The sequence below is a fragment of the Cornus florida genome, unplaced genomic scaffold (assembly GCF_030987335.1).
Source record: "Cornus florida cultivar Cherokee Brave unplaced genomic scaffold, ASM3098733v1 CherokeeBrave_3.0.0_Hap2_Chr04, whole genome shotgun sequence".
Lineage (NCBI taxonomy): Eukaryota > Viridiplantae > Streptophyta > Magnoliopsida > Cornales > Cornaceae > Cornus > Cornus florida.
Window position 1 is genome coordinate 103,469,907 of NW_026775574.1, and position 144,179 is coordinate 103,614,085.

General features: G+C 35.9%; 8 protein-coding genes and 1 pseudogene across 11 annotated transcripts; 4 read left to right on the plus strand and 5 right to left on the minus strand.

Moving 5' to 3' along the window:
- The first annotated feature begins 436 nt into the window (after positions 1–436).
- On the plus strand, positions 437–10,779 carry LOC132304375 (protein tesmin/TSO1-like CXC 5). Its single transcript, XM_059802028.1, has 5 exons — positions 437–783; positions 1,633–1,733; positions 1,838–1,932; positions 9,327–9,734; positions 10,303–10,779. The coding sequence occupies exons 1-5, from the start codon at positions 454–456 to the stop codon at positions 10,371–10,373; spliced, it is 1,005 nt and encodes a 334-aa protein (XP_059658011.1). The 5' UTR covers positions 437–453; the 3' UTR covers positions 10,374–10,779.
- Positions 10,780–11,472: 693 nt separating this feature from the next.
- On the minus strand, positions 11,473–15,627 carry LOC132304376 (protein PEROXIN-4). Its single transcript, XM_059802029.1, has 5 exons — positions 15,530–15,627; positions 14,641–14,760; positions 14,445–14,573; positions 13,400–13,529; positions 11,473–11,698 (listed from the first exon to the last, which is right to left on the minus strand). Exons 1-5 carry the CDS (start codon positions 15,533–15,535, stop codon positions 11,610–11,612), a joined length of 474 nt encoding a protein of 157 aa, XP_059658012.1. The 5' UTR covers positions 15,536–15,627; the 3' UTR covers positions 11,473–11,609.
- Positions 15,628–17,305: 1,678 nt separating this feature from the next.
- LOC132304377 (TOM1-like protein 9) lies at positions 17,306–43,561 on the minus strand. The gene is made up of 10 exons (XM_059802030.1): positions 43,176–43,561; positions 40,374–40,452; positions 33,169–33,267; positions 32,949–33,062; positions 32,623–32,783; positions 24,894–24,975; positions 24,298–24,383; positions 20,093–20,275; positions 18,471–18,931; positions 17,306–18,166 (listed from the first exon to the last, which is right to left on the minus strand). Exons 1-10 carry the CDS (start codon positions 43,274–43,276, stop codon positions 17,559–17,561), a joined length of 1,974 nt encoding a protein of 657 aa, XP_059658013.1. The 5' UTR covers positions 43,277–43,561; the 3' UTR covers positions 17,306–17,558.
- Positions 43,562–72,135: 28,574 nt separating this feature from the next.
- Positions 72,136–72,756, minus strand: LOC132305497 (dof zinc finger protein DOF3.1-like). The gene has a single exon (XM_059803133.1). The coding sequence runs from the start codon at positions 72,754–72,756 to the stop codon at positions 72,136–72,138; it is 621 nt and encodes a 206-aa protein (XP_059659116.1).
- A 14,638-nt stretch (positions 72,757–87,394) lies between these two features.
- LOC132304378 (D-amino-acid transaminase, chloroplastic-like) lies at positions 87,395–94,041 on the minus strand. Of its 2 annotated transcripts, XR_009481585.1 has the most exons (6): positions 93,491–94,041; positions 93,158–93,201; positions 92,319–92,497; positions 90,661–91,334; positions 89,353–89,557; positions 87,395–87,678 (listed from the first exon to the last, which is right to left on the minus strand). XR_009481585.1 is itself a non-coding variant. In XM_059802031.1 (5 exons), the coding sequence occupies exons 1-5, from the start codon at positions 93,705–93,707 to the stop codon at positions 89,463–89,465; spliced, it is 1,209 nt and encodes a 402-aa protein (XP_059658014.1). In that variant the 5' UTR covers positions 93,708–94,041; the 3' UTR covers positions 89,208–89,462. The 2 variants fall into 2 exon arrangements, 1 of the variants encoding a protein (XP_059658014.1); XM_059802031.1 differs by lacking the exon at positions 87,395–87,678 and having other exon boundaries at positions 89,208–89,557.
- Positions 94,042–95,467: 1,426 nt separating this feature from the next.
- Positions 95,468–99,570, minus strand: LOC132304379 (D-amino-acid transaminase, chloroplastic-like; annotated as a pseudogene).
- A 5,792-nt stretch (positions 99,571–105,362) lies between these two features.
- Positions 105,363–109,307, plus strand: LOC132304380 (tetraspanin-19-like). Of its 3 annotated transcripts, none has more exons than XM_059802034.1 (6): positions 105,363–105,486; positions 105,875–106,053; positions 107,488–107,587; positions 107,781–107,861; positions 108,140–108,244; positions 108,731–109,307. In XM_059802034.1, the coding sequence occupies exons 2-6, from the start codon at positions 105,893–105,895 to the stop codon at positions 108,884–108,886; spliced, it is 603 nt and encodes a 200-aa protein (XP_059658017.1). In that variant the 5' UTR covers positions 105,363–105,486; positions 105,875–105,892; the 3' UTR covers positions 108,887–109,307. The 3 variants fall into 3 exon arrangements, with proteins under 3 accessions (XP_059658017.1, XP_059658015.1, XP_059658016.1); XM_059802032.1 differs by lacking the exon at positions 105,363–105,486 and adding an exon at positions 105,505–105,767; XM_059802033.1 differs by lacking the exon at positions 105,363–105,486 and having other exon boundaries at positions 105,505–106,053.
- A 4,540-nt stretch (positions 109,308–113,847) lies between these two features.
- LOC132304382 (cytochrome P450 81Q32-like) lies at positions 113,848–116,322 on the plus strand. The gene is made up of 2 exons (XM_059802035.1): positions 113,848–114,907; positions 115,541–116,322. Exons 1-2 carry the CDS (start codon positions 113,969–113,971, stop codon positions 116,144–116,146), a joined length of 1,545 nt encoding a protein of 514 aa, XP_059658018.1. The 5' UTR covers positions 113,848–113,968; the 3' UTR covers positions 116,147–116,322.
- Positions 116,323–129,733: 13,411 nt separating this feature from the next.
- Positions 129,734–139,986, plus strand: LOC132304383 (aspartate aminotransferase, cytoplasmic). Its single transcript, XM_059802036.1, has 12 exons — positions 129,734–129,991; positions 131,923–131,994; positions 132,432–132,493; positions 132,576–132,659; positions 134,291–134,390; positions 134,508–134,628; positions 134,995–135,158; positions 135,289–135,426; positions 136,434–136,555; positions 136,871–136,965; positions 137,629–137,749; positions 139,640–139,986. Exons 1-12 carry the CDS (start codon positions 129,815–129,817, stop codon positions 139,722–139,724), a joined length of 1,341 nt encoding a protein of 446 aa, XP_059658019.1. The 5' UTR covers positions 129,734–129,814; the 3' UTR covers positions 139,725–139,986.
- Positions 139,987–144,179: the final 4,193 nt, after the last annotated feature.

Sequence of the window (144,179 nt, forward strand, 5' to 3'; positions counted from 1 at the left end):
AATAAAATGTCCCTCCTACTCCCTTTGATTCTTCACTAAGCCTCTTCTGGTTTTCGTAAATATATCTATCACTAGATGAGTGTTCACCAGCATTTTTTTTTCCTTGGATTTATATAAATCATACTTCTAAATATTTCCCTTAAAAATTCCAATCTACTGGAAGAATGTGTTTATTCAGTCATCTCTCACTGCAATATGGTTCCTTGTATTATTTTTTAAGTTGAATTGTCAAGTTTTAAATTGTGTCATTGTAAAATGAGATTCAAGTTCAAGGTGCAGCAGATGAATTATTTCCTTGAACAAATTGATGTTTGTTGAATTGCACAGGATATCAAATAATTTCCTTCTCTCTGTTTTGGACTTTTTGGTTAAACACAAAGTTCAATCTTTTTTATGTTATCTTGCATTCTGACTGTCTCAAAATAAATCCAGGAAGAGGCAGGTGAGGTTAAAATGTTGGTGAAGCACAACAAAGGATGTAACTGCAAGAAAAGTGGGTGTCTCAAGAAGTATTGTGAGTGCTTCCAGGCCAATATTATGTGCTCTGGAATTTGTAAATGCATCGACTGCAAGAACTTTGACGGAAGTGAAGAGCGAAGTGTTCTCATTCATGGGGAGCAATGCAATATCATGCCATCCATCCAACAAGCAGCCAATCCAGCCTTTGACGGGGCCGTCTGGTCTTCTGGTTTTGGTAGCTCTCCAGCAACCAAAAAACAACAGCCCATCTTTGGTTCAACATCCGATGATCAATTTGCTAACAGGATTGCACAATTTCAACAGGTACTTTCTTAAGAATTTTGAGTATAAAAAATATCTTGTCTTCTTCAATGTAGAACACTTGTTGGTCGATCCTAAGGTAAATATATGCCTTTATTTGCTATTGCTGCTTGAATGGGCACAAGTTCTCTGAATTTTTCTACCTTTGGTGGTGAAGGACCTTAGTATCTGTACTCCATAGTTTTGGCTTTAGTCATCCATTTATTTATAATTTTTGAAGTACTGGTGTTACAACTAAATTATGGATGATATCACATTTATTTCAATGAGAAAATAAAAGTATCTATTTTTGCAACATTATTCCCACCTCAAAACAAGCTTCCAAGATTCCTATCTTTTTGTTAATAACCTCCATAGTTATTAAAGGCATAAGGCGAACTAAGGCGCCAACGTCCCCTGGAGCAATGTATGGCGCTAGCCTGATCGGAGTAAGGTGCATATGTGATAAAAATGAATATAAAATATACGTATAAGAAAACAAGTAAAATATGCAAACACAAACTGGTGAATAATATAGAAACGAAGTTCCCAGCATATCAATTTAATGAAACAGCATTCGAGTATTACCATAATGTGATGTAGAGTATGCAAATTAAGGGTCCTTTTAAACAAGAAAAACTATATGAATGGATGATTTAAAAACAAGAGGCGTGTTTTTTGAGCCTGTAGCATGCTAAAAGGCGCAATCCCAAGGGCTTCCCCCCCCCCCCCCCCCCCCCCCCTCCCCAACCCAAAACCAACCCCCAAAAAAAAAAAAAGGGGAAAAAGAAAAGCTTTCAACTCTCCTTTTGCTTTCTTTCCTTTTATCCTCCCAGAAAACCGACCACGTTTTGATATTTTCTGTTTAATCAGGAAATTCACCTGACAGCTTCTGCCACCTGTTCCTCCCTCTTATCTGTCCCTCTATTTGGCACTACTGTTGCAACAGCGGGATCTTCCAAATTCACATACAGGTACCAATTTTTGTAAGTTTTAGTTTCAGGTATTTTTCATAGTGTACAGAACTGTCTATTTTTCGCTTACAGAAACTAACTAGTATCACCTCTTGTGACTGAAGGTCTCCCTTAGCAGATATTCTCCAACCACGGGATGTGAAGGAGCTTTGCTCACTTTTGGTCATAGATTCTACAGAAGCTGCAATGATGCTTGCAGGTCAGTATACACATATTTAAACTTGAAAATTTTCTGGCTTACTTCACATTTTGTTTTTATTATGTTTCTGCATTACTCGAATAGTTCAATTGGATCATCTCTAGAATGGCTATTGTTAGCATATATGATAACCACGATTTATGGAATGACTTACCATATTAGCAAAGATGTGATTATGCTCTAGAATATGCTGTGATTCGATTTAGATTTAATTTAGTTTCCTTTCTTGTAATATGAGCATGTGCTCTTTTTATCTATAAATACTAGAGTTGTGAATGAGTGATTCATCTCATTCAAGCCTTTATACAATTCTCTCCTTCTTCTTTTTATATTTCTACTTGGTATCAAAGCTAGGGTGGTCCGACTGCAATGCCATTGTGAGTTCGGCACCACCCATTCGGGAATGATCTAATGGCCTTCCGGGAGGTGTCAGGTAGGCAGGGCGGTCCGACCTTAATGAGGAGACAGTTATTCTTTTTTATGGTCTGAGGAGACATAATTGTTTCTTTTTTATGGTCTGACGAGACATTATTGATTCTTTCAACTAGATTGTTTAAACATATGTATGAAGGGGACTGGTCTGAGGAGACATTGTTGATTCTTCCATCTACATATTTTAAACATATGAAGGGAAATGGTTTGAGGAGACATTGTTAATTGTTTATGGTCTGAGGAGACATTTTTGATTTGTTGATTGGCACTTTATTTGAGAGAAAATCATTGCTAGTTAGATTTTCACTGTGCAACTTGTAGATTCTTACAAAGGGCTTCTGCAAGATTGTGTTTGAGAATGCATTGTCCAAGTTGGGCGTTTCAGATATCCACACACCAACTTGAGGGGGAGTGTTAGCATATATGATAATCACGATTTATGGAATGACTTACCATATTAGCAAAGATTTGATTATGCTATAGAATATGCTGTGATTCTTTAGATTTGATTTAGTTTCCTTTCTTGTAAAATGAGCATGTGCTCTTTTTATTTATAAATACTAGAGTTGTGAATGAGTGATTCATCTCATTCAAGCCTTTACACAATTCTCTCCTTTTTCTTTTTTTATTTCTACTGCTATAATATCTTATATTTTATGCCTGAACAAGTGGTTTTAGGTTAATTGATAAATGGCTGAAAAAGTTGTATTTCTTTCATATATCTCAAGGATATTTATACAGAATACACAGACCTATTCAAGGTAAGTCAACTGTACAATTAATTTGACAGCTAATACATTAACAGCTAATAGATAACATCAGCTAATAGATAACAGCTAATAGATAACAACTGTACACGTTAACTCTCCCCCTCAAGTTGGTATAGATATTGCACATGCCCAACTTGGATAGTGATGTATGAAACGAATCACTAGTAACACCATGAGTCATCATATCAGCCAGCTGGTTCGCACTCTTAATGTAAGGAACCTCTATCACACCAGAATCCAGGTTATCCTTGATGTAGTTTCGGTCAAGTTCAATATGCTTAGTTTGATCGTGTTGCACTGGATTATTGGCAATATCAATAGCTGCCGTATTATCACAAAAAATCAATATAGGTTTCTTTGGACCAAACCCAAGCTCACTTAAGAGAATCTTCAACCATGTAAGCTCTGTAATTGCATGATGAAGAGCACGGTATTCAGCTTCTGCACTAGACAACGATACCACATTCTGTTTCTTACTCCTCCAGGTCACCAAATAGCCTCCAACAAATGACACATACCCTGAAGTAGACTTCCTATCCAACTTGGCTCCCGTAAAATCAGAATCTGTATAATCCATAATGTCTAGGTGTCCATGCCTGGAGAACATAATACCTTTACCTGGAGAGGACTTTAGATAAGCCAAAATACGATTCACTGCATTCATGTGTCGGTCACTCAGATTGTGCATGAATTGACTTACAACACTAACTGCATACGACAAGTCAGGCCTAGTGTGAGTCAGATAGATCAACTTCCCCACTAGTCTATGATATCTCTCCTTGTTTGTCGGAATCTGATCAGGATAGATAGCTAAGCCATGATTTACTTCAATAGGAGTGTCTATAGGAACACACGCAGAGTTACCAGTTTCAGCCAAGAGATCTAATGTATACTTTCGTTGAGAGAGAAAAAGTCCCTGCTTGGACCGAGACAGTTCAATGCCCAGAAAGAATTTTAGAACCCCCAAGTCCTTCATTTCAAATTCCTTGGCCAAATAGCTCCGAAGCTTCTCTATCTCATTGGTGTTGCTACCTGTAACAATCATGTCATCCACATAAACGATAAACAAAGTAATATCATCACCATTCCTCTTATAAAAGAGAGTGTGATCTGCCAAAGCTTGCTTAAAACCATACTTCTTCATTGAGTAGCTCAACCTGCCAAACCATGTTCTTGGTGATTGTTTTAACCCGTATAAAGCCTTCTTTAGCTTGCATACCTTATCTCCTTCAGGTGTAAACCCCAGGGGAGGATCCATATACACCTCCTATATCAAATCACCATGAAGGAAGGCATTTTTCACATCAAACTGTTGTAATGGCAAGTCCAAATTAACTGCGAGCGAGAGTATAACTCGAACAGTGTTCATCTTGGCCACAGGAGCGAAGGTCTCTTGATAATCAATCCCATAAGTCTGAGTGTATCCCTTCGCAACTAGTCTAGCCTTGTACCTCTCAACTGTCCCATTTGACTTATACTTCACTGTAAACACCCACTTACATCCCACTGTCTTCTTTTCCTGAGGTAACTCGACCAACTCCCAAGTAGAGTTCTTTTGGAGAGCCTTCATTTCCTCTACCATAGCAGCCTTCCACTTAGGATCTCCAAGGGCATCCTGAAAATGACTAGGAACAGACACAGAAGACAATTGAAGGGCAAAAGCTAGGTGAGTCTTAGACAGACGGTGATAGGAAACAAAATCAGAGATAGGATAGACAACATTAGAAGAAAATTTGGAGAAACCCAACCTATCAGGTTCTTTACGATCACGAAAAGGATACCTCCTACCCTGATCACCAACCTGTGGATTCAAGGCAGCAGTCTCCACAGAAGTTACAGGGTTAGAATTAATATCTGAAGTTGAAGTTAAAGGAGAAGAAACATGTACCTCAGAGTTAATCTTGGAAGATTCATCCGATGGCATGGTAGTATCATCAAGAGGGGTACTAGAGTTAGAAGGAGGCGGCATGACAGTGGCATCCTTGTTCCTTCTCACATATACTTCTTTGAACAAGTGGATTGGTCTTTCACCTATTTTTTCATTGAACTCAGTCTCCACATGATCAAGAGTATCTAAAGGTTCTCCTTTTTTGATAACAGCTGAATCCTCCTCCTTACCTGAAATCCACAACCTCTTTTCTTCCAGCTATAACCGTTCCTCTTCTTTACTACTAATCTCCCCCTGAAGAGGAATCAGAGATACATCCCCAAAAAAAATAAGACTCTCTTTCACAAAACTGAACATCCATGGATACATGGTATTTACTTGTAGGAGGATGAAAACATTTATAGCCCTTTTGTGAACCAGAGTAACCAAGGAAGACACACTTAAGAGCATGAGGGTCAAGCTTATCCCTATGAAGAGAATGTATATGAACATTACACACACAACCAAAAACCTTAGGACAAAGATTAAGTGTAGAAGGAATAGAGTGAAATCGGGATAGCATTCTCAATGGAGTTTGATATTTAATTATACGAGGAGGCATTTGGCTGATAAGAAAAACAGCAGTCATGACAGCCTCGGCCCAGAAATGCTTAGGAACATTCACAGTAAAGCATAAGGTACGAGCCACCTTTAAGAGATGACGATTCTTACGCTTTGCTATGCCCGTTTTGTTGTGGCGTGCAGGCGCACGTTGTATGGGGGAGGATGCCATGTTGTTTGAAGAAATCAGTAAGAGATTGATTCACATACTCACCACCGTTGTCAGAATGGAAAACCTGAACCTGAGTATGAAATTGGGTGACAATCATTTCGTAAAACTGAGGAATAACATGTATAACATCATTCTTAGATTTTAGCAAATAAACCCAACTCACTCTAGACTCTAGTACAGTCATCAATAAAAGATGCAAAGTATTTATGGCCCGAAGCAGAAGGAGTAGAAAAAGGACCCCACACATTTGTGTAAACACATGAAAAAGGAATAGGACTTTTATTGAAACTCACTTTAAAAGGAACACGATGGTTTTTAGCATAAATGCATTGTTCACACCCTAAACTAGAAGCAGAAATATTGCAAAATAACTTAGGAAATAAACGGTCTAAATAAGAGAAAGGTGGATGTCCCAAACGACAATGCCATAAAAATATCTTTTCTCTGTCAGACTCTCTCTTTACTTGAAAACCACGGCTAGGTTCAGATTTTAACTCCCTTACCCCCTTCTCCAAGTAGTAAAGACCTCCTCTTTCCTTACCAATGCCAATCATCATCTTCGTAAGATTGTCCTGAAATACACAATGGGTAGAATGAAAAGTTACAGAACAATTAAGATTTTTGGTAATTTTGCTAATGGAAAGAAGGCTGTTAGGGAGATTAGGTGCAAGTAAAACTGAAGACATGGAGAATGTAGGAGAAAGTGAGACATTCCCAGCCCCTGTAATTGGCATAGGAGTCCTGTTAGCAACCTGAACAGACTTAACGGGTGAAGGTATTAGAGAGTCTAAGTATGGAAGAGTTACTAGTCATATGATCAGTGGCCCCTGAATCAATAACCCAAGTGTTAGAAGCAGTAGAAATAAAGGCCAAACCAGAATTACCTCCTTGAGAAGACACTCGAGATACATGAGAAGCAGAAGATGGAGAAGTGTCGGTGATAGCAACCTGAGCAAATTTCTTGTTCTTCTTCTCAGCTTGCTTAAGCTTGAACCACTTCGGATAACCATGTTTCTTCCAGCAAACATCAACCGTATGTCTCGTACTATTGTAGTGAGTGCAGAGACGAGAAATAGAGTCGGTAGAAAGAGGAGCTGGTCGGGAACTCTTTTGGACAGCAAGAGCCGAGGCCTCTGAGTGATCCTTTATTGCCATGGTGACCTGTCTCTATGCTTCACGACGAACTAGAGAATATGCTTCTTCCAGGCTTGGTAAAGGAGAGGTAGCTAGGACACGACTACTAACTTGATCCAAACTGTGATCCAAACCTGCAAGAAACATATAGACCCGATCCTTAGAAATACGCTTCCTCTGTTTCTTAATATCAGTTGCACACGTCATATCATTTGGTCTTCGATAATCAAGTTCCTTGAAGATTGAGTTCAGCTCATTGTAGTACTCTACAAGAGGCCGACCATCTTGACGCAATTGAAAGGACTTCTTCATCAGTTCATAAACCTGAGAAGAATCAGAGACATCAAGATAGCTTCTCTTTACCTCATCCCAAACCTCCCTGGCTGTTCCACACTGCACAAAGTGGGACATCAAATTAATCGCCATGGAATTGATAAGCCAAGACTTGACTAGGGCATTTTCAGCCTCCCATGCATCATAGCTTGGATCATCCTCTGCAGGTGCAACCTTTCTCCCTGTGATATACCCTTTTTTCTGTCTACCAGCAATATGCATCTCCAAAATCTGAGACCAAACACGATAATTAGCACCATCCAATTTAATAGGAATGGAAGAAGAAGTTTCTTGAATAGTCATCGTGGAGGACTTCTTGCTGTCAGATGAATTTTTGGTTAGAGAGGAAGAATCAGTAGTTGTTTTGGCTGCCATGGATCGTGGCTAAGAGGTATTGAAGACAAGCAGCAGCAGCACAAAGAAGATAGCTGACTGCTGTTGCAGGTCTTTAGAAGTAAGGTTAAAATAGAAAAGAAAGCAGCGGAAATTCCTTTCTTTTTTTGCTCTGATACCAAATTGATAAATGGCTGAAAAAGTTGTATTTCTTTCATATATCTCAAGGATATTTATACAGAATACACAGACCTATTCAAGGTAAGTCAACTATACAATTAATTTGACAGCTAATACATTAACAACTAATAGATAACAGCTAATAGATAACAGCTAATACATTAACAACTAATAGATAACAGCTGTACACGTTAACTAGGTTCAATGTCATTTAAGCTGGATCAGCTAAAAAATGTTATTAAAGCTGCATGTCCAGAAGATTTTAAATTATTATCCAGTTATTCATTAAGGTGCTAATATGATTTCTAGGAAATAGTAATTTTCTTTCACAGAATGGATTAGTGCCACGTATAAAGAACTCAAATGTGAAGCCAAGAAGATAGTGAGCAAAGCTAAGCAAAACTCATTATATACGTAGTAATCTATACGAAAAATTAGGTACGAAAAAGAGGTGAAAAAGTTATTTATAAACTAGCAAAGAAGCGAGATAGATCAACTAAAGACATGAATCAAATTAGATGTGTAGAGGACATGGATAATAAGGTATTAGTTAAAGAAAATGAGATATTAGTTAGATGGAGAAATTACTTTCAAAAGCTATAAAATGAGGAACACCCTAGAGAGGAAGTTGAAGTAAATGAATTTAACATAGGAATGATAAACAAAATCACCAATAAAGAGGTTGAGGATACACTTAAGAAGATGGGGAATAATAAAATGGTAGGCCCGGATAATATACCCATTGAAGCTTGGAGAAAGTTAGGGAAGCTAGGAGTTGAGTGGCTTACAAAGCTGTTTAACAACATTCTTAAAGAAGGTATGGTGCCAAATGAGTGGAGGAAAGTACAAACAGAAATAAAGGGGATATACAAAATTGTGGTGATTATATAGGAACTAAATTAATGAACCATACAATGAAACTATGGGAAATGATAATAGAACAAACACTAAGGAAAGTTATCCAAAAAGCAATTCGGATTCATGCCGGGAAGATCAACAATGGAAGTTATATACTTTCTTAGACAATTAGTTGAAGAGTGTAGTAAGCAAAAAGATTTACATATGGTTTTTATAGACTTGTTAAAAGCAGATAGGGTACCAAGAGGCTTAATTTGGTGGTCTCTACAAAGAAAACAAGCTCTCATGCAAATAATAGAGTATCCAAGCGGGATTTGGGAAAGGTCAGATGTATGCCGCCTTACATCTGTTCCACGTTTTAAACCCATGACCACTAGATCACAATGGAGTAACCTCACTATTGCACCAAGGCATGTCTTTTTCTATCAAAAGTAAAAAGAAAATATACTAATAAGTGCAAAAGCTCTACGGAATATATTTATTATGTATGTGTATGTACTGTGAATGTTTTTTTGTAAATAAAAAAATAAAGAGAGAGAAAAAGGTGACCAAAGTCCATTTTTCAGTCTTGCGCTGTGGTTTGTATCAACATTTTTTTTTTAACTGTTTGAGTGGTTTAATTAACTGACTTGCTGGACATGGGCTAATTGGACTTTTTTTTCCCCCTTGCTTTCTGAATCTTTGACTTCTTCAGACAAAAAACATTTAATGGACAAAAAAGCAGAGATTGATCAGCTCGAAGGTTCTGTTGCTTCATCTACTCTAGAGAGTGAGGATAGTCAAAAAGAAAGTTCTGTTCAGGACCAATTGAGTGGAAACCAAACAGATGGGGTCCAAGGGGATGATTGTGCATCTGTTGGAGCTGATTTTCAAAATGGAAGTGCAGTTTCTCCAGGGACACGTGCATTGATGTGTGATGAACAAGATACAATGTTCTTGAGAGCTGGGCATCCTACTGGGATGGCAGGCTGTAGTCAAAACACAACTCTGAGTTCATCTTTTATGCAGGGTTTCACTGAAGTTTATGCAGAGCAGGAAAGACTTGTCTTGATGAGGTTTTTGAACTTTCTTAACAGGCTCGTCACTTGTGGAAGCATAAAAGGTGTGGTTCTCTTTGTTACTCTGAACTTGATAGCTAATGTTTTTGAATATCAGAAATCTATATGGGTTTCCACAACTGCTAACTCTTAGCCAGACATCTCACGGTTTTCTCTCATTTCATTCCCATTTAGTGCTTCTTCCAACTTCTCACAAACACGTTCTCTTCCTAGAATTTTATCCTGTAATGTCACAGACCTACCTCAGCATCTGCATTTTAGCTAGCAAATGCTGTAATTTGGATTAATTTAGGCTTTAATTAGTTTGATTATTGGAATTTCAATTCTCAAGTGACTGTCCAAATAAGTTGCTTTCAGCTATTCAAATTAAAATTGATTTTTAAGTTCTGTCTCAACATCAACCTTAAACCTCATTGAAATTGTTTGAATAATTTATATTTTTCAAGTGTCTTGGATTTATAATAAAAGTTCAGAGAAATTGAATAGGTTTTTAAATTAGAATGTGACGCAACAGCATTTTCTTTTTCTTTTTTGAGATTTCATGAACTTAGAGTCATGTATGCTGACAGGACTAATCTAATGGAAAATAGTTTTTCGTCTTTCACATTACAGAAACAGCGTCTTCTCCATTAACCAAGCCTGAAACGGAAGCCAACAAGAATCTGTGCAGAATGGCGTCATAAAAGCTGAAATTGGCACAGCTCATAAGGAGCCCAACGGAAATGGCCCTGTAAAACATATTGTCCCTGCCACGGTTGTCTGACAGTTTCTGAGGTTGCTTCTAGTTATCTGCCTCTGAAGGCTGTCTTGTTAGATGGAACTGGCAAGATACGACCGAAGATTCAAAACTCATACTAACACGGGGAAACAGTTCAAATTATGTAGTTTATTACTGCATCTTTGTGTATTTTGGCCATAAATTTTGGCTGTTCTTGATGCAGTTATAAGTTAATCTTGGGTCCTTTTTTCAGAAATGTTGTCGACTGAAGAATCAACCCTAGCTAGATCCTTACGTTTTTGGTACAGTTTATGATCAATATTTATATATGTATATAATTCTCGGTTTTATTTATTTTTGACCTTCTGTTACTTTTGAAGAACATACTTTGAAGTTCAAGAAAAGGTTACTGTCAAATTATTACACACCCCTCAGTGCTTATGTTCATTTTGCTTTGCATCAATGGAGAGACAAGCTCGAGTTTTCTATCACTCTTGGTCTTCTGGAGAAGCCTAGCTAAAGACCTACTTCGGATATCGCTCAAAATAGCTGCTTACAAACACTTTGCCTCATGAGCAATGCTGGTGAAGAACATGATTAGCTAATGTGAAGAAGAGATGATTTATGTTCTTCGGTAGATAACATAGACCCATTAATGGTGGATGGCTTGTTGTCGTGATTATGAACAACTCAATTCTTGCTTAGTTTGTCATTGAAGCTAGCAATGCACACTCGTATTGCCCCACTTGGGGCTTGAACTCTCGATCTTCCCTTTTGGGAAGTAGAGGTCATACCACCTAAGGCTCGAGATCATACCTCCCAAACTAAACTGGCAAGCCAAGAGCCTCGTGGTGTATTCATTGGTATTTTGCTCAATTGGAACTGTGCAAGGTATTTTATAATTACAAGTCAATGAATTATTGGCTACTGGCTGAAATGAATGAAAGAAAGCTGAACCCAAAAAAAAATAAAAAAAAATTCCTTAGTGACATAAATAATCTAGCTTGCAATGTGCAGAATTCAAGAACAGAAATTCGTTGTTAAAAAAAAAAAAAAAAAAAATGTAGAGAAGCATGACAAACAATTATATTGTTATTTAAGTTGTCTACAATTTCTTTTGGTGCTATTGCAATAGTTACATGCACAATAATAGAAAAACCCTAGCAATTGCCAAGACAAATTTGCAACAAAATTGTTAATTTCACCCTTTCTTGGGCATGGCTGCAAGACTAGTATACATCCTTGCCATGGATTGGTACCCTCGGATATCACCAGAACGTAGAAGATTGCCTGTGTAAGAGCAGAAGCAATGCATTAAATATAGAACAATGAGCAGCCAAAGTCATGAAAATTATTTAAATCGTGTATGAGAACAACTAAATATGATCACCCATTAATCAAACCCACAAAATGGTTTCTGATTCCCATTGCAAGGATAATTGGACTGCGTACCATATCTAGCTAGAAAGAAATAAGTTTAGAAGTTATGCTTGGCTATAGGAGATTTTCCAGTACAGTGCGATATCGTCATCCAATTCCATGGTCTCACCAAATACTACCCCTTGCGATGAGGTATAGGCCAGTCTTACTCCCACAATAGGAAGCAATGATAGTGAGCTAGATGCACCAGACAGTTAAAATTGGAAGGAGAATGCCCAGACTTATATTCACTCGAAATACAATACTCACTCCAAGTCATCATCCAATCTGAGACTATACGATCAAGCCAATTCTCTATGCCATGTGTATCTCTCGGTAAATCATTTTGTGTGACATGATAAACTATCAATGCCCCTTAGTGGATGTTGGAGGTCATCCTCATTGAAGATCTAGATCAACCCTCCAGAAGGTTATAACCTCATATGTGGAACGTTCTAGAACCCTGAAATCTCCATGTATTCTTACATGTTCCAAAACTCTTTGAAATGTTCTTGAAAAAACTAGAGAGCTCAAGATAAAATTTGGCATTTGACACAATTCTAGAACTCTGGAGAAGATTCTGTCAATGCAGGTTCTTCTGCATGCATAGCAAGCCCATGCGCTACCTCCTACGCCCTAGCGTCTGCCAAAATTGTCAATCCCTAATGCTCTCCCCCATATTTTCCTATGACACCCTCATCACAGCTTAGGCACTTAATCCCAAAGGATATCCCTTCCACTTGATAAGATAATCCTGCAGCATCACTCCTTTATGTGCAAGATGCCTCTATGCCATCCAAAATACATTGGTGCTTGTGCCCTAGCCAAGTTCCAACGTCCCTCAAGTTTTGCCTTCAACACATCTAATCACCAGTGCGGGTAAGCAGCAGGAGTAACTATGACTCTAAAGGTAGCCAAATGAGCATGAATGGATTAGCGAGATTCCCACTATCCCTACCTACTATCCAGAAAAACCACAGCTAAGGGAATGGGCTTGGCAGAAATAGCAGGGAAAGATGTCACCACTCGCCCAGCTGTGTAGGTACTGTCTGCTAAAGTGCTGAGCACACTCTCCGTGCTCACGGCTTTCAAAATGCTTCTACACAGTAAGGAGGCATCCATACATATAAGTGCCATGAACTTCTCCTCCCCAGGTGATGTGGGACGTCACAATCATATGACCTGTAAACATATGTACTCAAGGAACTCAAACTTGACATCATCTCCTTGCCCCCTTCTCTAGAGCATAATTGGTATATGATCTGGAATGTCTATACGTTTTTTCTACTTTTTCATAAATAAATTGTTTACTCCGAGTTTCACAACAACAATAGTATTTGGGTGAGGAAGCTAAAGTGGAAGTTCACACCTCAATGATAAGTGGTGGTTTTCAAAAATTGATTCTTCATTAGGTTTTTTTTCATTATTTTATTTTATTTTATTGTTATTTAAGACACTTGTTTTTCATCTGATTGAAGGAAACCCAAATGTATTGTATATTTTCCATTTTTCGGTGAACAAGGAAACTCAAGATTTAGAACACAAAAAACATGAAAAATACACCAAGTTTACCTGAATCGCAGTTTAGTGGACTATCAGCCTCCGGATGGGCCATCAGAGCAATAATGGCCCTACAAACAGACTGGAGTGTCCAAGCTGGGCTCCACGCATTCTTCAAGATATCAAGGCAGATCTCTCCTGTCTGCAAGGAAGAAAATAATAATGATGACCATAATGAAATATCCGTATTACATCCAACACAGAATTTCTGCTATTAGTTTTATTTTCAGGATGAGAAAGACCCAAAAGGTGATCCTTGTCAGTTTTACCAACTAACAGGATGATTAGAAGTTCAGTTCGGCAGATTATGTTCTTTCCAGATCAAGTCTGTGGTTTCAATTATTTTTTGCACTCTTCAACTAATTTTCCCCTCAATTCAAGATGAACTATAAAGTTTTTGTTTACTGACAGTGTCCCAACCAATAATAAGATAATTTGAGAGAAGCTAATTCAGACTCATAAGGCCATAACTCAAAATTACTTCGACCGGGGAAGAAAAATTCAACTATGAAAAAATATTTTATGTTTATTTTTCAATTGTGTTCCGGAGTATTGCTTTTCCCATCCGAACATCCACTAATCAGCTCTTCTAAGTGGAAAGACCGACCAATTCAAAAATATGTTTCAAAGGCCATTTTGACAGAAAACTAGGACTAGTTTCAACCTTTTGGTAAATTTACAAGGCTTCAACTAGATTCCAGCAAAAGAAAACAAATATTACATTATAATTTGAGCAGGTTCGTGATATTAGAAAAATAGTCAAAACCATTCTCATCCATTACAAGAGGTATTCTTGCTTAATTTTTTCCCATTAATTTTATCCTATTCTTATCACATAATCTACATCAATACATAACCTTCAGTGACACATAATTATCACAGCTATAAAAATGAAATTCTTAAATAAATTAATGCTTGAAGTATTCAAAGGCGCAATGGGATAACAAGTACTAGTTTTTCCTTATATCATTTCTCAGCAATATTCATGATTATTACGGTGAAAAAAAAAATACCCAAAGAACATCTTGAAAAATAAAAATTTACGAAAGATTCATACCTTAAAATGCACATTTGGATGAAATATCTTTGTCAAGAACCGCACTTGAGGAGGTTGCAGCGGATACTGCTCGGGGACAGAGAAAGCAAGCTGGAAAACACCACCCTCGAAAGGAGTTTCTGATGGACCCTGAATACAGAATAAAGTCAAGCAGCAGCATCACACAACAGAACTTTTCCATCAAAACAGAGCCTACCTTGATAAGCGCAGTCCACTTAAATATGTTGGAATCATCACATGCTAGTTGAATATCTGGATCAACCGCTTTCTCTCGTTGCACCTCTTTGTATTCCTTGAAAAGCCTTGCCCTTGATGCCTTCACTCCAAAATTCAAAATGGTAAAAAGATTTCTAGACAGATTTCATCTCCATGTTGCACACAACAGAGAGATTACTCAATGCAGCGTAAAGACAAGGTTAGGACTTGTTCAAAATAGTTTTCATTTTGAAAGTTCTCGCACTACAAATTTTCTTAAAACTTCAGCTAGATGCAAACTGGGTTTTCACCGGAGTTCTAATGTTACGGTTGATTGAGCATTATTTTCTCATTACAGATGAATTGACAATTTTAATTATGAAACAATAACAAAACATAAACATCAATCTTAAATTATGAAACAATCCCAAAACATAAATCTATCTCAGATGATGAAATTATCTCGGGTAAATTGAACCAATCACAATTCACAGTGATGTACCATTTACACATGCCTCAAGTGAAAAAACAATCTCCAGTTATTAAAAAGTCTTTAAATTTAAATCAATCCATATACATACATACATATATATATGCACACATGTACACTGAAACACACCACAAATAGCACAAAAGAACAATAATTTTCCGTTGCTAAATGGAAGATTTGTTTCAAATTTTCACAGTTTAATCTAAATTAAACAAAGCAACCACAAGAACAACAACAACAATCAATCAATCTTGTTTATGAGCAGAGAGCATCGGCGAAAACAAACCTAATTCAAAGAATCAACATTTGTACTGGCAGATAAACATCAATTGCAAAAACAAATATACACAAACGAACCCGAAATCGAATGGAACATTATAATAATAGATCATAAGCTAACCTGCATTTCTGTTGATGCTTTGGTGAGTTCAATTCGTTTTGATGCTTTGGTGAGTTTTCGTCTCAAAAAACAAACAAATCTATATATACCATCGTAGCCCAGCTTTTTATACTTCAAAGTTGTTCGTTAGTTAACTTTTTTGGACAAAAGTACCCCTCCCAATTTATGGATTTTTGGAAAGGAAAAGGCTGAATATGGATTTCCCCGGGACAAGTAGATGTCAAGTGAAATATTCGTTTTGATGCAATAATTATATGGCGCTGATTTCAAATATTACTTTAACCTCTCCTAAAAATCAAAGTCTGTAAAACAAACTCGTGGTATAATATTAATAGATCATAAAATGAACTATCAGAATTGATTATTTTACTTAAACACCCTCAATTAATGAGGAGAAATGATATTACTGTCATTGTCCATCTCTCTCATGTCCTTTCAATTCTCATCTCACATTGAAGTATGTTTCACAACAAGAAGCAAAACATTAAAAATTTGTTTGGGTTGTAATTATGAAAACAATTTTCTATTATCAAAAAGCTGAAAACAGTATAAAAATCTCTATTTAGTTCAGTTTTTAGAAAATTATTTTATGAAAACTTAGTTATAAAAATGTTTATTTTCAAAGAATTATAAAAGATTGTTATCTGAGAATAGTTTTTTGATTTTTGATTTCTTAGAGAACTATTTTCAGAATTACAAACTAAGCAAGTCCTAAGATTTTTGAAAAACTCACTGAAGTTTTATAGATTTTTGGATTATCAACTCGAATCAACTGGGATTCTAAGTTATGAAACATTTAATCAAACTCAGGTTTCTAAGTCGTGTGGAGCTCGTATTTTAACTCCCATAAGACACAGAACCCCCAGTTGATTTTGGAGTGATTTTAATAAGAAAGTCAATCCACACACACACACACACACATATACATATCCCTGAATCACCATTTCTTGACGTCAATGTATTCTATTTCTGGATGATGATTTTTTTTTTTCTTTCTATTTCAATGTATGTTAAGAAGTTATATATTTAAGCAATTTTTAGTACAAGAGTTTCTTTCTTTCTTTACATTAGGATCCATTCCGTTTGATGCATAATAAGCAATTAGTGCATAAATGCATCTGATTCGATTCATGTTCATCTTCTAAATAATTGAGCCATGACTCAAGCACCACTTAAACAGATGCAGTTTTACTAATATAACAAGGTACCATTACATTGAAGACTTTCTCATGAAGCAAAGTCCAAGAACAAAATCTTCTAAAGGTATGGATTAATAGCTGAAAGTACAAGAAATTTTTTCTCTCTCTTAATGGAAAGGTCCCTTCTCTTACACCAAACACTCGACTCTTTCCTTCATCTTTTTCTCTTATGTTACCCTAATTCTCTTTCTCAATTCTCCAGTTAGAGGTTGATGGGCTTCTCTTCATTTTTGGCCCCACCCATTGGGGGGTTTGTCCCTGTCCTTTCGGCCCGATAATCATCAGGCCCAGCCTTTTCTTTGGATGGGGCTCGAGGGTTGCTTAATGGTTTGCCCGTATAGATGAGTTGGGCCGAGTTAGGCCCACATGTACTCTTGGTCCTTTCAATAGCATAGGAAGTTTAATTTCATAATGGACAATATCTGAAACTGAATTGTTTCTTGCATTAGCAAAATGAAAATATTTTCCATCCAGTAAACAAAAGTTGCAAGTTCATACACATTACAAAGTCCCTGCAACCAAACAACAGATGGTGTCCGTTTGTCATATAACGACACTAACAATTCAGAGTGAGGCCTTGAACAGAAAGCAATTGATATCCTATAAATTCAATGCATTTCAAATGAGTGTTTCAATAATACTCTCTTTTTTTCCCCTCTACGAGGCATGTACATATTTCAATGCAAAAACAAGCAAAAAAAAAAAAATGGGGCTAAAGTGAAGAATATGTATAGTGAAAAAAAATTGAAATAAGAAAAAATAGTTGAAGGAAAAAAAACGAAAAAAAAAAAAAAAAATACAAGGATGAAAATGCAAAACCAATCATTACATTACATGCTACCAGCTCTACCAGGAGTGGTTTTTATTGGCTTAACTTTTGCAATGTCAACAAGGTCTCCAAACAGTTTATCCTCTGGCTTTGAGGGCTTTCCCGGTAACACGTAGGACGGAGTAGATGCCTGGTAGGGAGAATTCGCCAAGGCACCATTGCCCCCAACGGATAGCCCATGCATTCTCTGCTCCAGGAACTGAGCATTTTGTTGCTGACCATAGCCATAACCGTAACCCGCCATTTGGTTGCTATACATCTGCTGCTGCTGAGGATTCATATAAGCCATCTGGCCAGATTGCATTTGCTGCGGGTACATACCCATTGACTGCTGAGGCAAGCCCACCAGTTGATTGCTCTGATAAGCCTGGTTATTGATAGCTGACGGATGGTTGTTTGTGACTGGTTGAATATACATTCCTACCACTGGGTCATTCCCCATAGTGGGAGATCCTTGATGATGTGTGCCGTTCAGCATTGGCTGCGAGTGTGTCACAACCACCTGAGTGACCTGCATTGGTTGAGGGTATTGAGTCCCAGCTAGTTGGCCATTATCTGCCGGCTGAGCTTCCCAGGGTGGCGGGGGTAGTGACCCACTTCTTTGAGCACCTGTCAAACATCCAGCAAATGTCATAAATTTTATCGCAACACGACAGTAGCAACAATCCTACATATTGTCACACACTGCCCTATATCCTTCTAGTCACTGCTGGTCAGTCTGGTGAAAAAATATGGGAAGATCAATAATCACCACACTTCCACAAGAATGACTAAAGCTCTCTGTATGCAGTGACTTGCCCCAATTTATTACGTACATAGGTATAGAGTATTTCAAACCCCTCCCAAAACCCGGAACACTGTAATCATTCCCAAAAAAGATGCACGTAAATTATAAAGTAAATTAGAAGTGCACCATAGAGAGGTGAAGCTGGCTGCTGCTGGTGAGCTATCTGGCCGTTCCAAGCGGGACTACCACCCTGTGCATATACTGACTGCTCATACTGAGGCGACATCATGCCTGGAACACTTCCATTTTGGTAAACTAAGGGTTGTGGAGATGGAGAGTTCGGCTGTTGTTGATATTGTGGCGTCAAATGATATGCTTGCCCACCTGGAGAGGCAAACTGAGCATTGTTACTCTGCGAAAACATGTCTACAGGAACAAGGGCATTTTGCTGAGACATAGGACTGGCAGGCTGGGGTGCCCCCACTTGAACGATAGCTAGAGGATTCTCTGCCGTAGGTGAGCTGAAGTCATCTCCACTCAGAAGGTCCATCTTAACGTCAACTTTTGTGGGAATTGCTGCTGGACCATTAGTTGCAGGAGGAGCAGGGAGCAATAACTGTGTCCCTGCACCTGCATTGGATGTGGATCTGTGGAAAAGTCCATCTTAGAATAAACAGAAACTGCAAAATCATGGTTTTAATTATCTCTCAACTTTCACAATACATACAAATTTAAAGCCATGTACAAAATTTCAATCTCCTCACGCAGAAAAATCCATCAATTGGAAAACAAAACCAGAAAACTCTTATCCATAAATTATTTTCCAAGGTAAAATCTTCTATATAAAATTTTCCTTCCTATTTCCAGTGTTTGGTTATAGCTTTAAAATAATTTATCAATTCTTAGAAAATGCGATAAACACTTGTATGGGCATCAAATATATGTAATATAGGCAATTTGTAATGTGCACGTATAGGTTGGCATATAGATATGTATGTAATACGTGATACTATACAATAATGTAAAATTGTATACATACATATATATATATATATATATATATATATATATATAATGCACATATAAAAATCTGTATATATCGCATGTATATATATGCACACACACGTGTTGACATTTATACTGTTGGCTGTTGGGCATACAATTTTCGGGTGTGAGAAAAGATCAGCAAGCCATTTTCAGATTCTACAAGCTCTATTCATTTTGCCACAAATTTATGTGAATGACAAGGCTGGAAAATTTCCTAGAAAGAATTAGTTATGTTAAAAATAAATAAATAAATAAAAAATTAAAAAATTGAATATAACATCATCCTATATTGAAAGAAACTCAGCTAATCTATACCTAATCAATGAGGTTGACCCTAACTTTTAAAAGGTCTGCATAAATCTTCCAAAGAACACAACAAATACTCAATTTACCATTTAAAAGGTGTGCAATGTCTAATTTGGATTAAAGTAATATATCGCACCATATTGATATTACATGAAAATTCAAATTGAGAACTCCACCAAAATCAGGCCAATACCCACATCACTTATCAATTTCAGTACCCAACAATAATCGCAGCGTATTCACAATATAGACAATTATGATGAGAAGATCCTGAAACATGATTCACGCCTATAAAATATCCTAAATAGGTAATTGTAATAATTATGCAAAAGATCAAGCCAAAACAGTAAAGATGTCAGAAGTTAATTATTTCAGAAGGCAACTCCAATGGCAACCCAACATATTCATGGTTGTAGATACCAGAAATACTGAAAAGGAAGGTAACTAGTTATTACCCGCCATCAGGCTCTTTGCTGTCTCCTGTATCAATTAGAGGAGCATTAATATCAACCACTGCTTGACCAGGTCCAGGCTTCGGTGCTTGACCAGAAGTTCCAGAAGCAATGGCTTCATGCTTGGCTAGTAGACGCTGCAAGTCATCATTCAGCAAAAGTCCTTGACATAACAGTGACTCATCCCTGCAAGGAGTAGTAAATGAGAATTACCGGTGACAATTATACTAAATCTGATACAAAGTAACGAGCTAGCTAACTCATTGAGGAAATCCTTGAAAAACATTACTCTCCCTAATTAAAATGAACCACAAATGATATTACATAACAAAAGAACATCCCAGTCATGCAATGTCTCACCATCACAATCGACCTCCAATATATGAAGAACCACATCATATAAAGATTTGACTCGTTAACTTCAATGTTATCCATGTCAACCACAAAAAATAAAAATAAAAATAAAAATAAAACAAATTTGGACAGGAATTATCCAACAAAAAAAAAATGGAGACACCAAAGCGTTTTTGTTGTACAAGAATGCAGGAATTATCCAACAAAGAATTTTGACAACCAAAGAATTTTTGTTGTATGATTGTGTATCACAATTGCACCTTTTCACACACAACAACCCACCAAAGGGATGATTCACAGTTCAACAACTCACCCATTCATAACATCTAGTCCAAGCGCCTTCACTATCCTCAATGATACACAAGCATACCCACACATGCAAAAGAAACGCACGCAAGAGAAAGAAAGAGACCCTGCTGCACACTTTGTAGATATTGTCCGCTTTGCATCCTCTAGACGCTCATGGTTTTCAAAACGCTTCTGTACAGGTAAGAGGCATCCTGAGGTGATGTGGGACGTCACAATCACCCCCTCTTGAGACCCAGCGTCCTTGCTAGCTTGACCTTAATGGGCTTGTAAGGTCTGCCTTGCACCCTCTTGGCGCTCACAGTTTTCAAAATGTGTCTACACAAGTAGGAGGCAACCCCCTTATAAGTGTCGGAAACTTCTCTAGGCGATGTGGGATGTCACGTCTCACACACACAGAGGGTATATACCTAAATAGGTTTAAGAATAAGAAGTATCAATCAAACATCTACAAGCAACATGTTCACCCAACTGCCTAGCTGGAAAGGAAAGAATATAAAGTGCCTCGCCTTTAGGTCTACTTAGGCATCTTTACCCTTCCTGTTGACCTAAAGGTTTTAACCAAGGGCAATCGAGACATTTTGATGATATCAAATCATTGGAAGTGTTATATTTGATGATCCGAAACTAAAATTTTACATTGTAAAGCTCAAAGACATCAGAATCAGACTCAAAGAATGGAGACATCATCCCAAAAGCTGAAAAGATGAACATCATTGAAGAACTGGGGTAGATAATTACGGTGTGAGCTAGAATTGATTGTAAATCTAATTTTGAATTACTTTAAGTTGAAGCTCATATCTAGGACCATGCATCATAAGTCATATCCTTCATGAGTCCTCTGACCATATGCAAATTGGCCAGGAATTTCATTCTTATCCTTCATGAGGCCTTTGCTCAGGTTGAGTTAGAGCTTTTGCAAGCTTTGGAAGAACTCAACTGTTGGAATCATAAACCAGGACCACGTGCTCAATTTATATCATTTGATTTGGTCTCTTGGTTTCTCATAAGGCTTTGCACTCATTTGTTTCAAATCCTAAAAACCTTAACTGACCATAAGATAATCTCCAATCTGGAATATCTTGTAAATCTCATTAGTCATCTTGAAAGTACTGAGGACTTGAAACTCTATTGATTCAATCTTTCAAGGCCCTAAGTCCGTTCGAATTGAGCCTATGTACTTTGAATTTCAAAATCTAAGAATCGGGCCAATTCAGTTGACAGACTGAAAAGCAAAGGTCGACTCATGCTATCAGTTGAACTCTCCTTGTGAAAATACTTCTATTCAGTTGACTCTCACTTTTTGATCAGTCAACTCAGTCACTCTAGAGATTTAGGCCTTACAGACAATTCAAATGTCAATTAACTGATTCCCTTGGATCAGTCAACTTGATATGCCCAGAGACTTTAAACACTCAAAGGGCATTTGACTAGGTTAACTGCTTCATAAGCAAGTTAACTTGTCTACATTGGAACTCTAAATCAAACGGCTAGTTCAGTTGTCTCTTCAAGCATTAAATGCTTACAACTCCTCTATTTTTTAAAGAGACTATAAATATGACCTTCGATCAGTATATAATTGTTAGAAACTAGTATGAGAATACTCTTGAGCTTTCTTTATCATCATTCACAGTTTCTCATACACATTCATCATAGATTGAGCTATCAACTGAGTATTCAATCTTAGCTCTAGGATTTTAGGCTTAAACTGGTACACGTCTATACTCTGAGAGATACATCATTGTACATCCAAGGCTCACTCTCAGCCTTTGTGAGAGAGAGATTACAGGCTTACTTTCGGCCTTTGTGTGAAAGGAGATACATCATTGTACACCCAAGGCTCACTCTCAGCCTTTGTGAGAGAGAGATTACAGGCTTACTTTCGGCCTTTGTGTGAAAGGAGATACATCATTGTACACCCAAGGCTCACTCTCAGCCTTTGTGAGAGAGAGATTACAGGCTTACTTTCGGCCTTTGTGTGAAAGGAGATAAGCTTACTTTTGGCCTTTGGGTGAAAGAAGACAAGGTTACCCTCGGTCTTGGTGTGAGAGGAGATAGGCCTACTCTCAGCCTTGTGTGAGTTGTAAAGGTTTTGCTCTTCATCACAACAAAGGGCCCAATTACTGATTTGGGGAATCCTCAAGCAAATGCTTGAGGCGAGGAAGTAAAGCAGAGATCCGAACCTCATAAATGTCTTGGTGTTTGAATTTCTCTATCCCTTAAACTCCATTATTGTTATTATTGTTTATGCTTGTCTGCATCTCACTTCCATATATGTCTTAATTTCACTTGCATTCAACAACAATTGAAAAAGCTACCATTGTTTGCCACAAGACCAAATTCAACCCCCACCCCCCTAGGGTCATTACTTGGGCTACACTTCCATGTGTTACCTTTCTACTCCATGGCCCTTTTTCTTTTATAAAGCAAATGACACTCCAACCTCTCAAATGTCAACTCAATCTTCCACAGCAATATCCAATCTGAACAATTTTTCTGTATCTACTATGTCTTCTAAGGGTTTGAACGCTTTTGTTATGAGCCAAAGGGCAACCTTTCATTCGCAAAATAAAGACAGAAGAAAGAGAGCTCAAGGAATAAATTTGATGCACACAATTTAATCCAAACCACATTCCGGGGAGAAATTCGGATAATCTGGCAAGTTTAGCCATGTGAAGTGGCATATAAAGCTAAACTAAACATTTCTGTAACTCAAGGTTTACTAGCCAGGGGTGCTTCAAGAATTTCCTCAAGAACTTTGATTATGGACAAGAAGAAAACTGGAAACTGTCCTAACAGTTCAGCAAAGGTTTCAGAACCGACAAATTGGACAGAGTATCATAGGACAATATATCACATTGGGAACATGTTCAACAGTGATGTCAAAAGAATCTGTTAGGCTGACCTGGAATTTAAGAAATCGGCAAAGCAATTTTTTTTTTTTTATAAGTCAAGGAAGCAATAAATTTGAACTATAACAGAACATACACATAAGCATCTTGGCCAAAAACAGGAGCTTCAACCTTTTAACAATTTCTTCTTTTTATTTTTGTTTTTGTTTTCTTTTTGGAAGGAGGGGTAGGGTGTTTGAAAGAGGCCAAGGTCCACCTATGAATAGACAAACTGGGAGTATGCCACCCCAAGTAGATCCACAAACAAAAGGAGCTACAAAAGGGAGCATCACAGATGACAAAACCCAGCTCATTGGAGGGAAAGATTGAAAAGCCAGTTTGCACACCGGTTGCCTGCCCATCCTTGAACACTTAAGAAGACACTCTACCCCCTCGTCGGTTTGATTCCTGTCCTGGTTGTTCACCAGTTGTAGAAAATTTTAAGTTGTTTGTCTCAGAAGGTCACCTTATCCTTCAGCAATTTGCATCACCTCGTTATTGCTCTATCAACTTGGCAATAAAATATTAAAATGTCTTACACATAAAATGGAAAATGGGAAAAGGATTAGAAAAATCAAAATAGTAGAACTAAGAGAAGCATCGGAAGTCACTATACGAATAAACAGTGGGTAGTGGGAAAGAAATACAAGGCCTTACGAAGTGGAGTTAACAAGGTGTACCACTCTTTGCCTGTAGGTACGACACTGTTCCACCAAGTCAACCATAACCTCCTGCCTAAGCCCCTGCAAAGTGGGAATAGATTTACTTAAAAAGCTGAGGGGAAAAAAAAAAAAAAAAAAAAATGAATTAAGAATTAACATGCGTTAAAAAATCTGTGGGAAAAAAAAATAATAATAAATAAATAAAATCACACGTACAAGACAGTTCATGAATTCTTATAGATTTGAGAGTATTTTATTTAAGAAATAAAAGCATCAGTGAGAAAACTTGTAAATTTTTAGCATTAATTCGAGCCCAGGACTAAGCGAAGCATTGTGCAAATGCCTCACCAAGTCTACGCTGTCTTCCGATCGTACAAGTACGAGCCAAGAACTAAGCAAAGAATTGTGCAAATGCCTCACCAAGTCTACAAGCCCAGAACTAAGCAAAGCAAATGCCTCACCAAGTCTGTGTAGCCCCGTTTAGAATCACAAATATAATCAATCGCATATCATATTATCATTTATATATAAACACAGAAAGATCTCATTTCTGAAAAAGAAGAAATGACCCTTACAGCAAATTAATATTACCTCTTTGTTCTCTGGATCCAATGCACTCAGCATTTCTGCAAGGACATCCATAATACCCCGTGCATTCTGAATTTCTGTCAAACTAACAAAGGAAATACCAATTGAAACCAAAAATGCATAACCAAAAATACCAATATAAAACTTGGTAAAAGATGCATGACAAATTTAAAGCAACCAACGTAGCAAGATATCAGAGTAGTTATGCTGATTTTAATATTGTTCTCAATTCAGTGAAATTGCACACTTTTTCATTTGTCTAAGCAAACATTCACACCATTAATATGGGAACAACAAGATGATTCAACACCAAGGGCGAATCCAGGAATTCTCAATGGGGTGGGGTAATATTTCTTTGGGTGGCCTAATAGTAATAATAATATATATATATTTTTTTCAGGCTGGGCTAAAATTAGGTATAGTAAGAAAAAAAAAAAAAAAATTTTATCAGCTAGTGTTCAACACTAAGCACTCAGTCCTAGCCTTCTAGTGCATAAGTTCTTTGGGGTATCAGCACACATGATGTGGAAAACAAATTCAACAACTAATAAATGTGCCAGTTTGTAGAGTATGAGCAAGCCACATGAATTAATAGTTAAAATTGGTGCCGATGAAGATAACTAGCAAAGTCACTTGTGAATTTTCAAATGGTCCGCAAGGTAAATAACCTAAAGGACAATAATAAACTTTGATCGAGTGAGGAAATAGGAGAAAATATCTATAGTGGTGGACAGTGTTGGTTCATTCCCCACTTTATTATTTTATTTTACACAGAAAATGATATTCTTATTCTTAGTTAATACATTATGTTTGTCCATGTTTGTTGCTTTTTCTTTCCACAAGAATGTTTGAAGATTGTGTTGCACTAAAAAGTCCAGCATGAGTCAAAAGTTATCACTGGATCAACAAAGCCTTGTCCCCACAAACAGGCTGGCTTAACTCATATATTCCGCTACTCAAAAAGGCATCAGAAAACTGCTTCGACAGTAACTTAGCATCTAATTACAATTTATTCCATATACAGTGAAGTAATGAACTGAATTGAACGAAGGTCAGAAGTCAAGGCAAACAGACCTTCACTACTCCAAATAAAATGTATATAAGCACATAGATTCAAAGGGATTCTTTAAGATTCTCAAGAGTTAGCTTCGAATTCCAAGTAATTGGACACTCACTTAAATTTTGAGATCACGTAACTAGTCAAATGCAACTACCAAGAAAGAAACACCAATTGGCAAAATGAATTCCACAAATTTCTTGAAAAATTGCATTGCACTATTAGTCCAACCGAGTTCACAAGTTATCGCTGGATCAACAAATTTACTTGTCCCAGCTATCTTTGGTCAGCTAACTCACATGTTGCTGGCATTCTCCACAATTCTTGAAGCCACCAGAAAAATGCTTCATCAGTAACTTACTTATCATATAATTATGTTTTTTTTTTTTGATAAGTAAAAATATATTAGAAAAACGTTCAAAAGGGGAACGCATCCCTAATACAAGAGAAAGATCTAAGGACTAATAGAATCCAAGAAATCAAAGAAATCATCAATCGAGGAGCATGTACTTCCTCTAACATAAAAGAATAAAGAACGAAGAATATGAATTTTTAAATTAGCTAAGGACGATTTTTTTCCTTCAAAGGATCTGTTATTTCTCTCACGCCACAAACACCACCAGACACAATGAGGAACAATCTTCCAATAAGCACGAGTTTGTTTCTTAACAGAACAGCTTTTCCAAGCGTTAATCAATTAAGAGGAGTGCTTAGGCATTACCCAAAAAATGCCGAATATGCTGAAAATAAAACTCCAACAACCAAACGCCACACCAATTAACAATGATGTTGCCTCTCTTTCTCAAATTGTCCAAAGTCAAAATCTTCCCCAATGTAGCTGTCCAAACGAAGAACGCGATTCGAAGAGGGGTTTTAGAGCACCACACGGACTTCCAAGGAAACTCGGAACCAACGAAATTGGATAAATGAATAAACATAGAGCGGACATCATACCGACCATGAGCCAAAGGAACCCACAAATTATCATCACACCCTCTACCAATATCCTTCTGCCTATACAAAATATCCAAAAAAGCAGAGACTTCCTCCATTTCCCAATCCTGAAAAGACCGCCTAAACCGCACATCCCACGTAACTCCATTGTTATCAAGATGATAACAATCAATCAAGAAAACCTGCTTATTAGTTGCAATGCTATAAAGCCTAGGAAATGAGTGTGAAAGCAACTGGTCACCACACCAAAGATCCTCCCAAAAACGAACATGCCTGCCATTACGAACTTTGAATCTAATAAGAGTAGAGAAGACATCCCATCCCTTCCGAATAAATTTCTACAAACCAACGCCTCCCGTAATAGTGACTGGAATAGATGACCAACCCCCACTCCCCTCACCAAAACGACACGAGACAACTCTTCTCCATTAACGATGTCGTTCCCTTCCAAATCGCCATAACCACTTTCCTAAGAGAGCACGATTAAAAGGAACAATTTTTCGAATGCCTAACCCTCCGAATCTCAATGGTTGGCAAACTTGATCCCAATTAACAAGATGATACTTAAACTCCTCTCCCCTTCCACCCCACAGAAAATCCCTCTGAATTTTTTCAATTATATCAGCAACAGAACATGGAATTTGAAACAAAGATAAAAAATAGGTAGGAAGGGATGAAAGAGTACTCTTTATAAGTGTGACTCTCCCACCCTTAGATAGATACTGCTTTTTCCATCCTGCTAATCTTTTCTCATATCTATTAATCACTGAATCCCAATTCCCAACCGGAGTAGAAGAAACTCCCAAAGGCAATCCTAAATAAGGAAGAGGAAAAGAACCAACTCCGCACCCTAAAACAGCAGCTAAGGAGGAAATATCTGGAACATCCCTCACTGGAACAAGCACACTCTTTCCGACATTAATCTTAAGCCCAGAAACTGCTTGGAAGCAAGCAAGAGTGCACCTCAGATATCTGAGTTGAGAAATATCAGCAGCACAAAATGCCAAAGTATCATCAGCAAATAAAAGATGGGAAATCTGGATCTGATGATCAACATCTCTGCCAACTCTGAACCCCCTAATGTAACCCAAATCTTCCACTTTTCTCATTAATCTAGTCAGACCTTCCATAACGATGAGAAAAAGAAAATAAGATAATGGATCACCTTGTCGCAGACCACGTGAGCTAGCAAAAAAACCCGCAGGAGAGCCATTCACAAGAACAGAAAACATAACTGATGAGATACAAGTGTCAATCCATTTTATCCATCTATCACCAAATCCCATCCTCCGAAGAAGATACAAAACAAACTTCCAATTAACATGATCATAAGCTTTCTCGATATCAAGCTTACACAAAACGCCAAGAACCCCACTTCTTAATCTAGAGTCAACACATTCCCCAGCAATAAGAACAGAATCCAAAATCTGCCTTCCACCAACAAAAACGTTCTACGATTCTGAGATAAGACCATCCAACACTTTACTCATCCTGGAGACAAGAACCTTGGCAATAAGCTTATACATACATCCGATTAAGCTAATTGGCCGAAAATCCTTGATATCAGATGCACCGCCCTTTTTAGGGATGAGAGCAATAAAAGATGCATTCAAAGATTTTTCAAATGTGCCATGAGAATAAAAATCCTGAAAAGTGCTCATCACCTCCTCTCGCACCACCTCCCAACTCTCCTTAAAAAAGCGCATAGTAAATCCGTCTGGCCCTGGTGCTTTGTCCCCGTTGCAACTAGAAAGTGCCTTAAGCACTTCCTCTTCCGTGAATGGAATCTCAATACTATCACTATCCAACGCAGAAATAGTATTAAATGGAAGACCATCAAGAGTAGGTCTTCGATCCAAAGTTTCAGTGTAAAGCTGCCGATAAAAAGAAGCAATTCCTCCGCGCACATCTTCTTCTCTCCACAAATCAGAACCATTAACCCAAATACGTCCGATATGATTACACCTTCTGTGAGCATTGGCCAGTCTATGAAAGAATTTTGTATTCCGATCACCATCTTTTAACCACAAAGCCCGAGACTTTTGACGCCACGAAATCTCCTCCATATGAGCAATCTCAGCAAAAACCGCTTGACAAGAGGCTCTTTGAGAGCGTAAAGACTCCCTACTCTGTCCCACCTCAGCTAAACGATCAAGCTCAGCAATATCAGCAAGGGCTCTATTCTTTTTCCATTCAAGATTCCCAAAAACTTCTTTATTCCATCTCTTAAGCTCAGTTTTAAGAAACTGAAGCTTTCTAGCTAACACATAACTAGCAGAGCCTGTGAAAGACCCTTTTTGCCACCAAGACTGAACCTTCCCTTGAAAGTCTTCAGATCTAAGCCACATGTTTTCGAATCTGAAAGGAGTGCGTCTAGACCTCAAACCACCACAATCCAAAACAAGAGGTACATGATCAGATGTGACTCTAACCAACACAGCCTGAGAGACATCCGGGAAATGCTCTTCCCAAGCCCCAGAAATCAGGAAACGATCCAATCGAGAAAAAGTAACCGGTTCCCTACCATTAGACCAAGTAAAAGCCGCTCCTTCCAACGGAAGATCGATAAGAAAATTATTGTCAATAAATTCTGAAAACATGGTCATTTCTGAAGACCACCTACCTCCTGTGGATCTCTCAAATGGGGATCTAACAGAATTAAAATCCCCACCTAAGCACCAAGGCAATGACCATAAGTCCTTAACAAAGCAAAGCTCTTCCCACAGGACTGGTTTATCACTATCAGTAACAGGCCCATACACACCTGAAAACGTCCATTTGAAATTGTCTTCTTCCATCTGAAACATGCATGACACCGAGAAAATACCCTTCCAACAGTTCAAACTTGACAACCATCTACCATACCACATGAGGAGAATACCACCTGAAGTGCCTGTTGCATTTAAAACTTCAAAGTCCACAAACCAACCTCCCCAAAGACTCCTGACAATCTCAACAGTAATATCAGCCAATTTAGTTTCTTGTAAGCAGACAACATGAGCACTCCACTTCCTCAAAGCGACCTTGATAACTCTTCTTCTTTTCGGGTCATTAAGACCACGAACATTCCATGTTAGAAGTCGTAGCTTCATGAAGAACCAAAAACAATCAATTCACCTCCTCCCCTTTTACCACTCCTGGTTCTCCCCCTTTCTTTGGTTGACCCATTCTTTCCATCGTAGTTAACACAAGAAATCAAATTCTTCACTTCCTGTTCGCCTTTCCGATGTGAATTTCTGACTTTGACTTCTTTTGTGTCACGAATTGGTTCACTGCTACCATTTCCTGCAATAATTTTGTGGAGAATACACAGGGTTTGTTCCTCATAACCTTCTGCAGAGACACCCAAAGCTTCACTAACTGCTCCAATATTCTCAATGACCCATTCTATGCCCAGATCAGTGGTTGTCTCCAAACAATCAGGCCGCACAACAGCCAAAGGTTCCATAAAGTCCACTTCATCGTGAACAGGATCTGTCCCGGAAAAAGATGCGTTAAAAGGGTGCTGCTGAAAAGCAACATCAACCACTCCTTCCTGTAAAATCCCCTCTATTTCCGAAGCATTAACTTCTTTGGATGGGATTACTGAAAACTCCTCATGCTCAGATGAAAAATTGCTCAAACCTTTAACTGAAATAAATAGCCGAAGCTCTTTAAGCAAAGCTACGGCTGAATCATTATTCAATTTGAAATGCAAATCTTTTCCAACACAAACTGTCACTCCATTGAGAAAACCCGTACTCTCGGTAGTAACCTTTTAGACGTCCAACTCTGATTTTGAAGTCGAAATCCCAATGATACTTCTCTGTTGACCCGAAACATTCTCAGCAACATTCCTGTCGCTAGCCACTTCACCCGAAGAAGAAGGAGAAGAAGTAGAAAGAGTGTTGAGAGAAAGATTAGGACTCAAACCTGGAGAAGAAGTGCGAGAACGTGCGACCCATTTCTGCTTTTCATTCCGAGTCCACCGAGATCCATGGCGTCCGACGTTCGTCAATCTCCTCTCGGATTTCATCAAAATATTAGAGGGTTTGGTATGGGCTTGTGATTCATTAGGACCAGGTTTGATGTTTGTAAGTGAGATAGATAATGAGTTAGGCCCTTTTCATACCTTTCTAATAGGCCCAGACTTGAGAGGCCCAGTTTGGAGTTGCCCAGTTTGACCAAATCTAAGTGGCCCTTTCTGTAGTCTTCTTCTAACAGGCCCAGAACCCAAATACGCTCTGTAAGGTTGAGATTGAATGAGCCCATGATTATCAGGCCTAAATTTCCTGACCTGTCTTGATAACTTATGGCCCAAAGTAAAACCTTTATCAGCCCGAAAATAATCCTTCCCTACCTTATCTTCAAGAAATAAGGATAGAGCTGAATCTGAAGGGGTAGCCCATCGTTCACCACGTGTACACCGGTGTTGCTCATCAACGACGCGTTTGCTCGGCGTGTGAATCTCACCTCGTCGTCTACCTCCAATAAACTTCACCTTTTGCTGAATTTCACGATCCTTCAGCCACTGTTGAATTTCGAGAATCCCTTCTTCACCTTTGCTAAGAAGCTCATTCCATTTTTCTTCCGACATAAGATGAGATCCGTCACTGCCTACAAGACTTTCCGTTGAAGGAACAAGCTCCGGCGAAATTTCTTCCCAAATCGCGACCTTGTAGCAGAAAGTGTCGTCGTTGATATACACAAACTTCGGACAATCACGACCAACTCGTACTATTATCCGAACGCTTTCAGCATCCCTGGTCTCATCCGCGTCAGATCTGACATAACCACCACAAAGTTCTCCCACTTCGACGAACAGAGCATGGCACCATAAATGTAATGGAAGTCCAAACAACCGGATCTGCTTGAGACCTTGATCACTGAGAACGCCACGGCAACCAACACGAAAGGACCACACGTCGATCCTCAAAGTTGCAGAACCCCATTGTCTTCGCCCTTCTTTCAACACACGTTTGGCCTCTGCTTGAGAAGGAAACCGGAAAAGAAGCATTGAATCGGATAACGGTGAAACCCCCACTCCACAAGTCGTATTCCAAGCCCTCGCTGCCCATTCTTTCACGCGATCACAACTCCCCACTTGTCAAATTTTCCGACCAAACAAGAGGAGAGAACAGATATCCTTCCTCCGACGGATTCCCCGTCGATATACAACGACGGACCGCGATGAGGAACCGCCGACTTCACATCTCCCCCAAGCGAAATTCTTGGTAATCTTGCGATATCCAGAAAAGATTTCATTCCAACCAACCAAAACACATATCGCCTCACAAATCGCCCCTAGTGGGGTGAAATCGCACATAGTGACGTGTACATCTCCAATTCTATTTTACACACACTATACTTCACATCTGAATTATCATATAATTATGTTTTAATCCATATGATGACCAGAATCAAATAAAGTTATCAACACAGCAGTCAAGATAAACAGATCTTCACTACAATACTAGATCATCCAAATTGAATGCATACAGGTGTGTAGTTTCAAAGAGAAAACCAGATCATTCTTTAAGAAATGCTTAAGAGATTTATAATTAGCTTTGCATATTCCAAAAAATTGGACACTCATTTAACTCTTGAGATCAACTAAGGAGTTGCTGCTACCAAGAAAGAAGCACCATTGGCCAAATGGCAAGAAGTTTGTCATACTGATAGACTGGATGCCAACAGCCAATTTAACTTTCTTGCAAACAGCAAAGGAGCTAATTAATGTACCTCAAAGTTGGAAAATCAGCCTCTGCAGATGATTCAGCCGCTTCTTGCTGATTTTCTGGAGTACGAAGATTTTGTGGGTATGATGTCAGAGGCTGTGTCTGTGGGGGTGTAAATACAGGTGCAGACCTTTCAGATCTCTCAGGGAATGCTGCCCCAGCACGCTAAAGAATAAAAAAAATAATAAAAAACAGAGAGCAGTTTCTCAGAAAGTAAAGCAGCAAATGGTACATAAAAATAAAATTACCTGAAGGCATTTAGTTTCTTAATTAATTATTTCCTACTCAAAACTGTAAATTACTTTAGTAAAACAATTATATTCAACGTACCAACAACTCCTGATATGCTGCAAAGTATTGTGGATATCTTGCTCTTGGTCCCCCAAAAGCTTCTTGCCAAGTATCAATTAGAATCAATATCTTCTCTTTGACTTGAAAGTCAGGCTACAATTGTACAGATTAGCTATTATCTACCATAAAGAAGGAAAAAAAGAAAAGAAAAAGAGTATACATATAAGGGAGAAACCAATCATTCAAATAATATTCTGACCTTCTTCTTCACTATTTTCACCATCTCATAAAGCACATCTTTCTCCGCTACATGCATATGGACAATATCCCCACAATTCTTTATAATTGTCTCCAATAGCTATAAAATGGTAAAAAGACCAAGTAAAACTAACTGAGCCTTTTCTGGATAAAGTTGTGAAAATGACAGACAGAATGTTTCATTTATTTCAATAAAATTTAGAACTCAGAGATATGGTGGTAAAATACCAGTCAAGCTTTCAGAAGATCAGGTCAACTTCTCATTTTATAGAATAGATTTTAATCACTGAAGTTCTCAATTGGCTCAGAAGTGAAGCTAGTTCATGGGTGATCATGGAATAATTAAGGGTAAATTACCATGACCTCCTATGACATAAAACTTTCACAAAAATAATTCCAACACCTGTCATTATTAGTAAACCTAACATAAACAAACAGTTTGTGTTGTTTTACCATTTTACCCACAACATTAATATAATCATATTAAATTGAAGATGCAATAAAAAAAAATATAAATAAATAAATAAAAAATCATAAAATAGAAGAGTTTAATTACCAGTTTGCCCTCTCTGAATGTCCATATTTCCCTTTATATACCCTTTTCTTCTTTCTCTAAAATTTTTCAGCCTACATTTCTCTCTCAAAACCACCGTCAACACCGCTACCGCTACCGCTACCACTGCCATTGCCACCTTTATAGGATTCCCCAACATCTCTCTTTCTCTCTCTCCACCACAGCCAATCTAATGGTGATTTACTCTGTTCTCTATAATCATTTATTAGTTTTGCACTGCACTGGCCCAACAAATTATCTATTGCCAATCCACTAGAACTAGCCGAGAGTCATTGAGATAAATGGGTAATCAATCCTTTCCCTCTCTCACAATTGGCAGCTGAGGAGTTTCAACAATATCGAGCCTTTAGGCATCAATCAACAAGCCACTTGGATGCATCATATAGATATGTACGATTATATATGCCTAAGCCACTCACCATCAATCTACAAAGATGTGTCACCCATGCATCATCTCTTCGCTTCAGCCACAAATAGTCGAAATAGTAGAAACAGAAAAAAAGGGATTTACTTTGACTTTCAGAATTCCCATTGAGTTAAGAGTATATATGTGTGTAAATGTATATATATATATATACACACACACAAACTTTATATCTGGGTTTATATTGTAATACCATATTTTTTTTTTTTGATAAGTAAAAATAATATTAAAAAAAGGCGTTCAAGAGGGGAACGCGTCCCAATTACAAAAGTGGAACCGGAGCTAAGGCCCCAAAGAATCCAAAAAAGTAATTAAATCATATGAAGAAGAACAAAAGCTCCTCTTCATATAATTGAAGAGAGAACGAAGAATGTAAAGTTTGACCGCTTCCGTAGGCGACTCTTTTCCTTCGAACATTTTGCTGTTTCTCTCCTTCCAAATGCACCACCATACACAATGTGGTACAATTCTCCAGAAATCGCGAACGTCTCTTCTCACTCGACAACCTCTCCAAATATGAATCAATTTCTTAGTAGATCGTGGCATAACCCAACACATGCCAAACAACCCAACAATAAGATTCCAACAGTCAATCGCCACAGGGCAATGCAAAAGGAGGTGATTAACGGACTCCTCGTCATCCTTGCAAAGACAACAGCGATTAACTATACAATTGCCCTTTTTTCTCAAATTATCAATTATCAGAATCTTTCCCCACAAAGCAGTCCAAACAAAGAAAGCCACCCTAGTTGGAGCCATAGACCGCCAAATAGTTTTCAGCGGGAAGTCTCGATTAACAAAATTTGACAAACATAAGAACAAAGATCTAACTTCGAAACAACCATGAGAAGAGGGAACCCAACTTAAAACATCATTACCTCTACCAACGCCCTCCTGTCAATACAGAAGATCCAAAAAAACACATACCTCGTCCATCTCCCAATCCTGAAAAGAGCGTCAAAAATGCACATCCCATATAATCCCGCTGCTATCAAGCCGATAGCAGTCGACTATGTAGGCGTGTTTATTAACGGCAATACTATATAATCTTGGAAAAGTACGAGAAAGTGACTGATCCCCACACCAGAGATCTTCCCAAAACCGAATGCAACGTCTGTCATGGAGTTTGAATCTGATATGAGCCGAAAAAACATCCCATCCTTTCTGAATAGCCTTCCACATCCCTACTCCTCCCACTAGGGTAACCGGACGCGTAGACCAACGTCCAGCCTCTTCGCCAAACCGACAAGAGACTAGCTTGCGCCATGGTCGATGTCTTTCCCTCCCAAATCTCCATAACCACTTACCTAAGAGAGCTTGATTGAAAGAAGCTAAACGCCTTATACCAAGTCCACCCAATTTCACAGGTTTACAAACATCCTCCCATCTGACAAGGTGGTACTTGAACTCATCGCCCTTACCACCCCAAAGGAAATCCCTTTGAATTTTTTCAATCCTGTCTGCAATGGAACAAGGGATTTGGAACATAGAGAGAAAATAAGTGGGAAGGCTCGACAAGGTGCTCTTTATAAGAGTAACTTTACCCCCTTTTGACAAGTATTGCTTCTTCCAACCTGCTAATCTCTTCGCGTACCTGTCAATCACAGAATCCCAACTCCCCACTAAACTAGAAGAGACCCCTAGGGGCAAACCCAAATAAGGAATAGGGAATGAGCTCACTCTGCATCCAAGGACTGTAGCTAAAGAGGAAATATCCAAAAGAGAATCATATATCCAAAAAAAACAGAATTGATTCTCTTTGTAATATCATATATGCTCTGGTATGGCAATGTTAGTGTGTGAGATTGAGACGAGTGGTGAATAGAAAGATTTATGGGTTTTCTAGAGAGAGGGAAGAGAGGAAAGAAGTGGTAGAAACACCATTGATGTTGTATCACTGATCAACAACAATTGTAGATAGTGCAAACTGCTACATACTGCTACATATAGGGTATTTTTGGGATTTAAGAATTAATTCTTCAATGGGCAGAACAGTCAACTAACAGTAGACAGCACAAACCTAAGGGAGTGATAAACTGTAAGACTGTTACCCAAAGCTCTGGTACAAGAGTTAGCACAACGCCGAAAACAGATCTAGAGAGGGGATAAATAGATATCGTCTCATTTTAACTAACAATAACTGATTTTTAAATTATCACAATTGTAATTTGGAACGCAGCAATTTTCAATTAAGTATAGAGAACAGAAATAAACAAATCATGCAACTACACAAGAACACACAATATTTACGTGAAAAACTCCAACGGGTGAAAACCGCAGGACCCAAGTCCAGGCAACCAAAATCCACTATACGAGGGAAAAAAGGTTTACAACTAGGTTAACAGACTTTACCCCAAGAATATCCTAATTACCTCCCGACACAGATGACACCAATCTTTCTCCTGAGTCTCCAGTTTGTCCCTCCACTAGTAAACAGAATCCGCCCCTCATGAATCTGTTTCTCCAATGATTTCGGTCTCATCCACCACCCATCCAATCTTTTGACTTGTAGATGTTGTGGCTGATCAATTTTAAGTATCCAGTGATTCCGGTCTCAGCCACTAGTCGTCCAAGCCTTTGATGTGCAGATGTTGTGAATGATCAATTTTCAAGTATTCAGTGAAACTCCTTGCTTTAGAACTCAATCACACAACAATATAGGGTATTCTATTGAAAACCTCACTCGTGACTAAAATAAAGCTCTCAATCTTTCTTACACTTATGTAATTGTCTCATGTTATTCTTATGTTTAGGCTTTGTTTGGATTGATGGAATTGGAAGAAAAAGAAAAGAAAATAAAATAAAAGAAAAGGAGGGATGGTGATTTTCTTGTTTGATTTTCCATTGAAGAGAGAAAAGAAAGGATAAGGACAGATTTGGAGGTATAGCTTAACCCTCCAAATCTCTCCTTCGGTATCCTTCCAAAAGTGGGAAGATTTGGAGAGAAAGGATAATAAAATTTTCAGAAAACCGAAAATAACCTTAACATTTTAAAGAAGAAAATTTAAAAGACATTTAGGTCCCATCTTAATATTGGGGCATATCATTGTTCTTCCCGTTTTAAAATATAACATATTTTAAAATATGTTATGTTATGCCTATGGTATCAAATTTGACTGTGGGTTTTCCCTGAATTATTGTCTAAGAGTCTTAAAAATTAATTATTTTTAATTGCATGCACAGAAAGTTCAAAATATATTTTAGTTGTACAATAAACAAGTAAATGCCATGTTTCAAACTATCAAACGTCACATACAAATGTTGGGTAGACTTTGTTTTATATATATATATATATATATATATATATATATATATATATTCAGGAAGAACTATTGTCCTATGTCACATTTCGAAGGCATCCTGGATTTTTTGAGTAGTTATGTTCCCCAACTTTTGACAGTTCTTTAATTTCTTCAGTTAGCACTATGTGAGCATTGTTGAACATAATGTTAAAGGAAGATATTTAAGAATGGTATCAGCTACGAACAACATGAAGATATTGTTTATTTAACTTTTTTACTTTATGTCAAATTGATTCTCCATGATTGGACAACTCAATCAACCAGAAAGTTTGGCTTCCTTAGTTCACATTAAAGTGTCTCTCAACGAGAATTGAGGAAGCTTGACTTGCAGTTTTGCTATTGGTTTGTTTCTTCATGTTTGGAATTAAAGGTAGTTAGCATGTTATGAAGTTTCTTTCTTTCTTTTATTCTATTTTATTTTTACCGACTGGTTCTTTTAGTATGTGCACTTTCAACACTGATTTATTGCTCTCTCTTTTTTACCTTTTCTAAAAGGGTATGAAAGTAAATTGGTTAAAATAATTTCTTTTATTTTTTCTCCTTTACCTTCTCCACACAAGAATGTTATCCTTTCCTTTTTTTTCCTTCATAATTTATCCAAACATAAATACAGGTTATTGCTATCTTCTCTTTTCTTTTCTCTCATAACTAATGTTATCCTTTCTTTTCTTTTCTTTTCCCTCCTGTTTATCCAAACAAAGCCTTAGAGAACTCTAGAACACCTTTTATCGTGTTGGACTGATTTGAAATTGATAAGGAATATCTTTAAAAACCTATTCGGACTTGGAAACACGTCTTTTACTGACTTTGGGCATCAGTTTGATCGATCGACACTTTCTGGGTTTTCTCAATCCATCAACCTCTCGATCGAGCTATTCTATAGTAACTTTGATCGACTGACATTCAGGTTTTATCAATCCACCTTTTCTGCACCGCCTTACTGCACATAGCCAGACTTCGGACACTTCATTGAGGGGTCAAGCGGACTTGAATTTAGACATATAATTCACTGGAAAGCTTATCGAGTATAGTTTTTGAATATAAAAGGCTCATTATCTAGTCTAGACCGTAACACAACTTTTACTCATGGAATATGCAAACATGCCCCAAACTATAACCCAAATTGAAATACTAATTTTGCCCAAAAAAAAATAACCATGTACTACCACGCTTTTTGCAGATGACATCCTTCCATCAAGATGCCGCCTAAAAAATAAAGGTTATTTCATCACGTAACAGTCACCTGACTTACTAATTAGAAATATGTACTTCCTATGTTCTTCACTTCTTTACATTTAAAAATCTAATATCTATTTTTTAAACATACATTGTGATGCATTCTTCCATTGTATACATTAAGTAGCCTTAAATTAAGTAACTGTATCAATTAGCATCACTCTTTGAACGGCTTCCAGAGCATCAAATATGTCCTCTAAAAACACCTAGCCAGATCGATCGCATAACACCGCAAATCACTCATCAGAATCCCATGTTTTCACCTTGTTAATGATGATGGTGGTGAATCATGGGTACAAGCTCAATGTGTATCCCACAAACACCATCTTATATGATGAGCCGTTTTCAACCAGCAATTGCTCGAGACTCTTCAATTCTTGATTCAACAGCTAAATCGCCAACTTCAGAGCTTGTTATGGACGTACTTGCTGTCTAAATCTACATAACCAACCAGTTGTCTAGCAGAAGCTCGCAATCGCTCTCTTTCACCAAATTGAGCCCATAAACAACAAGGATGATCTTGTCGTTATAATTGTCAGCATAGATGTACAGCAAAACAAGAGTGGGTGTTGGTGTGGCGGAGCAAACAACAGTGAAGATAGTCGATGTTTATGAAGGTGACACGGGAGCCACTGAGGCAAAAAATTGTTACCTCTGAATGAGGCTAGATTTAATTTCAATTATATTTACATATATATATATATAGGGAGAGAAACAGAGATGGCGGGATGTGAACTTCACACCGGTAGTATGTGAACTTCGGGACAGTAACTTGCCAATTCAGTAGCAATTGGGGAGCTAGAGAGAGAATTGAGGATTGTGAAAGAATTTAGGGTTTCAGTGGGATAGTTGAAGAGAGATAAAGACAAGAGTTTTGTGAGGAGGTGGTGGATGAAAGAGGAAAATTGGAGGGGAGAAGAACTTCAAGGCGAAGAGAGGTACAGATTGAAAGAATATTCGCGTTTTTTTTTTTTTTTTTTGCTGAGTAATGGCAAAGTAGTCATTTTACATTAATGTTTTTTTGACATTGTTACGATAATGTTAGCGGTAGGCTAATACCATGTTGGGTTATTTGTAATACTAGGGACCTATCTACAACTCAAAATTAGTTTAGGTTTTTTTTTTTTTTTTTTTTTTTTTTTTTTTTTTTTTTTCACCCTGGCATTAAACAACCTTTTTCCTTGTGTCTAGCAGTGTAATGACCCATCACATTAAATTAATAATAATTTCCCCAAGCAAATAAGTCAATCTAACACAAACAGGTAATAGAAGCTTGCAAAATTTTACTAGAAAAAAGAAGAAAAAAAAAATACAGTTCCTACAAGAATGTGGATAATCCTCAACAAGATGCTACCATCACCAGATAATATTAACGTTTGACCTTCAGCAGCAGAAATCAGGAGTGGTCAATGGGTGCAAACAAAATGCAACAAACTGTTGAATAAGCTTTACAACACAAACACACATGGACAAAATAATAGGGGATAACACTTTCTGGTTTAAAAAATGGTGGGGACAATTTTAGTCAAAACAAAATATTTGATTTTAAAAGATAAATGTAACGATCAAATACAATTCACATATCAAATAAGGGAACGCCAGTGAATAATGAAAATAGAAAAACACAATTTGTACATCGAAAAAGGGTATTTAGTGTTTTTGGAGCTTACAGTCAAAGCGAGAAGTTGAACTTTTGGATTCTTGCTTCCAAGGCGCCTTTTTATGCCTTTCACAACATCCTTTGATTGACTGGTGAACCAAACCCAAATCAGTGATATGCATCAAATGAAAACTATCTCAAAATATGTTTTAAGAATTAATAATCAACTAATACACATCAAAATTCCTATACCAGTGATATAGAACAATGCAGAGTGAGTACCAACAGTAAAACGCATAGAAATGGTAGGAAACAAATTCCCTAATCACTGAGAATGAAAACGAGAATTTGTCTCATTCATCCTTATCAAATACAGCAGCAACGCCATACAATAGAAGGCAAAACCCATCATCAGCTCATTTCAGGGGTTATACCAAGTAGGGAAAGCATAAACTACACAGGTCTAAATCTGGTGCCTTGAAGAATATGATATAAGGTAAAACCCACCAATCAGCTGCTCTCTGGGTCAAAAAAGCTGGAATGTGTGTGTGGGGCGGGGTGGATGGCAGCTAATTTAAGAATTGAGCCATAACTGAAATATCCAAGGGACAAAATAGGCAAGTGTAGCTGAAATATCCAAGTGAGAAAATAGGCAAGTGCAGCAGAAATGCATTTAGAAATGACAGCTGAGTGTTTAATGTTCACTAATCCACTAAACTTTAGGGGTACATCACAAAAGAGCAATCAAAAATGGCCTAAAAATGACAAGAGTATGTCTAGCACGGTAAAACTTGTTGATAAGAACATAGATATATATATATATATATATAATACTAACTACTAAATTCAATTTGAAAAGACAATCAACACAAAGGCAAGTACAATCAACTTGCACTGAGATAACAAAGTCAAAGATTAAAGAACTAATATAAAAACCTCGTACGGCTCAAGAAAAAATTATTCGAAGAATTAAAAAAAAAAAAAGACAACTTTGAGACATAGTTTTATTATTATTATTATTATTATTTACTATGGATAAGGAATACTCAAGCACCCATGGGCCATGTCCCAACCGAGACTGAACCCTGAAAAAAAGATAATAATAAAAGAAAAAGAGCTGCCCCTTTGTGGGTGGCAAGAAATACCACTCTCCTAGTCCTCCAAGTCATGAATCATATTGAGAAATGTAGAATTTCATGAAGTTTAGTAGATTCCAAAAATATCTGTGTAGTTTCTTATTCTTATACAAAAAAATAAAAAATAAAAAAATGCCTAGTTTTCTTCAACTAAATAGGATTGATGCATCCTAGTTGCCATGAGACCACAAAAATGTGGCACAACAAATTTACTAGTTTAGCGGTTTATATGATATCAGGAAATTTTTATATATCCTAAGGTAATTTTATTTATTCCTACAGGATGTAATGATTTCAAAGGTTGATTTTGAAGAACCAATGAGTTACAATACCAAGTAAATCTCCATGTACTTTTAGCGTCTTACAAACCCAAAAAGTAGGCCTTATATAAAATGGGGCTAATGTTGTTGAGTTAAATTAAAATTAAAGAACACATTTACAAAGGATCTTTCACTTCTTGTTTCTCCTCTTATATCCTCTCTCTTTCTTTCTTCCCCCTTCTAAATTCTCATCTAGCATCTCTCCAAATTTCTAATTCTATATTCTTTTATGATTCGGAGGCCGCAAAAACCACTATGTGCCATTTTCTGACTCTCTCTCTCTCTCTCTCTCTCACTCACTTCTTGTTTCTCCTCTTCTATCTCCTCTTTTTTTCCTTCTAAATTCTTGTCTGTCATATCTCCCCATTTCTAATTCTATGGTTCTTTTATGATCGGAGCCCGGGAAAACCACTTTGAGCCATTTTTTTTCTCTCTCTCTCCCTTTAATTCTATCATTTTTTATTTGCATATATTACTACTACAATAACTTACCTGATAAGAAACTTAAATGAATCATTCTAGTACCCTCATGCTTCACAGAACAAGAAGCAATACTGGTAAACCATCACCAAGCACTAATTCAAAATTATTTTGAATTTTTATTTTCATAATTTGTCAGCCTCTCCAGGGCTTAGTTTGTCCAACCTAGCACCATAACTATGTCAATGTTAATCATTTGTGGAACATGTCAGCCCTCTCTAATTAACATGTGCAAAGTTGAAGCAAAAAACCAATTCCTAATAGGTAAAAATAAGCTTTCAAAATCTATAACAGGTTTGGAATCTTTTTCGTGAGAACCTTCATCGCCCCAAAAAAGTAGAAGGAAATAAAGCATAAAGTCTCACCACCTAATCATACTCGAACATACTTAAAGAATCATTACTCAAAACCACTACCCTTCACCCCAAAACATTACTTTCCAATGAACCTCTTTGTTTCTTTACTGGTAGCATATTCCTAATACAATCTTAAACTCGATAGTTACATAGGTAGCCCCATTAACTTCATCCAATTTAGAATGAACTAAAAACTTTTTTATTCCATAATGAAAATATTGTTACTCTATTCACCAAGTCCTTATATCTAAACACCTCTGCATAACACATTAAAAATAATCTTTGTTGCACCAACAATCTGACATTTACAAATGATCAAGAATCAAGAATGCTAAAACCAAAAATTCATACTGAAAAATCCAAAATCATATCATATTAGCGGAAAATAAAAATTTTCAAACCAAATCCTATCACCTGAACATAATTCAAAACCCAAAAATACATGGAATCACAGGAAATTGAAATATCATTTCTAAAAATGTAAATACGGTTCTAATTTTGTATGTAACAAATCACAATCCAAAAAGAGAGCAATTCAAATTGATAAAAATAATAAACGCAAAGAGATCGGAAAACGCACGCAGGATCGCGATTGCACATGTCACAGATCTCGACGTTCATAGCCCAATCTGGACCGATGAGCATGGAACTCGTGGCTCGTTCGACCAAAGAATTCACCATATTTGCTTCAAATTTAACCCTAGAACGGTCGGAATATGACGACCGGTGAAGTGTTCCGGCGAGATCACAAAGAATTCCGGCGACACTCACGTGCGTATCAATCCGATCAAAAAATTTGAATTGGACTAAAACAACCAGAAATTAACAAAATGGGAATAGATCGCAGAGTCCTCAAACCATAAACCTGCAGGACTCTCTCTCTCTTTCTCTCCTGTGTGATCGCTTCGCAGGTTTCTACTTTTTCTGTTACGTAAATGCCAATTATTAATTTCCGGGAAAATAAAAATGCCGATTATTTAAAATTGAAAACAGTGAATATAAGAAGGAAAATTTGCCAACTAAACACGGACACGTGTAGGTCATATGTATTACAAGAATCGCAATATGCACAAAAGCTGATTTGGAACGGAGCATCATTTTCCCAAATCCGCCCTACCAACAAATTTTTTTTCCCAAATTCGATTTGGGGCGCCCTGATATATATTTTTCTGAGAAAAAAAAAAAAAAATACAACTTTAAGTAAATTTTAAAATTTTTTTTATAATATGGTCAAATATTTAACACTCATAATAATAAAAATATTATTAAAATTTAAAATTATTATAAAAAATGAAGAAAAGATTTATAGTTAATAAAATAATATTTATTTATATATAAATTATTAATCAAGTTTTAAAATTTATTCTTATATCCGTTTGTAACCTAAGTAGGATGATTCCAATCTCATTTGAAAAGGGCGTGGGATGGGGAGGGACCCCAACAAGATGGGTTAAATTGACATCCATAATAGGAACTTAAGACCGACAAAATCTAAATCACATAAAGTGAAAAAAAAATCAAGGTATGAGTTCGAAACGCAAAACATAAGAGGTCACTTTCAATTACAACTAAGCTTGAATTTTGATATTGTAAGCTTGACCCATTATTTTGACCGGACTGTCCATATAGGTTCTCTGTGGCACTACATCAGATTATTTGAATAAAAGAAAAAATTACTTAGAAATACTAATTTTAGCATTACTATTAACTGAAGTTTGAACAACATATTACTATAATAATAAGGTTTTTTTTTTTTTTCCTCACAAAAAAGAAAGGAAGCAAAAGAAAACCTAAGGCAAAGGAAAAGACGCATTAGAATTAAGGGCCGAAAAAAGCCAAGAGGGCCAACATTCCCACGTAAGATCAGAAGCCAGATTCCTCAAAGCCCATTTGCTGAGAAGATGGGCTGGCTTGTTAGAGGATCTAGGGGCCAAGTGAGAATATAATTTGGATGGGCCTTCAAAATAAACTTGATGTCTTCAAGGATGACTGAAGAAGCTTCACAAGTTGGGGAAAAAGTTACAGTGTTGAGGCAATCAGATTCTATATCCACATCTCTGTAGCACCATTGGGAGATAAAACGAATACAGTCCTAATCATTCGGGCTTTTGCTAATTCCGGTGAATGAGAACCTTCAAGAAAAGAGGTGGCACCTTGAATAGCGAATCTATGATGATCTCTAAGAACGAATCCACTGCCCATACCATCAAGATTTACGGGAACGGCGGCATCGACATTGAGTTTAAATCTGCCCAAAATAGGTGGAGACCAACAATTGAGGTGAGGAGGAGGAGGACTAGCAAGGGAAGGGTTCAGGATGGAATCTTTAAATTGTGCCTCACAGAACTCATTATAGCAAAAGAGAGCACAGTCCAAGCTATTCTGTGCTGAAACTATTTTGTGCTGGAACTATTTTGTGCTGAGACTATTCTATGCTGAAGCTAATCTGTGCCGAAGCTATTTTGTGCTGAAGCTATTCTGTGCCGAAGCTATTTTGTGCTGAAGCTATTTTGTGTTGAAACAAGGACCATGACTGAACTTTATGAGATACTCATGCTGTGTTTGATTATGCAAAGCTATGAACATAAGTACAACAGTGAAAGAAGACTGTGTACGGTATTGGTGAATTGATCTCGAGAGAAATTTCCAATTTTACCCCTCAAACCTTAAGTGTTGCAGATTGTGGTTCTGAGGCATTATATTGGATTTCAAAGTTGTCCAACTTATTCTTATTGTTGTAAAGACCTTCTTGAATTAATCTACATCTGTAATGGTGGGGGTGGTTCGATATGCCCACAGTACCTAAGGCAGATTCTCGTACCATTTTGACTTGAGCTTCTCCAACTTTTTCTCTAGGCAGGCTGAAATAACTAACCGAAATAGGTGGAGATCAACAATTGAGGTGAGGAGGAGGAGGACTAGCAAGGGAAGGGTTCAGGATGGAAATCACATCGCTTGTGATTAAAATGCCACTCATTCCGACTCTTCCAGAGCTGCCAGCAGAGGAAGGTAAAGAAACTTTTGTAGAGGTCAGAGTCAGAGTGAGAATGCCACAAAGAGGAGCGAAAACTCCATATCTGGGCCCAAGAGATACAGGGGATGGTATGAAAATCCAACCTCGAAGGACATAAACGCCACGCAATTAGAGAGGAAGGACATCTGAAGAGCATGTGAATAGTGGATTATTCTTCAAAACCAGAAACGGAGCAAATGTTGCAGGTGACAACTCGAATGATTTTGAGGAGTTGTAGAATTAGGAGGCCGTCTTGGGCACATTACCAGATGAAAAATTAAATTTTATGGGTAGTCTTAAGCTTCCAAATCTCAGGCCACTTTGGGATATGAAGGTGAGCATTGCTGCTGCCAATCAATGGAGGGGAAAGGTTGAGAGGTGGTTTCAGGGAGAGAGTAACATGATAGCCAATGCGGATCGTGAAGAGACCTGAATAGGAAGCACCCCAAATAACAGTGTATTAACCACCTTCTTCTCAAAGAGGGATTTGAAGGATGAGGTGCACGTCTCGGTGATTAAAAATCCTTTTAATAAGGGGAATGTTCCATCCAGTAGGACTGGGGATAGTTAGGTCAGTAACAGAGGAGATGGTGCATTAGTTGGGGCAAGTGGTGGAAACAAAATGATTAAGAGGATCTGGAAGCCATGGATCCCTCCAGCAATCAATCCGAGAACCATTAGAGACATACAACTGTTTATTTTTAAGGATTATTGGGATAGAGGGATGAATGCCGCGCCATATCTAAGAGGCAGTAGTTTTACAAGGATATTGTGAAAGTATTTAGCTTTAAGGATTGTGAAGAGAAGAGAGTTGTCTCCTTGGTAAAGATGCCAAGCAAGCTTGGATAGGAGAGCCATGTTGAAAAAAGGAAGGTTTTTAAACCCCATCCCTTCCTCAGAGAGTGTCCCAACTAATCCAGGGTGAGTAAGTAACATCTTTAGTTCTAGACCACCAGAAGCACATAATATTTTGGGCAAGATCATCACATGTTTTAATCGGGAGTTTGTAGCATGACATGGAATAAGAAGGAAGCGATCTATGAATAGACTTTAGAAGAACTTACCGACCGGCCTTATAGAGTAATGGCCCTTTGATGAGCTTGATTTCTGAGCTAATTTTATCTTCTAAGAATTTGGATGATGGCAGGTAGGCCCAGGTATTTGTTACTCCAATCTTGTTCTCGAATTTGAAGTATACACTGAATTTTCCTGCGACGAAGGGTGTTGGAGCTAAAGAAGACACCAGATATGTAAAATTTGATTAATTGGCCTGATAAAGTTCATAATGATGTAACACATGCTTCACGTTTTTGGCTTCAATGATAGTAGACTTACAAAAAATAAGGGAATCTCTCCAAAAGGAGGTGAGTGGTAGGAGGACAATATCGACTAAGTTTCACTTGTAATTTCCCTAATTTTTTAAAAAGATAGTCTCAAAATTTATTAAATTATTTTTATTGTATTTTTAATTATTTATTTGATTATTTGGCTATTTGTTTATGTGTGTAATTGAATTAATTATTTAAATGTAAGTTTTGTGCTTAAATGATTTATTTTAATTAAATTGTTAACTGATGTGCTTGCTTAAATGATGTGTTTGTTTAATTGTAATTAATTATTAGATTAAATGATTTAAAGGTTTATTTTATTTTATTTTTATGGATTTGGATAGTAGTAATGGACCAACTATTTGGGTCTCATGGACTATTTAGATAGAAATCCGAATGGGTATGGATAATTACCCATGAATAGTTGTACATATATATATATGGGTATATATGTATATAATGTTATTATAAGAATTATTATTATTAATTATAGTTAGTAATAATAGTTTACATAGTTAGTATTATATATATAATTATAAGTTTTATATATATATATATATAAGTCCTCTGTTAACTAACGTGAGTCCTCTGTTAACTAACGTGATATATATATATATATATATATATATATATATATATATATATATAACTATATCACGTTAGTTAACAGAGGACTTATATGAGTATTAATGTTTTAATTTTCCTTTTCTTTTATTACTCATTATGGTAATAGAATTGGGGTTGGAATAGGATATTAGTAATCTATCTATATATAAGTTATATATCTGTATAAGGTATACGCAGACATGGAAAGGGGCTAGAGAGAGAGAGATGGAGTTTGGCCAAGAACAAGGGCTGAATCAAGGAAGGAAGGAAGGGGCTTACTTGTGGGTTGAACCAGGAGCAACTGAGGGCTGAGAAGACAGCCAAGAGGTCGCCGGAAGAGCTAGGAAGAATGAGAGAATGTTTCAATCCGAAACCTTAAAGCAAGTTCTTCTTCTACTATTTCCCTTAAATTCGTGTTCTATACATGTCTAGGTTAATTCCATGATTAATTAGACAATAAATTAACTATATATGCATGCTTAAACAGATTAAAAATAGTAAGTATATTGATTAATTGTTAATTGTTTGATCTTGTATTTTCTTACATTTAATCTTGTTTTAATTCGTGTTAAAGATACATATGGACTTTATAAAATTAATTGGGATCATTTGGGACCTAAAACAGAAGTTCAGGAACCTTAACGAAGGCAATTGGAGTGTCTGAAGGTCACTGAAGATGAAGAAGATGAAGAAAAGTAAGTCGAGAACCGGCTTTCTCTGCAAATTTCGGACGGCTCTCAGGGAGAGAGCCGGTTCCATGGAGAATGGAGCCGGCTCCCTCAGACCGAGAGCATGCTCTCTCAAGTCGAGAGCATGCTCCTTCTTGGAGGGAGCTTGCTCCCTTAAAAGGGGAGCATGCTCCCTTGCTAGAACACTACATAGTTAGGGTTTTTGGGTACTGTTTTGATAATTGTGATATTCCAAAGTTGTGTAGGTTGATTTGGGTGTTTTAAATGATTACAATGATCATGTTAAATATTCAGAATGCATAATTTATATTCATATGCTAATAACATGAACAATATGAAATTTTAATTAAATTTACATGTTGTTAATGGATGATTTAATTGCTTAATATTATCTTAGCAATTTACATGGATGTTATATGATTTTAATCATGTATTGGTAGTATAATATAATCATGTATTTTATTTGATTTTTATTATGCTTAATTCTGGATTATTTGATGTATTATTATATCTGTTGCATCAAATATTGGATTAGATGGATTATTGCACCATTAAATAATATGGGGCTATTCTAGGGACAGATTAACGAAAAAGTTAAGTCCTACCTATTCGTGTCAAGCCACGGAACCAGTAGGATGGCATGCCATTGAAATAATGTGGTTGGATAATTTACTTTTCTATTTTGGAATGAGCACGGTGAAGGAGAGCTAAAAGGCCTTTAGTACAAATTAAAAACAAATATGGCAATAAGGGATTACCCTGGCGAAGACCTCTTGAAGGCTTGATGAGACCACCGGATTCCCTATTTAAAACAACAGAGTAATATACTGATTATACACATTCCATGATGAGACGAGTCCAACGAGCATCGAATCCAAGACTTTTTATCACGAGATCAAGAAAGTCTTATTCAATACGATCAAAAGCTTTGGTAACTTCCAATTTGAGAGCAAGAAAATCAGATTTCCCACTTCGACAATTACGAAGGTTGGTGAGAAGTTCATGAGCAATGATGATATTATTATGGATTTGGCTAGTGACAAAGGCACTTTGGGTATTACTAATGATTATCTCAAGAAAATTTTTGAGGTGATTAACAAGGGCCTTAGAGAAGATTTTGTAAATGACATTACAGAGGGCTATAGGACGAAAGTGAGACATTTGGGTGGGGTTCTTTATTTTGGGAACAAGGGTAATATTAGTATGGTTTAAGCTTTTGAGAAGATGCCCACTATGGATAAATGTGATACCCCTCTCGGATCTGAGACACGGGTTGATCAGGCCCAGGCCCAAACCCGAGGGAATATCAACCAATTAAAGTATTTTAAAACGAACACAGATGACAAAATGAAACAAAAGTGATGGAATAAAACTGAAAGTAACATTAATTATAAAATCCTCCATGTATAACTGAAAATTGAAAATCCAATCCTCCAAAACTTCAAGGTTACAACTTGGGAATCCACTGATGGACCCCTAACCAAAAGTTCAACTGAAACTGAAAACTGAAAATAGATAATGCTAGAAATATCGAGAGAAATCCTACGTAATCAGATGAAAGTGAGACTGTCCCTCGACAAGCACGATCAAGCTCTAAGGCTGGAACCGTCCTGTGCCTGAAAAGAATAATAAAGGAGTGGGTCAGACCCACGAGCAAGTTCTATTCTAACTGCAATCCATACAGTGACCCGATACGCAGATACACCGTAGACACCTCACAATATCTATCTAGTCCATACGTATAAATATATCCACATTAAGGGACATTCACTAGTCTATAATAGGGGTCTCAACCTGAATAGAAGGCAACATGCGAATACGCACCCAAAGGTGGGCATGAGTACCTAGACCTAACAGGGTACACCTCAACCTATTATAACCAGCTACGCATCCACTGCATATACGCACCCTAACCAACGAGTCTGAGACTCAAGCTCAACTCGTGGTACCATAACCATATATATAAGTCCGTCCAAATCCAGGGTATGCAGTTCAACTATCTATTAAACTGTCATACAATAAACCAACTAGTTAGTCATTCAACTTATTCAGTTGATATGACTTAACTACCATCCGTTAATCCAGGAAGTCATCCAACTTGTTTACAGCTGATCTGACTTAGTCACAAATAGGATTCGATATCTTTCAATCCATTCCATTAATCCATTAGGTTAGGTTTATGCGTTTTGAGCTAAACCGTCCCTAGTATGTCACCGTCCCATACCGGTACATACCATCCTCCATATCCATGTAAATTACAACATATATAACAGTTCAATAATTTACAGACCAAAAACTACCATCCAAACAATTGCAGAAACTATTTAAAGCTTCAGCAATTTAAATCCAAGCATTTAACCATATAGTTGCAGGAGACGATTTTAACAAATCAACAACTAACATCCAGAGCATGCATAGACCAAATTTAATACGTCAGGGACTCCATCATGCATGTGAATATGTTAAATAATCCTATTATTAACCAATAAATTGCTAAAAGAATTCAGAAGATTGTTTAAATATTTCAGCAGTTTAAATCCAAGCATTAGCCATATAGTTGCAGTAAACAATTTAATAATTCCGCAACTAGCCTCCTAAGCATGCATAGATCAAAATTAATAATTAAATGACCCTATCATGCACTTGAATTCATTCTAAAACAAGTTTTATAAACACATTATGTTCCATCAAATTGCTAAATTTTAATTTAACAACTAATTCAATTCCATTTGTTAAGTGCCTTAATTTTTACACTGTTTGTCCCGACAACTTAGAATTAAACTTTACTCAATTTAGGGTCTTAATAACACTCAAAATTCATTCCTTGATCCCTCTGTAAAGTTCCAAATTCATTCAAACAGTCTCCATGCTCCAACAGTGAACATAGTATGTAGAAAATTAAAAAAAATCGTAAAAGAAATTAAAAATAACAAAGGAGCCTGCTCCAGAATTTGGAGCAGGCACTTTTCCAGCCTAGAGGCGGCTCTAGGACTTCCTAGAGCCGGCTCCACTTTGTTGTGGGAGCCGGTTCCCACTTCCATGGAGCCGGCTCTCACCTCCTGTGTGAGCCTTCGTCCCCGGTGCGTGTTTCAGCTCTTGTGCTCCTTCTCCGGCTTATTCCTAACCCTCTGTTAGTTTTTAAAACCAAACTTAGGACTCGTAATTTAGTCTAGAAGCATTCCCCAAGATTGTTTACAATAGTTTTGAAAGCAATTACAGAGTTTAATCAGGCCATTTAAAATAGCGTTGTTGAATAACGGCACTGAAACTAAATTGCAAGATCAGTTTTATCCCAACCCCTCTGTTCTTTCTCCAATTTAAATTTGAAGTCTTAACTTACGTCTAGTATCCAGTCAGACCTTGGTTGATTTCAGTAAGATTCAAAATAAAAATTAAAACAGTGGGACGTTATGCCAAAACAGAGTCAAGAAAACATACGCGCTATAATTGTTTTGTAAATAAATTTCACAGATAAAACGATCAAGTAAAACATATATAAAACATGCATGGTTCAGTTTAAGGCCAATTAATCTCCTAGAGATGTCCAGGTGCACAGAACACAAATCAAAGGGAAGGAGGAAGATAAGAACTTGCCTGTACAGTTTTATAAACAGAACCTTGACGCCGTTGTTCTACGCTTTCCGGCAACCACTGACTACCTTCTAGCCTACTCTGGTTCTGATCTAATCCACCAAACACCTCCCTTGGTCCTCTCTGTTATTCTCCTTGACAGACCGTTACGACGCTCTGTTCTCTCAACTTCTCTCTTTACTGTATACGGGAATATGGTGAATAGGGTTTTAGAAAACCCTCGACAGACGTATACCCATATATTTATAGAGTTATACCAAAACCCTACATTAATTAGAGCCCTAACTAAATCCTAACCGGCCCATAGAACTTAATTAAATCCTGTGTCGGCTAAAGAAACTAAACCCTCAATTTTGAAAAATCGTTAATTAAAATACTTCCTACATTACTTCCTAAATTAAAACCTTTAATAATCAATTAAATAAATAGAATGCAATTTAAACAAATAAATAGATACCAATTAAATACACGTCACACAGGTAAATAATTAAATAAAACAATTAAACCAAATAATCATGCAAAAATACAACAAAAATAATAAATAAATGCTGAGACTATCCTTTTAAATTAGGGGTATTACATTCTTCCCCCCTAACAAAAGGAATTCCGTCCTCGGAATTCGCCCTTGCCCTCTTCCAATATTTCAGGAAACTGCGAGCGAATGACATCCTCCCGTTCCCAAATGGACTTGGCCTCATTGTGATGGCTCCACTGCACACGAACCAAAGGGATAACCTTATTGCGAAGGATTTGATCCCGACGGTCAACAATACGACATGGTGGCTCCAAATAAGTTGCATCCGGCTGCAACTCAATCTCTCCAACATCGATATGTTGATACCGATCCTCATCTCGCAGAAATTTCCGCAACATGGACACATGGAATACATTGTGAACGCGATCCAAGTTATCCGGAAGTGCCAACCGATAAGCGACAGCTCCAACTCGATCCGTAATCATGAATGGACCGACAAATCGCGGTGACAACTTCCCTTTCTTCCCAAAGCGCATTACACCCTTCATAGGAGATACTTTGAGAAGAACCTGATCTCCAACCCGAAACTCCAAAGCACGAGTGCGACGATCAGCATAGCTCTTCTGCCTACTTTGGGCAGTACGCATGCGATCTCGAATAAGAGCAATCTTTTCAGAAGTATCCTTGATGAACTCAGGACCTAAGAATCGATTCTCTCCAACCTCTATCCAACAAACAGGTGATCGATACGGTCGACCGTATAACGCCTCAAAAGGTGCCATCCCAATAGTCTTCTAGAAACTATTGTTATAAGCAAACTCCACAAGTGGCAAATATTCCTCCCAGTGGCCCTTGAAATCTAGAACACACGACCGAAGCATATCTTCCATAATCTGATTCACCCTCTCAGTCTGTCCGTCCGTCTGAGGATGATAAGCAGAACTAAGGTGTAACTCCGTACCTAAAGCCTGCTGAAAACTCTTCCAAAATCCAGATACAAAGCTTGAATCCCTGTCCGATATAATAGACAATGGAATGCCATGTAGCTTCACAATCTTTGAAATGTAAAGCCTCGCCAACTGCTCCGAAGTGTAGTCAGTGCAAATAGGCAAGAAATGAGCTGACTTGGTCAACCTATCCACAATGACCCATATGGAATTATGCCCCTTGAAAGAATTTGGCAACCCTTCCACAAAATCCATAGATATGCTCTCCCATTTCCACTCCGGAATTGATAGTGACTGTAGAGCTCCTGGCGGCTTCTGATGATCAATCTTAACCATCTGACAAGTACTGCACTGAGAAACAAAAAGAGCAATGTCCCTCTTCATACCTGCCCACCAAAACTGCCGCTTCATATCCTGATACATCTTATCGCCTCCTGGATGAACAAAGAACTCAGAGTGGTGAGTCTCAGTCATCACATCCTTCCTCAAATTATCAGCAGAAGGTACCACTAACCGTCCCTTGTACCTTAAACCTCCATCAGCCCCAACATAGTAGAATGGAACCTCTCCGGAAGCTATCTCTGTGACCTTGTCGACACACTGCTGATCAATGAGTTGTGCTTGTAAAACCTTGCGAATGATGGAAGGTGTAACCACCATGCAAGCCATAAAAGCGTCTGACAACTCATCTACATTCTTCAAAGCATTCCACTCAATAGCGAATAGAGCAGAAAGACTACCAACAGGTCGGCGACTGAGTGAATCTGCCACCACATTCGCTTTCCCTGGATGGTACTGTATAGAAAAATGATAGTCTTTTACAAACTCCAACCATCTGCGCTGTCTCATATTTAGCTCCCGCTGAGTGAACAAGTACTGCAGACTCTTGTGATCACTGAATAATCTGAAGGACTCACCCAACAGATAATGCCTCTAAATACGCAAGGCAAAAACCACTGCTGCCAACTCCAAATCATGTGTTGGATAATTAAGCTCATGAGGCTTAAGTTTTCGAGATCCATAAGAAATCGGTCGCTCCTCCTGCATCAGTACACATCTAAGACCCTGCAATGAAGCATCCGTGTAGACAAGATACTCTATCCCGCTCTTCGGAGTAGCCAGAACCGGGGCAGAAGTCAGCTTCCTTTTCAGCTCATCAAAAGCTCGCTGACAGTGTTCATCCCACATGAACTGTACACCCTTCTTGGTCAGATGTGTGAGTGGTCCTGCTATCTTGGAGAACCCCTGGATGAATCTCCTGTAATATCCGGCCAGATCGAGAAAACTCCGAATCTTTGTAGGTGACGTAGGCTGTCCCCACTCAACCACCGCTGAAACCTTGGCTGGATCCACTGCTATCCCCTTTTCTGACACCACGTGACCCAGAAATTTCACCTCCCGCTGCCAAAACTCACACTTCTCGAACTTGGCATATAACTGGTGTTCACGAAGCGTCTGCAAGACTATGCAAAGATGTCTAGCATGATCGTCCTCCGACCGAGAATAGATCAAGATGTCATCAATAAAGACAATAACAAACTGATCCAAATAAGCCCGGAAGACTCTATTCATTAAGTCCATGAACACTGCAGGTGCATTAGTCGTCCCAAACGGCATAACACGAAACTCATAAGAACCATATCTCGTGAGAAACGCTGTCTTAGGAACATCCTGCTCCCTAACCCTCAGCTGATGATACTCAGAACGCAGATCATGTGGCTCCCCTTAACTGATCAAACAAGTCATCAATCCTGGGCAAAGGATACTTGTTACGAATCGTAACCTTGTTCAACTCCCTGTAATCTATACACAGACGAAGCGAACCATCCTTCTTCTTCACAAACAGAACCGGTGCTCCCCAAGGTGATGTACTCCTACGACTAAAACCCTGGCTGAATAACTGCTGAATCTGATCCCTCAGTTCTCTCATCTCTACCGGTGCCATCCTATAGGGTGCCCTAGCAATAGGCGCAGTGCCTAGAGTTAAGTCTATCACAAAATCAATCTCGCGACTAGGTGGCAACACTGGAATCTCCTGAAATACATCCGGGAAATCCTGTACAATTGGTATGTTATCCAATGATATAGTAATCCCCTCATCCTTTTCCTCCTCCACATGGAACAAATAGGTGTTACCGCCTCCTTTAGAACGTGGCATAGCTACTACATACATATCCTGACCAGGTATGGTAAAAGTAATAGATCTATCAAAACAATCAACTTGGGCATGGTAGTGAGACAACCAATCCATCCCAAGTATCACATCATAAGTGTGCATGTCCAGGACCAGTAGATTGGCTAGAAACCTGAGTTTGCCAATATCTAGTGTCACAGGCCCATCACTCTCATGTATAATAGCTGTATCACCCAATGGTGTAGAAATACCCTGAGGTCTAGTGCATACCCTCATCCGCATCCCAGATAAAGCAACAAAAGTCTTAGCTATAAATGAGTGTGTAGCACCCGTATCAAATAAAACACGTCCATGTAACCCATGAATAGGAAACTTACCTTCAATAGTCTGAGGTGCCTGAACATTCTGTGGCTTGGGGTTATACACCCTGCCATAATGCAACTGCTGTGGTGCCTGTCCCTGAGTCTGCGGCGGTGCCGGTAAAGCCAGATGTGTCTGTCCCTGAATCCGTGGAACCTGTGGAGCTGGTAGAGGCACTGGCGCCCTCTGTCCCTGCTGCACATACTGTCCCTGTCCCTGTCCTGCTTTAGGACACTGCCTGGTGGTATGTCCATACTCTCCACAAGTGTAACAACTACCCTGGAAAGTACCAAATGGCCTCCTCTGTCTGTTAGCCTGTGGCTGACCCTGTCCTGCCTGTGGTCCTCCATTCTGTTGCCTCTGAATAGGTGCCCCATTCCGATGAGCATCTGAACCACCCTTGTGCTTCTTCCAAGGCTGTTGCCCTTGGAACTTGCCTTTGTCATTCTGCCGGTGACCATTGCCATTCCCCTTTTCAGCTGACTGATTAGTAGAGTCTTTATCACCCCGCTTCTCACCACGAGCCTGTCTGATGTCCACAGTCAACTGATACTGTTGTAGCGCGGCGTCTACCACCTGAGCATAGGTAGTATAGGCTGGACTACCTGTAATAACTCTCTTGATAGACCACATCAGTCCCTTGACGAAACTGTTACGCTTCTTCTCCTCTGTATCTGTGATACCCCCTAATTTTGGAACACGGATTGATCAAGTCCGCGCACAAAATCAAGGGATATCAAAACAATTTAAATATTTAACAAGCACATAATACAAAGAAGAATAATAAAGAATAAATAAACCGCTGAAGAAAACCAATAAATAAATATTACTTAATGATTCTCCAACAATTACAATTCGGAAATCCCATAACTCAAGGACCCCCTTAAAACATTATCCAATAATCCAATACTATTTAAAAGTACACAAGATGAATAGACGAATGACAGTCTCCCAGCTGCGGATCCTCAACCTCGAGACTGGAACATCTAATAACCTGAAAAATAAATCGTGGGTTAAACCCTACGAGCAAGTTCACTCTACCAGGCCTCTGAAAACCAATAAGCAGATCATCTCTGATCAAAACCAAACCTAATAAAGTTTTAACTTTAATAAAGCACGATATACATGTCTATATATAATTATATATACTATACTAATCACATCCATTAATAGGTTTATTAAATTTCCATACCTATTAAATAATTATTAAAATAATATTCATATCTAGACCAATTTACCATTTCATTTTATAAAAACTCCTTTGACCTTAATCCCATCCTAGTCAGTTGTTTAATCATTTAAACAACAACTTATAATAAAAGAAATACTCTATTTAATCCCAACCCGATAATGATTTTAATTGTTTAAATCACATATCCAAAATCCAAGTTTTGACAAATCATCCACGTCTTCCCCAATATTATTTTATTAATGTAAAATAATACACTAACCAGTAAGTACTAAACTATTCTCATTTAAGAATATCTAACCCTAATCCAATCCATACATACAACAACTATAGATGATATTTTAATCATCTAACACATAACAACGTAATTATGCTTTGGCAAATCAACCATGCCATTGTAAATATTTTTATTTATATATTGGCAATTCAACCATGCCTCCATAAGTATATTTATTTATACATTGGCAATTCAACCATGCCTCCGTGTATGTATATTTATACATTGGCAATTCACCCATGCCTCCACAGGTATATTTATTCATACATTTAATTAGCAATTCATCCATGCTTTCCATATATGTATTCTATTCATACAAATATTTAGGTAATATATTTAATCATTTGACAATTCATCCATGCCCACACTTTAACCATGAATTAACTTTAAAATTAACAATACGCTAAATCATACATAGCCATCACATGCATATTATACGCATATCATTAATTTAACAACCAGCCTATTAAGATATGCCAAATAAGAATGATAATATTAATCATCTTAAATGATTTATATATATATATACCTACACATATGTTATTTAATGTATTTATGTGTTTAACACCTTCTTTAATAATCCTTGATTATTTAAAATCAATATACATACATACATACATATATATATATTCATCCTTCCATACAACTCATAGACAAATTAAACTATATATACACATATATAAATAATTATATATATATATATATATATATATATATATACACTTCCTTCCATAACAAATTATTAATTTATTATATTTACACAAATTAGTGCAACTAACTATGTCAGAAATAGTTTCCTTTAAATACTCCATATTGGTTTAAATAGTTTTCCGACACTTTCTCACTAAAACATAAATATCTCCTAGTAGGATGGGAATCTGATAATGAAATTGGTACCATTGGAAAGAAGACGAAAAATCCTTGAATTTGAGCTCAAGAATGACCCAATTTCGATTTAAAATGACTAAGTTATGACCGTTTTAATTTCTAGTGTCGAATTAGGCCAACATAGTTTCCCACGCGCGCCCACGTGCTTACTATGCACTTGCACGCGCTGGATTCAAGCCTCCTTGTGTGCTGGTATTGGCTAAGCTCTTTCAGCTACCGTGAGCTCACCACACTGAATCCATCACTTCCTTTATGCCGCATCCAATGGTCATAAATGAGTGCGCAAATGAACACGCTCACACTAGATTATTTTCTATTAACTATAATAGATCTAAGGTCCAGATCAGCGAGTGCACCATCTTCTCATGGTCTGCAATACACCAAATAATCCCATAGTTGACCAGACCACTTCTATGGTCCAGATACACATGCGCACCAAAGTTTTATGCGCCGCGATGCACCATATCAATTCACATAAGTTTAATTAATCAAATGGCCCTAATTGGCGTATACACCCTATTATCCTACACCGCGCCACACTGGATCAATTCTTTATTGTGCCGCCGCTCCACATGCGCCAGTTACCTAGTATATATATATATATATATATATATATATATATATATATATCCTAACAAATAATAGGAAAATAAATCCTAATAAATTCCTAAAAATATTAGAAAAATTCCAGAAAATTACAGAACAATTCTAGAAAATAAAGAAACCATAATTAACTCTCTTGGGTCACAAATCCACCTATAGATTGATTTTAAAATATACATAACACCTATATATATCAATTAAAATCCAATAATCTAAAAATCAAATATAATAGTTTATACTTTTTAATTATTCCGATCTAACCATAATTTTTAAACAAATAAATTTAATTAAAGCCTTGATACTCAAGGTGAAATCCTTATGAGTTCTAAGAGGAAAGTTAGAGAAAACTCGCCTGAAGGTTTCGAAACGAAACCGACGCTTTAAGCTTTAATTATCTCTTCCAATTCCGACGTCCTCCTTTTCAGATCCGACCTTCTCCTTGTCAGCCCTTCTTCTTCCTCTCTCTCTGTCTGTTTTATTTTTCTAACGTGTAAAACCTTTAACCCTAAAGCCTTATGTGTATTTTTATACACCTTAAATTCCAAATCCTATTCCAACTAGTATTATGAATTAAAATAATAATCTTTAAATAATTTATATCTATAAACATATATATATATATATAAATATATATTCCTTCAATAATTAACTCATTAGTTAATTAAATCATATATACTTATAAATATCAATAAATATATATCTATATATATATCTTTCCATAACAATTATTAATTAATTATATTTATATATAATTATATATATATATATATATATATATAAATATAATTGATACAAAAGTGATCATTTAAATAATTAAATAACCACGGACCTTCATTAATTAACCCAATAAGGTTTCATACAAGCCCAAGATCACATCTTTTGGTCCAACTTTCCTTAAGCCCAATCCAATTAATTTAAATAAATAAGATAATTAATTAAATACCGAAATTAAAATAACTAATTACATGAAGCACATAAACAAACAAGAATTTACAACTAAGTCATATAATACCAATAAAATCAACACACCAATAATTCAATCAATAATCAACCACACAAACAATCAATCATCATACATAATCACGAAATATAACTTAATTAAAATAAGATAATTAATCTAGCACTCAATAAAATAAAATAAATCATTGAAAAATAAAATAAAATAATTAATCCTAATTAATAAATCTTTTAAAATTATCGGGGTATTACAGTATCCACCTCCTCCGGTGCAAAGAGAGACAAGCGTGTGAACTGCTGCTCATACTCCGCCACTGTCATGTTTCCCTGCTGCAGACTTAGAAACTCGGTCTTCATAGCTGCCCTGACTGCATAGGAAAAATATTTCTCGTCAAAGCGAACACTGAACTCATCATAAGACAATGTCATCCTCTCCTCTGGGGTGGTAACTGACTCCCACCACTGTAGTGCATCCCCAACTAGCTTGAAAGTAGCAAGTATCTGCTTTTGAACCTCCGTGCACTGAACCAAACGAAGATGACGCTCGATGTCCTATTTCCACTGGTGAGCTGCTCTCGCATCGGTGGAACCTGAGAACACAGGTGGACTCCCCTTTGTGAAAGAGCTCCTTGCCTTTCCTCAAGAATCCGTCTGAACCACTGGTGCTGGTACAGGTGCCTGCTGAACCTGTGGTTGGTTCCGGAGTGCAGCTGTTACCCCAGCCTCTATAGCCCGAGCAACAAGGTCATTGAGGTGTGGAGGAATCTCTGAATCTCTGTCCTGACCCTGAGTCTGTTGAACTTCCTCCAACTCCTCCTGAAACCCTGGCATTTGCTGCTCTTCTTCCATTTGTCGACGTTGTAGACGTTCCTGCTGTCTACGTGCCGCTCTCCTCTGTCGACTGTTCATGTTCTGTCCTCTTCCAGTGTTAACCATGCTGTTAACATAGAAAGACAGACATTAGTACGAGTTTAACCGAACTGTAAAAGAATTCAACGAATCCTAAACATAAGCTCTATAAAACAAAACGCTACGCGGAAGTCTTAATACGAAACGTCCTAGAGACACTTGAACCTGGAGTGCTCTGATACCAACTGTGATACCCCTTTCGGATCCAAGACACGGGTTGATCAGGCCCAGGCCCAAGCCCGAGGGAATATCAACCAATTAAAGTATTTTAAAACGAACACAGACGACAAAATGAAACAAAAGTGATGGAATAAAACTGAAAGTAACATTAATTATAAAATCCTCCATGTATAACTAAAAATTGAAAATCCAATCCTCCAAAACTTCAAGGTTATAACTTGGGAATCCACTTATGGACCCCTAACCAAAAGTTCAACTGAAACTGAAAACTGAAAATAGATAATGCTAGAAATATCGAGAGAAGTCCTACGTAATCAGATGAAAGTGAGACTGTCCCTCGACAAGCACGATCAAGCTCTAAGGCTGGAACCGTCCTGTACCTGAAAAGAATAATAAAGGAGTGGGTCAGACCCACGAGCAAGTTCTAATCTAACTGCAATCCATACAGTGACCCGATACGCAGATACACCGTAGACACCTCACAATATCTATCTAGTCCATACGTATAAATATATCCACACTAAGGGACATTCACTAGTCTATAATAGGGTTCTCAACCTGAATAGAAGGCAACATGCGAATACGCACCCAAAGGTGGGCATGAGTACCTAGACCTAACAGGGTACACCTCAACCTATTATAACCAGCTACGCATCCACTGCATATACACACCCTAACCAACGAGTCTGAGACTCAAGCTCAACTCGTGGTACCATAACCATATATATAAGTCCGTCCAAATCCAGGGTATGCAGTTCAACTATCTATTAAACTGTCATACAATAAACCAACTAGTTAGTCATTCAACTTATTCAGTTGATATGACTTAACTACCATCCGTTAATCCAGGAAGTCATCCAATTTGTTTACAGCTGATCTGACTTAGTCACAAATAGGATTCGATATCTTTCAATCCATTCCATTAATCCATTAGGTTAGGTTTATGCGTTTTGAGCTAAACCGTACCTAGTATGTCACCGTCCCATACCGGTACATACCATCCTCCATATCCATGTAAATTACAACATATATAACAGTTCAATAATTTACAGACCAAAAACTACCATCCAAACAATTGCAGAAACTATTTAAAGCTTCAGCAATTTAAATCAAAGCATTTAACCATATAGTTGCAGGAGACGATTTTAACAAATCAACAACTAACATCCAGAGCATGCATAGACCAAATTTAATACGTCAGGGACTCCATCATGCATGTGAATAGGTTAAATAATCCTATTATTAACCAATAAATTGCTAAAAGAATTCAGAAGATTGTTTAAATATTTCAGCAGTTTAAATCCAAGCATTAGCCATATAGTTGCAGTAAACAATTTAATAATTCCGCAACTAGCCTCCTAAGCATGCATAGATCAAAATTAATAATTAAATGACCCTATCATGCACTTGAATTCATTCTAAAACAAGTTTTATAAACACATTATGTTCCATCAAATTGCTGAATCTTAATTCAACAACTAATTCAATTCCATTTGTTAAGTGCCTTAATTTTTACACTGTTTGTCCCGAAAACTTAGAATTAAACTTTACTCAATTTAGGGTTTTAATAACACTCAAAATTCATTCCTTGATCCCTCTGTAAAGTTCCAAATTCATTCAAACAGTCTCCATGCTCCAATAGTGAACATAGTATGTAGAAAATTAAAAAAAATCGTAAAAGAAATTAAAAATAACAAGGAGCCTGCTCCAGAATTTGGAGCAGGCACTTTTCCAGCCTAGAGCCGGCTCTAGGACTTCCTAGAGCCGGCTCCACTTTGTTGTGAGAGCCGGCTCCCACTTCCATGGAGCCAGCTCTCACCTCCTGTGTGAGCCTTCGTCCCCGGTGCGTGTTTCAGCTCTTGTGCTCCTTCTCCGGCTTATTCCTAACCCTCTGTTAGTTTTTAAAACCAAACTTAGGACTCATAATTTAGTCTAGAAGCATTCCCCAAGATTGTTTACAATAGTTTTGAAAGCAATTACAGAGTTTAATCAGGCCATTTAAGCTAGCGTTGTTGAAGAACGGCACTGAAACTAAATTGCAAGATCAGTTTTATCCCAACCCCTCTGTTCTTTCTCCAATTTAAATTTGAAGTCTTAACTTACGTCTAGTATCCAGTCAGACCTTGGTTGATTTCAGTAAGATTCAAAATAAAAATTAGAACAGTGGGACGTTATGCCAAAACAAAGTCAAGAAAACATACGCAATATAATTGTTTTGTAAATAAATTTCACAGATAAAACGATCAAGTAAAACATATATAAAACTTGCATGGTCAGTTTAAGGCCAATTAATCTCCTAGAGATGTCCAGGTGCACAGAACACAAATCAAAGGGAAGGAAAAAATGGATAAAGTACTGGAGGAAGGAAAATTACAAAGAAAAAAGAGTATGGCTTTTAATAGGTGTATATATATGGTATACACAGAGGATATGTACAGGTAAACTATTTAATCTTAGGGGCCAGCTCAATCAAAAGGTAATTAATGTGGTCGTCTAAGGCCTTGAATGGTAGAAGTGGTTTTATATCTCATTATATTAGTTATAATTTTCTTATTATATTAGATATATTTATTTTAATGAATTAATTATGTTTGGTATATTATATTAATTACTAAATAGATACATTATATTGTTCCTCAATATAATTTTCTTTTATATTATTATTATTTCTTTAAATAAATTATTTATGCTTCGTGTATTGTATTAATTACCAAATAAATACAACTGCTTATTGGTCATACATGTTCCCTTTATATTAGCTATATAGGAGTATTTATTTTAAGAAGAATATTTAGGTCCTCACCAATGAAGACAATTCTTACTTTTGATGTGGACCAATAATAAATGGATATGTTATTTTTAATTACCAAATCAGAGATAGTGGAATATATATCCATCATCTCTTATTTGGTAATGAAAGAAGACGTATCCATTTGTTATTGGTCCACATCAACGGTAAGGACCGGTGGGGTTCTAAGTATGTCCTTATTTTAATGAATTTTTTTATGCTTTGTCTATTGTATTAATTACTAAATAAATACAGATGCTCTTCTTTTGGTGAATACATGTTTCATTTAATTTTATCTTTCAATTGCCTCATTTTTCTCTCTAAACAATTTCATACCTTATATGGGCTTTATCTAATTTTTAAATTCTCTTGCATATCAATATTTATTCAAAAATTTTAACTCCATAATTTATTGACTCTCTTTCATGTTAATTTTTAGGACAATTAAGTAGAGAGAAATGATTTATTTTTTAAAAAAATTATTAGTATTATATATATGTAATCAATGGGAGAATGCCTAATTTAGCGATTTCGCTTTAGACCTCAAATTGCATCAAGTCCGGCCCTGCTTAATCATTCCCAGTTGGGGGTAAAGAGAGAGAAAGAGGGGGGTGTTAGAAGTTTGAAAGGTAGGGATGGCAATTTGCCCCACAGGGACGGGTACCCGCCCCACCTCGCCCAGTTTATATCGATTTTGGGGGACCGTTTAGTTTATTTGGGCTGAAATGGTTTTTATTAGTGAAAACCCGTACGGGTTTGGGGCGGGGACAGGGGGAGATCATCCCACCCCCCCCCCCCCCATTTAGATAGGTAAATTACTAAATTATCCTTATTTTATTAGTTTATATAGTTAGCTCTATAAACCTTAAGTCACATTCACTCACTTTCTCAACCGTTCTATTGAGTGGCAGAGCCCTACGAATTCAGAACGTTCACACCCTTAAATTTTATGTTAAATTATTGATTACCTATTTTTATAATTTTTTTCAATAGTTATATAATTTTTTTTTAAGGAAAAAAATTTTAAAAAGAAAGAAAAATTTTGGAACTAAACCGAGCGGGACGGGTGCCTGCGAGAGTAAAAAAGTTAAACGGGAAAGGAATGGGGTGGAAAGGTCCCCCGTTTAGGCAGTTTTGGGCGAGGACGGGGCAGGGGAGGGTACATGTAATACTCCTAATTTTAAAAGGATATTTCTGGTATTTACTTGAGTATTTATTTAATTGTTTTGTTACTTGAATTAATTAATTGGCTTAATTGTTTCATTTGATTTAATTAATTATTTGAATTCTTTGGATTACTTGAATTAATTGATTGGTTTAATTGTTTTTATTGGATTTAATTAAATTATTTGAATTCTTTAACTTATTTAAATTAAATTAATTGCTTATTATTATGTAACTTATTTTAATTACTTTAATTAGTTAATTGAGTCTTTTAGTTAATTCACGGTTTTGTTATTTTGTTTATCTTAGATTAGGGTTTTAGGATTTAACGTTGGCCGACTTATAGTTAGGGTTGGAATAGGGTTTTGGTTAATTGAAACCTATAAATACACACGCTTACTGGGGTTTAGGGTTTTATAAAAAAAAAACATAAGCTTAAGTCTATAAAACAAAGAAAAATAAAGAGTGAACGAGGGGGATTAGCAAGGCAGAGCAAGGGAAAACTCATAGATGTGGAATTAGAGTTTCAAATCTGAGACTTAAAGGCAAGTCTCTGTTCTTCTCTTTCCCATGAATCTGTGTTCTGTACATGCTTAGGTAGACTCCAGGAATTAAATTTTTGTTTACATCATTTATGCATGTTAAATCAGTTTCTAGCATCATCGAATTAAGTCTGTTGCTCAGTTGTTACAAGGGCAATGTATATATGGTTGTTGTTTGCTTTAAACATTGATGTGTAACTAAATTCTTAGCTGTAAGATTCTGTCTTGTGATCAATCTGGGATGAGGATGGAACCTTAAAACATGTAATAAAACTGAATTCAAAGACTGGAAACCACTGGAGTCAGAGAAGACAATAGAAGAACAGACGATATCCTTGAAGTGGAGAAGGCTCTCCTTAAAGTGGAGAAGGCTCTTCTTGAAGTGGAGAAGGCTCTCCTTGAATAGAGAAGGTTCTCTGAGTTTCAGAGCCTTCTCTTTCTCTTGGTATTACGTAAAACTGAGTTTTTATACTCTGTTTGGCCGAGACTGAGGTTTCTAAAACTGTTTAAAGGTTTCTTGGTGATTTAATACATTGCTTAAGACATATAAAAAACTTGAGAAACAAGCTTACATTTAGGAATTTAGGACAGAATTAACATAAGTTTGAACAAAGGTCTGTATGTGGAAGATTGAGCAACTAACTTGTATTGCAGATTGTTTGGAGGAGATTTGATGCCTTTGCATGATCTTAAGTTTTGAATCATGTTTTGTAGCTGAGTTATAAGCATTATGTTATTTAATTATATATATACTTAGTTGGGATTAAATGATAATTAAATCTGTTATATATCTTATCTGTTACGACACTGTTTGGGGGAGATTTGATGCCTTTGCATGTTCTTAGGTTTTGAATCATGTTTTGCAACTCTGTTATAGGCATGTTGTTATTCAATAATGTGTATGCTTAGTTGGAATAAACTGATGCTTAAATCTGTACATAAATGCACCAATTATGGTACTGTTTGGAGAAGCAAATTGCATAAACGTGTTTTATCAATTTAATGGACTGAAACTTGAATTCTGAATCTTTCAGTGGAGGCATGGTTTAGTTACACCCATGTTAAACTATACGTACGCTTATTTTGGAATGTGGTTGATAGATAATTATACTATTTTTGTCAACTATGTTAACTGGAGGATAGTATGCACCGGTATGGGACGGTGGCATACCAGATATAGATTGGTTCAGACACTAAGCCTACCTAATCTAGATTAAGGTTCGGATTAACAATAAAAGTTAAGTCCGACTTCTGTTAGTGTCAGGTCAGTAAATAACTGAATGACATAATTGGATTTCTGGGATGAATTGTTATACAGATATCAAGCCACTATATCAGATGGATGATATTCTGTATTAGGAGGACACGGACTTTATATATTTATGTTATGAAGCCATGGTATGAGCTTGTGTGATACCCCCTAATTTCGAAACACGGGTTGATCAAGTCCGCGCACAAAATTAGGGGATATCAAAACAATTAAAGTATTTAAACAAGCACAGAATACAAAAAGAAATAAAAAGAATAAATAATACGCTGAAGAAAAACTAATAAATAATAATTTCCATTAATTAATAGCTCTCCAACAATTACAACTCGGGAATCCCATAACCCAAGGACCCCTTAAAACATTATCTAATAATCCAGTACTACTTAAAAGTACACAAGATGAATAGATGAATAACAGTCTCACAGCTGCGGATCCTCAATCTCGAGATTGGAACTTCTAATAACTTGAAAAATAAATCGTGGGTTAAACCCTATGAGCAAGTTCTCTCTACCAAACTTCTGAAAACCAATAAGTAGAACATCTCTGATCAAAATCCAACCTAATAAAGAATTTAACTTTAATAAAGCATGATATGCATATATATAAACAATTATATATACTATACTAATCACATCCACTAATAGATTTATTAAATTTCCAAACCTATTAAACAATGATTAAAATAATAATCATACCTAGACCAATCCACCATTTCTTTTAAAAAGAAACTCCTTTAACCTGAATTCCATCATAATCAGTTATTTAATCATTTAAACAATAAATTATAATAAAAGAAATACTTTATTTAATCCCAACCCGATAATGATTTTAATTATTTAAATCACATATCCAAAATCCAAGCTTTGACAAATCATCTATGTCTTCCCCAATATTATTTTATTAATATAAAATAATACACTAACCAGTAAGTACTAAACTATTCTCATTTAAGAATATCTAATCCTAATCCAATCTATACGTACAACAACCATAGATGATATTTTAATCATCTAACACATAGTAATGTAATTACACTTTGGCAAATCAACCATATCATTACAAATATTTTTATTTATATATTGACAATTCAACCATGCCTCCACAAGTATATTTATTTATACATTGACAATTCAACCATGACTCCGTGTATGTATATTTATACATTGGCAATTCAACCATGCCTCTACAAACATATATATTTATATTTTTAAACTAGCAACTCATCCATACTTCCTATGTATCTATTTTATTCATACGAATACTTAGACATTATATTTACATCGATGGCAACTTATTCATGCCTACAATTCAACCATGTACCAACTTTAAACTCAACGATAGCTAATCCATACATAAACATCTCTTGTAGATTATAAGCATATCACAAATTTACTAACCAGCCTATCCAGATATATCAAATAAGAATAGTAATAATAATCGTCTCAAATAATATATACACATATATTATTCAATATGTATATCTGTATATAATACATTCCTTAATAATATTTGATTATTTAAAATCATATATACATATATATAAGTAAATATATATGTATACACCTCATTCTATACGAATCATAACTTAAATCAACCATATATATCCACATCTATAACTATATATATATATATACACATCTCCTTCCATGGCAAAATATTTAATTAATTATATTTACGCCAATTAAATGGTACTAAATATCTTAGCAACACTGTAAGGCTTTCAGAACACCAATAACACGCCCTTTAATGGTTAATTTCAACCCCAACAAGCTTAAAATAAATTCTGAATAATCACCGGACACCACAGAACCTCACCAGAACCCCAAACACTTCCTCACGCGCCCTCATGCGCCACCAAATGCTCCCACACTCTCTGCACGTGCTTCCACGCGCCATCATTCACTAGCAGGCGCGTTCACGCGCCTGCAAGCAAGTTTTCCAAATATATGTTTATAATATTTATTTGTAATGACCCACTCTACTACATGGTATGATATTGTTCACTTTGGGCCCAAACGCGAACGGTTTTGTTATTGGGATTCACCTCAAAAGACCATATACCAATTGTAGTGTATACAACTTTCATATTGTCTGTTTTGGGCCCGCCCGAGCCTGCACGGTTTTGTTTTGGGCATGGAAAGGGGAAATGCTATATATATAGGATTTATACATTCCAATTGGTATGAAACCGTTCAGGGTAAAACTTAAGAACAAAATCGTGTGGGCTCAGGCACAAAGCAGACAATATCATACTATGTGGTGGAGTGGGTCGTTACAAATGGTATCAGAGCCTGACCAACCAGAAGTGTGCTAACGGGGACATCGGGCCTCTTACGGGGGTGGATTGTGGCGACCGTGTGGGCGGGTGCAAGAGGCATTGACATGCTACCACACTAGGCAAGTTGTAGGTGCACAATCCCACATCAATTGGGTATGGAAAATAGGAAATGTTATATATGTATGATTTGTACACTCCAATTAGTATGGGGCATTTTGGGGTAAAACCCAAGAGCAAAGCCGTGCAAGCTAGAGTCTAGAACGGATAATATCATACCATGTATTGAAGTGGGTCGTTATAAATGGTATCAGAGCCTAACCCTGCCGAAAGTGTGGCCAACCGGGACGTTAGGCCCCATAAAGAGGGGTGATTGTGGCGACTTTGTGGGTGAGTATGCCGATGGCGAGTGCAAAAGGCATTGGCAAGCTACCATACGTATGGGTGTGGAAATGGGAAGTGCTATATATGTAAAAGGTGATATCTCTAATTGGTATAAGACATATTAGGATAAAACTGAAAAACAAAATTGTACGGGTTCAGGCTAGCGAACAATATCATACTATGTGGTGAAATATAAGTTTTACATTTCAAATTCAAATTCGTAGATTTCAAGTCCATTGAATTTAAAATGTAATCTTCCCTTTGGTCAGAAAAAGTGATTAGACCACATGTGGGCTTGAAGTGTGAAATTGAATGCCTTGTATCTTTGCCACTATAGTGTTTTCCTTTCTCGAAGAGGAGATTAACTTATTTTTATATATTTGCATAAAAACTACTTTATATATTATAAATTTACAAGATGAGAAGCATCGATGACTCAGATTCCTTACTTAGAAGAAGAATTTTTTTTTTGTTTGTTTTTTTGTTTTTTTTTTGTATTGATGCAAAATTCCACACGATTTAAATTCAAGGACCTTTCTTGTTAGAGAAGTGAAGTGATGATGGGTGTGGTACGAGTCAGGTGCACTATAACAGTCCCAGGCCGGTCAAGTTAGTACTTGAGCCATTATAAGTCAAAAGAAGACTTTGTATTTAATTTTTGGCATACTTGTTTAGGTTGACCAACAACTCCTTTTATAAAAGCATTAACTTCATAAAACTGATTCATTTTCCTTGCCCGTCATAAATTGGAAGAGTTATGGAAGAGGCTGGTAGTAGTTATTACTACCTCATTGAGTTTATATACCTTTTAAATTTCCGTGTCACTTGGACTTCTTAACCGATCGAATATCCTATATCATTTATATATTTGTATAAAGGTTGAAGCCTTCCTCACATTAAATCCATTTTTTTTCTCACAAGTGTTTCGTTTAATTCTGATAGAGTGAGGGAGGGAAAAATCCGCATGCGATTGTTGAACTTTAAACGTGGTTCTATCATAAACTATGGTCCCTATTAAAAAAAAAAAAATTGGGTGCTTCATATCACGTTAGCTTCGTTGTTATTTTTTCAGTTACGTAAAAGAGAAGTTTAACTGATAATTGTTCTCTTAAAAACATTACTCAATATAGAATTGTGCAGTTGTACAATTCCACGGAATCTCCTATGCTTACGATATTTGTAACTTGAAAAAAAAAAAAAAAAAAAAAAAAAAAAAAAAAAAAAGAAGCCTTGAAGACTGAACTCCATTTCTCATTATTGAAGGATATTATTATGGAAGATTCTGATCGTTCCAACTGAGTCTAATCGCACTTGTCGAAGCGGTGAAGACTGAGGACTTGAGGTGCTGGAAAAGTTTGACTAGTTGCACTTAAGTCCTACTGGTTGCGGTTGCCTGACTAATTGCACTTTTCCAAAGGGCCTATACTTAATGGAGGAAATTGTTTCTCATTCCAATTCTTCTATTTTAAAGTTAGAGATTGTTTTGGTAATTCTTGGTAGGCAAGTTATGAGAATTGTTGTCCAATAAGGACTTAGTAATCGAAGAGTCTATAAATAGAGGTGGACTTGAATGGAGAAGATAGAGAGAGTAGAAAATATGTAGGGTTTGAAAGGGTGAGCGTTACGAGGAGATGAGAGAATTTGTAAATTGTAATTCCTGAGTGTAGGGATATTGCTTCAAAGGTATGATAAGAGAGTGGGTGAGGCTTGGTATCTATAGTTGTATATTTTATTCCTTGATTCATAATAGTGAAAATACATTCTTCATGGACGTAGTCTTAGTTTCAATGGGCCGTGTAAATATTATGTTGTATGCAAATGTGTATGATTGTTATCTTCATATATATATATATATATATATATATATATATATATATATCCAATACTTGGCTAATTGTTGTTAAGAATTAAATATATCTTGCATCATACACACTGAAAGCGCTTTCAGTGTGTATGATGCAAGATATATTTAATTCTTAACAACAATTAGCCAAGTTTTGGTTGGAGGAAGTTAAACCATCCCTAACCACAAATTAGTACGAATCTCTAAGTTAATTTTTCTCAAAGCTCTTGATCTCATCCATAGTGAAACTAGAGAGAAGAGCTCATGGTTTCACTCAAAAATGGAGACCCAAATCTTATAATTGGCCATTTTATCCAAGTCTCTGTTACCTCCATTGATGAACCAGTCTTTGATCTCCCTTCACCTACTCTTTAATATTAATTTTCTCAATATTTGTTATTATGAGAAAGAGTAGTGAGAGCTATATAAAAGAAAAAACTATGTTTGCTATTATGTGAAAGAACAATCGGATCGATATAATTTTTCCAGTAAGAAAAAAACTATGTTGTTCTTTGAAAGAGTAGTCGAAGCTATATAAATTTTTAAAGAAAAAAAGTTAGTGGTCCAATCACAATTGCACAAATAATTTGTAATTACAAAGTCAAGAAAGTGAGATAATAATTTTTTTTTAAAATAAATTCAGTCAACTCTTTTATTTTCTTATTTATAATTTTATAATTAAAGATTATTTGTGTATTTTTAAACTGGTAGTCAATAGGAATGACTTGCTCACCTGTTAGTAGGAAGTCTTATCCAAAATTTTTATTTTTATTTTTATTTTTAGAGAAAACTATGTTTGCTATTACAGTAAGAGAAAGAATATTCGAAAATATATAATATTTTTTTGGGAAAAAAAAATAGCTATCGGAGAGAATCCATTTTGAAAGGGATGTGCATAGAAGTGTGTAGTGGTCCACACCCAATGATTACCATATTTGCATCGAAACATAGTATATTAAAGAGTTCGAACTCCACTACCCACAATACATTTCTCTCATTCTAGTTGATCGAAACCCTTCCACCATTACAAGTTTATATTTTACTCCACCACACACAAACAAACGGTTACAGAATCTCAGAGTTCATATCTCAAAACCTCTTCTTGATCTCATCGATGACAACCATTTCTCAAACCCTACTCTGTAATCTCCATTGATACACCTGTACTCTTTGATCTTCTTCCTTCACCACCTTCTCTTTCATCTGTACCACCCACCAATTCTGATTTCTGACCGACTCAAGGAAACCAATGCCGAGTGGTTGTTGATTGAAGGGCCGTGGTTGGCCCATAGATTGCATAGCCACCATAGATGAAAAGTACCCGCCACCAGAATAGTATGAATTGATGGCTGGATTAATCCCCGGCGGCGAAACCAAAGTACCCATTCCTTGTTGTGTCAGATTTTGGGGTACTTGTAGCTCTTGCTGTGGCGGACCTGGTGGTGGTGGTGGTTGAGATCTCGAATTATCTCCTCCGCCGCTGCTTGAGGAGGAGGCTCCTTTGGCCCGCTTCCCTTTCCGACATCCGCCTCCCACCGGTACATTCCTTAGGGTTCCTCCTCCTGACCAGTACCTCCCCCTAGAAGTCTTGCAAAAGTAGCAAGGCTGAGAGAGACTGTAATTATTATAGTAGCAAAATTTTGTGTTCGGTGTGTCACAACGAGTGCACTTTTGAGGCTGCTGCTGTGGTGGCTCCTGATGATGCGGTGGTTTTCCACCATCTGATTGAACCACCGGCGGCCTCACCATTCTCCTTTGATGTAGATCTTGCTGCTGCTAGCTCCTCCTCCATTTCTCACACCTCAAATCAATCACTCTCTCTCTATACATAGATATATTGTTTTTCGCTAGGTAGATTGATTTATTGTGTATGTTTCATGGTCGATCTCGCTTCAACATCCCATGAATTTAGCCAAACCACATAGAACAATATCGAACCTTTCATCATTGTATATTTGTTCACCACCCTATAATGCTGCTCTCTTGTGCCTTAAAAAGGCTCCTCAGATTTGATAGCTAGCTTATAAGCATAATCAGTGAATGATTGTTGTCATCCTGACAAATGTGCAAATAATATGGTAAGCAGTTCGCTCCAAAAACAAAATATGATTCGTATGCACAATCCAACAATAGTTACCTTGGTGTCTTTACTGATTATAAAAAGATTTCCAGTACTGCAGCCGTGCCCATCCATGTGTAATGGTACTTGGAGCTGCTGCATTCGTCGCGTGCATATTGGGGATCGTTTTGGTGTACATTTGGTATGCCTCTCTCCACCCAAAAGTAAGTTTTACTCTTCGGTCTATGTTTCGTTTATATATATATATAGTACATATGTTTTGCTGGTCTGCCATTACAAGGCATGGTCTCTGATCTTCTAATTTGCTGCCATGATCACAATGTACTGCCTTTCCATGTAACATTGTAGTCAGAGCACATCTTTCCATTAACAGATTAATAACAATAATATTAACAATAATGGGAATTATAACCGTTAACTATTATTGTTACTGCTATTATCATAATTTTGATACCCTTATCATTTAATTAGAAAATCAGGTTTCCTTGCCCTTACCGAACTTGAAGGATCTATACGAAAAGCTAACATTCTATGTATTATGTATTCAGAATTTATACTTGTATGTCTACTTGCTCATAAGGAGCCAGTTCATCTTGACAGAAAGGTTGCCTTTTTTTCTTTCAAATCACAGGTTAGTTATTGAAGTTCTTATATATATGTAGAAAACCTGAAATGACAGTCAGTTTAAAATTTTAGCTATGTGATGAGAACTTAATTTCAACCTATCTTCATGGTTTATCAGTATTGTAACTTTCCTTTGTCTCTCTATAGATTTATCTTCAGTCAACCGTTATATTTTTTCGCACTTTGATTACATATTGTGTTCACAGTGAAGTAGTGAACCACCTGAGGAAAGATGTATCAAGAATGCGGAATCTGCAACTAAAGGAGACTGGCTTACTGTCACAGGGGTAACACTTACCATCATAGTAATTTTGGGATTTCTTAGTTATTTTTATAAATCCTGTTTATAATTACTTGCAGTTTCAACAAAAATGGAACACTGTTAACTATGATAATTACTTGCAGTTCTCTACGTGGTTGGCTAAACTCATGGGCTGTGGAAACGAGATCGAGCACAAAGAATTTCCTATTGGTTTCATATTCAATAAATCAATCTAGCCAAAAACAATATATTTATATATAGAGGGAGATCGATTTGAGGAGTGAGAAATGGAGGAGCAGCAGGAAGATCTTCATCGACGGAGAATGATGAGGCCGCTGGTGGTTCAATCAGACGTTTGACAACCACCGCATCATCAGCAGCCACCACAGCAGCAGCCTCACAAGTGCCCTCGTTGTGACTTGCTCAACACAAAGTTTTGTTACTATAACAATTACAGTCTCCCTCAGCCTTGCTACTTTTGCAAGACTTGTAGGAGGTACTGGACTCAAGGAGGAACCCTAAGGAATGTACCGGTTGGAGGCAGATGTCGGAAAGGGAAGCGGGCCAAAGGAGCCTCCTCCTCAAGCAGCGGTGGCAGAGATAATTGGAGATCTCAACCACCACCACCACCATGTCCACCACAGCAAGAGCTACAAGTACCCCAAAATTTGACATGACAAGGAATGGGGACTTTGGTTTTGCCTCCGGGGATTAATCCAGCCATCAATTCAAACTATTCTGGTGGTGGGTACTTTTCATCTATGGTGGCTATACAATCTATGGACCAACCACGGCCCTTCAATTGGATTTTGTTATAATTGTTCTTTGTGATTCTAATAATGTTCTTCTTTAAACCTCAAACTTCTATTGGTTTCTCTAAATTGATGCTACGGTGTTTGTCATATTGTTTGCATTATATCTTTTATCATTTTCCATTATGTCATATTCTTATTCATAAATTTCTTTTTACATCATTAGAAATTTATAGAAATTAAATCGGTTGCATTAATGTTCAGGAAAATTTCAGTATGGTTCAAATAAACAAAGACTATTATTCATCAGAGTATTTTAGTAGGAAATATCTGCTAAACCAAAATATTGTGATTGTCAGATTTTACATATTATAGTGCATCATGTAAATGCTTGAGCTTGCAGGATAGGTCCTTCTTGCTTATTGGCTCGAACTACTATGCTACAAGTAATGAGGCATGATTCATGAACTATTATGTAACCTGCGGTACAGAGATACAAGAGGTATTAATTTTCTTAATGGCTGCATTATTGTATTTTGGGCTGATCTTATCACTGCATATATTGTTTTCTATCTCTGAATAAGCACTCACTACAAGGAAGAAGCCTTTTTATCGTGACCAAAAAATCTGTAAAAGATTATTCATGACGTACAAAAGCATGCTGTCTATTCAGGTGTCACGGAAACTCTTAATCTTTTACGACGACCAAATGAGGTTGTAAAAGCATAATATAAACGTTGTCAATGAATTTTGTCTACGTGTAACTTATTTATGGGAAGCTAGAACCACCATAAAAGTGGTTACTCTGCTAAAAGCAGCAAAACCCAAAGGTTTACTTAAAACATTGTAAAAGTCCAGATGAGGAAACCATTCCAAAGCAGTAGTTGTTTTGAAAAAAGATAGATACTCTAAGAGCAGAATTCTATTTCTAGAATTGACTTTAGCGATAACTGTTCTTTGTGATTCTCGTAACGTGCTTCTTCTCTTTGAACTTCGAACTTCTATTGGTTGCTCCAAATTGATGCTATGATGCTTGTCATATTGTTTGCATTATAATTTTTATCGTTTTCCATTACGTCATATTCTTGTCCATAAATTTCTTTTTACCTCATTAGAATTATATAGAAATAAAATAGGCAGCATTAATGTTCAAGAAAATTGCTGTATGCCTCAAATAGACAAAGACAGGTTTTCATCAGTAAATGCAATAGATGATACTGAGCGTAGAGATAAAAATGACATTATAAAAAAGGTATGGTATTTATTCTCTACCGGAGATTGACTAATGAACCTTCTACACTTTTCTCTGTTTTTCTAAAATTCAATTAGTGTACAGGATATGTTAGTACCGAGATCAGCAGCTTCCAAGTTTCAAATACTTGCCTAATGTTTCAAGGAAATAAACGATGCCTCCTTTTTTGTTTGTGCTTAAGGATGCTTTGACGATAATTGCAGTCTCTTTAGTGCTTCAAATTCATATGTCCTGCGATTCTGTATGATGCTGGTGGTGCACAAATTATGTGGTGCTATTTTCTGAGCTTGTTCGACTGAAAACATGCAACAGTAACTGCACAGTATGATAATGCGATCAAATTGGTGAATGTATTGCTCACAATATAAAATGTATATACATAACTGAAAATTTCATAACCTATAATTTTATGAAGTTACAGTCTTTCCCTTGTTCTACTTGAGAAGCATAGGTTTCCTATGAATTATACGTAGATTTGTTAGCTTGACAATTGTTCAGCCTTCCATTCATTGCACACTGGTTCAGTTAAGGAAAAAGTTCAATGCATTTTTTCTTCTTTATTCATTTCCTCTCTCAAGTAGTAATTATAAATATCCTATATTTACTTCCCAGTACTGCACTTTTCGTTAACTTTTTTACTCTTTATCTTTTTTTCTTTTTCTACCGTTTAAATAATATTTAGTAGGCTACTTTTTCTTTATTGCTTGGTTGCTGACAGTATTTTGTTTTGAGACATTTCTTGTTCTTTCTTAAACTGCTTCACTTATAATTATACTTTGCTCACAATTCTCTGTCCTTGCTATTTTTCTTCTGCAACAAAAATCTAAATCCACTCTTCTAGTTTAAGTCATAACATATCATTCTTGGTTGAATTTTTCGATATTGTCAGTTACTCATATTGATGTAATCTTCTATTAGTATGTACTGTTCCATTTAGATCTTGTTTATAGTATCATGTTCCCTAAAATAAATTACTTATTGTTTATGAAACCTCATTATCTAATGAAATGGCTAAGACGTGTAATTATGAACTATTTATTTATTTTTTCAATTGAATATATTTATAATTTATATAGAACATGAGACATTAAAGTTCTGGATATGGTCGGATACTAAAATAGATATATCATTTGATACACCTCCTTGTTCAACATTTTGTACCAAAAATATGTCTACTGTTGTTATGTGGAGATAATCAATTTGAGACTTGGGAATATTGTAGGCTTACCTTGAATAAAAGAGGTTGGACTAGCTATGTGGAAATGGATCCCGGAATTGTGAACTACAATTTACATATGCAAACTAACTGCCTTCTATTTTTCGAATGTGAAGAAACTGGCAGAATGTGGGCTGGAATTAATTCTAGATTTTCCGTACCTTGGCCAGATCAATAAAGTGTAATCCTAGACTGGTGTTCTTCAACTATGAAGGGTAAGAAACTTCAGTATATGGTTGGTAGTCTTTCTTTGGCAGCGACTATCTATTTTGTGACTCTAATTTAAGCAAAAATTATCAATGCCATTAGAGGCAGACTTCTGTGCCTAAAAAATATAAGAAACTCTGCACAAAATCGATGGTTTTTACAAATTGGGGATTCACTAGATGCTGGTTAAAATGCAGTTTTAGGAGGTTTTCCGTTATTGAGCCGTTTGTCTAAGCCAAACTGGTAGCAGCAGTGTGTGGACTGGCTCTGCCCTGATGCTTTGGTTCTCTAAGTTTTAAATTTAATGGCTGTTGTGGTTTCCTTTATCAGCTTTGCTGTTGTTTGTAGCAGAGGCTTGCCGTTTTGGTTTTTCTGCCAGTGATGTGTTTCTTCATATCAGCTGCTTAGGGCCTGTTTGGTAATGCTGCTGTTTTTTGTTTTTTTTTTTGGGCTGTGCTGTCATTTATGTTAAAAACGGAGCCACTACAGTGTAACTTAAAACAGACACAGGTTCCTGCAGCACCAAATTGGTGCTTTAAAAAAATAAAAAGAAGTCGCGATTTTTGCTGCCGATTCTCATTTTTTGGAAATGGCAGCGTTACCAAACAGGGCCTTATTTGTTGTCTTAGCATCTTTTTTGGGTTCTAGTTTGATACTGGTTTGGGTAGAGGCTTGTGTGTGTAGACTGCTGGCTGGTGTGGTGTTTTGGTGGTAGTTGCTCTGTCTTTGTTTGGTTATGATGACTGTTTTATGCTTGTTTGTGTTGTTGGTGTTTTTTCACTGTAGTTTGTTGGCTGCATTTTGTTTGGTTATGATGTTTGTTTCATGTGGACTTGAAATGGATGCACTTTAATCTTTGTCTCTATAGTGTTTTCCTTTGTCAAGGAGGGACAGGAACTTATTTTTATATATTTGCATAAAAGCCACTTTATCTATTCCAAATTTACAAGATGAGTAGCATTCATGACTCAGATTCCTTACTTAGAAGAAGAAAAGAAGATAAAATATTTTATATATTTTTTTCCCATAACCAAGAAAAACTCGGACGCGGCAACAGAACTTTAAAAGGTGGTTCTATCACAAACTATGGTCCTTATTTTATTTAATTTCCATTTTTTTTTTTTTTTTTTTTTTGGTTGCTTCATATCAACTTTTGTACAAATCCCTATGTTTACAATATTTGTAACAAACACATACAAAAAAATAATAATAATAAAATAATAATTAAAAAATCCAGACTTCTGAACTTCACTTCCCATAGTTGAAACCCTTGAAGCATTAATGACATATTGTGCCACAAACTAGTACAAATCTCAGAGTTCATCTCTCAAAGCTCTTGATCCCATCCATTTTAATTAATCATACCTTTTTTTATGGTTACATGTACTTGACTAGTACTCTCTTCTGTTTGCTACTTTCAGAAAAAGTAGTTGGAGTTGTATAATTTTTCTGGTAAAACTATGTTTGCTATTCTGAGAAAGAGTAGTGGAAGTAATATAAATTTTCTAGTAAGGAAAAAATATGTTTGCAACTATAAGAAAGAGTAGGAAGCGATACAACTTTGCTCGTAAGAAAAAAACTATATTTGTTATTATGAGAAAGAGTAGTCGAAGCGACATAATTTTTCTCGTAAGAGAAACACTATGTTTGCTATTATGAGACAGAGTAGTCGGAACTATACATTTTTTCTTGTAAGGGAAAAACTCAAGATCGGAGCCAGAAAATTTTCTTAGGAAGGCACGTTATACATTATAATACATTTTCAGTTTTCCAGAATAATGCATATGCATATAAATTAGTGTTTATGGGGATATATGTATAGAGAGATGGGTGGATATATCTATCTATATATATATATATATATAAAGACTAAAGAGAGATTGATATTTTTTGAAATATAGATTATAAGGAGTGGATAAAATTAGGGAAGCAGGTGCCCTCTCCGGGCATGAACTCCCTTCGTCCTTGGAAAAACACAATATTTGCTATTATGAGAGAGAGTAGTAAAAGCAATGTAATTTTTCTCGTAAAGGAAAAAAAAACTATGTTTGCTATTGAAAAAAAGTAGTGGAAATTTAAGTCACATAAAGTGAGAGTAGGAGCAAGAGAAAATTTGAGAGCGGGATCGCGAACAGGGGCTGAGCCAAGATTTGAAAGTAGGGGGCTAAAGAAAAATTTCAAACAAAGGATTTACTGGGAAAAAAAAAAAAAATTCAAAGAGAGAACGGTTTGGATTAGAAACATACAGAGCTACTTTTTCACTTTAAAATTGTGTTAAAAAAAGTAGAGTTTAATTGTCTATCTTACTTGATACCAAGTTGAGTTTTGCCGTACAATTTGAGGAAACTTTAATTGTTTATAAGTTTGAACATTCAAATTGTTTACAGGGTTATGCAGATTGAGAAAAAGAGAGTTTAAGGGAACAATGTGTTTGGGTTTGCAACCATGTGTTTGGATTGGGTTGGGCTGAATGTTTTATTATGAATGGGTTGAAGAGTAGTACATGGGCTTAGTAGTACTAATTTTTTTTTTAATTGGACCTGGGCTATAGCCCAGGTTAGCCCATTCATGGCTCCGCCCCTGGGAGCAGTAAAATTAAATCATAAATAGTAAGAATTTGAGTCAGAGCGAGCACAGAGCGTGAGAGAAGGAGTGCGTCCGGAACGTTATTAAGAAGGATTGTGTGACTTAAGTCAAAACGGTATATTTTTCATGAAAAAAAAAAATTATATTTGTTATTATGAGAAAGTGTTAACCGAAGCCATATATCTTTCCTTGTAAGAAAAAGATTTGAGTTAGGTTATAGTCAGACTCCATTCTAAATTTGTCCAGTGCATGCGGCCTGTAGTTGCATGTGCCTATGGTTGGATTAGTTTCACTCGTAAAACGTGACTATATCAATTTTCTTGTAAGAGAGAAACTATTGAAGAGGATTTATTTTTGAAAAGGATGTAGATAGAAGTGTGTAGTGTGGTCCACACCCAATGATCACCATATTTGCAACACAAACAAAAAAAACATCAAAGCATAGAAAAGAGTTTTGAACTCCACTTCACATAATCTTCTAGTTGAAACCCTTCCAGCATTACAAGTTACACTTGTACTCCACCACAAACAGACTGTTACAGAATCTCAGAGTTCATATCTCAAAACCTCTTCTTGATCTCATCGATGGCAGAACCAGAACCAGAACCAGCAGAGGAGATGATGATCATGGAAGAGAGAGATGAGCTAATGGTTTCATCCAAAGGAGGAGACCCAACTCTCCGAACAGCCCATTTTCTCAGGCCCTCCTGTGTCTCCTCCATTGATACACCACTGGTCTCTGATCTTCTTCCTTCACCACCTTCTCTTTCCTCCGACTCAAAGAAACCACCACTGAAAGTGACTTTCAATGGCTGGCCATCAAACAAGTGGAAAACATGGGTCGGACTCATGCAATCTTCACACCAATCCGTGTAGAAGAAAGCCGGAATTCACGAAGCCATCATGAATTCAGCCTACAGAATCACAAGAAATGACAAGCTGGTCTTTGAATTTGCAGAGAAATGGCGTCCTCAGACCAACACATATGTGTTTCCTTGGGGAGAAACAACACCCACTCTCGAAGATGTGATGGTTTTGGGAGGTTTCTCTGTTGTGGGTGACTCTATTTCAACCCCTCGAAGCCACAGAATCGAAGAAAATCGAACAAGAATTAGTTCAAGCAAGGTTACAACTCTGTAGGAGCAAAGCTCACAAGGCCTCCCAAGATGGTTGGCTGGCCAAATTCATGGGCTGTGGTAGCCAGATCGAGCACGAAGCATTTCTTGCTTATTGGCTGTCAAGGTATGTCTTCCCGCCAACATCATCATCATCATATAACACTCTAGCCATAGATGTTTTCCCCATTGCTGTTCATTTAGCTAGAGGTAACAAAATTGCGCTTGCACCGGCTGTTCTGGCAAGCCTATATAGAGACCTGAGTTTGTTGAAACAAATAATTGTTGCTTCAAACATATTAGGAACTAGTGCATGTGAAAATGTTGCTTTATCACTCGTAGTTTGGTCCCCATTGCAATTTGTTCAGATTTGGGCATGGGAAAGGTTTTTGCAATTGCGGCCAGCTACCACTAGTTCAAATGTTGCATATGGTGGACCAAGAATGGCTCGATGGGACAATGCGAAGAAATTGAACATTGAGAATATGAGGTTGGCCGTATATTCGGATTCTGCTGGAGGGAACTTTCTGTGGCGGCCTTACGCCAATGCTGTGAGCAACCGGTTTTACGTACAATGAGCAAGGAAAGTGGTTATCGGTAAGGAATGGAGGACGAGGAATTCGAGTCACTTGCTTTGTGCTTGAGGGTCAGTGAGCTAGTTGGACTAGGGTGTATAGAGCAGTACCTCCCACATCGAGTTTCAAGGCAGTTTGGGTTGGATCAAGATCTTCCAGGTCCGATTGCTCGTTCAAACGCAACCCTTGAAAATGCTTGGAGTAATTACAAGAGGCCCATTAAGGACAAGAAGTTATATATTCCACCACGACATTGTGAACCAGGTGTTACCACTCGATATTTGGAGTGGTGGAATAAATCTAAGTTTGGTCGGCATCAGCAAGAAGAAGCAATTGAGCATGTTAGTGAAAAGAAAATGATAAGTAATCGACAAAGTTGTAAGATAACAACAGATCCTGCTGTTCCTCCTGGTTTTCCACCCAAATGCATTTGTATTGAGTCAAGTGATAGTTGTGGAGTAAGCAAATGCATTCAAATGGTGGAGTCCACAGTTAAACCAGCAGAGAAGATTGTGGAAAGTGAACATATGATGGAAGGATCAGCGACGGTTGCAGATGATGCAAGTCAAAGTAGAACACAATTGATGATGACAGAAGATGCAAACGAAAGCAGATTGAAGCCTCCGGTTAATAATATGGTAAGCATTAGCGGCAATTTAGGGGAAAGTAGTAAGAAATTGACAAGTAATCCACAAAGTTATAAGATAACAGATCCTGATGCTCCTCCTGGTTTTCCACCCAAATGCATTTATGTTTAATCAAGTGATTCTCGCGATGATGATAGAAAACTAATATTGGAGATGAGAAATGTGAATCATAGACATGGTCAGCCTTCAATTGGACCTCAGTTGCAAAGTCCATCAACTTTGGCCGGTGATAGTGGAGCTATTCAAATGATGGAGTTGGTGGTTAAACCTGCAGAAAAGATTGTGGAAAGAGAGCATATGATGGAAAGATCAGCGGTGGTTGCAGATGATGCAAGTCAAAGTAGAACACAGATGATGATGACAGAAGATGCAAGTGAAATCAGAGAGAGGGCTACGGTTAATAATATGGTAAGCATTAACAGCAATAATAATCGTACACCTGAATTACCTGAATTACCGGAATTGGAAATCGAAGCTAGAATTAGCAGGTTCGAAAAAGTGGTTGCTCTGCTAAAAGCTGCAAAATTTGGCCACAGACCTACTTAAAAAACTGTACTGGTCCAGCTGATGGTAATCATAATAATGCAGTAGATTGAATTGGATTTTGTGATAACTGTTCTTTGTGATTCTATTAATGCGCTTCTTTAAACCTTGAACTTCTATTGATTGCTCCAAATTGATGTTTTTCATATTGTTTGCATTATTTCTTTTATCATTATTCATTATGTCATATTCTTATTCATAAATTTCTTTTTACATCATTAGAAATATATAAAAATTAAAATAGGTTGCATTATTGTTCATGAGAATTGCATTATGGTTCAAATAAACAAAGATGAGCATTCATCAGTAAATGCAAGCGATGATAATGAGCATGGAGCTGGTTATGACATTATAAAAAAGATATGCCATTTATTTTCTACCCAAGATTGACAAATGAACCTTCTACGCTACAAGTCATGAATTTTATGTAACCTGAGATAGAGGTATTAATTTTCTTAATGGCTGCATTACTGTAATTTGAGATTATTACGACGAACAAAAGTGTGTCGTCTATTCAGGTGTCATAGAAACTCAATCTCTTACGATGACAAAATAAGGTCGTAAAAGAATAAATATACATTGTCAAAGATTTTTTTCTACGTGTAACTTATTTATGGGAAGCTGGAACCGCCATAAAAGTGGTTGCTCTGCTAAAAGCAGCCAAATCCACCGGTTTACATAAAACAATGTAAAAGTCCAACTGACTGAAACCATCGCAATGCAGTAGATTGTTGCATATATTCTAGAATTGACTTTTGTGTTAAAGATTTTTGTGATTCTAGTAATGTGCTTGGTTGAACTTTGAACTTCTATTGGTTGTTCCAAATTGATGCTATGATGTATGTCATATTGTTTGCATTACAACTTTTGTCGTTTTCAATTACCTCATATTCTTATCCATAAATTTCTTTTTACCTCATTAGAATTATATAGAAATAAAAATAGGTAGCATTAATGTTCAAGAAAATTGCGGGATGGCTCAAATAGACAAAGATTGTCGTTCATCAGTAAAAGCAATAAATGATAATGAGCATAGAGATAAAAATGACTTTATAAAAAAGGTATGAAATATATTCTCTACCCAACATCGAAAAATGAACCTTTTACACTTTTCCCTGTTTTTCTAAGATTCAATTAGTGTACATCATCACATGATATATTAGTTCCGAGATCTGCAGCTTCCAAGTTTCTAATACTCACCTAATGTTTCAAGGAAATAAACGTTGCCTCCTTTTTTGTTTGTGCTTATGTATGCTATGATGATAGTTGCAGTCTCTTTAGTGCTTCAAATTCATATGTCCTGTGATTCTGTATGATACCGGTGATTGCATTTATTATGTGACACTATTCTTAAGCTTGTTCGACTGAAAACATGCAGCAATAACTACACAGTATGATAACGTGATTGAGTAAGCGAATGAGTTGCTCACAACAAAAAATGGATATACGTAACTAGCACCACTGATTCGCTTATATTCAAGGCTAAACGTATTAAGGACTAACACAGCATTTGTAGACCTGGGATATCCACTCGTGTTGGTGGGCTTTAAGCTGTCCGTGTTGTGTAGTCTAGCCTTAGGGATCAGTAACAGCTTTTGAATGTCTGAAGGAAAGAAAATAAGACAGTTTGGACACAATTAAGGAAAAAGTTCAATGCATTTTTTCTTCTTTATTCCATTTCTTCTCTCAAGTTGGAAAAAAGTTCAATGAACTGTTTTGAATAATATTTAGTAGGCTAGTTTTTCTTTATTGCTTGGTTTCTAACAGTATTTTGCCTTGAAATGTTTCTTGTTCTTTCTTAAAGCTGCTTCACTTATAATTGTACTTTGCTCTCGATTCTTTGTTCTGCAACAAAAATCTAATGCCACTCTTCTAGTTTAAGTCACAACATATGAATATAAACGCACACAAGCATGCCTACATGCATACGGAAATATTGATATATACTGTTTTTGCTATAACTAGAATTCATGTTTCTCATATCCTTCTTGGTTGAATTTTCCGATATTGTTTATGTACTGTTCCATTTAGATCTTGTTGATAGTATCTTGTTCCGTTAAATAAATTATTGTTTATGAAAACTCAATATCTAATGAAATGGCTAAGCTATGCAATTATGAACTTTTTATTTATTTTTTCAATTCCATATATTTATAATTTATATAGAACATGAGCCATTAAAGTTCTAAATATGATCTTGTTGATAGTATCAGGTCAGTACATACCTCCTTGTTCCACATTTTGTACCAAAATTATGTCTACTTTTGTGGGGACGATCAATTTGGGACTCGGGAATATTGTACCAAAATTACATATGGTTAGTAGTCTTTCTTTGACAGCTACTGAGAAAATTGAAACCCCCTTGGCTCTAATTCAAGCAAAAATTATCAATGCCATTAGAGGCAGACTTCTGTGCCTCAAAAATATAAGAAACTCTGCACATGGTGGTTTTCTTGTTGAGTACAAAGACGGGACCTGCTAGATGCTTGTTTTTTTTTTTTTCTTCGGTAAGTAAACTGCTAGGTGCTTGTTGAAATGAGCCGTTTGTCTAGCCAAACTGGTAGCAGCAGCGTGTGGACTGCACTATGTTTCCCCCGATGCTTTGATTCTCTAAGGTTAAATATGCTGGCCATGGTTAATTTGTTTGTAGCAGAGGCTTGCAGTTCAGTTTTTCGGTCAGTGATGTGTTTTCTGCATATCAGCTGCTCATTTCTTGTCTTAGCATATCTTTTTTTGTGTGTAGAGTGGTGCTGGTGTGGTGTTTTGGTGGTAGTTGTTCTGTCTTCCCTGTTAGTCAGCTTGCTGTATTGCTTCTTTGTCTTTGTTTAATGTTTTACTTTTGTAACGCTGGTGGTGTTTTTTACTTTTGTTTGTAGAGCTTGTCTCTCTGTTTTTTTTTTTTTTTTTTTTGGGTAATATTTTTTCATATCATTGTAATATTGCTTCTAGCAAAGCTAGGATACTCAACCCTTTTAAGGAGAGGGAAGATCATACCATCTGAACTAATGCTACAATTCGAAACCAAACTATCTCTTTAAGACTTTCCAACGTGGTTCTATCACAAATTATGGTTCCTATTTTATTTAGTTTCCTCACTTTTTTTTTTTTTTTTTTTGTTAGTCATATAATGTCAGTATTTAATTTTTGCAATTGTGGGAAGGATATACGAGACAATGATGCAATTCGGAGCCAAATTATCTCTTTTGACCTTAAACGTGGTTCTATCACAAAGTAAGAGAATTCCGCATCCTAATAGAATCGAAATTATTACATTATTTAAGACTACATGATCCGGCCAATCACAACCTGACACATACGCAAAAATCTGAATAAAACTGACACATTTATTTGCATGTCAGAGTTGTGATTAGTTGAGGTTCACTGACAGTTCTGAAATCTTCCAAATGACTGACGTAGGATTTCAAAGTATGATTTTTATGAATTAATTAATTTGCAAATAGTTTACTTTAGATATAAATTCTGTTAAACTAATCAAATAAGTTTTTAACTTAACTGTTTTTTTTTCACCCAAAAAATAAAAATATTTCTTTTTAATTACATGGAGAGCTGAAAAATAAAATAAATGCAATTAAGTCTATAATGATATGAAATAGGGTGTATTAAAAATAATTTTAGAAAAAATAAAAGTACCCTTAGAAATTGGGCTGTGTAACAAATATTCCAGTTATAAACAAAATTTGAACATCTCTCTCTGCATTGAGATTGGATTTACTATTGTCACTAAGAGAGAAAATTAGAATTTAAGGAAACTAATCTAAAAATTTCATTATTTATTAATTACCGCAAGTAGGGATAAAGGAACACATTATAGAAAGAAAAACGCTTTTACATCTACTTTCACATCTCCTTAATCCTAAATGACTCTGGTAAAGGAATGTCGGGAGTTGCTCATAGAATATTGAGTAACTAATTGCAGTTGAGAAATAAATCGTTCGGTTGGGAAGAATTCTCCGACCAGCCAAAACCCTCTACTTTTCATTACAAAACTAAAATAATGTAAAAAAAAAAATCAACTGATTGATTCTCTTCTTGTTCGACAAAATCCAGCTCCTCAAAGTTCGAAGGGTGCAAAATGAAAGAAAGGGAAATTGTAGGCTGGTTCATTGATATTCTTGATGTAGTATATGCCATCACACATACAATCATACTTAATTCGATAGAATTGTTTGATCTTAAAGGAAATCTTCTGTATTTTCGCACACTTGTTCTTTTACTTTTTTTTCCTTTTATTTTTATGTAGCAAATGTTCTTCGAAAGTTTAACTGAGCATGGAGATTAAAAAAAAAAAAAAAAATGTTTTGACTTTTTCTTTTTTAGTTGCAGGTAAATGGGATACTATAATTTTTTTTACATTTTAATGCACTTGGTATGAGGATGGATTTTGTACAATTTAATGGAGTTAGTATGAATGGATCGCCACACCCTTTTTACATGATTTTTTCATATATAATAAAGTAGCATACTTTTGTGGCGCTCACAGAAATGCTGACTGTAATTGATTTGTCAAAAAAAAATAGAGTAAATGGGATAGGGGAGGAAACTAATAAAAGGCAAACTAAAATGCTGATTGTAAGGTAGAATATTCACAACTGCCTCGAAAAAATAAGTAAAAGAGAGCAAAATAATTTCTGTAGGATCTGAATAAAAGTTGTTCTATTATCTTCCCCCACAAGCAGAGGCAGAAAGAGCTTTCTTCCCAGCGCCGGATTCATAGATAGTGTTCGTTATTTTGGCGGGTGGCCACTAACGAAGCACACATCTATCGACAATGTTTTCGACAGCAAGTGGACCCTAAAAATAGGGCAAAAATAACATGTTAAAATATAAAATTTAAATTAAAAATCCTAAAATATTATAAGAATAACCATTAAAATTTATTTTGAATTTCATCAATTGACTGAATTGTTGATGTAGATATGAACTTTTACGGTTCATTATACTTTGTTGTTTAAAATACTCTAATACTGTTTGAATCAAATTACTTCACTACCCCATTTCATTTCTTCAACAGACAAATTAACATAAACACTTCATCTCGCCTATTGGTTGTCTTGTTCTTGGGGGTGGTTGGTTTGTTTCAGATTTGAGGACTTCTTGGTGAGAAACGAGCTGGGTTTGGTTGAATTTGAGATTTTGAAGGTGGAATTGAGCTTCTTGATCTCGGTTTTGATAGTGGTGGGTGTTGAATTTGTAATGTTTTTTTTTTTTTGAATTGTGAATCCCTAATGGGTTTGATTAATTTGTGAATCTGTAATGTTTTTATATATAGTATATATATTTTGAATTGCGAATCTATAATGGGTTTTGTTTTACTTGTCCGTTCTCACTCCAAACTCATGGCTCCATTAATTTGTTGGAGAAGTCAAACCTCCTATTCGCTGCCGCCGTCACCACCACCACCAGTCTTAAGTCCCTCAATCACTACAAAGAACGCAACCTCAAGAGACCATCTCCGCCACCGCCATCGGTGAAAAAATCTGTCGATCCACCACCACCATAAATCAAATTTGTCCACGGGATTTTCTGGGCCATAAGACGGAGACAAGTAATTTGGGGTAGTGAAGTAATTTGATTCAAACAGGGGTATTTTAGATAACAAAATATAATGAACAGTAAAAGTTCATTTCGACATAGCAATTCAATCAACCTCATTTTTTGAAATTTCAAGACCTTGACTACATGAAATGGTTAATATGGCTGCATAAGTTCACGTATGTGTAAAAATCCCTAAAAATCACAGGCATACTAGGTATTCCCCTTCCATTTAATGAAATTAATCAAAAAAATTTCTAAAGTTGAATTATGGTAAATTTCAACCAATCTATTTTGAAATCTTAGGATTGTTTAATAACTCAATTAAGTCTAATAAAACCTAAAAAATCTAATTGTATGCAATGATACAATTTAAATAACACTTGGAAAATGGTTTTTACTCAAAAAGGGTTAAAATTTTCAATCAAATGAACTTATCACTCTATGCAAAGCAAGCATTAAAACTTTTATTTGCATGGACAAATATTACCCCTTTGCTTTTTAGGCAAAAGAGGTTCGTAAGAGTCTATCATAAGGGGTTTTTCAGTCACCTTTTCTTTTCATCTAACATGAAAGTGCAAAAGAATGATTCACTAAAACCTTGAATTATATATATGTGTGTGTGTGTTTTGTGTATTACAATCATGCGTAAGAGGCAGTTACAATTTGCTCCCTCGAAGAAGTTAAAAAAGATCATTTTGGAGATTCGAAGAAGTTAAAAAAGATCATTTTGGAGATTTAGATAAAAACATTCAGCTGTAATTGCAATGAATGTTATCATCACCACCTTTATTTACTCAAATAAAAAGAGTAGTTCATTGATTTCATAAATAACATCAGTTTTAACCTGCCTTTTCATACAGATGAGCAGTTATTCAAAGTTGAGATGACTAATACGAAGGTAAGAATGTCAAAATGTTCGGATTAACTTACGTTTTCGTATAGGACTTCCCTTGAGCTTCATACAAGTATGAAACAGCTTTAGAACAACTTTCAGGCTTCTTAAAGTCATGATCACGCCGCACCAAGGGAAGCAAAGTGGCTTAGTAAGGAACAGGAATTCGGACGGTGGGTGGGCCGGATTTCATGTCCTCGACAATGAGATTTAAGAGTGCCTGAGTCACAGGACCTTCTTTGCCTACAAAGGAACAAGTATTGCAAATTATCTACAAACGGTCATATATTCACGTTATTTTCACACTACCACGAATGTAAGACAAAAGCATGATCATGGAAATGAGAAAAACAAGAAATCAAGAATAAGTTTAGAAACAAGTTAAAGAAAGAATACTTACTGAGGAACAAAAAAAAAAAAAAAAGACTTAGATGGTCACACATATTGTTTAGATGCAACTCAAGGGTGGAAACATGAATGCAGCAAGCCTAATGTATTTCCTACATTTCTGATCATGGATAGGCACTTAAGGTTTAGGGTTTTTGGTTTAAGGGATTTTTTTTCCAAAATTTGCTTCACTATTTCCCCAAGTTATAAAGTTGGAGTGAGCTTTAATCTTTTATTAGAAGACCGTACCCCCCAAATTTACCAATAAGGACTCTTCTAGCATGTGATTTTAACACATTCACCAAACTTAAATAAATACAATAGGAGGTTCTGAGTTCCAACACTCTGTCTCTTCCTCTAGACCTGACAAAAAAAATAAATATTATTCACACTAGATGCAGGATCCTGTGGCTTTTACAGAAAATGTTTTCTGTCCATAACTTACAAATTCTAACAGCCTATGAAAGCTTGTCTGCTACTAATATATGGCAGAATTTTGTTTTCCGTAAAACATCGCACCAATTAATGCAAAAAAATTATGCACTGAAAACCAAATGCTTAAACATGAGAAGGCTTTCCTATGTCGTCCTCACCATCCTTGCCTTTGTCCCATAGAAATGGAGTCAGTGATATAGGAAATCTATTTCTCCATTCTTTTCTATTACGAGCCAATTCTCCTTTTATATTAAAAAATTTAAAGTCATTTCTAACTTCTTCACAGTCCAGAGTGAGCTTGTGCATGTATTTTAAGAAAATCCTAACAGTTATATAATAAACTAATTTATTCATTTGGCATAAAGCATGTCTCATGCACTTCTATATACTGATTCAATAGTCTTGTAAGTTCCATAATAATATCAAATGTATTTATTAGCAGGCATATATATATATATATATATATATATATATTAAACATACTATTTCGAGGGATGCATAACGGATTGCAGAGAAGTTCTTACCATCCCCAATAACCTGCTCATCCCACTGTACAACTGAATGAACAAGAACTCCACTGCCAATCAACATCATCTCATCCGCCTTTTTCCCTTCATCCACAGTCACATTTCCGACTCTTATTCCCCGAAGCTTCCCCTCCTTCACCAGGCTCTCCGCAAGAATCAAAACTCTCTTAGCTGTACACCCACTAAGAATTTTATCAAAATGGGGCATCAGAAGTTCCTTCTCCTTTGTAACAAAAGCCACATTCATGTTAGGCCCTTCAGCAATGAACCCATCACCGTCCAACCAAATCGCTGCATACCCACCATTTTCTTCAGCTTCCATCTTTGAGAGCACATTTGGAAGGTAATTCACACTCTTCATGGCAGCAAATTGTGGAGGCTTTATTGGGATTGATGAAGTTACTACTTTGACCCCCTTTTGATTGGATGCTGATTGATCTTTGATGACAATAGCATAAAGAGCTGGTTGATGACAGCCAGATGGAGATAGTTGGAAATCACCAGGTCCTGCTGAAAGCCAGTATCTTAGTGATCCTTTTTTACACTTGGAAACACTCACGGTTTTTATGAGTATTCTTCTTATGCTTTCCCTACCAAAAGGGATTCCTATTTTGGCCATGGTTGCAGACCTTAGGAAGCGATCAAGGTGTTGGTCCAACTCGTAGAGATATCTGGGATGTCCAGGGCATAGAAAAGAGTGTTCATTTAGTAATTGGCCTGAAAAGCAGTAATCTGATACCGTTTCCTGTTTCTTGTCTTTAAAAAAGGAAAAGCAATCTAAGGAAATACAAAACTAACTTGTCTAGCAGCTAGAAAATTAATTATCTTGGATGCTCTCAAGTGTAGTTTCCTTGGGTTCTTTGTGGTTTTGCAACATTAAGTTCCCTATTGTCTCTCAGTGATACATGCTTTAAAACACACTGTAATAGAGAATCAGACTTTATCAGAAAACTTTGTGAAATTGAAGAAAAAGAGATAAAAAATAATAAAGAAAAATGCAGCTTGAACTTCAGTCGTTACATGAGTTGCAAGCCCAGTAAAAGGAGCACTAGTTTGCTTTGAAAAAGTCAATTTTAAATAAATTTAATTCTATCTAATTTGACAAGAATTTAGGAAATTTTAGATAGGTACTATTCTATTTCAGTATATCATTCAAGTCTTTATCTCATTAGGTTTGCTAACAGAGCTATTTTCTAATGCTATGGACCAAAGAAGCCCATTGATTGCTTCATGAAGTATTGGTATACATCTTTTTCCTTACTTTCTTTTATTTATTTATTCATTTATTTATTTGGGTAGGTAAAATATGCACACACACACCCACTATTACCCCTACGGGGACTTGAATCCTCAACCTCCCATATAAGAGGAGGAGGAGATACTACTTGAGCTAAAGGTTCGGTGCTATTGGTAAACATATTTTCTCAAGAAGAGGCATCCGTAAAGTATAATTATATCTACGATAAATAAGATTTGAAACTTTTACCAAATGAATTCTTTCAACATATCAAAATAGAAATCTGTTTCTATCTATTAAAACCATCATATGAATCCGAAACACCAGCATAGATATTAACATTATGCCACCCAAAAATGTAGTTTTAATATTCAAATAAAATGGATAGCCTTTTTTATGAGGCCAAGAAATCACTAACCCGTCCATAATTGCGGCAGTATCGAAAACACCATGCCCTCTATGGACCATGTGGTCATCCATGGGGATCAACATGGCCGCGGGATCCGTTGTGATTCCACCAAAACTGCTGGAATACATAGCCAAAAAACACTGCTTGCTTTTGTAGCTTTCTCGACATTTTCTCAACCTTTCAATAGCCTTAATTAGAATACAAACAACACAGTATCAACAAATTTATCATTAACTCAGGACTTCCATTGATTTCTAAAGCATAACACTTAACAAAGCAAGTAGTCATTTAATACATAAACACTAAATTAAATAGAAGCATTCAATATATGGTTATTAATGGTCATTTTGTATTGTGGCCCGCAAAAAGTCCAATGAACCTTTTTAGATTTGTTTTCAAATCTAATAAAAAAAAGTGTTAATTAATATTGTAATCCTTGATACAACAAATTAGTACTCTATTCATATATATACACACACACACACATATATTATTTGTTGAATTAAAGAGAGAGAAAAAACCTCATTTATCGGTTTTAAAATTGTTTTTCTCTCCATTTTTAATTCTCATATCAATTATAAATATTCTCTTAAGAAAATACACTAGAAATGCATTAAAAGAAAATTCGTTATAATTATTCTATTTTATTTTTAAATTTTAGTTTGATATTAGTAATTTGGCCCCAAATGAATACTTCTGGCTCCGCCCCTGAATCAACATGGAAGCAGGTATTAAAGCATATGTGGTGTTTTTATAAACAAATACACATATATGTAGATATTTATACATTTGTGCATATATATATATATAGAGAGAGAGAGAGAGAGAGAGAGACAGAGAGAATGAACCTCTGAGCAAGTCAAGAGTGGGAGATCACATATCTGACTAGAATCTGCCAAACCAAAGTTTCATTTAGTTAAATAAATAAAAATAAAAATAAAAACCAAAATCGACAGCCCAATGAAAACAAAATAAAATAAAAATATCATTTTGATCATATTGTTCTGCATATTAACCAAAAACCAAACAACTAAATGAAAATATACAAATATATATATATACACACACACACACACACTTATGGCTAAAGATCAAACAGAGTAAAGCAAACCAATCATCCAAAAAAATAGTGAAAAGGGGTCGACTATTAATCAGCATGATCAAAATATTTGAAAACTAACCGACCAAAGCTTCAGTTTCATTTGAACTTTTGACAATCCATTTGTTGTTTCTCAAAGATCGTCCAACGAAACCAATTCGAAAACTCGGAGACCCAAGTCCTGAAAATGAGAGATTTTGCTGAACAACATGTGAATTGGGTGGGCGATCACTGAAATTCGAGGGAAATTTTGAGGTTTCTGAGATGGGTTTTGGGAGAGATGAGAGAGAAGTCATCATCGATGAAAACACAGGGTTCCTTGAAACAATGAGATTCAATTTTTTTATTTTATTTTCGGGAAGCTCAATGAAGAAGGTTCACTTTGCGTTTTTTTAATCAAATTGCACATAAGATTCGAAGGTCGAAACAGGTCAAAACAAAAGAGAACAGGACTTGTAAAAAACAGTTTAGAACATTTCGTTGTAAGGGCTGTTTGTATCGTTTTAGAAAGTAGTTTTTTATTTATTTTTTTTATCTGTTTTTTTTTTTTTTTTGGAAAATTCACCAACCAAGTTATGTAGCCTTGTAGGATATCTTTTTTTTATTTTTTTTTATTTTGTGCCGTGACACAAAATAAATAGATTAACCAAATTATTGAAAATAAAACTGTTTTCTGGAGAAAAAAAAATGAAAGAATTTCAGCTTAGAAACTCTTTTACTTGAAAATAATTTTTTTTTTAATACGAATGCTTTTCAAAATAGCATTATTCTCCTTGAATATACTTTAGAAATAAAAAACAAGCTGAAAATGGGAAAATAAAAAATTGCGAATAAATTGTTTAATATAGTTATAATAAATGTTTATTAAAAACTATTGTTATGGTTTCCTTTCTTTTCTTCTTTCTCTTGTACAGCCAAACATAGCCTAAAGGTTCACGATTAATGAGTACATTGAAAAAAACAGATTCCTCGTCAGAATGCATTAGCCTTGCTTCTTTTACTTGTTGGACAACGTGGTAGTGTCTTCTTGGATTGTGGTGGGACCATATATAATTCCTATAGAATTAGATCCAGACAATAAACCGAGCTATAAGATCATCTTTGTTTAAAGAGTAAGAAATTATGACAAATTAAATAATAATGCTCAGCCTTTCATGTAACCAAAAAAAAAAATTGCCTTTCTAGTATTAGTTTCTTTAATATTGGTTCTAAAATTGATATGGTACATCACATTTTTTTTTAAAAAAAAATTTAAAACTAATTTGGTACATCAGTTGAGATCCTTCAATCAGTTTTGTATTGCGACGGCTATTTGATAATAAAATGTCATTTGAAATAATAGCTGTACTCAAAAGGGGTTAAAATTTTCAATCAAATGAACTTATCACTTTATGCGGGACACGCATTAAAACTTTAATTAGTTTGAGGCTCACACTCTCACAATCATTTTTTCCCTCCGAGAACTTGAACAGTTGATTTTCTTCTTTGAATTGAGAAAGTACCACTAAGATAAAGCCCTCGGTAATCATTTTTTCCCTACGAAAACTTGAACTGTTGATTTCCCACTTTAGATTGAGAAAGTACCACTGGGATAAAGCCCTCGGTCACTTCTCTACTTTCATGTTATCCAACAGATTAGAATGCGAATAGATGCATGCGTGCACTCGTGTGTACCCTTGTTCAATAGATTAAGGTTCAAAATTATGCATCTTTTCATGTAACATGGAAGCTCAAAAAATGATTCACTAAAACCTCAAATTATAAATGTATGTGCTTTTTCTAATAATAATCTTGAGTATGATTGCCTGCAAAACAGAGTAGAAAAGGATAAGAATGTATTCAATCCACTCTTGAGAGCAACCTGCACCAACATTAGGTTAAATTTCTTCCCCTTTTTTTTTCCCACTGTCCTAGGTGCAATGAAATGATGCCTAAACCATGTTTTTAGTAACATATGCTCATTTTGGAGATTTTGAGAAAAGCATTCAGTTGTAATTGCAATGAATGTCATCATCACCTTCTTTCTTTCACTCAAATAAAACGGTTAGTAGTTCATTGATTTCATAAAAAAACATCAGTTTTAACCTGCCTTTTCATACAGATTCGCAGTTTTTTACAAACCCGAGATGACTAACAACAAGGTAAGAATGTTACAATGATCAGATTAACTTACATTTTTCGGTTACGGAACTCCCTTGAGCTCCTAAGCATACAAGTATGGAACAGCTTTAGATCAACTTCCAGGCTTCTTAAAGTCCTGATCACACCACACCAAGGGAAGTAAGTGGCTTAGTAAGGAACAGGAATTCGAACGGTCGGTGGGCCAGATTTCCTATCCTCAACAATGAGATTTAAGAGAGCCCGAGTCACAGGACCTTCTTTGCCTAAAAAGGAACAAGCATTGCAAATTATCTACAAGCAGGTCATACATTCACATTATTTCTACAGTCCCAACACTATCAACATGTAAGACAGATCATGGAATTGAGAAAAACAAGAAATCTAGGATAAGTTTAGAAACAACTTTGAATAGCCATATAATGATCACAAACATATTGTTTAGATGCATCTCAAACGTGGAAAGGTGAAAGGTGATTATATAGTGCAAAGACACGAAAACACGAATTCAGCAAGCCCAATACAATTTCCGATAGTGGATAGGCACTTAGGGTTTAGGGTTCAAGGCTTGAGGTTTAAGGTTTTTCATTTTTTTCTATTTTCTTTCTTTTTTTCTTTTTCTTTTTTTCAAATTTGCTTCAATATATCTCACTTATGAAGTTGAAGTGAGCTTTAAAAATCATACAAAACATTTATTACAGTATCCCCTAAATTTACCAATAAGCACTCTATTATCATGTGATTTTAACACATTCGCCAAACACAAATAAATACAATAGGAGGTTCCGACACTGTGTTGCTTCCCCTCAACAGCACATGATGAGAGGCAAAAAATAAAGTTCTATCCACACTAGATGCAGGATCCTGTGACTTATAATGGAAAACGCCTTATGTCCATAACTTTGAAGTTCTAACGGTCCAAGAAAGATTGTCAGATACTAAAATATGGCAGAATTTTGTTTTCAGAAAAATATTGTACCAATTATACCTCATTGTGCAATTAATGCAAAAAACGCATGCAGTGAAACCAGACCCTTAAACAAGAGCAGGCTTGCCTTGCCTTGGTCCCATAGAAATAGGGTTGGCCATATGAAATCTATTTCTCTATTCTTTTCTATTACGAGCCAATTCTCCTATTATATTCAATTTTTGGAAGTCATTTCTAATTTCTTCATAGTTCACGGTGAGTGTTTCAAAAAAATCTCAACCGTTCAATCAGAAATCAAAATTTTCAATTTGCATAAACCATGTTTCATGCATTTCAATTGATTCATGAGTCTTGTAAGCTCCATAATAATGTCAAACAGATCAAATGCATAATGGATTGCAGAGTTCTTACCATCGCCAATAACCTGCTCATTCCACTGCACAACTGAACGGACAAGAACACTGCTGCAAATCAACATCATTTCATCCGCCTTTTTCCCTTCATCCACAGTCACATTTCCTACTCTTATTCCCCGAAGCTTCCCCTCCCTCACTAGACCCTCTGCAAGAATCAAAACTCTCCTAGCTGTACACCCACCGAGAATTTTGTCAAAATGGGGCATCAGAAGTTACTTCTCCTTCGTAACAAAAGCCATATTCATGTTAGGCCCTTCAGCAATGAATCCATCACTGTCCAACCAAATCGCTGCATACCCATCATTATCTTCAGCTTCCATCTTTGAGAGCACATTTGGAAGGTAATTCACACTCTTCATGACAGCAAATTGTGGAGGTTTTATTGGGATTGATGAAGTTACTACTTTGACACCCTTTTGATTGGGTGGTGATTGATCTTGGATGACAATAGCGTAAAGAGCTGGTCGATGACAACCAGATGGAGATAGTTGGAGATCACCAGGTCCTGCCGAAAGCCAGTATCTTAGTGATCCTTTTCTACACTTGGAAACGCTCACAGTTTGTATGAGTATTCTTCTTATGCTTTCCCTACCAAAAGGGATTCCTATTCTGGCCATGGTTGCTGACCTTAGGAAACGATCAAGGTGTTGGTCCAACTCGTAGAGATATCTGGGATGCCAAGGACATAGAAAAGAGTGTGCTTTTAGTAATTGACCTGCAAAGCAGTAATCCTATACTGATTCCTGTTTCTTGTCTAAAATAAGTAATGTTAGGAAATAAAAGCCTAAATTTTCCAGTAGCAAAACAATTAATTAACTCGGATTCTCTCAAGTTCAGTTACCATGGGCTCTTGGTTGTTTTGCAACATTAAGTTCCCTTTGTCTCTCACCCTCTCTATAATGTGCTTTTAAACATAACAGATAATCGGAGTTTAACAGGAAACTTTATGAAGTTGAAGAAAAATAAAAATTGAAAAGAATAAAAGAAAAGGCAGTTTGAGCTTCAGTTGTTACATGAGTTGCAATGAAAAAAGTTAAAAGCTCAAAGTAAACGGAGCACTAGTTTTCCGAGACAGTGCCAAATTTAAATAAATTAAAGTCTGCATAATTTCACTAGAATTTAGGAAATTTTAGATGACACTATTCTATTTCAGTATATTACTCAAGTCTTTATCTCGTTAAATTTGCTAACCGAGCTATTCTCCTAATGCTATGGACCAAAGAAGCTCATTGAACACTTCATGAAGTTGGTATACATCTTCACACACACCCATTATTACCCCTACGGGGACTTGAACCCTCGACCTCCCATTTAAGAGGAGAAGGAGATACTTTTCGAGCTAAAGATGTGGTGGTATTGGAACACATCATTTCTCAAGAAAAAGTATCCATAAATTATTATTATATCTGCACTAAATAAGATTTGAAATTTTTACCAAACGAATGCTTTTAACATCTCAAAATAGAATCCGAAACACCAGCATAGATATTAACAACGTTATATCTCTAAAAATTGTAGTTTTAATATTCGAATAAAATAGATAGCCATTGTTGTGAGGCCAGAATCACTAACCCGTCCACAATTACCGCAGTATCAAAAACACCATGCCCGATATGGACCATGTGGTCATCCATGGGGATCACCATGGCTGCAGGATCCTTTGTGATTCCACCAAAAATGCTGGAATACATAGCCAAAATGCACTGCTTGCTTTTGCAGCTTTCTCGATATTTTCTCAAATTTTCAATAGCCTTAATTAGAATACAAACAGTTTTTTCAGTAAATCAAGTTTTTATTGATTTCTAATGCATAAACACTTAACAAAGCAAATAGTCATTTAATACATAAACACCATATTAAATAGACCAATCTACTTCTGTACACTGCAAAAGCATACATTATGTACAGGTTCACACACTCATCTATCAATCAACGTGTAAGCAAGCATTGAAGCATATTTGGTGTTTTTATAAATAAATACACACACACACACACACACACATATATATAATATTTTGTGCATATATATATATATAGAGAGAGAGAGAGAGAGAGAACCTCTGAGTAAGTTAGGAGTGGGAGATCAGATATTTGACTGGAATCTGCCACACCAAAGTTTCACATAGTAAAAAAAAAAAAAAACCAAAATCAACAGCCCTAAGAAAATGAAAAATAAAAAAAAAAATCATATTGTTCTGCATATTAACTACAAACCAAACAACTAAAGGAACAAAAATAATCTTTTTTCTACCTAAGAAAAAGGTAGATTTTATGCTTATGGCCAATGATTATACAGAGTAAAGCAAACCCATCATCCAAAACATAGTGAAAACGATCAATAATTAATCAACCCATCGACAATTTTGAAAACTTACCCACCAAAGCTTCAGTTTCGTTTGAACTTTTAACAACCCATTTGTTTCTCAAAGGTCGTCCAACGAACCCAATCCCTGAAAATGAGAGATTTTGCTGAACAACACGTGAATTGGGTGGGCGATCAGTGAAATTCGAGCGAAAATGTGAGGCTTCTGATATGGGTTTTGGGAAAGAGGATGAGAGAGAAGCCATAAATGCAAACAGTGAGATCGAATGTGATTAACAAAAATGTTCACTTTTTGGGATTTGGAGTTCAAATCTAAATTTTGGTGTTTGGAATAAGGCTATGTTTGGCTCCATTGAATTCGAGTCTTTTAGAATTAGAATAGGGAAAATTTTGGTTTAAGTTGGGGGGGGGGGGGGGGGGGGGGGGGGGGGGGGTGTGGTGTTAAATGTGGGGTGGTAAATGGCCGGGTTGGGTTTGATTTGGGTTAACAATGAACTGGTTAATATGGGTCAATATTCATATTTAATTCGTTCAGAACGAATTGAAAATGAACGGATTAAAAATAGACAGGGCCAACCGTTATGACCCGTAAACTTATTAATTATTATTTTTTTAATTTTTTTAATTATTTTAAAAAAAAAATTCACCGAAGTTTCCACACATCTGTGATACCTAATCTTATCCTTATTTCAAAAAACAGAAGAAAAGGAAAAACTGAAAAATAAAAAAAGGTAAAGTACAACAACACTCCTGAGGTTTGCTTAAAGAATCTCTTTTTGGAACAATGACACCCCTTTTAAAAAATTCTATCCAAACAAAGCCTTAAATCATATAAAAAGACAAAATTGCCCCTTACTATTAAATTCAGATTTATGATAAATAAATAAATAAAAAGACCTGTTAAAAGGACGTAATTGCCCCTGCATGGGAAAAGGAGAGAGAGGGAGGGATTGCTGACAGAGCGATATAGAGAGAGAAAGAGAATAGTTTTAGAGAGAGAAAGAGAGGGTTGAAGCTGAAGAAAATAGAAGAGTTCATTCAAGAAAATAGAATTGACTTCGGGAATTTTGTGGCTAATCGATGAAGAATTTTGAGTGAGTTATATATATATATATATATTCTTATGAGATATATTCTAAGCCATGAAATTTTTCAGTATTTTATTTTCACAAATGACTATTTTGTGGTGGTAGCTGTGTTCTGTGTTTTTGGTAGACAGCAGCTTGGCTTCGAGCAGAAACTCATTGGGAGGATCAGAATAATGACCGGCATATGTAATATTTATCAAAACCAAATTCACAATTTTCTCGTTTTCTTCTAGTCAAGATAATAATTTAAACAAGTGCTAAATCCAATTGGCTTTATAAATGTCGTAATTTATAGAAGTGGAAGAATTGAATGGCACTGATTCTAGGCTCTGCTTGACAACATAGATATGCGGATAACTACAAAAGGAAATTTGCAGAGCAGGTAGGAATTTAGATCAAATCCTTTGTTAATTGCAGAGTATGCTAAAGGAGTATATATATCATGTATAAAATTCGGAATATTTCCCAAATTCGTAGGAGTTTAACGCGCTCAAAAGGCGAAGCAAAATGAAAATTGGGCAGAAATGCAGCTGCATTGTGACGGTTTGATGTTTTCACAACATTGTACTTTTGTTTCCATTTAATAATAGTGTTAGAAAATCACGTATGTGTGTGAAATTGAGACTTTAAATGCCTAGCTTGAAGAAACTAAAACTATAATAAATAAATTGATTCAGCAAATAAATTAATTAGCCAATCTCTGTTGGGTTGTCTGATAGAGATCCGCGATGGTTGACGGCGAAGCTGTGTCCGATGGGTCAACGAATAGGTGGAGGAACTGAATCGGCAATGACGGCTTGGTGATCTGCGGTCACAATTCCAGTGATGGGTGTGCAAGGAGGAGATCGGCGAGCAAGGTTCTAAACCGGCGACGGTGAGCAAGAAAGATGGATCTGAAGTCTGAACTGCGGGACTGGGTTTTGTTGGTGGTTTTCGTTGAGGAGGTCTCTCTTTTCTCCTCCATCAGTGCAGGTGTAGAGAGAGAAGCTTTGGACGTTTGGCACCGAAAGCTTGTGAACAGAGAGTCTCCATGCCTTGAGCAAGACCGGAGAGGAAAAAATAGCCGGTGATGTTGGCGAAAGTGATAGTGAGAAAGCCGGCGGCGAGTTCGGTAGAGATGCATAAATTGTTCACGAGCTAGATTAGTTCAATTTATTAACTTGTACGGTTAAAGGGTAATTTGGTTATTTTTTATGCCAATTGGTTGCATGGGTGCCGTCGTTCATTTTTTAATCTTCAAAGGTGTTATTGTCCGATAAATTTCATTTATGTGTAGTGTTAGCAAACCTCAGGTTGTTACTTATTTTACCCAATAAAAAATTAACTAGAAGACGGTATAAAAAAAACGGAAACCTCACGGCGAAGCCAAATCGAGCTACGGCTCCAGCGCCGTGAGAGAGATTGAGATCCAACGGCGACGAATCAACCATCAGCGCCGGCGAAAACCCGAACGACTCCACGGTACTACTCTGATTACAACTACTCTTCTTCACACTCACCATCACATTTATCTTCTCACCACCACCGTTGTTAACGTTCCTCACACTCACTTCCTCTAGCACCGGGAAATTAGTCCTGGCTTTGTTGCCGCGAAACTCCCTCGCGGCGGCTTCGTACGCCCTCGCCGCCTCCTCCGCCGTGTCGAACGTCCCCAACCACACACGGCTTCTACCCCGGATCTCGAATCTCGGCGGCGCCGTACACCCCTGAAATGCACCTCCTTCGCGTTGCCGTTAAATTTGTCTTTAAATTTTTTTTATAAAAAAATTATTATTATTATTTTTAATTTTTAATTTTTTTTTTCGAAAGGTTTTAATTTTTTTATTTTATTATTATTTTTTTTAATTATTTAAAATTATTTTTAATTATTCTTTAATTTTTTAAAATTTTTAAAAAAAAATGTTAATTATTTATTTTTTTTAGAATAAATTTTTAGAGAGGGGATGGATGAGAGACAAATATAGAAAGAGATGATTGTGAGTGAGAGAATTTTAGAGAGAGAAATGAATTAAGTGCAATATAGAATAGTTCAGCGCTGAATGCAGAAGACGGTAAGTGATTTTTAAAAATAAGCGAGTTTGATAAAATTTTAGAACGCCACTTAATATGGTAATTATCGCTTTAAAGAGGTCAAAATTTTAAGTGTGGGAAAGGTTGCTTATAGCTTATCGCAGAACACGATAACTGATTGGGTTTAAAAAATAAATTTTTAATGACTACTCTTTTAGGGTGGTATCTATCTATTTCTCTAGGGCCTCTCTACAATTTCTTTAAACTCCTCCCTGCGTCTGAAAATAAGGTGAGTTATTTCCTTTGAAAAACTCTTTTATATATATTTCGTTAGTTGTATTTTATTATTAGTTTTTGTTACTTTTACATGATTAAACAAATCCGTGAAAAATATTTTACCTATAATATTTTAAACAGACAAATAGCCTTTTGGTTATATTTAAATTGATTCATATATATTTAATTGCTTGTTGTTGCTAATGAAAATGAATTACATAGAACAAATTCCAAAAAAATAAAAAACATAATTCTACCTAATATATTTTAAATTATTACCATTCATATTGATTCACTTTATATAGAAAATAATTATTTATATAAAAATTTTATTCAATTTCACGTACTTTCTTTAATTTTGTTAACACAATTTTTATACCCTATATAAATATTATGTAATTATTTATATTTTAAACTGTTACCATTCATATTCATATTGATTCACGATATATAGAAAATAATTATTTATATAACAAAATTCTATTCAATTTCACGTATTTTGTTTAATATTGTTAACACCATTTTTATACCCTACATAAATATTATGTAATTATTTATATAATAGAATTTTATTCTCAGAGAAGAATTGTGTTTCAAATATAACATAATTACTTTCTTTAATATTTACTTATCATACACTTTATTAACCATTTTAAAAATATTACATTGTAGATAAATATTATTTGTGTGATGCTGCATACACACCCACCCGAAAATTTATGGTACCTTATCGTAATGTACGATATTGGTTAGCCGACTTTCGAAATGGTGGCTGTCCTAGAACAAAAGAAGAGCTATTTAACCATGCACATGCCAAGCTAAGGAATGTGATTGAACGAACATTTGGAGTATTAAAGGCCCGTTTTCTAATCTTGAAAAGGATGGCACCTTCTACATTTGAAGTACAAAGGAATATTGTTATTGCTTGTGCAGCTATTCACAATTACCTTCGAAAAACTATCACCACGGATGAACTTTTTGAACAGTATGAGACTGAGGATTTGCAATTTGAGACTCCACCTAATATTGCTGAAAATTTGACATCCTCTGAAATTCACACCACAGAAAGGCAATCCGATCAAGTGTTTATGGTTAATTTGTATAACCAAATTGCAAATGACTTGTTTAGTTCTCGAGTTTAAAATTTTATATGTTTAGTTTAATGTAATATTTTTAAGGCATTCACATTTTTAATGAGTATTGCTTGAATAATGTTAATTATTTAAGTTTGAATTTATATTTTTTTATGATTATATTTGACATTAATATTCATTATTAAATTGATATATTTCATTGAGTGAATGTGGTTGTTTTATTAATATTTTTATATTATAAATATAAAACTGTTATGAGTATCAGATATTAAAGACAAAAATGTAATATGTACAACTTTCAGACTTCAACTTTTGTATATAACAAACAATCTTAATGAATTCAGCTCTTAAAATTAAAACGTGCACCTAGATGTGTGTTGCGTGTTTATCATGTGATAGGTGAAATATGAGTTGAATATGGTTAACCATATATAACCCATCTTGACCTTCAAATTAAGTGATTGAAAATTACCCAACCCATCTTGACACTCAAACTAAATATGATTCACCCATAACCATTAAAAAGTGAGCGAATATGAGCGGATTGATGATTTCTGGCTCATTTTACCACCCCTAGTTATATGGCTATTAAATTAAAATTTTCTTTAGAGTGAGTTTGAGAATTTATGGGGCTTTTGAAAGATTTTAGATATGGGCCAATCATTTTAGAAAAGGTATCAGTTGACCCCAGGCCAAGTCCACAGAGTATTCTAATGGCCCCAACTCTAAGCCCGTAAAATATTTCAACTAGGGCCCTTTAATCCGGTTGAAAAAATTAAAGCCCAAATTTGAACAGATATATAAAGCCCATTATATTGGAAAAGCAAACACACATTTTCATATCCACAATTATGTCCCTAGTGGGACATGAACTAGAGATCAAACTATCTGCACTAGAGGTTTTACGGTACTTTTATTATAAATTATACACCACATACGTTGTATAAGATCGAGATTAAAAATGAAATGAGTATAAATGAATTGATATGCAACACTACTCAATAACTTAGATTTTTAAGTTAAAGGGCAAGCATCTAACTTCTTACATTAAGACACCATATATGTAGTTCAGCTTCCCAAACAAAAGCCTCCCCCTAGTAATGTAGATATATGTAGAGAATTTATCTAACTATGGTTCGCCGTATCGGTCGATATGCAACGTATTAATTGGTTCGTAACCCTTTTTCAAGGGTCCAATACCATTACACATTTCTATAAAAAGGTCCGTTTAACAGATTTACATCGATATTTTCTCGAGTTTGTTATACCGTGATTGCAAATCATGTCGCTTACATGCACAAACATATAAAGAAAAAAAGTTAAATTAAGAGCTTAATAAAAAATATCTTTGTGAATTTTTATTTTTTATTTTTTTTCCCCTCTAATTTCAACTTGAATATATCAATTTTATGTTATCAAACATAGTTTGAGAGATTCTGTAAGACTTGAAATCTCTGTTGACATCCTATATGATATTGAAATCATACATTTGTCATTTTCATTCAATCTAGGTGGAGAGATCTCATTGGTGATGGTTGGACAAATAGATCAGTGGCACAATAGCATAACACATGGATAAGATAGCATTATATAATGATAATACACATACACAATTGGACAAATAGATTAGTGGCACGTGGATAATATATATATATATATATATATAAAACATTATATAATGATAATATACAATCACAAGATGAGGGATTATATCACAAGTTAGAGACTTTATAATTTAATGCTAATATAATTTGAACCCCTTAGTCAGAAGCATGTTCAATTACATACTTTCCATATTACCGCTACAATTCCTCATCGTTTATAGGTTAGTTCAAGTTAGGTGTCACATGTCTGCTCACATCTGTCTCTTATTATTGTTATTATTATTATTATTATTTTATCTCTCACATCATATCAATCTAACATTCAAAAGCATGGCCGGCGCTTCAGCCACCAAATCTCTATCTCTCTTTCTTTCTTTCTTTTTGGTCTTGCAATTTTTGCAATGGTGACTGCCAATGAGATCAACCCATGTTTAGTCTCTCTCTCTACACTGACAAAAAAAACACACACACACACACACTAAATTTTAACTTGGGTAGTTGGGTATGTGAAAGAAGACTATATATATATTTGTTTATATATATTTGTGTGTGTGTGTGTGTGTATACGAATGTTTCAGATTATTGTAAAAGGTAGATAATATATTGCAGATTTTGAGGAAAACGAGGATGAGGTGCAGCAGGGGTTGCTTATACAGCTCAATGAGGATACTGAATCTGATAATCAATTTGTGTGGGATTTTGATGATCATATACTCCCTTTGGCTGCTAAAGAAGTGGGATGAAGGTGTCACTCAGTTGCCTTTTTCAGCTTCTATTCCAAGGCCATGGTGGATTTTCTCTCTCCTCTTCTCAGTATTAGTTTATTATTTACAGATTAAATATGAATTTATGTGGATCGATCCTTTCCAACTTCTGTTGCTATTTAACTAACCTTAAATGATTCATGTCTGTGCTTGTATTATTATATATTCTTGGAGGCCTAATTTTAATTACTTGAAGTAGATCCTCTCTCTCTCTCTCTATATATATATATATACACACACACACACACCCATTTCAATTGTTAGTTTCATTTGTGTTTATGGGCACTTGAACCCTTGGCCTTATATTTAAAAAGGTGACAAAATATTATTATTATGCTACAATCTTGGTGATATTTGTGTTGTAACTGTATTTGTTCCATGTATTTTTATTTTATTTTTATATAAACAAAACTTGTTTATATAGAATTTTTTTGTTTGTTTGTTTATGTTTTTCACTTCTAGTTGGATTTTGAGGCTTTAATGAGAAAGAAGGAAGGTGAATAGAAATGAGGAGAAAAACTTTATATTGTCATTTTTTCACACACACACAAACACACCAAACACATTAACATCATTATTCTCTGCTATTCTTACACTGCTCTGTTTATATAATACTGATATATATATTTAGCATTATATGATACTGATTCAATCAAGCCATTTGCCCCTATATTTGATGATACAGCTTTGAACTTGCAATTTTATTTCTATTAACCAGTATCTCTTCATAGGGTTGTTCTTGCTTTGTGCCTGAAATGAAAATATAGTACATATTGAATAACATAGAATAATAGTACAATGGTCCCAAAATCATGTGAATTCATTAAAACTCTTATATGACCATAGTTACAATGTCACACTCTCTATTGTTTTTTATTTAAGTTGGTGCAGTGACAACTAAACCACCCTTGGTATCCAATTCCGGAAGGTAAATTATCATTGGACCGAATTTTCAAACCTATTTCTCAACCCAAGGTTTCTATCCCTTTGGCGTAGTGAAAGAGACCCGCGTCTGTGTTTTATTCATTACATCAGATTAATAGAAATCCGTTCGCTACACAAATAGGTTAGAGTAATCGGCCTAAATAGCATTTACTCATTCTGAAATATGGATGTCTCTCTAGGCCATCCTTGGATTGTTGAGTTTGGTTAAATGACTTTTATTTTTGGTTCAAATGTCTGAATTTTTCAACCATAAGTGTTTGGTTCGGGGGAAAATTTCATCTGGAATGTTTAAGGCCATGTTCTTGCTTTCTGCCTGAAGTGAAAAATAGTACAATGGTCTTTCAATGAAGTTCTTCTATAAGTTACACAGACACATAGATATATTATGACCAAAATAGCAGAGAGATTACAAATACATGCATGATGTTCTATGTGCATAATCAAAATTTTTATTTCATTATATGTTAATGTTGCATGGAAAATCAAATTGATGTCGTTTCTCGTAATCAACAGGTTCATCAGCACATGTTTAGTCGTCGGAATTGTTGTCTGTTTGAGCACTCTTTCGGGCCACATGGTTGCAAACTGCATCAGCAATTATACTCTTGCCATAGTATCCTTCCCATTGAGTTTATATCTATCTATCTATCTACCTTTGTATCTCATACCAAATTTTTTTTTTTTCTTTCTCGAAAACACTTGAAACTTTAAGGCTCCGTTTGTTTTATATTGAAAAAATAGAAATTCCAATATTGAATGTTAATTATTTAGTCATTCATTAAGTTATTCTTAACCAGTTTTCCAAGTATATTATTTCCATCTTTTCACTTCTGTTAATCCAAGCTGGGGTTATTGTCACAATTTTCTTTAGGATGGACTGGGAGTCAGTATGTTTTCTCATACCCTTTACATAAAGGTGCGTTTGGTTGCAACACTAGAAAAGAATCACTTCACTATTAATTTCTATTATATAGTATAAGTTTTTTTTTTTTTTTTTTAGTTCATAGACTAAACAGCTTTTTGAGGAGAATTTTTTCAAAAATAAGTATTCTTTCCTCTAGTTGCTTCCAAATGCAGAGTCTTTTATTTTTATCCTTCTTGTACATGAATTTGTATTCTCTCATTAAGGTTTCGATCTCTATTTCTCTGTATTTTCTCGTGACAGGAAATCATCAAATACATTGATGAGAATCACGAATCATTCAAGAGCTTCATTCTCTTCCACCTAGTCATGTGTCGCTTGATTGCAATTTTAGTTTTCGTGGCTCAGGTACATTTCTGTATTATTTACTTGCATTGATCACATATTAAATGGAGGTTCGGATTAGAAATTCAGTCTTAATCTCTTATCAATAAAAATCATATTCATATGTTAATTAATAGTTAATCATATTCATATTAGAGGGAAGTTTGGATTAAATATGCTTGTCATGTTGCAAGATAGAGTGACTGAAAGCGAAATTTTTGGTGTAAAATGATTTTTGTGGCAATGTAGGTTTGGATCAAAAAATGCTTGTCATGTTGCAAGATAGACTGCAAGCGAAATTTTTGCTGGAAAATGATTTTCGTGGCAATGTAGCTAGGGAAGTTTGGATTTAAAAATGCTTGTCATGTCGCAAGATAGAGTGACTGAAAGCGAAATTTTTGTTCTGGAAAATGATTTTTGTGGCAATGTATAAAAGTTTTTTTTGTTTTGTCTTGTCACTCTTGTAGTCTTGTTGTGAATAAACTGATACGTGTGATGCTAAATTTTCAGGTGAAAGCTATCGTGTTTGCTGTTATTCTTTGGTTTTTAGGATGTGAGCCTCGGATTCACTGTCGTATGTCGGAACCACTCGATTTTCAACAATCTTTTCTGGTGGTTGATTCTGAAAAACGTGATGTAGGTTTGAAGTTCAAATGGAGGGAATAATAAAACCTTTCTGTTAATCAAAATAAATTTGCAGCAATAGGGTTGAGGTTATTATTATTATTATTTTTTTCCTTAATGAAATACTAACCTATATACTATGATAACCTAGCTACTAAGTAGTGTGAAATCTTAAAAATAAAAAACAAAACAAAACAAAAACAAAAACAAAACTAACTAATAAGAATCTTAAGTAACAAATTTATGAACTGAATCGATGCTCTAGGCAGGGGATATATGTTGGTTAGTTAATTGATCACATATTAATATATCATTCATGAAATGGGTTGGATTTGTTTTAGTTTGGATACGAAATCGTTCTATTGGATCAAATGTACTTATTCGATTCAATGTAATAAGTAGAATTGGGTCGGATTATGATTGCTCAGATTAAGATATATAGGATTGCAGTTCTGTTTTTTAATTTTTTTTTCCAGGCTAATACTCACACATACCCCTCAAGGAATTGTTTATACGCAGCGAATTCGAATTGTAACTCCATTTTGTATGTTTGGAAAATGTGAATTGAACAGAGGAGAGTATGACAATGGAAATTCATATGTAGTTAATTATTATTTTTTAATTTAATTTTATTTGATATTTACACATTTTTAGCCAGTAGTTTCTTTTCTTAGCGCCATTTCATTTCTAACCATTCAAAGCAGTTGGTGAATAAACAATTCCTAGATACTACACCACTAGCTGCATAATATATAATATAATTTTATCTCTAAAAGTGGGAGTTGCTGAATTGGTGATTCAATAATTGAATCTCAGGTCTTGTATAATATATATTTTCTCTGTTTTATAAAAACAATGTTATGTTTGAAAAATCGTAACACTTTTTATAAAGTTGAGGGAGTATTAATTTAGCAATATCTGGATGGAATCCAATATACTTTATCCTATCCTAGAAAAGAAATGGATGAAGTAGGGACAATTATTTTGGCCGAGGTGGGTCCAGGAACATGTTGAGTGCGGTGGTTGAAGGGTCAAGAAATATTGGTAGGTCGCAGTTCACCTCATGTGGTGGCAGGCACATGTTAAAGTTTTTTTTATGTCAATTTGATAGTATTAAAGAGAGTTTTTTACTTTTTTTTCTTAAAAAAATAAGAGAAAATGGTAAGTGGATGGAAGACGGAAAGTGACGTGGGGTAACTCTATCATTTGACTTTTATTGATTAATTTAAATACTGAAATGACCTATCTAACCTCATACACATAACAATTTCTTTTCTTCTCCTCCCTCTATTTTCTCTTCCTCAGCCCCCAACACCAACACACACTGTCACACATATACACAAATACTGTCACATAAATGATGCATTCATACTTATTTAATAAATAATACATCAATTACTTGATATTTTTTTCGCTACTACTACAATAAAAAAAAAAAAATTAAAACTCATTCTCTTAAAAAATTATATTCTCTAAAAGAACGTTTAATTTAAAACCGATAGAGTTTAAATTTTTAGTTATATAACTTGTGTGAAAAATATTATATGTAATTCTTATGATACTGCTTTATTGAGGTACAAAATTTTCTCTTGACATTATTTTACATGAGTAGAAAAGAAACCCACCAAAAATATTTATAAAAAAAATAATGTTTGCTCTAACTTTTTTTTTTTTTTGTTTTTTTTTTTTTTTTCGCTCTAACTTCGATGTTCTAATTTAGGTCAAATTTCATTATGTCAAATTTTTTTTTTTTTTTTTTTTTAAAGCAACATTATGTCAAATGATTCTACAATAATTAAGTACGATTTTGTACCGTGTGAATGGGTGCGGGCCAAAGATGTAATCTACTGTTTTGTTCATTTGATTGATTGAACACATAAAAACTTGACATAATGAAATTTGACCTAAATTAGAACATTGAAGTTAGAGCAAAAAACAAAAAACAGTAAGAGCAAACACCATTTTTTGAAAAAATATTTTTGGTGGGTATATTTTCTACTTGTGTAAATTAATGTCAAGAGAAAAATTTGTACCTCAATAAAGCAGTATCATAAGAATTACATATAATATTTTTCGCGCAAGTTATATAACTAAAAATTTAAATTCCATCGGTCTTAAATTAAATGTTTTTTTTGGAGAATCTAATTTTTTAAGAGAATGAGTTAATTATTATGAGTATGAGGTTAGAAAGGTCATTTCAATATTTAAATTAGTTAATATAGAAGTCAAAAGGTAAAAATGTCAATTTATTACCATTGGGGTGTCTTTGGTAGAAGTATCAAATTTCAGGGAATGTCATTGTCCCAAAATAGACAAACTTTCTTCTGGGTGTCCTTTTGACAAATTTCAAAGGGTATTACTGTACTTTACTCAAAAAAAAAAAAAAAAAAAAAAAGTATTACCATTCACAAATTTCTTTCATAATGTGTATCTACTGTGTCCTCTGCCCCAATCTAACAAACCAGGTCATTTTTTTAAAATGGTGGGATCAATTTTATAGTATATATATATATATTTTTTTTGATGTACCAATGACATGGTTACTCACCCAATACCTTCTTCTTTTTGTTTTTTATTTTTAATTTTTTGGCAACAATAAGTAGAAAAATTACAAAGAGCCAATCAAGCCCGAACCAACAAAAGAAAGATCCGCCTCAATGGCTTCACGAAGCCAAGGAGGCCAAATAGACCACTTCACTTTCTGTCTTCCATCGGCTAACCTTTTTCTCTTATTTTGTTAAGAAAAAAAGTAAAAAACTCTCTTTAATACTATCAAATTGACATAAAAAATCCTTAATGGATCACACATTTTAAAGGTGGTTGGATGCCTGGGTACATAAACCCTAATTGAATCCCATGAAAATTCTGATTCTCTGCCACAAAGTATTCGTCTTCACACATATAACGTGATCTTCACTTTTATATATACACACTTACACAACTTGATCTCACTGTAATATTAATTTAGGAGTCATAATTCAAATTACAAATTCGTAACAATACATTACGATGCTATTATTAATTTTGTTCATAAATTAAAAGTGTGTATATATTTATTTATCAATTACAGTGTATCTCTGTAACGTTTCGTTATTTTTCTCAATTTGTTTTGCGGTTTCCCTTCCCTTCTCCTTAATTTGTTCTAGGGTTTTTATCCCGTCTCCTTCCTTAATTTCTTCTAGGGTTTTTATTTTTCACCTATACTTTTTTTTAATAGTTTACTTTTAAATTACATTAAGCTGTCCACTCACCCTAATTAATTTGTTCAGGCACTCCATATCATTCATGAAAATCAATCATTATGTTTGTCATTTTTGGCGTGAAAGATTTTCATGAGGTGACCTACCAATATTTCTTGACCCTACAACCACTACACTCAACGTTTATCTGCCACTGCCTTGGCCAAAATAATTGTTCACCCCAGCATGGTCCTACTGTTGGGATTTATATGTCCTGACATAGCAAATTTTTATTTGGATTATAGTGACATATGTTCCTGACGTATCTGAAATATTTATGATTTATATAATTGGTGAATTCAATGTATTATGTTTCGATTCACTATGAAATTGATAGTGTCCCTGTGATTACGAGAAATATTTATATATATGTATGTGATGGCAATCAATGCATGATATATAAATAGTAATTATAAATTGTTCATAGTCGATAATTATGGATGGACTTATAATTAATTAATACTTGAACTGGATCTGCGTTAGGTTCAGATATATTGCGAGAGCCGTCGTATGCAATTGCTCCTTATCATCGTCATGGCATTTGACTCTTAAGTATGAGAAAATTATAAACTCTTTTATTAATTAATAATTACTTTGATTTGTTCGGCGGATTCTTCGGGATCCTTAGACCGACACTTTGGGTAGTTATGTGATTAATAGTTAGAGGGTTATATTTTCAATATTTGCATCATTGCTACTTGTATTTATTTTGTATTGATTATGGTTGATCACAAAGTAAATTCGAAGGCCTTCGTGTGTTTTTAGACAAAATGATTTATTATATATTTATTTATTTAAATTATTATTTTTGTCAAACAAATGTTTTATTGTGATCGAGCCAGAAATAATCAAAGGTACCAAAATAAATATATTAATTAAGTAGTCGGATTGATGACTTTATTTATCCGATAACTAATTATGCATAGAGGGGTCAAAGTGTAATATTGACTTAGAGGTTATTTATTATTTAATTGGAGTTCAATTAATTTATTTTAGTGGAGTAGAAATTAATTTATGAGTTAATTGAATTGGGTCCATGGACCGGGCTAATTATTAATTCATTGTAGCCAATAAAACAATAGACCCAATGGATTCTCACTCATAGCCCAACTTGATATTGGAATCATATTAGATTTGAGACATGTAAATTAGAGATTGAGAAGGATTCGTTGTTTCCTTTTATTTACCTTTATGTTGCCTATAAATATACATGGTCTATGTATATTTTAGTGGGTGATTTTTAGAAGAAGGAAAAAGAAATTTATTTTCTCTCTCTAGAAAATTAGGGTTTATATTCTCATCTAATAGAGGCTCCCACAAGCCTTGTTTTTCAAGGTCATTCATGGAGGCTTATGATTCCTAAAGGCAAAATAATTACCAAGAAGATGGAGATCCAAGGAGAATGCATCTTGTTAAGGGATCTACAATAAGTGAGAACATTCACTTTAGAGGAAAGATTTAAAAATTTACTCAGACATTTGATGTAAGTATTCAATCCATTAATTGAATGATACATTATAGTTTTATTTTTGTATAAAACTTGTCTCTATGTGATGAATCAAGATTTATGAATCAAGATTTATGAATCAAAATTGTTCCAAAAGTTTTTAAAATTTGCACGTTTCCCAACACCTACTTCATCCATTTCTTTTCTAAGATAAGATGAAGTATATTTGTGGATTCCACATCGATATTGCTAATATATATATATATATATATATATATATATATATATAATGTCGGTATAAACAGACGGATCGTAGGTTCAATTATTGAATTGCCAATTCAGCAACTCCCACAACGGCCGGTTCGCCGAAGACTGATCTCTCCTACTTAAAGGCTTGAAATCATGCATATGCCATTGTAGAGACCAATTAAGCAGAAAATGGAAGACTGGTATGACCTAGCTCTCATCATTTTCTCTCTCCTCCTACTCTTGAAGCTCTTCTTAAGAACACAACACAAACACAAAAATCTTCCTCCAAGCCCTCCTGCTCTTCCCATCATTGGCCATCTCCATCTACTTAAAAAGCCTGCACTTTATCAATCTTTTCAAGCACTTTCCGAAAAGTACGGCCCAATCTTACTCCTCCGTTTAGGAACCCGTAAAGTCCTCGTTGTCACCTCCCCGGCAGCTGTCCAGGAATGCTTCACCAAGAACGACATCATCTTCGCGAACCGGCCGCACATGCTGGTCGGAAAACACCTCAACTATAACAACACCACCATCGGTGTAGTCTCCTACGGCGATCGATGGCGCAACCTACGCCGTGTTACAACTCTTGAGGTTTTCTCCACCTCCCGCCTGGTGATGACCTCCGGCATACGACAACATGAGGTGGCATTGTTCGTAAAAAGATGCAGTAGTATTAATAGTAGAATTCATGACGAGTGGACTAGCGTGGAATTGAAATCCAAGTTTTTCGAGCTCCCATTTAATGCCTTGACCATGATCATAGCTAAGAAGCGATTTTACGGAGAAAATGTGGACGACGAAAAGGAAGCGAGCCGGTTCCGGTATCTGATTAGAGAGCACACAGAACTCGGTAAGCCAGAGAATAATGCAGAATTTTTTGGGGTTTTGCAGTGGTTGAGTTATAGAAAGATAGAGAGAAGGATGATTGAAGTAATGAAGGAGATGGACAAGTTCTTCCAAAGCTTGGTTGATCAATGTCGGCGGCATCGAACGTCTTCATCCAATAATGGTGACACGAGAGAAAGCCATGGACTGTCAGACAGCAAAAGCGTGATTGATAATTTGCTGTCTTTGCAAGAAAAGGACCCCGAGTTCTGTACCGACGAAATAATCAAAGGGATTATATTGGTATGCAATTTTTATCTATCTTATATATTTATCAGTACATATATGTGATATGGGTTAAGAATAAGACTACTCATCTATCTGTAGCATGTTGGTCGTGTTAGTTACCTGGTTGACAAAAGGAATAGAGCAGTGATCTCAAAGTTGATCGACATAATTAGAGTGGGATGCTTTTAAAATCTTTGCTATTTTTCATTATCATCATTCTTATTTTAATTCTATATAAATAGGGTCAGTCAGACACGTGGTACTGAAATTATTTTGGATCAATAAAAAATGAAAAAAAAAAATATAAACACTTTGTTTTGGTACAAAAGGAAAAGTAAATCGGTAGTTTGTTTGTTTGTTTATTTTTTTTATTTTTTTTTATTTTTAATATTCTAAAAGAACATATGTCCAATGAAATCATAACATGGTAGCTGTAAGAATCTTGAGTAAGAAATTAAGTATTTTTCTCCTTATAAGAAGTACACACTATTTATGTTGAGAAAAGTCAACACATTAGATTAATAATGCTACATTTCACACAATTCTATTAAATTTTGATTTTACTTTTTTCTTTTGAAATACCTTCTGGGTCTCATAAAAAGTGACATATTCGAAAAACCGTGACTCATAATATCAACTGTGACTCAGGTATTACTTATTGCCGGAACTGAAAGTTCGTCATCAACCATGGAATGGGCAATGTCACTAATGCTCAACCATCCAGATGTCATGGACAAGGTCAGAGCCGAGATAGATACTCATGTTGGACAAGACCGACTTCTAGAGGAAAAAGACTTGAAGAAATTGAATTACCTTCAAAATGTAATCGATGAAACGTTTCGTTTATATCCTCCCGGTCCGCTTCTACTGCCACATGAGTCTGCTGATGACTGTCAAGTAGGCGGCTATGACATACCTCGCGGCACACTGTTATCCGTTAATGCTTGGGCTATTCACAGGGACCCCAAGCTATGGGAAAACCCGACAAAGTTCATGCCTGAGAGGTTTGAAGATGAGAGGGGTGCTGAAGGTTATATTCCATTTGGTCTAGGTAGGCGAGCGTGTCCCGGGGCTGGCCTGGGGAGTCGGATGGTGGGATTGGTGCTTGGGACATTGATTCAGGCATTCGAGTGGAAGCGAGTTGGAGAAGAGGAGGTGGACATGGTTGTGGTTCCAAGCATGCTCATGCCCAAATTGAATCCCTTGGTAGCTGTTTGTAGGCCCCGTGCCACCATGCTTAAGCATCTTTGCTAAATGACTAACCCTCTCTACGAGACTCCTGCTATTACGAGTGTGTAGACCTCCCAATTATTTGTCAAGTTACTCCATGTATGGTGGCTTTGCTAAGTGCCTCTTTTCAAGTGTTGTGTGAATGTTAGTTGATAATATGTGAAGGCTTCCTTTATATATGATAAATAATTTATTGGAGTCGTTTGGTATTTTGAAATGGATATATGACTTTGATTGAATTACAAGAATAAGGAGAAACATGTGCAATTCACTTTTTATTTTGTTATTGATATATATATATATCGAAATAAATAAGATTTGTCTTATGAGGAGTCCCAAGTTAGTTTTCATAACGTGGATGAGGTGACATTTAGTATTGGTTGTTAAGGGACTAGGTGATATTGGAAATTTTCAGCAAAAAATGGTCCCTTTCTTCTTCCTAAAAAATAAAAATGTCAAAAACTTATGTATTTAATGTTTTTGCACATTCGGGGACTTGTAATCTAATAATATATAAGAATCACTAAATCACTGGGCTATCGAAGAATTTGCGAGGGTTAACTTCCCATATGAACGAGTTCATCAATTTCTTGTCAATGAAAAAATATATATATTTTGTGTAAGAAGATTTTCAAACTAGCTATATTTTATCATCTTGGATGGAGTCATTTAAGCAAATTGCAACTAAAAATAAATTTAAACGTTGTATTTGAAGTGAAAGTAATGTTATCAAGTGATACATCTTTGTAATGTTATAAAGTCGAAGAATAATAATTAAATCTGTCAATCTCCTGTCCATAAACAAAGCTCATTACTCTTGTCACGCCATTAAATTTAAAAAAATTTGGTACAATAATACACGCAGAAATTGCCGAGAGAAATAAATTTTTTAATACGCATATGGATGTCAATGACAATATGGAAGAAATAAGTTTATTATATAATTGTAAGTGCTGGCCATAAATAAAGATCTAATAATTGCCAAGATATCTTTAAAATGCATTAAAATATATATATATTTCCTTTATTCCAAAAAAATATTTCTTTTTAAAAGTGTAGTTTTTATTATTATTTTATTATATTAGTAAGGAATGAATTTTTAAATATATTCTTCTATGTTGGATTCTCATCATGATTTTATAAGTTTGACAAGAAGGGTACATTAAATTTTGAATTGAAACAATTACATTTTTTTATAAGAGAGATAAAATATTTAATTATAATGTTGTGGTTGACACATCTTACTCAAAGGTTCAAAATGTGAATTGTTGTGGATACGAATAAATGTTTTAATATGCATGTGGATGTCAATGACAATATGGAAGAAATAAGTTCATTATATAAATTGCAAGTGCTCGGCCTCAATAAACTATATATATATATATATTGATTTGCTTTTGGAAAGAAGATCTAATAATTGCTGCGATCATCTTAAAAATGTATTTAAAATAAATAAAAAATAATATTTTCTTAACCCAAAAAAATATTTCTTTTGAGGGTTAGTTCTTTGGGTTTGCTTGGTTTGTAATTATAGAAACAATTTTCTGTTTTCAGAAAACTGAAAACTGTACAAAAAAATCGGCTTGGTTCAGTTTTCTGAAAACTCAATTATAAAAATGCCTGTTTTTAGAGAACATTCTTGTATAGTTATCTGAAAATTGTTATCTATTTTTTGAATTTCTGATAACTGTTTTTAAAGTTACAAACCAAGTATGCCCGGGATTTGCTTGATTTGTAACTATGGAAACAATTTTTTGTTATCGAAAAATTGAAAAACAGAAAACTGTATAAAAAATTCTGCTTGGTTCAGTTTTTTTAAAACTGTTTTGTGGAAACTCAATTATAAAAATGTCTGTTATAGAATAATCTTTTATAATTTTTTGAAAACTGTTTTTTGAGTTTTTGAGAACTATTTTCAGAATTATAAACCAAACATGTCCATAATTTTTTAAGAGTATAATTTTTATTATTATCTTATTACACTAGTAGTTTTTATTATTATTCATACGTGGATCCACATGATGCAAGAATGGTAGATTATGAACATTAAAAAATTAGTACATTGAATTTTGAACCGGAAAAATCAAAGAATGGCGGACACGGGAATATTTAATAATAATATGTGGTTGACCACCTTACTTAAAGGTAAAACTTTTGTTCAAAATGTGAATTGTTGTACTCTACTGTATAAATTATATTTTTGATGCAACTTATTCCGATTAACTTTCTCTCTCTAACCTTTCTCTCTTCAACAACCGCTTCTTTCCCTCCATTTTTCTCTCTGCTCCCTTCCATGGGAGCGGGGAGGTGCCAGTTTTGTCTCTTACAATTTCAATAAATTCGGTGTCTATTAATAAGTTCGCTCTGTGGGTCTTTTTCATGTCGTTTTTGCTTTTGTCCGATTAGATCTGCTCATGTTTGACTTGTTTCCGCCTAGTATGGATGGTTCTGCTGTTTTCTCTCTGGCTAGATCTCTGATCTATGTCGGTTTTAATTGTCTCCGACTTGATTTGATTTTTTCTACTTGATTTGATCTTGTGCAGGTTTGGATGGTTTTTCCTTGTTGGAGGTGCCTTGTGAATGTAATTTTGGAGCTATTGTCTCAATAATGGCCAGACCTTTAGTCTTTCCTGTTGCTACTCTTCTCCCTTGATGGTTTCGTTCTTGAACTTTGATTCTTGTTCTTAACAAATTTAAAGCTTGTTATTCATAAAGTGGATGAGGTGACATTTAGTATTGGTTGTTTTTAGCCCAAAAAATGGTCCCTCTTCTTCCTAAGAAAATAAAAATATAAAAAACTTAGGCTCCGTTTGTTTGGATATAAAATATTTTTTTATTTTCTGGTGTTGGGTTGTCGTAAAATATTTTCGAAGAAAAAAATATTAAAATTTAACAAAAATAACTTATCTATCAATTTTCGACAAGTTATTTTATATGTTCTACCTGATGACTCAACTTTAACCTCAACGTAAATTTTTGTCAAATACCGAAAAAATAAAAATAAAATAATATTTTCTAAAAAAAATATTTTACGTTTGTTCCAACGGAGCCTTAATGTTTTTGCACGCTTGGGGTCTTACAATCTAATAGTATTGCAATCTAAAAATATCTCCTCTGCTTCTTAAAGTAAATAGTGGGAATTAAGCTTCCATATGGGCAAATGAATTAATCAGTTTCTTAACAATGAAAATATATATATATTTTGCACAAAAAGATTTTCAAACAAGCTATATTTTATCATCTTGGATGGAGTCATTTAAGCAAATTACAATTAAAAATAAATTTAAACGTTGCATTTGAAGTGAAAGTGATGTTATCAAGAGAGACGGCGTTGTAATGTGGAATGAGTAATAATTAAATCTGTCAATCTCCTGTCAATAAACAAAGCTCATCACTCTTGTCATGATACATAACCATTAAATTAATGTTTTTTGGGTACAATAATACACGCAGAATTTGCCGAGAGAAATAAATTTTTTTATATGCATGTGGATGTCAATGACAATGTGGAAGAAATAAGTTTATTATATAATTGTAAGTGCCCGACATCTATAAACGAACATTAATATTGATTTGCTTTTGGAAAGAAGATCTAATAATTGCCACGGTATCTTAAAAATGCATAAAAATATATATATATATTCCCTTTATTCAAAAAAAAATATTTCTTTTTAAAAATTTAGTTTTTTTAAGAGTGCAGTTTTTATTATTATTTTTATTATATTAGTAAATTTTTAAATAAATTCTATGTTTGGATTCTCATGATTTTATAAGTTAGGACAAGAAGGGTAGATTAGGAACATTAAAAAATTAGTCCATTAAATTTTGAATTAAAACAATGACATTTTTTATAAGAGAGGTAGGGTTAGCAATTTGTGTTTGCGAGTCGTAATCGTATTGTGTTAATTTAATATTATTAGACTAAGCATAAGGGTGGCAATTCGTGTTCATGGGTTATAATCATGTCGTATCGATGTAAGGATATTATGCTCATCAGGTAAATCCAAATTCGACCTATTTAATAATCGCATCAGAAACTCTCAACACTAACCAGACCTATTCATTAAACATGTTAACGTTAACATGTTTATCAAAATGAGAGATTTAATATTTAATCAAATAATAAATATTATAAAAAAAAAATTGTCACAATTAACCTAAATATGTAGTCAAGATTTATGTTGAAATGACTTAACTGCTCATACAGGTAACATATTACACATGTCATATTCAGGATTATGACATATTGAGTTAAACGGGTTACACGGGTTGATCCCCTCAATCCTAATTCAACACAGTTAAGTAAACGAGCTATTCGTATCAACCTTTTTAAGGTCAATCCAAACTCGTTTATCTTATGTCGTGTAGGCGGATCGTAATTTGTCACCCCTAACATTCGTGATATTAGGGTCACATTCAAAGAGAGAGTTTATGAAATAAGGTAATGTAAATTGAAATCTGAAATTTGTATGGTATAAATTTGAACCAAAAATATTGTAAAAGTTTACATAGAACGTATATTACTGTAAGCAAGCCTTGGAAGGAAGAATTAAAACCTAGTTTGCATAGTTCTTCTTAACGGATACTGCTCTCACGCTCTCAACGTATTCTTCTTCCCATTTCCACAGTGTGATTTAGATTTTACCACTTTTTCTCTCCGGCTTCTGGATTCGTAAAAGGCAGAGAAATGCGCCAAGGAGGTTGGAAGTAAGGAATTACACTGTCGCATAGCAAGAAAATTCCCAGATACTGAGTGTTTTCCAATCTTCTAGTCTCAAAATCATAACAAAACACCCTGCTTCCATGCTGAATATACACAAGTTTTGAACTGCGAGGATGAAACACCATCAAACAAGGATTTATCTTAACATATTAAATAGTTAAAGATGCCCGACTTCTCGTAACTTACCTCCTCCTTCAAGATCCTTTCACAACTTGGTATACTGTGAAATAAACTATAAGTAGAAAGCTTCTTTTTGAGATCCCACACTCCAAAAATCAATTTGTCATTCACAGCATTCCGGAGATAACCATCCGGTGACCCGCCCATGATATAATGCAAAAATCCCACCCTCTTAATGAGGAGGAGGCAACTTTATCACCCAGAGACGATTTTCATTTTCCCTGGTGAAATGACCACTAACATACCAATAGAAGATCCCATTTACTGATTGACAATCATATGTATGCTCAACTGAAAATTCAGATGGAGAAGTGAGAAACGATTCACTTCATTGCCTGTACCAGAAGGGAGAGTTTCTGTAGCTAATCCACTGTCATATATGGCTCGTTCTGTAATAAGTTAATAACTCGAATTACTTTGAAATGCATCACCCCATCACCATCACCATCTTTGCTATTGCTACATTATTCTTCACAAGAGAAACCCACTGTAGATGGATTATATACCGTGTTTGGTTTAGGAATAGCAAACCATTGGTTTGTGATAGGGTTACAAACTCGGTAATTAAAAACATGGGAAACTTTGAAATGGTATAGTATTAGGCCTTCAGACGAAGCCTGAGTCAGAGAATAGTTGTTTTTAATGAAATCCGACTTTCTAAACTTCCTTTCTTTACCATTTAAAATTGGTATGAATGAATGCTCAAGTGTTAGCCAATTTTCGGCAGGAGTAATCCGAAAGAATCCCAACAATGGGAGAAGAGAATTCTTCCTTTCAGACTAGTAGTTGTAGCAGAAAATAGGATGAGAAATCAAATTTGGTTCAATTTTCTGAAAACTCAATTATAAAAATGTCTGTTTTTAGATAACTATAAAGGATTATTTTCTAAAAATAGTTTCCTATTTTCTGAATTCTTGATAATTGTTTTCAGAATTACAAACAAAGTAGACCCTTGTTGTTTTTAAGCTATATTTACATACCTATATATATATATATATTATAACTCATCGTAACCATAACTTTTTGAATACTCATTTCAGTTCTCCCGTCAAAAAGCGTAGCTCTCAGTTGTTGTTACACTATCCTTAAATTTTAGCTTATTTAGTATGTTACGACAAGCTTAGCGAACCCAATTGATGTGACCTGGGCGTGTGCACAAAATAATGCACAACACTTTGGTTTTGGAAATGGTATCAAGTGGGCATCATAGTTTACATTTATAAACCGCTAGACACTTATACTATGTAGTATGAAGTGATAAGGGATCGTCCCAAGAGATTGAACACGTGTTGGAATTAAACTTGATTTTAGTGCTAATGAGATTGCACAAGAGAGAGAGTTGAGAGAAAAAGAGTTTGGTGAAGTGATTAAATAAATTGTAATGCCAGTAAATTAAACTAAATTAAACTAAGAATTAAAGAGATAGAAAGAGAGTCTTAGAGTTAGGATTCACCACTAAACTCATGCAATTAACCATATGCTTTCAATTAATGGGGAATTCATTAGTGTAATTATAGATGTGGTCACATTATCATCACAAATCACAATTGTAAGCATAGATTATCAACATCAAGAATGAATTGTCTATCTAATGACAATTAAATTAAAGTGTAGAACCCATTCAATACTACGTCATAACCTACCATACACATTCACAAATGTATCCGATAAGAGCACACATCATTCAAGAAGATAATACAAATTGTAATTAGAAGTATGGATTAACATAATCAAAAACAAATTGCCTACTTTACTACAGTTAACTAATGACAATAAGCTAATTTGTAGAACAACCCCATCAAATTAATTAACAATTGTATCAACTAAGTATCATGCTATGGCCATCACTAAACACAACTAAAAGAAGTATCTAGTGTAGAGTATAATTCTAAATCAATCACACATAGACATGCAATTTTCATATAGAATCAATGGAAGAATTAATTTTCAATCATCTAATAAAGACTAAAATACCTAATTAATCATATATTGACATACAATCAACTAGAGATTTTAATAGAAGAATTTATCAATACAAGCCCTAATTTGTCAAACCAAGCATGTATATATAAAGAAATCATAAGGCCATACAGTTAATTACAACATATTAATTCCCCAAGAAAAGAAATACAAAGGTTTAGGTTACATGAACTTAGGGCTCATCCAAGCCCTAAGTGAAGAACTAGCTCATGGAGGAGATGATCATGGTGTCAACAAGCCCAATCCCCATCTTTTGGCTCCTTCTTCTTGTTCCTTCAATTGTAGACAGAGCCTCTGTAAAATATTCTTCCAACCCTAGCTTTTTCCTTTTTCCAGAGAGCACGTAATATCACGGTACAGAAAATAAAACTTAATCCTGATCAAAATAAAACTTTCTCCAAACTAATGAAAAACTAACCCTAAAAATAATGGACTTGTTTCCCTCAAGTAACAAACTCTATTAAAGTCCATAAGTTACAAAAAAATAAGCCCAAATAATAAAATCCGATAGCCAAGTAAAAGATAAATCCCGTAATGCTGCCAGGGGCTTGGGGATCGATCCCCTAGCCTTGGGGATTGATCCCTAGGGGGTATTTTTTTTGCACATTTTTGCCAATAGTAGGGGATCGATCCCCCAGTGCTAAAAATCTCTTTTAAGCCCCATTTAACTTCATTTGGCCCCCAGGCTAATTGGTTTGCTTTTTGATCGTTGGGAACATCATCAAAGGCCCGGAAAAAGGTAGAATTGACCGCTTTTGAAGGATGAGCACACTATATGAACAATGGGCTGCAGCCTCTTTTTGACATTTTCTAAGCTTTATCAAATTGTCTTTGCTTGACTCCAAAAAGGCTTTAATGGACCATTCTTAGCTCATTTTAACTTTATTGCCCTGAAATACATATAAATATAAACATAAATTAGGACTAAAATATGAAATTAAGATAGATGCAAAGACTGAAATACCCTAACTTAGGTGCTGAAATGTGCAACATTTAAGCACTTATCACCAAGCAATAATCACGAAACACCATAAAAGTAAACACGTCACACACAGAATAAAAAGATTTACGTTGTTCGAGAAAGCTTACTTACATGGTAAAAATCTGGCAAAAGAATTCATTATGTGAAAATCTGGTGTTTACAAGTTTTAACCCCCAAACCTTAGTTCTTGTTCTTACGTTCTTTTTTTAGATTTTTCCTATCTCTCAATGTCCCATACGGCTACAAGAGAGCACTAAACAAGGTCTACGATACGCAAGCAAATAACGGGTCAACAAAGTTTCCTTAGAGGCGCGGCCCCTGAACCCCCAAACTTTTGGTAGGCTTTGGTACACACAAAACTCAATCAATGGGTTGTAGAGTCGCAAACGGGACCTGGAATCAAATTCGGGCCACAAACATCATACCATGCTATAAGGATAATCCTTAATGAACAAGATGGGAGTATTTAAAAATGAAGAGGAAGTACAAGTAACTTATTTGGGATTCTCGAATTGGAGAACGACTAATAAGGTAATGAAATAAGGCAATCTGATAGCTCGAATTCAAATGGGACGATTACAACATGATGATCTAGTCTCCAAAAATCTTCTCTCACTCATGAATAGAAGGGGCGGGAAAATTTTTATATGAGTAACTTCGATCAATCGAAAAAATATGCAAAATTAAATATATAATTAGTACAATATATACTGGGTCACGAGTACTAATTTAATTGTCAGAGGACACTTGGCTGACATTATGTCGGTGACAATCTCGTTCATCATCTCTCTTTCTCTGCAGGAAAAGCATTGGTTCCACATCATGAAAAATTTTGAAATTTTGCATCAAGGAGTTTAATTGAATTAACTTTATTAACTCTTGAGTATGATAACTCGATTCATCTCTTGAATTCACATAATGTTTGTTTTCTATTTGGAACGAACTTAATCACATGATTCTATACTAATCATAATTATCTTACATAATTATAGAAAATCAAATCATAGAAGGGCGGCTTACTATATTAGGGATTGACACGTGACATTTAAAATTTATCTACTTGTAGTAAACCACGTCAACTAATTTAAAGAAAGTTCCAAAACTGCACTGTTTTGAGAAAAGAAAAACTTACCAAAGCTTGAAAACTGCACCTTTTTGAAATATGAAAAATTCACCATACTTTAACGACGTTAATGTCATTCTCTCCTCTCATCTTTTCTAAAACAATATCACTCCCTCTCCCTTCTTGTTCATTCCCACGATTGGGGGAATATTTAAGCCTCTGTAATGGATTTTGCAGGTTAAATTTTAAAAAAGAGAGAAATTTTGCAATTTAGATTTCAGAAAAAAAGAGTGAAAAAAGAGAGAAATTTTGCAATATAGATTTCAGAACAAGAGAGTGAACCAGAGCTTCTACGTTTGGGGGAATATTTAAGCATTTTTAATGGATTTTGCAGTTTACATTTCAAAAAAGAAAGGAATTTTGCAATTTAGATTTCAAAAAAAACAAAGAGTGAAAAAAGAGAAAATTTTGCAATTTAGATTTAAGAAAAAAGGGAGTTAACAGAGATTCTCGGCGCAAAAAATAGTGGGAAAATACATTTATTTTAGCGTGACATATTTTGGGTATGAGCAAGAGGAGAGAAAGGGAGCGATCTTTGTTTGGAAAAGATGAGGGAGAGAGAAAACTTTAACGTCGTTAAAGTATGGTGAATTTTTCTTATTTTAAAGAGAGATGATACATTTTCCGAACTAATCTGCCAATTTATCCTCTGAATTCTAGGTGGCCAGGCCAAGTCAGCAACAAAAAACACTGTTCTCTCTCTTTTCATTCCCTCTCCACGATTCCCCCTCTCCCCCTCTGTTTCTACCATAGCTTGTTTTCTCCACCGGTACAGGGAGATTGAGTATGAGAAAGAGAAGGATTAGATATCGTAAATATCAAATTCCAATCATCTTCCAACCAAGAATTTCATCTCTCATTGGAAATTAAAGTTCCAGAACAACTTCAAGCGCCGATTCAACATTCCTCACTAATGTTTCGCTGCTCCGATTCCCTCCACTTTTCCGGCCACTCTTGCCCAGTTTAGCCTTCACCACGGCCGCAAAAACCTCTCCTTTGAAATTAACACAAACAAACAAATAATGTATATGATCAAAGAGAGATAAGAGTCTCCACCATCATCCGCTGCCTCCATTAAAGTTTGAGAGAGAAATTTACTGAAATTTTTGTTTGATTGATATATCTTTATTCTGTTGAACCAATCATCGATTTGGGTGTGTACAGATCGTTCGAAGAGAGAGAAAAGCATTCGAGTGCAACGACAAATCTAAGAAACTTGTAGTTTCACAGAAAGGTGACAATATAACCCTCGCCGTGGACGAATAGGTATCAGATTTTCTAACTTGCGCCGTGTTGTTATAATAATAATTTTCACCCATGTTTTTTCTTCTCAATCATCCAACCGCCATCATCCGCAAGCTAACAGCTGAAGCCGCAACCAGCCCACCGCCATCATAGCCAACCCATCTCCACCTCGGCGTGAACAAGCCGCCGTTGCCAAAGTCGGATCCGTCTGGCCAGGCACTGCCACAGCTGCAGCCACCGCGAATCATCCACGGCGATTCAGTTCTACCGCCATTCCGAGCCACCGCTGCATTTCTTTCTCTCCGCCACAGTTCACTGTCGAGAGTCCTTTGGCTCGCCGACTGTCGAACCAGCCCGCCAAGCTTGAGATGAGAGCTTGAGGGGAATCGTGGAGAGAGAAAGAGCTGTGTTTTTTTGTATCTGACATGGCATAGCCACCTAGGATTCGAAGGATATGTCGGCAGATTTGTTCGGAAGATATATCATTTCTCTATTTTAAAACGGTGTAATTTTCAAACTTTGTTTAAATTAGTTGACGTGGTTTAACACTATCGTAGATAGATTTTAAATGTCACGTTTTAACGAATTCAACTTAAGATAATTTAGAAGATCCAAATCCTCTTAAAGATCCTGCAACATAATCGTATATGTATATATATATATATATATATATATATATATATATATATATATATATATAGGTACTTATATGATACGTTTTTATGCTGAATTTTAAAATGATTTTTACATATATATATATAAAGAAGAAAAAAAAAAAAAAAAGGGGAAAAAAAAGAACCATTATGTATATGTAGGTGCAAAATTTCAATTAACTAAAATAGTTAAAAGAAAAAAATACAACTCACTCAAAGAAAGATAATAAACAGCAATAATTATTCAGAGAAAAACGTATATTGCTCGATGATCTTTATTGGAGGTCTAGGCCTCTACTTATATACAAAAAGATGGTAGAATTCTAGTAGGACTCGCCTTGCTTGCCCTCTAGTACATTCCATATACCATGTTCTTTCTTATAATGTTGTTTCCTTCTATACTTCTTTCCATGCCAGATTTCTTCTTTTGTAGAACTTCCTTATATGAAGCATCCTTTATTTGGTATGACTGGTTCTGTATTTAAATGAACCTGGGCCGAATGCAACTTAGTCCAACTGACTTTATTAACGAGCTGGAGGTTCAATATTGGCGATCTTGGGCGTTAATGATTTTATCTGGGCTTAAACAGGGCTGGGCTTTCGTAACCCACCAAGAAATTAAAAATGAAACTTCTATTGTGGCTACATGGCTGGCTTTTATTGGAGGGGGATTTTTCCCTCCACAGTATCACATACTGTTTTTTACGGGTGTTGAATAATTAAACCTCTAAACCGTCACGACCTAGGTTTGAGACTCTTGAAATCAAAATCTCTTTCATTTTATTAAGAAAAAGAAAAACCATTGTTATAATTAAAAATGATCAAAAAAATATCATACTCCCTTTATCCAAATATATATATATATATATAGAGAGTCCTCATCTCTTACTCCCCGTGAAGTAAGAAAATTAATCCACACATTTCATATAGACCGTTAGATTAAATCTAACGGTCATTTTTCAAACAGCCTTTTCTTTTAATATAAAACTACTCTCACCTTATTTTTAGTTTCTATATTTGATTTTATCATTACCACCTACTGTAACTATAAAAGGTAATTATCAAAATAAAAATAGAAACATTTGAAAAATAAACTAATACCAGTATATTTTACTAAAAATTTGTTTTTATTTAGATATTTCTTTTAAAGAAAAACAATACATGTATCTTTTAATTTTGCAACAACCGTAGATATTATAGTATTTTCCTAAGAAACATCTTGTTGTTCTCACTATAAGTAAATTAACATACTTCTCTAGTATAAGTAAATTTATCGACAAATATACTGTAATGTTATATTTTGGAATATCGAATTGATTCATTAGAATCGTTGGAATTGAAATTGAAGAAAATTTCATTTAAAATTTGAACAAAAGTTCTTTCTATTTCAATTTGAAGTTGGGCATTTGGTGGAATTCATTATTGAATCTATGAATTTGTGAGTTTGATTATTGAATGATAATAATGTACTGACTATGGTGGGACGGTAGAATCCACCTCAAAAACAACGAGGTAACCCAAATAAAATGGGTGAAACTCTTCTCATAACCTTATCCATGGAGAGTAATCATCTGTCCACACTTTTGTCTATAGATTCCATTCAGCCACGCACGAAGAAATGGAGAGATATCCTGACCACCGAATATAAACCTCCCACTCAAAGGTTTCTATTTTTATTTTGATAATTACTTTTTATTATTACAGTAGATAGTAATGATTATTGAATGATGATGATGTAATGATAAGGTGAGAGTGGTTTTGTCTTAAAAGAAAAGGTCATAGGTGTGTTTGAAAAATGGCCATTTAATATAACGGTCTATATAGAAAGTATGGATTAATTTTCTTGTTCAATCGGGAGTAAGAGATCATGACTCATATATATATATAAATATATATATATATCTCTTTTGAGGAGTAAAATTTTTTAAGAAACATGATTGTCTACCTCATTTACTTAAACAGTTTCTAAAAATAATTATTTAACATGTGATAAGAATGACCAACCACGTCAAATTCGATACTAATTCAGTAATTTTTTTTCGATTCCCCTATCATTACTCTTTTGAATATCCAAGTTTAAAAATTTAAATTCTAAATATATATACGGAAAGATGTAAATATATTATTTAAAAAATGATAGTAGATGATTATTTTGTGACGGTTCAAAAACAATAGGTGAACAATTTTTTTTTTTTTATTTTTTTTATTTTTTTTAAACGGAGGTAGTATTACTACTTATAAAGCGGGTGCATTCTTATAAATGTGGAAAGTATATCGAATTAATAAATTCAAATAAAATTATCCATTCTATTTAGCCAAGATAAGATTTCATTTTTGTTTGCGTTGGAATATGTCTCGCTGCTCGCTAAGATAACAAATACCAAACAGAACAATGACTAGAATTCTATCCCACTAGTTGGACTAAAACCCGAACCCGAATAACATTTGAGAATGGGCCTTTTTCTTTGCCACGTGTCACTAAAAATTTCTCCGTCTCGGACCACGTGCCCAACCGCCTTATTTTACGAGCCACGCAACCCAGCGTACCTTAGCAGTTAGCACCGTAGCAAGTTAGCATCATCTGGCAAGCTTATCGCTATTGCCTATTACGTTGTCAAACAACAGCAGTTGCAGTGGACCCCACATCTCCACGTCACCATAAACGACCTTTCCATCACTCGCCGCGTCATCTTTTCCCATCTTTTTAATGGTAGGAAGACCGTCACGGTCAAATACGCGAAAAGTCGAACGGTGAGAGAAAGAGGAAAGCGTAGTCTAGTCGCGGGAAGGATACAAAAAGGCTAAAATGCACCCTCAGTTAACGTCACCCACCGATCGGAGGTTAAGTGCTCTGGTCAGACACCTGGAAGGCTCGTCGCCGTCGGTCATGGACTCCCAGACTACGATCTCGGCTTCAGCGACTTCGGCTCACAATTCTGTCTTCGGCCATGTTTCTCGGGCTCCTGAAGATCCCATCCTCGGCGTATCTCTCTAAACTCTCTCTCTCTACCTTTTATCAATTATGTTACCAGGCATTTATGTGACGTTTATGAATCAAATCGTCGATGATTCAATTTTGAACGTTCTATATATATCTATTATATACATATATGCACATATGCATATATACTCTTGTTTGTGCTGGTTAAAGTAGTTCAAGTATTTTTTTGGTTCTTTATGTTAAATATATGAAAATGTGTGTGTATATATATGTATATGTATATGCGTTTCCGTTGCTCATACTTGCTCGAATTCTGTTTTGATGGAATGTTTATGGATCAATGGATCAAATTGTTGATGCAGTGGTCTTGATTCAGTTTTGAACGTCCTCTCTCTATATATATGTGTATACATGTGTATATATACGCTGATCAGATTTTAATTCAAGCTTCTTTTCTCTTCGCGTTTTAGTTGGGATTAAAGTCGTTACTGTAATTTTGAGTCTTTATATTTTTAATTTTTCTAATTCTCTCCTACCTTTTTGTCTGAAATGTGTTACTGTAGTTGTGTTGATTCAGTTTTTGAACCTGGAATCTTCTTCTGCTCTCTCTTACTTCATCTCTCTATGTTTGCTTTGCTCAAATTTTCTCCAATTCTGGTTTTATGTGACGTTTGTGGATCAAATTGTTGTTTTAGAGGTTTAATTTGTTACTGTAATTTTTAGTCTCGAATTTCTGAGTCTGCAAAACTTTCGTTTCGTTTGAGGTTTGCAGATTGGGAGTGTTTGGAGAACAAAATATATAGAGTAGTGATCTCTTGCTAAACGGTGAGTAAGAGAATTTATCCACACTTTCTATTGTAACCGTTAGATTAATCTAATAGTTACATTCCAAACCCACTATTCTACTTTCCAAGTATTGCAACACCACCCTCTCTCTCCTTTTAGTTTCCAAAATGAATGTCACTACCAGCTATTGTAAAAATAAAAGCTAATTACCAAAAAAAGCTAATTACCCCCTTAAGAAAAAAGCGCCCATGTATTTTCAAATTTTGTCATTCGGTTGGATTACAAACTTATTCATTTGGCAATCCACTGGTATATTCAATCTAAGGTCTCAAGGTGGGCTCTGCCATGAATTCATGAACCTCAACTGGTTTTTTTTTCTTCCTTTGTTGGTATTATTAGGTATAATATTTACACTTAATCCATCTTCTCCTACTCGCAAGGTAGAGAGACAGCTTAATTTATACAGGAAAGAAAAATGATGAAGTAAAAGAATCTCAAATGCTCACTGTTCTATAATTAACCTTTAGATTTGATACATATAATATTTTTCCAACTTTAAAATCATTGTTAATTACAGTGAATTTTATTTGATCTAGGTCACCACAATATAATTCTTCCATTTTTGTTTTGAACCTTTTGCTTAATGCTATCTTCCAATATCGTTTTCAAGGATAATAGTGGTAACCCATAATGAAAAAGAACATCAAAGACAATTGAAAGACAAATGATATAGGGGATGTAGGAAAATTTCAAATGTCAATTTTTTTTTTTTTTAATTTTTTTTTTAAAGAAATTATATAGAGGAGAACAACTATTTCTCAAACCCTAACTTTCTCTCTGACCCTTTATTTTATTTCTTGGCAAATTTATCTTGGTTTGTTTTGATTCCCACACACTCTCACCATGTCTTTTCCCAACTACATTTTGGTCACATGAGCATCTATTTAGGGGATTACTTTTTCTATGAATGGGATTGAAAGGCTGCTTGGACAACTCATATCTTGCATTGATTCATACCATGCATACTTTAAAATCCTTAGGATAGGTGAGTTGGTGTAGGTTAAATCTTTTTGCTTGCTCTGTCTAGCTCTTCATTCTCTTTGCCATGTATAGATTTGTCTTTAAAACTTGACAGAATTTTTGTTCAGTATTCTTGACAGCTTTCTGATCTTATCTCCAATAAACAGGTCACTGTTGCATATAACAAAGATCCTAGTCCAGTAAAGTTGAATTTGGGGGTTGGTGCTTATCGTACGGAGGTGAGATTCCTTTTTAAATTATGGAAATGCTTGAGTGGTTAGAGGCAAAACTGCAAATTTTCATATGAGTTCACATTTAAAAAGATTTGATGTGCCAATACTCAGAGGCAGAGACTGTGTCCATCCTGACCTGGCAGTGTCTGGATCCTCCATAATTGTTCCAACCACTAGCTTCTCACATTAGTCACATATCATACTACACTCAACTGTATCACGGTGACTCGGTGATGCTGTCATTCCCAATTCAGTAATCTCCATACAGTTATACGACACATTGTGATGTACAATGTCGATGCTCTTTATGATTGTGCTAAATACAATTTTGAAGAAGCTGAACTGGAGCCTGCATGCTTGCGCACACCATTTAATCATCACCTCTAATTTTGTTTTATTTTATCTTTTTGGGTGGGGGGCTGGCTTTATCTATGCCATAACAGGAAGGAAAACCTCTTGTTCTGAATGTCGTGAGACGAGCTGAGCAACTACTTGTTAATGACAGGTAATTCGTCTTATTCTCGTGACTGCAGTCATAACTTTTTTATGGGTAATTGTAATTAAGATTCAATATGTTTGATTTACAGCTCTCGTATAAAGGAGTATCTTCCGATTGTCGGGCTCGCAGATTTCAATAAATTGAGTGCAAAGCTTATATTTGGTGCTGACAGGTACAAAGTCGAAGCACTTAATATAGAACTGTAGATTGCACGTAACTGTTTAAAACGTCATATGATCATCTGTTGGCATTGGGAGTCATGTACTATAATATATTGATTATTTGTACTTGTATGTTTTTTAAGAACTGTACAGTCTTACAGTGATAGTTGAATTATATTTGGTAAAAATTTACATATTCAAATGAAAAATATGATAAAAATACACAATTTGTATGGGTCAAACCCACCAAAGACTGTGATAGCTGGAAATAGATATTTCCATCAACCAGCGTGAGGTAAGTGCATGATAAGGCTGATTAATGTGAGGTGAATTGTTTTAGGTGAAATTTACTTGTTCAATTATTAGTATATATGATTCAGACCCGCTAAAGGTGGCTATGATGGCTGGAAATCAATAGATTTGTTAACCAAAGTGAGGAAGTGCATCTTATGAGAAATGCTCTCATGTTCTTCTTTTTCGCATCTTATGACAAATGTTATCATGTTCTTGTTCTTGCTTTTTAAAATTATAAAGGATATTTCAGTTATAATTTTCCTCAGAAGTTCTTGTTCCTCCTTTTTAAATGGAAATGGAATCCCTTCTCAAAATTGTTTTCTTCATCCTTTGGCATATCCTGCTGACATCTTCTGCCATAATGTTCCATAACAATGAAGTTGGTCTGCAAAGAGAACAAAAGATCTTGATTGCACACTCCTAATTCAATCATTCTATTGTTTTCCAAAGGATGTAAAATACTATGGTAGGCCAATATTTAGAACTTCTAAAACTTACCAAGGCTGGAAAAAAGCTTCATATTGGTGATAAATATGTATGTGCTGCATGCACTAGAAAAATAGAGCCTCAGAAGAAATATCAAATATGTATATACAACAATTAACAGGTATGCTGAAAGACATTAGAGAAAAATAGTTGTTATTATAAATCTTTAGGAATTTGATTTAAAGTGTTTTCTTGGGCAAGGAGTCGTTGCAGATAAACGAATTATAAATTACAGGATGTGATTTTAAGATGCACTAGAAAATTTATAAGGTAAAGTAGAGCCTCAGAAGAATTCTGCTTACTATCTCAATTTTAAATATGAAATTAATTTGTTATCAACTTTACAATAAACTTAAAATTATTTTGACATTTTATTTTCAAATAAAGTTCAGACATACTTATCAAAAATAAATAAATAAATAAATAAAGTTCAGACATATGATTTGGATTTTCAGTTCTGCTTCAGGACTCTTTATTTGCTCTCTTTTTTTATTTTTGTTTTCTTTTTTTATAATATTGTTCTTCTTTTCCTTTTTTTATTGTTTGTTTATTTGTGTGTGTGTGTGTGTGTGTGTGTGTGTTATGGAGAAAAAAATGGACAATTTTGTTTTTGTGATTTTTCAAAAAGAAAGCATCACGGTCTGAGGTTTATGACAAATAGTGAAGTGCCAGCATCTAGTGTTAGGTCCTTCCTGGAGCATAAGTTTCACTCATTTTAGAGCATTAATTCAATGTTTTATTTGGTAGGAACCTAGGAGGGGTAAAACAATAACTTAAAATTTGTTGGTAAATGAAAGACATGACATGGAATTTTCTAACTTGTCTTGCCCTATCTGCATTTTATCTCTGCTTGTTCGCACAGCCCCGCTATTCAAGAGAACAGAATTACAACTGTTCAGTGCTTGTCTGGTACTGGTTCACTGAGAGTTGGAGCTGAGTTTTTGGCAAAACACTATCACGAAGTAAACTGATCACTGCTTTCTTCTTCTTCTTTTTTCTATGATTTTATTTTTGGTTTTTTTTATTCTTTCTTTGCCATAATATATTATTATGTGACTCGCTTGGACTTGTACCTGCAGCACACGATATACATTCCTCAGCCAACATGGGGAAACCATCCAAAAATTTTCAATCTGGCAGGATTATCTGTGAAGACCTACCGCTATTATGATCCAGCAACTCGTGGACTCAACTTCCAAGGTTTGGTATCATCCCTTATGGATGAGATGCTGACCTTCCTGGAATTACCTTGCGAGTTGCACATCCATTTATTTGACTTATCTATATGAAATTCTATACATTACTTCATATCAGAATAAGGAAAAAAAAATGGTTTTCATCTTCCTACTAACTTTATATATCTTTGATTACCCTGATACCTTGTTTTTATCTAATAGTTTACAACAATGTATCAAATTTTGTACTATTTAGTATCTGCATGTGTAAGTTTCCCCACCATGGTATGTTGCATTGTGTATGCATGCACACGCGCTCATGTATATGTATATCCGTTTGCGTTTGTGCAGTTCTTGTTTATTTCATGATATTTTTTCCTATGGATTATAGGCTTGTTGGAAGACCTTGGTTCTGCTTCATCAGGAGCAATAGTGCTTCTTCATGCATGTGCCCATAACCCCACTGGTGTTGATCCCACCCTTCAGCAGTGGGAGCAGATTAGGCAGTTGATGAGATCGAAAGGGCTGTTACCTTTCTTTGATAGTGCATATCAGGTGGGTAACTGTGCATTCAACTAGTTTGGATTCCTCAATCCACTAGGATCCTAATTTGAATCTTAAAAATACTATATCCTTTGTTGAGCATCTTCAAGAGTTTAAGCTGATGTATATTTGGCATTTGAAGGGTTTTGCAAGTGGAAATCTGGATGCTGATGCGCAGTCCGTTCGCATGTTTGTCGCTGATGGCGGTGAAGCTCTAGCAGCTCAGAGCTATGCAAAGAATATGGGGCTTTATGGTGAACGTGTTGGTGCCTTAAGCATAGTAAGACACTCAAGATCTGTTTTTAAGAACTGAATGTCCACTGTGTTGAAGTTCTCACAAAATTATGCCCATAATTTTGGAGTGCATTGTGTTTCTTTTCTAACCAGGATGAATATTCACTCATTTCATATAAATCTTGATCCTGTGTTGACCGTTAAAGTCCTGATGTCTACTAGTATATATTTATAAGGGACATCTGTAAAATAACCCCCTCACCCCACTTGTTTGTTGTTGTTCACATATCCCTCTTTCTTTTTCTTTTATTTTCATATTGTCATGCACAGACTTTGTTAACCTTACCTGAACATAAAATAAAATATAAAAAGAAAAAGAAAACCAATATATATGAAAAGAAGACTTAAAACCTTTTTCCTTATTGAGTGAAACATTCTTGAAGAATATCAATGTGACTGGGTTGTGTTTGTGCCTTCTTTTTTTATATAAAAATGTGGGAATGACTTCTTTTATCATAAATTTTAAAGGACTTTAGAATTTCCAATAAATTGAAAAGTTTTTCGGTTCATCCCTTGGCAATATCTACTATCGATTTATAAGTTCTCTAAATGAAAAAGGAGCTCACAACAGCAAGCAATGGATTTTGGTAAGTTTATTTGAACTGTTAATTATTGAGCCATCAAATCAGTAGTTTTCCTTAGCAAATTTTTGTTGGCTGGCTTTTAGTTTTTTCCACATTTGCATTTTTTTTTTTTTAATGCAACTTCTAAAAGTACCAAACAATTTTCAGTTACATAATACAGTGGCAATACAGGAATTTAGTTTAAAATTTGTCAATATTTTAGTCTGAGGTGGTCTCAGGAACAAAAAAATTAAAAATTAAAAATTACCAATTTCATGGGCGAGATTGCAAAGTTTAGGAGGTATATTTTATAGCTTGAAAGGGTGGTCTATGGTGACCCCCTTGGATGTGTGATTTGTAGCGCAGTATCATTGTTCTTCCATTCTTTGCTGGTCATCTTACATTCAAATTTTACTCAATTTGCTGATAGGTTTGCAAGACAGCTGATGTTGCTAGCAGGGTTGAGAGCCAGTTGAAACTTGTGATCAGGCCCATGTATTCTAATCCACCAATTCATGGTCCATCTATTGTGGCTACCATCCTCAAGGACAGGTATTGAAGTATTCCAAAAGATTTGGAGTTTTTATGAGTCCATGTCTTTTATTTTTTTTATTTTTTTATTTTTCCAATCTAAGAATACATACATATCGTAGAATGAACCAATCAAGAGTGAACATTATCTAGAGTGGATTCTCAAATGTGTATAATGGGAAGAAAATACACTGATATAATGCTTTCCACTTTCTCTTAAAATCCACACTGGACTTGCATAGTAGACATCTCATTTCATATTTTGCATTATTTCTTCTGTTTGTCGAGTTCATACTTCTAAATTTGTTTTTTAAGTTGGTGAAATTTACTCTACAGGAATATGTATAATGAATGGACTATTGAGTTGAAGGCAATGGCTGATCGTATTATCAGCATGCGGCAGAAACTTTTTGATGCCCTTCGTGCTAGAGGTAATATATTTGAAAAGTTACCTTGTACAAGAATGGCAGTGTCCCCTCATATTTTGTCCACTTTTGTTTTTTCATCTTTCGGGTTGAATTACCAGTCCTTCACTGACATTGTCGATTGATCTTTGAGTATCCATAAGTGTCTCTTGCACATGCATGCTTGTACATTCACACACTTATATTCAGCTCCAGCTCCCTCTTGTGTGGTTTTGTTAGTTTATTTAGCATAGGGCAAAATGATTTATGGATTTGTTATTTGAGTCTTGATTTTTGTCTTAGATTAGTATTTGATGAACTTTTACACATCAGGGACTGGAGGGAAAATGATAATTGAATGCTAATGAAATGTAATAATGTGTTCTTCATCTTTGAACATGAAACTTTGTCAACCGCAATATTGTACTTCCATGCTGACTGATAGAGCCTGGATTTATTATTATCTTGACTCAATTTGATAGGAAAAACCACTGTAATCTGGGTCTCTATCCTGATTCCTGACCAATTTGTTCGATTTACCCAGCATTCTCAACTAGACATTCATCACTCTGCTCAAAAGTGACCTGAATGAATGTTTGCATTTGATTGATATCAAGAAGGATAAATGACATATCTTGGGTCAGAGTAAATTTTTATGTTTTTTTCTATGTTCTCTTTTTTTCCTGGCAGGTACACCTGGCGACTGGAGTCACATTATCAAGCAGATTGGAATGTTTACTTTCACAGGATTGAACTCACAGCAAGTTGCCTTCATGACTAAAGAGTACCACATCTACATGACATCTGATGGGTAAGAAGATCCATTACATGACTTAATTACGTAAAATAAGTCCAATATGTATCATATGCAGTAATTATCATGTGCACTTGCTTCTACCATGCCCAAGATTAGCAATATAACAATATTTATGTCCGCGTATTTCAGTAGAAGAGGGGAAATAGAAGGAAAAATTATTTTTGTATCCAGCCTTAAAACAACATACAAAAGTGGAATTTTCTATTATTAAGTGTGCAAAGCCCAAATGTTGGTTGGCCATGTGTGCCATGTCATCTAGAGTCTAACACGACAATCATAAATATCGTATACGAATGTCATTAGAGGCTCCAATGAGTTCGGATGATGCAAATTGGTTGGTTGGTAAAATCTTGGTTTTTCCTGACTTAGGTTTTAGTCTTCCTATGAGCTTGAATATTACCAACATATGCCCATATCCCTGTGGGAGAAGAAAGGAGGGGGGAACTTTGTTTGCTCTAGAATGTCAGAAAAATGATGAGAGGCATGTGTTCACTTTCTCAAGGGACGTTTCTTGTACTTATGGGGCTGGATTTTGGAAGGGGACCGGGAAGAGTAGAGGGCATTCTACATATTTGTTGGTTTTTTATTAGTCGATGGTAGAAGGGTGAGATTTTGGCATGGCATTTGTTGTGGTGGGGTCCCTCTGGAAATTGCTTCCTGGACATTATTTGGATTGCCTTGGATAGAAAATCACCAATATCGGATTATGTCAAGGTTGAAGAAGGTGGTTCTGCCATAGAACTACGCAGAATTGGGAATTGGAAGTGTCTGGATGCCTTCTTCAAGGAATTATGGTTTTTCAGTGCGCAAGGAGATGGAGATGGAGATGTTTTTGAATCGAATTTAGTCAAAACATAATTGTTTCTATAGGACGTCCAGTCTTTTTTCTTTTTCTTTCCTTGAGATTGGCCGGGGTGTTCAAGTGGAGTTGTTATATTTGGATAACTTCTTCAGGTGTTTATGGTTTCTCAGCATGTGTGGGGATGAAGGATGCTTTGTAATGTAATCTGAAGTTTAATTGTTTATGCAGGATGTTTTTCCTCTTTTTTCTTTTTTCCTTTTTGGTCAATTTGCGGGATAGGGGAGGGTTGATAAGGGAGGTAGGACTGGTGCCAACAGTTCATCACGGAAGAAAGGATTCGCTAAGCCGGGATCACTAACTGGGGGCCATGTTTGGGTGGCTGCGACTGATTTGGTAGTAATTTGGCAGTTTGGGGGTGAGCATGGGTGTGGGTGTGGGAGTAATTTGGCAGATTGGGGGTGAGCATGGGTGTGGGTGTGGGTGTGGGTGTGGGTGTGGGGGGAGATTGATCTGGAGATGATTGTGTGCGCACGTGGTGTGTGGGTTGGAGGTGGTTGGGGAGAGACTGATTCATGGATTGCACTTTGGGTGGCTGGCAAGAAAATGACGCAATTCATTTTTCACCTTTCATCATAAAATATATATATATATATATATATATATATATATATAAAAAAAATATTATTTGGAAAATATTTTACTAATTTTAAAGGATAACCAAATACCAAAAAGTGATAAAAATATTTTTAGGAGAACAATTACTTGAAAAACAGATGGAACCAGTCACCATCTATAATTTCTGGAGAAATTCTAATACTATATTGCATCCAAAGTGCAGTGCCAATTTCTTTCTTCTCAAAGGGAGGTCCTCTTTGTAAAATTTCATCTCGACTTGAGATGCAATTAATGATGTATTCAAATATTGTTAAATGCCATTTAGCATGTTCAGACCTTATCTTTTGGGTATTGTTTCTTCATTTTGTGATTTTATGTAATTTGCCGGCACTCTGAGTGTGTCGTCCCATGACAGAAAAGCAAATGGTGTCTTCAATGTTCTAATTATATCCATCTACGAATTGCAGGAGGATTAGCATGGCGGGTCTGAGCTCGAGGACGGTCCCACACCTTGCAGACGCAATACACGCAGCTGTCACCCGTGCTGCCTAAATTGGTTACAGGCAACTTTTTCCGTGGTAATTCCTGTTCGTCTTCATGACAGTTTCGTTGTAATAATGATAATAATCGAAAGACCAGAGGTAAAAATAAACCTTTGATTCAAGCGAGGGAGTTGTAAACACTTCAAATTGGAGGAAGTCTTGGACTTGTTTCATGGCATGTACGGGAATTTTTTTTTTAATCCCTTAATTTGTGAACAGGAGAAATGTACTTCCTTTATGTTATACGAAAATAAAGCTCAATTTGATTATAACGATGGGTTGGGAATTTGGTAAGAAAGAATGTGTAAGTTTGACCTAAATCAAAGTACAAATATTGCTTGGTGCTTGTGTTGGTATATTTGCACAACCGAATGGGATAGTCTAACGGCAAAAACTCACCTCACATTTTGGATATCGGCAGTTCGAATCCCTTTGAAGCCACCACCCCAGGCTAGTGCACAGGGGACTACATGTGTTCGGTGTTGAATTATGAGAGTATATTTGCGGAATTTGTTTTGTTTCAAATCCTACTCAATTTGAATTGCTTTTGCTAACCATTTTCTAAATATTTGGTAACAATAGCTTCTGGTTTGACACAGGTTATCGTCTTAGCAAAATCACGAAACAAAATTGAAGATGCAAGAAATTCCTTCTCCACTTTCTCTCTCTAGAATTCTTACACCTCAACCCAAAAAGATCCCCCTTCATTTCATTCCATCTCCTATTTATAGATATTTACAAGATATTTACAAGATATTTACTAATTGCTGGATCTGGGCCTATTCCTTCGTAAGCCTTGGTCACCTTTGATGGGCTTACTCTCGTTCGGCCCATATGGCAGTGTCCTTCTATGGGCTGGCCCAGCTGTACGGACTGAATGCTATGTTTGCGAGTCGGATCTGGCCCATGTCATCCGGGGCCTCCTCAACTGCCCCCATAATTGCCCCTTATTAAATAAGGGGTAATTATTGATGGCGTCTCATCATGATGTTGACGGCTCGAGATAACCACGTGGGGGAGTGGACGGTCAGATCCAGCATCAATGTTCCGGGGCTCGAGGGATTTCTCGCCTTCCCGACGCTTCGGCCCTCGGGCCCCCTCGCCTTTATAATGCTCTAGAATTTCACTTCACTTCCCTTTACCGTCTCCATCATCAGCCAAGTCTCTCTCTTTTCTAAAACAGTGCTAAGCTTTCCTTGGTGAAATTCTTCAAGAGTCATTCTTCCAGCGATCTTGCAGTCCTTCGAGGTTAGTTTCGTTCTTTTTACTTTCGGCAGGCTTCCATTTACCCTCTTGTAGATTCTTCTATCACTTCCACCATGGTTGTAGATCTGGATGTTCTTCGTATGAGACTTAGACTTCCTGATAACATCGAAGTTAGGGTTTGCCCCCAAGACGTTAACATTACGACCGGCACCGGCCTCCTGCCCGGCGAAGTCTTATTCACAAACCTTCAATTGAATGTTGTTAGGTTCCCTCTGCACCCTTTCTTTAGTTATGTCTTCAATAGATTGGGGATATCCCCTCTGCAGGTCAACCCCAACTTCTTTAGAATCATATCTGTTATGCTCTTGTTGATGCGTGACAGAAATCTGGACCTCGACCTCATAGACCTCCTTCTGTGCTATAAGGTGAGTAAGATCCGTATTAACGAGCCCTTCTACCACCTCTACCCGTTCGAGAAGATGTCCATATGTACTGACACAATAAAATCTGAAAAGGGTTGGAGGGATAGCATAGTGGGCATTAGTGGGGCTTGGTCTTCGCCGGCTGCAGAGGGTTACCCAATCCCGAGCGCCTTTGGTGTCTGCTCTGTCTCCTCCTATAAAAAATTCAAATCCCATAAACATGACTGCCCCTGTGAAACATGCGTTCCTCGTTTTTGCACTTACTTATGCCGCTCCTTGGGAATACCTTGTGATGACTTGAGCTATAGTGTTTGCAGGGATAGGAGTAACTACTTGAAGAGATACGTTCTGAACGATATTCCTTCCTGCTCAGATCTCCTCACTTCAGACAACCTCTTTGCGCTCTCATCACTCGGCTACAACATGAGCAGACTTCAGATTCCCTCTTTTGGCAGGAGGAAAAATACTCCCCCAGCCACTCCTGCTGCTGGGGCGACCTCCTCTCCAGCGTCAGCTTCTTCTTCAGCCACCATATCTGACACTGTCCCGAGCGCAGTGGCTACTAACCCTGTTGCCAGCGCCCCTGCTGCCAACCAGAACGCGCCCTCCCCAGCTACCATAGCTCCTGCTGCTGCGGGGGGCGGTCGGGACAAAGAACGAGGCAAAAGGCCTCATCCTGACAGTGAAATCGATCCTGAGGAGGAGCCTCTCATTAGAAGGACCCGGGTCTCTGGGCCGGGTACTCTCTTGCACCGAGCGATCAGAGCTCCTTCTCCCTCTGGGCCTCCTGCAGCTGGTGGCTCTGCTTCTGCTTCAGGCCCCCCTTCTATCCCCAGCTTACCGCCATGGGCCCCTCGGTACACCCGAACGGATGGGACGTTCGTGAAACCGAACGAGACCATGCTGAAGGATGGCCAGACCGCTATGGCCTACTACAGGAGCATGTGGACTCCGAAGGACCTTGAGGCGGCAAAGGGCCTTTCCCAGAAGGACGTGTTCAGTCGCTTTCCCCAATCTGCTATGGAGGTGACTTTTATTTTCTAACTCATGAATTCTCTTATATTACTTGGTCTTGCCTTCGCCCGTTCTGACTATTGGTTTAACCGTTTTTATTGTGCACCTATGCAGACATTGTTCGGGATGATGGCCATGCAGAAGCAGGTGGAGATGGGCAACGCCAGGGCCCGAAAGTATTCTGACAGCCTGGAGGTGGCTAATAAAGAAAACGACCTCCTTGCCATGAAGAATACCGAGGTGCTGGTTCGGCTTGACAAAGCCGAGCAAGAGAGAGATGTCCTGAAGAAGGAGAATGATTCCCTTCAGGATGAGAAGGACGCCCTCCAGCTTGAGAAGAGCGTCTGGCAGACTGAGCGGGAATCAATTAGAGAAGAGAAGGCAGAACTCCAGCGCCTTCTAGCTGATGAACAGTCTGCTCGGATGGCTTTTGAAAAAAGAGCTCTGGACGAGCGTACCGCTCTGATCGACGCGATCAGCAGAGTGGGTGGTGGGATGCTGGCCCTTCACGCTCGGTTCTCCAGGGTCGGTGCTCTTCGGTATGCTCAAGGATTCCGGGAAGGTTTCGCCGACCGGGTTCCGGATGAGGGACAGACCAGCTCCACTCCGAATGAGGTAGACAAGGATCTGGGGATCGAACCTCTGGGGGTCTATGTCGACCCAGAACCCACCGAAGCGGAACGTATATTTGATGAGTGCCAGGACATTGCATCCTCAAGGATCATCACAGCTCCTCCTACCGCTCTGCCACTGACCGCTCCCCAATCGTCAACCGTGGCTCCTTCTATAGCCACTGCTGACGCTGAACCCCAGCCGAACGATTCAGTCATTCACCTGGATTCCCCACCTCATGAAGGTGAGGCGGTTGATGGGGCCGAGGAGGCGAGTCGGCAAGACCAGGATGCTGTTGGTACTGAGGCGTCTAGCTAGGGCTCCTTCGAATTCTTCTAGTTCATATCTTCTTGTAATGATGGACATCTCTCTTTTGTAAACTCAATGTTCAATATTAATGAAATGACAGAACTCTTTTTCCCTATGTGTTGTGCTCTATTCAACTTATCTTCAGTACATACATATCTTTTCTCTCTTTTTCTTTTTATATTAGCTTCGCCGTGTGTTTGTTTACGGCAAGTGCCTGGCGCTCGGCTAGAATGCCACTTGCCACTTGGCTTTAAATTTTTAGCAAGTGTCTGGCGTTTCGGCTTAGAGTGCCAGCTGCCACTTATCTTGCTTAAGTGCCTGGCGCTCGGCTAGAATGCCACTTGCCACTTGGCTTTAAATTTTTAACAAGTGTCTGGCGTTCGGCTTATAGTGCCAGCTGCCACTTATCTTGCTTAAGTGCCTGGCGCTCGGCTAGAATGCCACTTACCACTTGGCTTTAAATTTTTAGCAAGTGTCTGGCGTTCGGCTTATAGTGCCAGCTGCCACTTATCTTGCTTAAGTGCCTGGCGCTCGGCTAGAATGCCACTTGCCACTTGGCTTTAAATTTTTAGCAAGTGTCTGGCGTTCGGCTTATAGTGCCAGCTGCCACTTATCTTGCTTAAGTGCCTGGCGCTCGGCTAGAATGCCACTTGCCACTTGGCTTTAAATTTTTAGCAAGTGTCTGGCGTTCGGCTTATAGTGCCAGCTGCCACTTATCTTGCTTAAGTGCCTGGCGCTCGGCTAGAATGCCACTTGCCACTTGAGGAGGCCCCGGATGACATGGGCCAGATCCGACTCGCAAACATAGCATTCAATCCGTACAGCTGGGCCAGCCCATAGAAGGACACTGCCATATGGGCCGAACGATAGTAAGCCCATCAAAGGTGACCAAGGCTTACGAA

Excerpts from the sequence above, each read along its gene's own strand:
- LOC132304375 (XM_059802028.1), top strand. The coding sequence starts at position 454 with ATGTTGGTGAAGCACAACAAAGGATGTAACTGCAAGAAAAGTGGGTGT. Across the intron at positions 784-1,632 it reads GGATTGCACAATTTCAACAG|GAAATTCACCTGACAGCTTC; the intron begins GTACTTTCTTAA and ends CTGTTTAATCAG. Across the intron at positions 1,933-9,326 it reads AGCTGCAATGATGCTTGCAG|ACAAAAAACATTTAATGGAC; the intron begins GTCAGTATACAC and ends TGACTTCTTCAG.
- LOC132304376 (XM_059802029.1), bottom strand. Across the intron at positions 13,530-14,444 it reads ATCCAAATGTGCATTTTAAG|ACAGGAGAGATCTGCCTTGA; the intron begins GTATGAATCTTT and ends TCTTCCTTGCAG. Across the intron at positions 11,699-13,399 it reads TCCACTAAACTGCGATTCAG|GCAATCTTCTACGTTCTGGT; the intron begins GTAAACTTGGTG and ends GCTCTTACACAG.
- LOC132304377 (XM_059802030.1), bottom strand. The coding sequence starts at position 43,276 with ATGGTGAATTCTTTGGTCGAACGAGCCACGAGTTCCATGCTCATCGGT. Across the intron at positions 32,784-32,948 it reads CAGCATATCAGGAGTTGTTG|CGTGCTGGGGCAGCATTCCC; the intron begins GTACGTTGAATA and ends TTTATTCTTTAG. Across the intron at positions 24,384-24,893 it reads TGGATCCAGAGAACAAAGAG|GGGCTTAGGCAGGAGGTTAT; the intron begins GTAATATTAATT and ends CCCACTTTGCAG.
- LOC132305497 (XM_059803133.1), bottom strand. The coding sequence starts at position 72,756 with ATGGTGAGGCCGCCGGTGGTTCAATCAGATGGTGGAAAACCACCGCAT.
- LOC132304378 (XM_059802031.1), bottom strand. The coding sequence starts at position 93,707 with ATGATGACTTCTCTCTCATCTCTCCCAAAACCCATCTCAGAAACCTCA. Across the intron at positions 93,202-93,490 it reads TGAAACTGAAGCTTTGGTCG|ATTCTAGTCAGATATGTGAT; the intron begins GTTAGTTTTCAA and ends TTGGTTTGGCAG. Across the intron at positions 92,498-93,157 it reads CACTCTTGACTTGCTCAGAG|GCTATTGAAAGGTTGAGAAA; the intron begins GTTCATTCTCTC and ends ATTCTAATTAAG.
- LOC132304380 (XM_059802032.1), top strand. The coding sequence starts at position 105,693 with ATGTTTAGTCTCTCTCTCTACACTGACAAAAAAAACACACACACACAC. Across the intron at positions 106,054-107,487 it reads GCTTCTATTCCAAGGCCATG|GTTCATCAGCACATGTTTAG; the intron begins GTGGATTTTCTC and ends CGTAATCAACAG. Across the intron at positions 107,588-107,780 it reads GCAATTATACTCTTGCCATA|TATATTATTTCCATCTTTTC; the intron begins GTATCCTTCCCA and ends CAGTTTTCCAAG.
- LOC132304382 (XM_059802035.1), top strand. The coding sequence starts at position 113,969 with ATGGAAGACTGGTATGACCTAGCTCTCATCATTTTCTCTCTCCTCCTA. Across the intron at positions 114,908-115,540 it reads TAATCAAAGGGATTATATTG|GTATTACTTATTGCCGGAAC; the intron begins GTATGCAATTTT and ends ACTGTGACTCAG.
- LOC132304383 (XM_059802036.1), top strand. The coding sequence starts at position 129,815 with ATGCACCCTCAGTTAACGTCACCCACCGATCGGAGGTTAAGTGCTCTG. Across the intron at positions 129,992-131,922 it reads CTGAAGATCCCATCCTCGGC|GTCACTGTTGCATATAACAA; the intron begins GTATCTCTCTAA and ends TCCAATAAACAG. Across the intron at positions 135,159-135,288 it reads TCTTTGATAGTGCATATCAG|GGTTTTGCAAGTGGAAATCT; the intron begins GTGGGTAACTGT and ends TGGCATTTGAAG.